General features: G+C 36.7%; 11 protein-coding genes across 17 annotated transcripts; 5 read left to right on the top strand and 6 right to left on the bottom strand.

Annotated features, from left to right (window-relative positions):
- The first annotated feature begins 17,433 nt into the window (after positions 1-17,433).
- Positions 17,434-17,961, top strand: LOC113739278 (uncharacterized). The gene has a single exon (XM_027266508.2). It carries the CDS (start codon positions 17,434-17,436, stop codon positions 17,959-17,961), a length of 528 nt encoding a protein of 175 aa, XP_027122309.2.
- A 4,346-nt stretch (positions 17,962-22,307) lies between these two features.
- Positions 22,308-28,122, bottom strand: LOC113739277 (galactoside 2-alpha-L-fucosyltransferase-like). The gene is made up of 3 exons (XM_027266507.1): positions 28,084-28,122; positions 27,729-27,978; positions 22,308-23,779 (listed from the first exon to the last, which is right to left on the bottom strand). The coding sequence occupies exons 1-3, from the start codon at positions 28,120-28,122 to the stop codon at positions 22,308-22,310; spliced, it is 1,761 nt and encodes a 586-aa protein (XP_027122308.1).
- A 28,891-nt stretch (positions 28,123-57,013) lies between these two features.
- On the bottom strand, positions 57,014-61,396 carry LOC113739387 (galactoside 2-alpha-L-fucosyltransferase). Of its 2 annotated transcripts, XM_072046268.1 has the most exons (4): positions 60,968-61,396; positions 58,167-60,394; positions 57,621-57,818; positions 57,014-57,532 (listed from the first exon to the last, which is right to left on the bottom strand). In XM_072046268.1, the coding sequence occupies exons 1-2, from the start codon at positions 61,209-61,211 to the stop codon at positions 58,881-58,883; spliced, it is 1,758 nt and encodes a 585-aa protein (XP_071902369.1). In that variant the 5' UTR covers positions 61,212-61,396; the 3' UTR covers positions 57,014-57,532; positions 57,621-57,818; positions 58,167-58,880. The 2 variants fall into 2 exon arrangements, with proteins under 2 accessions (XP_071902369.1, XP_071902368.1); XM_072046267.1 differs by having other exon boundaries at positions 57,621-60,394.
- A 2,357-nt stretch (positions 61,397-63,753) lies between these two features.
- LOC113739275 (galactoside 2-alpha-L-fucosyltransferase-like) lies at positions 63,754-69,571 on the bottom strand. Its single transcript, XM_027266504.1, has 4 exons — positions 69,545-69,571; positions 69,121-69,241; positions 66,636-66,722; positions 63,754-65,228 (listed from the first exon to the last, which is right to left on the bottom strand). Exons 1-4 carry the CDS (start codon positions 69,569-69,571, stop codon positions 63,754-63,756), a joined length of 1,710 nt encoding a protein of 569 aa, XP_027122305.1.
- An 11,184-nt stretch (positions 69,572-80,755) lies between these two features.
- On the top strand, positions 80,756-86,695 carry LOC113740272 (ribulose-phosphate 3-epimerase, chloroplastic-like). The gene is made up of 10 exons (XM_027267834.2): positions 80,756-81,005; positions 82,733-82,847; positions 83,004-83,144; positions 83,227-83,340; positions 84,182-84,260; positions 84,803-84,912; positions 84,983-85,039; positions 85,541-85,610; positions 85,707-85,817; positions 86,402-86,695. The coding sequence occupies exons 1-9, from the start codon at positions 80,881-80,883 to the stop codon at positions 85,754-85,756; spliced, it is 861 nt and encodes a 286-aa protein (XP_027123635.1). The 5' UTR covers positions 80,756-80,880; the 3' UTR covers positions 85,757-85,817; positions 86,402-86,695.
- Positions 86,696-89,009: 2,314 nt separating this feature from the next.
- Positions 89,010-94,884, top strand: LOC113738465 (uncharacterized). Its single transcript, XM_027265670.2, has 6 exons — positions 89,010-89,173; positions 89,278-89,411; positions 90,383-90,509; positions 90,622-90,753; positions 92,081-92,473; positions 94,491-94,884. Exons 3-6 carry the CDS (start codon positions 90,391-90,393, stop codon positions 94,627-94,629), a joined length of 783 nt encoding a protein of 260 aa, XP_027121471.2. The 5' UTR covers positions 89,010-89,173; positions 89,278-89,411; positions 90,383-90,390; the 3' UTR covers positions 94,630-94,884.
- Positions 94,885-95,587: 703 nt separating this feature from the next.
- Positions 95,588-99,159, bottom strand: LOC113738718 (NEP1-interacting protein-like 2). 6 transcript variants are annotated; one of them, XM_072046265.1, is made up of 5 exons: positions 98,696-99,159; positions 97,279-97,457; positions 97,015-97,062; positions 96,366-96,527; positions 95,588-96,286 (listed from the first exon to the last, which is right to left on the bottom strand). In XM_072046265.1, the coding sequence occupies exons 1-5, from the start codon at positions 98,877-98,879 to the stop codon at positions 96,152-96,154; spliced, it is 708 nt and encodes a 235-aa protein (XP_071902366.1). In that variant the 5' UTR covers positions 98,880-99,159; the 3' UTR covers positions 95,588-96,151. The 6 variants fall into 6 exon arrangements, with proteins under 6 accessions (XP_071902366.1, XP_027121768.2, XP_071902367.1 ...); XM_027265967.2 differs by having other exon boundaries at positions 97,015-97,059; XM_072046266.1 differs by having other exon boundaries at positions 96,366-96,524; positions 98,696-99,158.
- A 1,002-nt stretch (positions 99,160-100,161) lies between these two features.
- LOC113738791 (putative pentatricopeptide repeat-containing protein At1g74400) lies at positions 100,162-102,105 on the bottom strand. The gene has a single exon (XM_027266060.2). It carries the CDS (start codon positions 102,103-102,105, stop codon positions 100,693-100,695), a length of 1,413 nt encoding a protein of 470 aa, XP_027121861.2. The 3' UTR covers positions 100,162-100,692.
- A 103-nt stretch (positions 102,106-102,208) lies between these two features.
- On the bottom strand, positions 102,209-105,141 carry LOC113739274 (uncharacterized). Its single transcript, XM_027266503.2, has one exon. The coding sequence runs from the start codon at positions 104,961-104,963 to the stop codon at positions 102,945-102,947; it is 2,019 nt and encodes a 672-aa protein (XP_027122304.2). The 5' UTR covers positions 104,964-105,141; the 3' UTR covers positions 102,209-102,944.
- Positions 105,142-106,652: 1,511 nt separating this feature from the next.
- LOC113739272 (pentatricopeptide repeat-containing protein At5g48910) lies at positions 106,653-108,957 on the top strand. The gene has a single exon (XM_027266502.2). The coding sequence runs from the start codon at positions 106,741-106,743 to the stop codon at positions 108,364-108,366; it is 1,626 nt and encodes a 541-aa protein (XP_027122303.2). The 5' UTR covers positions 106,653-106,740; the 3' UTR covers positions 108,367-108,957.
- Positions 108,958-112,172: 3,215 nt separating this feature from the next.
- On the top strand, positions 112,173-118,224 carry LOC113738389 (protein NEN1). The gene is made up of 6 exons (XM_027265574.2): positions 112,173-112,602; positions 113,199-113,356; positions 114,732-114,778; positions 115,095-115,158; positions 116,460-117,205; positions 117,747-118,224. Exons 1-6 carry the CDS (start codon positions 112,311-112,313, stop codon positions 117,976-117,978), a joined length of 1,539 nt encoding a protein of 512 aa, XP_027121375.1. The 5' UTR covers positions 112,173-112,310; the 3' UTR covers positions 117,979-118,224.
- Positions 118,225-144,179: the final 25,955 nt, after the last annotated feature.

The raw sequence follows: 144,179 nt of genomic DNA, 5'->3' as shown, positions 1-144,179 counted from the left end.
AACAAGCACCCCCTTAGTACTTTGAACCAAGATTCCAACGGTATAAAGTTTTTCAATTTTGGACCTACTGAGTACAAGTTCTGATTTTTCTAAGTTAGGCGTGCAAAATTAAAATTTTCTGAATTCGATGGGAAATGAGTTTTTGGAAACTCTTCCCTATCCTTTGATATTGATTGACCGTTTTAAACTTGATTTCATGAAAGAAATCAGTTTTTTCTTGTGTTATTAAACACTACTATTGAGTCTCGATTTACGAGTAAGTAAGATTCTCTTTCATGATATTTTCTTAGTATTGTACAAGTGTACAATCCTCCTTGTTAACAAGGGGTTTATAAGTGATAGTGTGTGATAGTAAATTAATATTTGTTCAGGCGCTCAAGGGGACTTTCAAGAGGATCTCGATGCGGATGCCTAAAAGTTATTTGAGCACTTACTCCCTATTTTGATTGGTGAGTGTCAAGTGCATGACTTGTTACAATTATGTGAATTGCTTCTTATGGATTGAATGATTGATAATTGTTGAGTCGAGTGTGTACTTTATCACATTTGTTCTCTTTCAACTGATTGTACAATTGAATTGTGATTGATTGACTGAATTGAAACTGATTGACTGAATTGCAACTGATTGACTGTACGTCGTTGGAGTGAATCTCCTCGAGGAGTGAAGATGCATGAAAAACTCGGAGAAACTCCATCAAGCAAAGCCCCGTCAAAAGGAAATCGGAGTGGACGAGGTCAACAAAAAGGGAAATCTCAAACTGGTCAAGCCGTAACTCCTCACATAACTTGTGGATACTGTGACCAAATTAACCACATTGAGGCCGAGTGCTGAAGAAAACAAGGAAAATGTCTAAACTGTGGTAGTACCAAGCATAAGTTTTCGAATTGCCTTAAAGCTTCTAAGGGAAAAGAAGATTCTCAACAACCTGCTAAATCCACTGCAAAATTAGTCGAGTGCCAGAAGGAGTAATTAATGCTAATGATTGTAAGAGGGACCCAAGTAGTAGAAACTCTATGAGTAGGGGTAAATCTAAGTCTACTCGACAAATAGGGATTGTAGTTTCACCCTAATCTAAACTGACACTTTTAAAGGGTGTAATCTTTTGTATAGGGGATGACATCCTTTTGATCTATATTGCGACTTAACACATTTTGATCTTGTTGATTCCCCTTTTCTTTTGAAATGATTTGATGAATTTATTATAATTTAGTATAACTATTATGATCTTTTATGGTAGATGAAAATTTACCTTATTTTTAATTGATTTTACAGCTTATATGTATCTGTAATCTGTTGCTCCATATCTCAAGACCTGTAATAAGATCATGAATGGCACCTGAGAATAGTTAAGTTCCATAAGTGTGAGTTTTGAATGGGAGAAGTAAAAGTGATGAAAATTGGTCACATGAGAGAAGGACCGGTAAAGATTTTGATCAAAAAGTGAAGGGGTTTAAAACACAAGCAAGTCCCTCTAATGAAGGGTACGTTTGGATTGGTGTTTTTGAGCCTGTTTTTGAAAAACTGTTTTTCACATTCCAAATGCTACAGTAAATGTGTATTTCAAAAACAACTTCAAAAACACCAATCCAAACAATATATCAAAAACAACTCCAAATATATTTCAATTATGCATATTTAATTTGTATATTTTAATAAGTATATTTCAATTTGTATATTTTAATTATGTATTTTATATGTATATTTCAATTATATTTTAATTATATATTTTAATATGTATATTTCAATTATGTATTTTAACATGTATATTCAATTATGTATATTATATATATTATATTAATATAAATATATTTATTTCAATTATGTATAATATTATATATATTATGTCAATTGAAATAAATATTATATATTTATATAAATACATTTATTTATATATAAATTTATAAATATATTTATGCAATTTTGTTTTATAATATATATTAATATGTATATTTCAATTATGTATATTATATATAAATTATATTAATATTAATGTATATTATATATATTATACATTTCTAATATTATATATTTACATATACATATCATAAATATTTTATTTTATTTAAAATATATTTTTATATATTTATAATATATTTACATAAATATTATATGTTATATAAATTATATATAATATAATATATAATATATTATACATTTATATAAATGTATATTTTTATACATAATATATTAATATTTATGTATATTTATAATATACATTTATATTATATATTATATATTATATAATACATTTATACATTTATATTAATATACATAATATTAATACATGTATACATTTATATTAATTATATTAATACATTTCAACATAATATTAAAACATATTTATAATATATTAATTTATACATTTATATAATATTCATTTATAATTTATACATTTTTAATAACATACACTTATACATTTAAATATACATTTATATTATGTATTATATATAATATAATACATTTATACATTTATATTAATATACATAATATTAATTTTACATTTATACATAATATTAATGCATATATACATTTATATTAATTATATAAATACATTTCTACATAATATTAATATATATTTATAATATATTAATTTATACATTTATAATAATATACACTTATAATTTATAATATATTTATAATATTCATTTATAATTTATGCATTTATAATAATATACACTTATACATTTATAAATATATTTATATTATGTATTATATAGAATATAATACATTTATATATTTTTATATGAATATATAAATATATTTATTTATAAATGTATTATAAATGCATAAATGTATATTTATATAAAAATTATAATTTATAATTTATACATTTATATAATATTCATTTATAATTTATAATTTATAATAATATACATTTATACATTTGTAAATATAAATGTATTATAAATGCATAAATGTATATTTATATAAAAATATAAAAATTATAATATTCTAAAAATACTCAAAAATATGTTTCAAAAATACCTCTAAAAATAATCCAAAAAAATCTACAGTAAAAGTTTTTCATATAGTTTTTGAAAAACAACCCCAAAAATAACTAATCCAAACGGACTTGTTTTTCAGATTCGAAATGCTACAATGGTGTTTTTGAAAAACAACCCCAAAAACAGCTAATCCAAACGGAGCCGAAGGTTTTATAAAGAGATTGTGAACTAGAGGAAGCAACCTGGGAAGTAACCATTCGAGAAAAGTATCCAGACCTGTTTGCAGATCGAGGTAAATTTCGAGAACGAAATTTTCTTAAGGGAGAGAGGATGTGAAGACTCACAAAATTTATCTATTTTAAACTCTTAATTCTAACTCATTTAATTATTTATTTGGCCAACTGCCCCGAATATTATTTTTTAACGTTTTTAGACCTAATTATATGGATCTATAGTTTAGTTATATTTTTAAAGTGACTTGTTTAAAAATTTAATTTTTGGAAGCTCGTTAAGTAAAAATAGTGAATACGCGATTGGAATCAATAATCGATTCAAGAATACAATAAATTTGAAAAATTGGAGACTTATATATTAGCCTTAAAATAGGTATTTTTATGTTTAAGTATTCAAGTATTAGTTAGTTATACTATCGTTATAAGAATTTCTTAAAAATTTCACTTTATCGCGCACAAATCGGAAGTACGCGTTTTTACGCGCGCGATTAATTGAGGGATTTAAGACCATTATTTTTAGACCATTGAGAGTAAATAATAATAGTATGAAAATAAGTGCATTAGAGGTATAATGCACAAGTGAAACAAACACGAGAGAAATCGAGCACGAAACATTAAAGCTTCTCTTGCTCTTGGAATCGAGCACGAATCGTAGCCACACATTAAAGCTTCTCTTGGAAGCTTCATTTCAGACCAAAACCTCTCTCTCTCTTGCTCTCTTCTGGCCAGCCACCCTCAAGAAGAAAACAACCAAGTTCTTCAACTTTTCCTTTATCAAAGTTTCACCATTTCATCTCAAATTTCACCTACACTTAGCTAACCACTTGGAGACCACTTGGAGACCACCTCAAATTTCCACGGTTTTTTTGAGCTTCAAGAGGCCAAAAAATTCTGCTTTGTTCATCAAGAGAGGTAAATCACGATCAACTACAAGAATCTTTGTTTATAAAAACTATCTTGCACCTATAAGCTTATATAATCATGTGGGTAGCTTTATTTATATTGGAAAGTTGGTGTGTGGGCTCTATAAACTCCCACTATGGCTTGATGGACTGATTTGTTGTGTTTTGATGTTATTAATGTTGGTTTAGTGTTTAATCTAGTGGAAATAGGTTGTATTGTTGAAGGAAAACTCAAAGGAAGTGATGAGGGAATTTTTCCATTTCTGCCCCTGTACATGCCGTGGCCCTTAGAACAATTTTTTGTGGTTCTAATGACTTATTTATGATGTATACATATTGTGTGGGTTGTGTAGAAAATTTCATCAAAAAAAATTCGGGATTTGGATGGGTAGATGTTGAGTTTTCGAAAGTCTAGTAAAACTGGAATTTTCCCTGAAACTGCTTTGGTAGTGTTCTTCGAATGGCTATAACTTTTTGCTTCAATGTCAAAATCGAGTGCCATTTATGGCACTGGAAACAAGACATTCCCAGCTTTCTAACGGTATAAAATGCACATTCTGATTCCACCTGAGTAGTCCATACCAATCATTTGAACATGATTGTCCTGTTTCACGTCTACACTGGAAGCTTTGTTTTGAACAGCGAATTGATGCTCAAATATGAGCTAGCTGTGGACAGATTTTGAAAATGATTTCTTCTAAGGTAGATTTATGAATCTACTTTTCAACACCACTGACCACGCTCGATTCCAAGTTGAATTGAGTGAGTTGTGACTGAAATCCGAAACTGACTCAATGATTTGAAACCCTCTTTTGGCTAGTAAATGTCTAAATCTTGGTTGGGATTTGTTGTTTCGAAATTCTTGGTGTTAATCACTTACCAAATACATCTTAGATGTTTCTTAGATATTACCTATACAAAGGGACCGTGTTTGAGACATTTTTTTTGGCCAAACGTTTTGAAAACAGAAAACTCATGTACAAGGCAGATTTGCCTTGAAAATTTGGAAACTTTGGTGATCTGGTTAACCAACTTTCTGTGTGAATTTTTCCATGAAAATTGATAGAGGAATAGCCCTCATACGGTAGTATAATACTGCCAAATTTGGAGTCATTCCGAATTCATTTCGATGCTCAAACAAAGTCCCAAAGTTTGTAAATTGAACCTGAAAATTTGCCTAACCGTCTCAATTTTTCAACAATTTTGAGCCACTATATCTTGGTGCTCAAAAGTCCAATTCTTGTTCCACTTATTTTGTTTTAAACTTTGATTGCAACTCTAGTTGAGTTTTAAATTTGAGAAGCTAGTTCAAATTCTATAAATTTTTCCGAATTTCCAAATTTGGCGAAGAACCAACCTGAAAACTGTCTTGCAAGCCTAAAACAGTAACTTTGAGCCAATTTTTGAATGCCTTCTGTTGGGAATCATGGGAAAGTGTATCCTAAGAACTTTTAGTACTTTGGAAGAAGTTTCCAATGCTACCAATTTTTCCAATTTTGGAGTTGGAAAAAGTGAGATATGATTTTTCAAAATTCTCGTATCAAAACTGAAAATTTTGAAACTTAAGGAAATGGAGTTTTTCGAATTCTCCTTTTCCCCTCGATATCACTTGAACGTTTACAATTGATTTCAAAGATGAAACTCGATTTCTCTTGTGCTTTAAAAACCCCCACTTTTGAGCCTTAATTCGCGAGTAATTTAGGCTCGCTTTCGTAAAATTTTCTTAGATTGTACAAGTGTACAATTATTCGTGATAATTGGGGTTTATACATGATAGTTCACTATTACTTGCTTAGACTCGCACGAGAACCTTCAAGAGGATCCCACGGTAAACGCCTGAACTTCAAGTGACATTTCTTCCTTGTTTATTTGATGAGTGTCAAGTGTATGTAAACCTGATACGTGCTTAATTGTTATTAGTGATTGAAAATTTTGAAAATGCTAAGTCGAGTGTATACTTTACCGCACCCGGTCTCATTTAAATGAATCATGAATGACTTGATTGAAATAAAATGAATGAATCATGAATGATTCGATTGAATTGAAATGATTGAATCATGAATGACTTGATTGAAATGAAATGAATAATTGAATGCATTGAATGATTGAATGAAATGATAAATTATGCTATAGCTGCATAAGTCGATTGGAGCGATACCTCATCGACCACTGAACGATTGTAAGTACCACACCGATTCGGGTGAGAGGTACCTCTCGAGTCGTCTCAGAACCATAAAGTATTCTAAGTCGATTGGAGCGGAGTCTCATTGACCTCTGAACGATAGTAAGTACCACACCGATTTGATGGCAGGTACCTCTCGAGTCGTTTCAGAGCTACAAAATTGAGCGATAGCAAGTACCACACCGATTTGGGTGGGAGGTACCTCTCGAGTCGTTTCAAAAATATAAATGGAATAAGTGAAGTGTTACGAATTTGATTACCTACCCGGGGAACGGGGCGCCATCACGAGAAGGTATTAAATTGAACTTGGGAAAAGCAATTAAAATTTTGCTCCTGAGAGCTCCTGCATCCTACTCAAGTGTGTTTATTATAAATTATGAATTACTTGAATATTATAGTTTTCATTATTATGTAAGTACTATTTTTATTGAACTACGTGTCTTGCATGTTTTCTTGGTCTCACGAGCATTTGCTTACCTTGTTAGATTGTTTTCCTTAACAAGAGCGGATATGGGAGGAATTATGGAGAAGTTTACTTGGTGGCCCATTTGATTAGAATTTTGAATGTATTTGTTTAGACAACTTTTGGAAGTTGTATATTTTGGAAAAAGTAATTGTAAGTTTGAAATTGTGATGTAAGATTGAATATTTAAGCATGAAAATAACTTCGTACTTTTATTCCGATTTCCATTGTCAATATTAGACTTTAAGTTTGAATTGAAATTGTCTCGAGTCCTAGCGAGAGTTGGGCAGACGTCCCGCGGATATCCTTGAGTTCGCCCTTGGGAGAAGCGGGGGCATCACATGCCCAAATCTCAATTAGCCGACCTTGCGACTCGAGCCAGCAAGGACTAGGTCGAGAAACTTGATGAACCATGAGACAACTGTAAGCTTGATCTATTGAGAGATCTTGCTTGGCCTACTCGCATAGTAGTGTCTTTTATTGAAGTGCGGGCCCAATGCGGTGTATGGTGGACGGAACTGTGAAATAAGTGGAGTTCTACGGACTTAAATGCCGACCCGATTGATGGAGTGTCATCGCGAGAAGGTATTCGATCGAGGTTTGGCGAAACAAGTGGAACTTAGGTCCTGAGAACTCCTGTATCCTCATTGAATGTGTTAAATTGAAATTTGTGAATTGTTTGATTGTTACAGTTTGAATTCTTGCTTAAATGTCATTATTATTTGAACTACGTGTTTTTTTGCATGTTTTCTTGGCCTCACGAGCATCCGCTTACCCTGTTAAATTTGTTTTCCTTATCAGGAGCTGAACTGGAAGAGACTATGGAAAAGCCTACTTGATGGCTCTTTTGACTAGAATTTTGGAATATATTTGTCTTGACGTCCCTTTGGGAAGTTGTATATTTTGGAAAGTGAATGTATTTTGAACTTGTAATGTAAGATTGGATGTTTATGTATGAAAATGATTTCATACCTTTATTCCGACTTTCAATATTAGTATTGTACTTTAAATTTGAACTGAAATTGTATTGAGTTCTGGCGAGAGTTGGGCAGGCGTCCCCCTGATACCCTTTGGTTCGCCTTAGGGAGAAGTGGGGGCATCACAGTTTCCCACTCCAATTAAGAGTCCTCCAATTTAAGAATTCTACTCCAATTAAAACTTCTCCAAAATATAGCATCCTCATTCAACTTTCTTGCATGCTCATTCCTTATCTTTTGGTTAACGAAAACAAGAATTTATTATCTCTTTCAACTTTTTTATGGTATCGATTTTAGCTCTTAACTTAATTTTCCTATAGAACATGCCTGTCTATAAACATTTCAACGACAGCTAAATTTCAAACTCGCAAGATTATAAAAGAGGAAACATTTGCTAAGAAAATGAAACGTACACCGCAACGATTCCATACACCAGCTCATAAGGTTTCAACAACTTTGCATTGACGAAAGAGAAATCTCACATTAAATTCGAAGAACAAAATCCCAACTACACCGATTAAAACATCATTTGCATCAAATTAGAAATTCTGGTACTGTTTTTTTTTAAATATTAGCATTTCAACTATAATTTCAAATGTTATTTCCAATACTGGAATATTTTTGATTGATTATTGCTGTTACTATCTTTCATCTTTATATAGAAGGGAAATGTTACGTAATAGGCCATAGTTCTAGAATCATTTTCTCATGATTCAATAACAACTTATTTCAAATTGTAACAGTTAGCATAAAAATTTATTTTATGGTCAGAGAAATAGATGTTCATCACTATTTTTATGCCATCTTTTTCCCTATGGTAGAAGTATTTGTATTTGACTTCTGATGGAACCAAATTTTCTCCACATACAAAGATGATAGAATTTTTCATAAACCGCTGAGCAATTTTATAGATTATATTGTTAGATGATATTTTGAATTAGCGTGGCAGTTTCTCAAGAGCGCATAAAATGAAGTAAGTCAACCAACTCTAAACCAAACTATTATCACCGGGTACTCTTAACTCTTGGACTTGCTTCGCTTACGGATACTAGAGAAGGTAAGTAACTGTCACCTCATATTATAGCAACTTATTAAATTCGAAGGACAAAATTCCAACTACACCGATTAAAACATCATTTGCATCAAATTAGAAATTATGGTACTGTTTTTTCTTTAAATATTGGCATTTCCACTATAATTTCAAATGTTATTTCCAATACTGCAATATTTTTGATTGATTATTGCTGTTACTATCTTTCGTCTTTATATATAAGGGAAATGTTACGTAATAGGCCATGGTTCTAGAATCATTTTCGTATGATTCAATAACAACTTATTTCAAATTGTAACAGTTAGCATAAAAATTTATTTTATGGTCAGAGAAATAGATGTTCATCGCTATTTTTATGCCATCTTTTTTCCTATGGTACAAGTATTTGTATTTGACTTCTGATGGAACCAAATTTTCTCCACATACAAAGATGATAGAATTTTTCATAAACCGCTGAGCAATTTTATAGATTATATTGTTAGATGCTATTTTGAATTAGCATGGCAGTTTCTCAAGAGCACATAAAATGAAGTAAGTCAACCAACTCTAAACCAAACTGTTATCACCGAGTACTCTTAACTCTTGGACTTGCTTCGCTTACGGATACTAGAGAAGGTAAGTAACTGTCACTCCATATTATAGCAACTTGTACTTGCCTAAAAGCACTAAGACTTTCTAAAATAAAATACAATTTGAACGCAAGTGTTTCTTACTTCTTCCCCCACAACTTAGACAACAATAAATTGCTAGAATTCTTTTATAGATTAGTAATTTTTCTATATCGATATGTATTGCAGAGGGGGTTTTAGATAAGATGCTTCCAAAATTGTCAAAAGTTTCAATGCTATTATAATAGAATTTTACATTTTTATAATTAATAAATATTTATCTCTTAACTAACCATATAATTGTACTTACGTTTTCCCCACATTCCCTCCCCCATGTTTCCCACTCCAATTGCCCTTGAAAATAATCAAGTACCAAAATAATATGCTTTATCAGATGGGCAGCCAATTTGATAACGTGCTAGAAATCAATAAGAGTATGCATGTTTCAGTCCTGACGGAACCTTGAAGAGCAAGTTACGAGCCCATAAAAGTCCCTCCCCCCAATGTTTCCCACTCCAATAAGAGTCCTCCAATTTAAGAATTCTACTCCAATTAAAACTCCTCCAAAACATAGCATTCTCATTCAACTTTCTTGCATGCTTATTCCTTATCTTTTGGTTAACGAAAACAAGAATTTATTATCTCTTTCAACTTTTCTATGGTATCGATCTTAGCCCTTAACTTAATTAGCGTGGCGATTACTTAAGATTACATAAAATGAAGTAAGTCAATCAACTCTATACCAGACTGTTACCACCGCTAGGGTTGCAAACGAACTGAACCGCTTGCGAGCAGTTCGAGTCGAAACCGAGCTCGAACTCGAGTTCAAAATATTAAACTCGTTAGCTCGCGAGTTCGAGTATATATATATATATATATTTTAAGTATATATATATTATTTTAAGTATATATATATTTTTATTTTAATAGTAAAATTACATATATATCCTTAATATTTTATTATTTATTAAGAAAACATATTATTTTATTTATTTTTTAAAAAATAAAATAATTTTTATTTTTATTTTTTCGAGTTCGAGTTTTAAATTGTCCGCTCGTCGAGTTCGAGTTCACTAAAATTAAGTCAAGACTCGACTTAATTAGGCCAAAACTCGACTCGACTCGACTCGACTCATTTGCAACCCTAACCACCGCGTACTCTTAACTCTTGGACTTGCTTCGCTTACGGATACTAGAGAAGGATAAATAACTGTTATTCCATATTATGACAAGTTATACTTGCCTAAAAGTACTGAGACTTTCTAAAACAAAATACAATTTGAACGCAAGTATTTCTTACTTCTTCCCCCACAACTTAGACAATAATAAATTGCTGGAATTCTTTTATAGATTAGTAATTTTTCCTATTATTATAGATTGCTGAAATTTAGACAAATTAGCAATTCTTTTATGGATTGTTGAAACTTGGACAACTTAGCAATTTTATAGATTAGCAATTTTTCGTATTATTGTAGATTAGCAAACTGGAGAAACTGAACATGAGCTAAATCATCAATTATACAAAGAAGGCTGTGAAAATTCTCTACAGAACTAAAGTCACAGCGACCATGGCAAAGGCCTATTTACTATTTTTCTTCTTTCAAGTCCAAAGGAAAAAATGGGGCGAAGCCAGGGAAAAGGCTGAGTGATATGACATGAAAGAAAGTTTTGGTTCACTCCATCTTGTCTGAATTTTGCTGACATGTTTGTTTTTCAAGATAAGGACAAGAAATAGAGCGGTAGAGTGCATGACTAAATTTATATGCCAACCTTTTTCCCCTTTGCCTCTAGTCGTTGGTAAGAGCATATGCAAATAACTAGCATATTAGTGATTAAGCTTTCTTATTGAGGCCCATCTATCTCCAGTAAACAAATGTTATTTGTACTCAACAAATTTTCATTCATCTCCATCCATTTCATAAGATCGTCAAATCTTTCAACAAAACACTCTTGCATCTTAGTTTCGGTAAGGTAAATTATGTAGGTGCTCTAAATCTATTTAGTAGCGTCTGAGTTTCTACATACTGGTTGGTAATTTTCCAACTGGGATTTTCCTAAAAAAACTACTTCTTAATCCAAATTTAGAAATTTTCAACAGTGAACACAAACTGATCATTTTGTTCATAAAAAAAGTTTCAAAACTATATACCCTGACAGAAATATACGAAGACAAACTCTAGCCACGTGCATGTTAGCGGTTTTAGCCGCGTACTTCAAATTACTACATGTATCCTCTCGTTATAGGGATTACTTTATTAACTATAGGTGCTAACAATAATTCTATTGATTCGTAATTTACATTTGATTACAATACAATTTTATATTTGGCTATTGATGCTATTTCTTCTTTAACTATTGTATTTCTTTGGTTAACAATTCTCATAAAATGGATCACATCATTACACATAACACAAATACAAAAACTATTGATTCTTAGATGGGCTCGTAAGTTGTGCCTCTCCTCAAGTTCGACAGCCATCGACATCACCAGTGATTCTGCGTGATCATGGTAAATATAAAGTTTTTATATCATCAAACTCATCTTGCAATTACACTTTTTTACTGCACTATCCTGCTACATCAACTATGTATATGACATAATATTAGATGGAATACATAATGACTCATTAATTAATGAAGTTTCCCTCACACCAACGTCGTCATGTAATGGCCATGATGATAATAAGATCTAGCCTTCTTGCTTATTTTTAATACATAATTAACCATTATCATTGCATTTCAACTCTTTTAATGCAACTTCTACCTCTTATTTCTATATTTACTGTTCATGATATAATGTTCATGAATTATTAAAATTATGCAGACTCATCTGAAGAATTTGTTCTTGCTACCAAAATGTTGTGCCTATTAACATAGTTACAGCAGAACAAATTGGTACGCACGATGTTGTATTTGCTAACATAGTTATAGCAGAACAAATTGGTAATGTTTCCATACTTTTCTCATGTAATTATATTTAATACTTTTTTGAATTTGATCTTAAGTATACAAATTAAGGGTGTTCATGGATCAAATAATCAATTCATTTCCAATTTACCTAACCATACCTTACCTCAATTCAAATGGTTACTAAGTGATCGGTTAACGTGTAACATAGGGCCAGATTTACAGGGTAACATGTCCTTCTTCCAAGAAAAAGAAAAAGATTTAGACTGACAAATCCAAAAATACAATAGTTTTCAATTGAATAATATTATTTAATTTTACAGCTCTACAAAGTCATTAATATGAAATAGGCTTGCAAATCAAAAAATGCAATAATTTTCAAATCAATAATATTGTTTAATCTTACAAATCTAAAAAATCATTAACATAAAATAGACTTGAAAATCAAAAAATATAATATTTTTCAAATCAATAATATTGTTTAATTTTACAACTCTAAAATATCTTGAGTATAAAATAGACTTGCAAATCTAACAATGCAACATTTCCAAATCAATAATATTATTTAATCTTACAACTCTAAAAAATCATGAATACAAAATAGAATAAAAACACATTAAAATACTGAATATTTAAAAGATTTGTTCTTATTTTGTCCATTTGTTAGCACCTATCATTTTTTTAATAACGATAGTAGGTTACTTCACTACCGAATACTCAAGACTTAAAAGATTGAAAATAAAATAGTTATTACAATTCTAAGTGGATAGAATTTATGAAAAATGAAAAATAAGTTATAACAATATATAAAAAATTAGACTTATAGATTAAGTAAAATTAGTGACTATGAATAGAGAAAGTGAAAAATGTAAATGATAGTTAAGATTAGCAACAAATGAAACAAAATTTATAAATAGACAAAAATATAGTAGTATAATAAATATAAATAATAGTGACAAATGTGAATTGTGCAACATATAAATGAAAATATATGTTAATATATTAGTTTAAAAGTATTAAAAAATGCATATTGGTTCTCTTAATTGAAATTATTAATCAATTAATAATTAACTATTGTTTCATATTTGAGTATCGATTCCACTAACTAACCTTACATGATGAATAATTATATACGTGGATTCGAGTAACTGTAGCTTCTTAAAATTAAAAATCATAATCGATTTATCAGTTTTGACCATTTCATTAGTCATCCTATTTATCAATTTTCAGCAATTTGATTTTCTCAATTACCCATTTTTCGATTCTTATAGAACACCCCTTACACAAAACACTACTTCCAATGTTTCAACATAACAAATTTACATTACATCATTGACACATTGATAGTTATATGCATCTAATATACAATACTTATTTCACTAACCAATTACATTAAATAGGTCCAAGACGATGTCCATATCATGTCAGAAGAAGATGGATGTTTGGTCCAAGAATGGTTATCTGTTAGAAATGTCAATCTCTAATGTGGGTGGAAGAAAGAGTTAGAAATAGTACAACACAAGATCCAAAATTCAATTTGTTTTGTCAAGATGGAGACGTTGTTTTACCTCTACTGCCTGAAACTTCTCAGTTTCTAGAATGAGTACTTGCTACTCCAAATTTGAAGAAAAAAATTTGATTGTTGAACTCCCTATTTGGATTTACATCTATGGGAGGTAAAATAGATCATTCAGAAGTTTATTCTGTGGGACCATATTCATTTTGAATTAGTGGAAAAAATTTTCATTTAATTGGATGTCTCCTACCACCTGTTGGAGAATTAGGTAGATTCATACAACTGTATATTTTTTATACCAATAATGAGTTACAAAATCGTATGAATCTTTTAATAGTCATGATGACAACCCAATTGGAGTTGATGCATCCGTAGTTGAGAGGTTACAGAATATGTTAGATGAGATCAATCCATATGTACAAGTATTTCGGAATGCTAGAGATATGCTCCAAAATCAAAATGTTCCGAATCTTCAAGTACAAATAATTTATACTCGAGATGATAGACAATATATCCAACCAACTGCTGATGAAGTTGCTATTTTGATAATAGGTGAAGATAGTGGGCATATTACATATCGTGATATTGTAGTTATTACTCGAGATGAAAATTTGAAAAGAATCAAGGAGACTTATCCATCTTACATGTCACTATAATATCCTTTACTATTTTCCTACGAAACAGATGGATGGCAATGTGGCATAAAGTTTTCACGCTCTTCTACTAAGAAGAGACAACTTGTTTCAATATGTGAATTTTATACATTTCGAATTCAATTTTGATACAATGAAGGTCATACACTTCTGTAATGTGCTAAACTATTCCAATAATTTGTTGTTGATTGCTAGGCACCAATTGAACACGACAGATTAAATTTCATGAAAATCTATCAATCTACATTGCGGGCTGATGTATATCAAGATTTGAAAGATGTTGCTAAAGATACAGATGCATCGGTAGTTGGAAGGAGAATTGTTCTACAACCATTATTTTCTGGTGAAATCTGAAATTTGGTACAATATTTTCGAGATGCAATGGCAATTTGTAGGAAAATTGAAAATTCAAATCTTTTTATTACATTTACCTGCAATCCAAATTGGCCAGAAATTAAATAAGTTGACAAAAATATCGGGACAAAAAGTTGAAGACAGACCCAATATTACTGCTCGAGTTTTCAGAATAAGACAAAAAATTAATGAATGTTCTAAAGATCAATAATCTATTTGGAAAAGTACTTGTAGGTAACAATTTCACTTTATTTTCAATTAAAATTTTTTTCTCATTTTATTATTCTTATATATGCTACAGAACATCTCTGTATACGTGCAGACATTTCTGTCATTAAATTTCAAAAACGTGGTTTGCCACATACTCATATTACTCTGACATTATTTTCAAATGATAAACCACTTACTCCAGAACAAATTGATGATATCATTTGTGCTGAAATACTAGATAAAGATGCTGATCCACTTGCTTATGATAAGATTATTAGGTGTATGCTTCATGGATCCTGTGGTTATACTTATCCAAATGCTTCATGTATGGTGAATGGAAAGTGTCCTAAATACTATCCAAAAAAATTCTGTAATGAAACTACAATCCATGAAGATGGATTTGTGACATACAGGCGTCGAGATAATCCATCTAAGAGGGTGACCATCAATGGTTTCACATTTGACAATAGATGAGTTGTTTCTTATAATCGAGATTTAATTGTCATGTTTGATGGCCATATCAACGTGACTAAAGTCGCACGACTAGAGATCACTAAATTTCTGTACAAATACATGAATAAAGGGGTTGATAGAGCAAATGTGCAGATTGAGAATAGTGTTTTACACTCAAATGAAGGTGGGTATCATCGTTATAGAAGTGTTGACAAGATTAAACAATATCTCGATTATCGATATTTATTGCCAATTGAATCATGTTGGAAGATATTTGATTTTGAATGCAAAGGTAATATCCATCTGTGATTAGATTGAAATATCATCTTCTAGATTATCAATCTGTGATTTTCAACGATGATGATCATTTTTATGATGTTCTTGATCATGAAAATATACATGACACCATGTTGACCAAATGGTTCGAAACAAATACAAATAATATTTCGATTATAAATTTAACATTTGTCGAGTTTTCAAGTAAGTGAATCTGGAAGCAAAACATACGACAATGGGAGCTCAGATTGAGTGATAAGTGCATTGGACGACTGTCATACGCACATCCTCACTGTGGCGAATGCTACTATTTGCAAACGTTACTTCATAAAATTCATGGAGTTCAAAGTTTTCAACATATTCGAACTATTGATAGATTTGTACATCCAACTTTTAGAGTAGCATGTGCAGCACTTGGTCTTCTAGATGATGATAATGAGTGGAATGAAGTTTTGACTGAAGCATCTATATGGGCATCCACAAAAAAGTTGCTAAGCATGTACTATACTATACTTATGTACTCTGAAGTAAGTAACCCCTTCAATATATGGCAACGTCAACGGAAAAATATGATAGATGATTTACTTTATCAGATCAGAAGGGACATGGAAAATCTTCAAATTCGTATAGGTGATGATGAGTTACAAAATTTGAGATTAGTTGAAATTGAACTTATTTTAAACAAAAGTAGTTTCTCTTTACGAGATTTTTCACCGATGCCATTACCATCTTTTCAAAATACTCAGTTCTCCATGAATAGGATGATAAGAGAGGAATTTGATTATGATTTTATATCAGAACAGCAGTTATTCGATGATTTGTATGCTGGATTAAATGAGGATTAATTAAATGCATATCATATTATTATGCAATCATACACACAAAATCATGAAGGACTTTTTTTTGTATATGAAGTGGTGGGACCTGTAAGACTTACTTATGGAGAACATTGATTGCTCAAGTTAGATCTCAACGAAAAATTGTTCTTTTGGTTGCGTCGTCAGACATTGCTGCAATACTGTTATCCGGTGGAAGAACAGCACATTCACGATTCAAAATTTTCGTTTGGATGAATTATCCAGTTATTCGGTTAATAAAAATTCTGATTTGGCTAAACTAATTAGAGAGGCATCTCTAAATATTTGTGATGAAACTCCAATGGCACATCGATACAGATTTGAAACTGTGGATCGTACATTAAATGATATTCTGATATTCAATGATAATCATTCTGAGAATCAGATTTTTGGAAGAAAATTATTTATTCTTGGTGGTGATTTTAGGCAAACATTACCTATTGTTCCCGAGGGTAGAAGAGAATAATCTCCTATTTGGAATCACTGCACAATGTTGCATCTCAAAACACATATGCGAGTGATGGGTTTGAATCTTTCTCAAAAGATGCATAGACAATTAACATGATTTGCAAATTGGTTGCTGTCAGTTGGTGAAGGAAAGATACGTGGAATTTCACTTACAGAATTTGGGGAAGCAAATTGGATACAGATACCATATCAATTTCTCATAAAAATGACAGTGAATCTTTAACAAAGTTAGTAGATTCTGTCTATCCTAATTTGAGAAATTCGTATAATGATAGTAGTTATCTCAGAGAACGTGCTATTTTGGTTCCAAAAAAAGTGATGTTGATAAATTAAATGACAAGTTGATGTCAATGCTTCCCAGTCAATTCCGCACATACATGAGTGGTGATGCTTTTTGTGCCACCGAAGGAGACATTTGTGCCACCGAAGGAGACATTGTTGAAAACATGAATCCTCCTAAAGTTCTGAACTCATTGAATTTTCCTGGACTTCCAAATCATCGTTTGGAATTGAAAAAAGGAGCACACATAATTTTTTTGAGAAATCTTAATCAGTCAAAGGGTCTTTGCAATGGAATGCGACTTATCTTTACCAGATTGGGAGATAAAGTCATCGAAGCAGAAGTTATGACAGAATCCAATATTGGAGATTTATTATTGATATTTCGAATCTCTTTAACACTTCAGAGTATACGCACTCTGTTCCCAATTAAAAGGAGGCAATTTCCAGTGAAAGTAGCATTTGCAATGACTATTAATAAAAGTCAGGGTCAAGCATTGAGCAATATTGGCGTTTACCTTCTTGAACCTGTTTTTTCTCATGATCAACTTTATGTTGCTCTTTCCTGTGCTACTTCTCTATCTGGATTGAAAATACTCATTGTTAATAGAGATAGTGATCCATGAAATTACAAAAAAAATATTGTATATCAAGATGCTTTTGAGAATCTTTCATAAATTGTACACTATTTTATAATAAAAATTTGTACTGTATTTCCTTCATATTTTATGTATTGTAAATAAATGACACTTTGATATTTAGTTTTAACATTTGCATTTTATTTTACTGTCTTCATCAGCTATAGTTGCTAAATAATTAATCAGTATATTATTTAATGTTTACAGATATTCGATATACACCTCTGATTTCTCTGAACCTTCAAAGATGTACATGGCATATATAGGTTAGATTATTTAGATTGATTGATATGATGATATTTGGAGTTCTTCAGCGTTCAGGGTGCATCAAAATGCTTTTTGTTGATGATCAGGTAATCATTCAAATCATATCTTACTTATTATGTTGATTTTTAATATTTACTAATTTTTTAAAAAAATTATCAGAAATTTGTCATGCAAGGAATAATAAGAGGCAGTAGTATGTTCATTATTTTCAGAGAATACCTCCGTAAAGGTCAGATATATTTGTTTTAGAATGTACATGTAATCTCAGCAGATACCAAGTACCGGATGGTTGCACAATCATCTAAAATCTTGACTATTTTTGTATCATTTTCAAATGAAAAAAAATCCTTTTGTAAAGATGAAGAAAAAAACTATAATTTTTCTCCTATTTACTATGGCGACGAAGAATCAAATTATCACTATATTTATTCCTTTTTCTACTTTTTCTTCCAAGTGCAGGATAACCCCAAGGGATTGTGGGTTTTTTTTCTACCAATTGGAGCTCTCCCTTCCTCCATGGCGATGGTCTATAGGGTTCATAACTACTCCTCTTACTACAGGACGCTTACCTAGGCAACGCTTAGATCCGGCTCTACCCGTACTTTTCTGGTTCACCCCAATATTCCCTACTTGTCCGACTGTTGCTGAGCAGTTTTTGGATATCAAACGGACCTCCCCAGAAGGTAATTTTAATGTGGCCGATTTTCCCTCTTTTGCAATCACGGGGGATACTATTAGTTGACAAAAGATTAGTTAACAAATCCCAACTTATTTAAAATTTTTTATTTTTAGAGAACTTAGATTTGCACTAAACAAAATTTTGTTAACACAATTTGAGAGTAGCTCGATTCATATTGTGGGATAAATTTGCCTAATGATGATGGTGAACAATTATATCAGTCTGCTACAAAAAATAATATGTTACTAACATGTGATATTTGTGTACGAAATTTCAGAGGTAAATCAATTGCTTTTAGTTATAATCTATATAATTTGAATAGTTTTTGAGCAAATATAACCATACTATGCAAGACCATCATTTTGTATAATTGGAGCTAACAAATTGTATATCAATCACAATTTAGATTTTGCTCGATACCTGTGCGGTTGGTGAGTTCTATCAGTAACACTCTATCAAACTATTAATGTTGTTTCGTACTCTTGTCAATATGTATTTTTAAAAATTGTAGGTTTGAAAATGATACATGTGTCCGAAAGTTAGTTACGTGATTGAGGTCAAGCAATTTTACAACATCACAAGCATTGTCGATATCAAATTCAAAGAGAATATGGATATTTGAATATACAATCATGCCTACGGTAAACTTACTCCATTTTAGTTAATTACTGAACAATTTTTTAAAATTTATAATCATAATTTAAATCTTCTTTCATTCTTACTAGGTTAAATATTTTCGAATACTTACTTACATCTAGAGCATTAACATAGAAAACATTTTCTATGATCTATGCAAAAATTGTGGACAACTATGTGAAGGTCATTTTTCAAAAACAGTGTGTATGCATTGTAATGACGTGATCGACACTGTTGTTAGGTAATTAATTTCATTTACCTTTAATTTCAACATATTTTTCTGTATTGTATATAACATTTTATTTGTCAAACAGGTATAATCTTAACATATAAATTAGAGATTCCAGTGGTAACATGCATCTTAATCTACAAGATAGACATGAACGATTCATATTTTGTTGTAATGCTTCTTATCTCAGAGAATTACAAAGGAAGGTAGAATTTCTTGATATATATTTATTTTTTATAATACTATTTATAAACTATGTAAAAAAAATATAATTTTGAATTTCGTATGTACTTAATTCTCAAGAAAATCGTGATAGATTGTTCAACCAACAAATCAATTCATGCAAAGATCGTGTATTTTCATTTGTAGTATGCACTCCACAAAATTCAATAGAATTAATTAAATCATCAATTTTGGCTTTCGTACTAAAAATTAATTAGTGTGAAGAATGTTCGCACCTTCATGCAAGATTATCAAATTGAATACATAATATTTGTAAATATTTCATTTTAACAACATTCAATTGCATTCATTTTTATTCATATATCATTCATTTTCTAATATAAATTTCTATTATTTTTTTAGGATCTATCTTCCAAAAAAAAAGCAGTCCTTGAATGATATACACATGCTATCATATTTCAAGCTATTATTAGATAGATATTACATTTTAATTGTATTGATACAATTTTTTAACCTTTTTTTATTCACCCTTTTATTTTCATTTTTTTTCAATAAAATCAGCACCGTACGTAACATGGATATTCACACTAGCTCTATGCTTATCATACAACGTTAAATTTATCCTAATCATATAAGAATGCAAAACTAATTCTATCCTAGTTGTACAAAGAAAAGATAGGGACATAATTAATGCGCCTCGTGCTCTTAGATTTCAAAATAACTTGCCCATTAAAGAGGGGGAGCGGGGAATGTATTTTATTTGCTACATATATCATCAATCCTCTTCCCAACTTAGTAGTTGGAAATAAAATCCCTTTTGAAGCATTTTTTGGCAAAAGCATAGGAGAGAAAAAATAGGAATGGTATACGCTAACAACCTTAGTGCAATCCATTATTTTAGAAGAGAACGAAATTCCGACTAGATTGCTTTAATTTTTTTTATTTTTAAAAAAAGGGTGTTCAAGAAATAGAATTTTGACTAATTCGATTTGACACTTTTCGCTCATCTTCAAAACGCTAGATATGGGAACAAGCTTAGCTATGTCAATCTCAAATTAAAAATAAATAAAATAAGGACCATTTTTCTAATAATAAATTCATGTTGTGCAAAAGCTTCTTAATTTTGTTATTACTTTCTTAACTTGGCTTGGTAGTACATGTTTCTTATGCTCAAAATTAAGGACCTCGATTCCTCTCAAAGATTAATGTGATCTGGATCTTATCCTCTCATTTGCTCGACTAAAATAAGGATCATATCATCGTACTAAAACAAGGATCTCATTTGCTCATAAGGATCATATGTGGAGATTGGTTAAATCATACTCCTTTTGACTTTTAGCGCAGTTGGAGCATCAGTGAATGGAATTTATAAACTTTTAAAGGCTGTATTGGGTAAGACAGCAAAAGTAGGGATTTCATGGGCAAAGAGCTCGACAGGACAAATGCTAAATTCTCAAATGCAAAGATAATCTCCAATGTGCTTACACTCTCAAAAAATTCAATGCATCATTCTCGTTTTACTATTAATGCATCAATTTCATTATGACAACTTGAATTTTATAGCTGAATGCTGAACCTTAATGTGATTGTGATTTTTGAGCCTGTTTGAGGCCTGTTTCCTTTGTTTGCCAGTTCAAAGTACTACAGTTCCATTACTCAAGTCTCCAGCACATGAATCCCTCCTTAAAAAAAAAAAAAAAAATTAACGTAGAACAGTGGTTGCTTATTAAACTATATAACAACAGCCAAATCGTACAAAAATTGCAACCATACCTGCCCTAGCTCTGATCTGGTGGAATATGATTCTTAGACTTGTAAGGCGTTAAACATTCAAGACTTTTTCTCTCAGGTACAATGTTCCCAGACTTTGGGAACGCACCGAAAAGCATGCAAATCTTGGCATTGGAAGGCATGCAAAACTAAGCCTTTAACTCTTCTATCAACTTTATTAATGCAAAACCTCCTCCATGTGCACTCAAAAACTTTTTATTACACTAAATGATTTTTTGAGCAAAATAAATAAATTAACTAAATGATTATATGAGTTAAACAACTGGTAGCCCTATGTTCCAATATTTGGGGCACATGAAATCAATTTGAAAAGGATAAAGGTCCTATGTTCCTAGTTAGAACATGCGTAATTTATAATTATAACTAAGAGCTCCTACTGTCTATTTTATACAGGAATGGCTTACTAGAATGGGTTTCAGACGACCCATATTAAAAGAAGCGAACTAAAATCCTACTAGATTACTGGAAGAAACCTGAATATAAAGAGTGAGCATTCCAGAGTTAAAATGTTTTCTGATTGATTGATTGTGCCAGGAATAAACAAAATGGTCACAAGTCTTCATTTCTATCAACAAGTTTTATGCCCTTCTTCCTATCTTCACAATGCTGGACATGTGGAACAAGTTTTCCTGTGTCAATGCCTTTCTTCCTTTTGCAATCGTAAGATGGAGGGGAGTGGAAACAAGGTTCCAATGACACAGCACGCTGACACGGTGGATCTGGGGCCTTAAGCTTTTCAGGCCTATAAAGAATCCATGGCTTCAGACCTCCAAGACTCTGAGCTACATAACCGAAAGTCGAGCAAGCACTTGTAACCAACTTATCAGAGAAGCTCAATAGATATATTTCTGCTAAGGCTTTCCTGTCGTGCATCTGCTTCCCAGTTTGTTGATATTTTTCTTGACTTGGCTGGTGTACTTGAATCACTTCTCCTGTGACTGTTGGATGTTGCAAGTACATGTTTCTTATTTGTTCGGAGTACCAAGAGGTTAAAGATGTCACCAGCACAGCTTTAGTCTTGGGTTTTTGATCGTCAGAGGGAATGAATATGGATTTGCTTTGATTGATTCGTGGTAGAAGATACTCCTTTCGTACACAAGCCAAAATCTGATCTAATACGTAAGGGCCTTGATTGCGCCGGTCAAAGATTCTTATCTGGATGCCTATCCTTTCATCTGCTCTGGCTAAATAAGCATCATAGTTTCTGGTGATAAGCCCCCAAACAGAGTTGGTTGGATGGAAGAGGTATCGACCCAAGTAATGAAAAACCAATTCTTTCTCAGGAAAGAGGTTACTTAATTCTTGCTCAAACGATGGGATCAGAAAAAGAGATGGGACAAAATAGATATCTGATTTTATAATCAGCCAAGTTACTTTCTGCAGAATAGATTGGTGCTCATCACAAAAGAAAAGCTGGTCATAATCATTATAGCCACCAACTAGATTGAGATACACATAAGGTGGAAGGGTTGAAGTTGAATTACCAAGAATGTTGTTTTTCAGCATATTCCCATAGCTCTGAGGAGAGTTCTTACGGAAGGCATTGAACTGACGAGATGTTACAGGGAAATTAGAGGGAAGTGACCAGGAAACCTCAGGAAATGGTTCGCACAAAACATCAGCAATCTTAGCTCCAGGATCAATGAGTAAGACTCTGTTTGTGAGTAGAGCATAAAGAAAAGCAGATGCCAGAGTAAGTAATCTGTTTCCTAAACCATGAATTGCAGTCCACACAACGTACTTACAAGCTGTGGAATTGGTGTATTTGCCTAACTTCATATATTCCAAGGTTCTGTTGTAGGATTCTGTAAGTGGTCCACATTTTTTATGCAGGGATTCATATTTTCTTAACCTGTGGATGAGATGGGAAGAAGGCCGGCGCATTTGCTGTTTTTGATACATGACTAATTGATACCTACTTAGACATGAGTTTTCATCTAATCCTTCAGGCAGCAGGCCAGCGAGAAGCTTATCCTTCGGTACCTCAGCGCTCTGGGAAGAATTGACTCCCAAAGCATCGTCTGGCAAAATAAAATGAATCAAAAGAGGAAAAATGAATGAATAAGAATATAAAGCTAAAATCCCAGTAAATGGCTCTAATGTATCACTGTTAGGAAGTTACATTTGAAGCATCTGATCTCTCTAAACAATATTGATGCTGTTAAACATGAAAGAAAGAAGAAGAAAAGAAAAGAAAACAGGAACCGTGAATTTCCTCCAGAAAGACAATCAGATTCATTGATCTTCTAAGAAAACAGAAGTCCTGAATTACAGAAAGCCTAATTGAGTGATTTGTAAGTTCAAAGCAGTTACATCTTGGGTATGTTTTCATAGATTAGATTTGAAGGTTTGATGCATTTGTGACAGGTTAACGTTTGGTTGCTTAACTAGAGGGAGGTCAAGTTAGACGCTGGTAACAAATCAAACTACTGGTTACTTTTTTGTAAATTTTACTGGGGCCCCATAAACTTTGCCATCTGTTACTTCCAATCCCCCCAAACTAAATATCCAAAAACCTTGCCTCTATAGTCTATACCCTATATTATGTTTGAAATCTTCCTAATATAGCCTATCTTTCATTTATATTCCCAGTATCACCTATGTTTTTGGCATGACTTCTGTGAAGCAAGATGTAAAGCTAATGTTTTAGGCTTATGCTATTTCCTTGTATAATTTTAGATGTATGGAATTTTAAGAGGCAAATAGAAATGGAAAAGAAACTGAAGAAAGCAAAATCAGAGAAGTAACTAGACAAAATGGACAAAAAAAACTAGAAAAATGGAATACAAAAGGAAAAAAATATAATAGTTTGATATAAGCACCATCTGAGATCATATCAAAGTTTTTCATGCAAATGAAAAATGTCTTCATGAAAGCTTGACGGTGTTATCTTTTGTTTTACTTTTTACTGCAATAGATTACTACTATTTTTACTGCAATAAAGGAAAATTCCAAGTGAGAAAAGAGATGATGTCAAGATGTTTTTAACAATTCTTTTCATGTTCAATATATTTTTATAATTGATTTTTGTAAGTTAAGTTTTAAAAAGTGGATGCAAATGCACAAAAAGAAAGGCAAAAAATTAAAAAAAAAAAAGATGGGGAGAGAAAGGTAAAATGCAAAAATAAAGAAAACTTTTTACTATCAACTAATTCAACATATCAAAAAAATTATATTATAATTGATTTTTGTAAGTTAAGCTTTAAAAAGTGGATGCAAATGCACAAAAAGAAAGGAAAAAATAAAAAAAAAAAAAGATGGGGAGAGAAAGGTAAAATGTAAAAATAAACAAATTTTTTTACTATCAACTAATTCAACATATCAAAAAAATTATAATAATTTTAACTGAAGATATCAGGATAACTTCTCCTTAAATACACTAGTATGTAGCACCTTGGTCCCTCTAAAATTTGTTAGGCATGCAAGGACATCGAGTTATAAAAGCTCTGACTTTCACCAAAATTCTATATATAAAAATCATAGAGTTTCTTTCTTTTGCTGTGAAGTGACTTATTAGTACACTTGAAAAACCTTAGCGGATAAATAACAAATAAACTGACCAAACTAGCGCCAAATTCTTACCCAACATTTTCAAATTGTACATTATTGCTCCCTTCAACTTTGTGAAAACACCCTACTTACACCATCTCCCACACGGGATACTCAATGCCACTTTTTTAGTGGTAATTTAGTGTCACTTCTATATTTATGTCAAGTGTCCTGTTTATTTAATTTGTCATATGCTATTTATTTAAATTTCGTCTACCATCACATGATAAGTGAGATGGACATTGAATTTAACACCGAATAGTGGCATAGAGAATCCCAACTGCCCATCTCCCCGTTAAATTCCTCACATTGGCCCCTTTTGAAATTTAGGAAGTTCACGTCTTTATTACTTTTACTTTTTTCTTTTTGGTAAGTAGAAGGTCTTGAACACAGGACCTTTAACTCACAATTTCTTTTTCTTATCATCCAATCCAATTCTTAACCCCTTACTTCTTAGTACTATTGTATTATTTTTCTTTCCTGTATGTAAGAATTCTAGTACTTTTTAAAAAAATATTATGGAATGTATTCTAAATTAAATATAGATGTCACTATGTAGGGAAAAAATGTTCAACTTTTCTGAATACAGATAGACTAATTAACTCTATTAGTGATCTACAAGTTAACAATCGCACCCTCTATACGCTAAGTCCACTTCTGGCATGAATGTAATTCTTGTGCTGCTATGTTAGAGGATGTTAGCCCTTACAACCAAGTATAATAGAGTATATAATAGATGCATACTTTTCTTGTTAGCCATTGAATTTATAGATGCAGCATATAATAGAGTAGTATAATGTATCTGACCTCCATTCAACCAAAAAAAAAAACACACACACACACACAGAGGATCCCAAATCCATGTAACAATGCATACTGTTGCACAAAGTTACATTATATACACTATATACTGGCAGTGTATATAGTGTATACACTATATATAATTTTTCTGTCCCTCTCAGTATTCTTTAAACTTTTTTGGTTAATTTCATATATAATTTTTTTATACATTAACAATGTATCCACTATCATCGTTTGATAGATGATGGCCTCTAGATTCTATCTCCTCAGAGAAGTATATAAAATTAACTCTAGATTCTATCTCCTCAGAGAAGTATATGCTTACAAGCTTCTGTAGTTCAGGTTGAAGAAAAAATTTGTCTAATACAAGCAGGCCAACAAAAAAAAAAAACCCTTTGAAATAGAGCCTCGGTTCTAAGAATCAATATAACCTTTTTCCTCCATAGTGGAGATGCAGTAGTCAAACACAAGTAGGTTGAAGCCACAATGCAAGATCGAATTGAAATCAAGTGTTTGAGCATCAACATATGGCAAATCAAAGAAACAAAATGCATCTAGCAAGCAGCATATGAAGAAAAGCTAAGTACCATTCTGAGAAGTAGTTGTAGAATCAAGACTCCATAAACTATAAGAAGACGGGACGCCCTTGAATGCTGAAAGCAATGCAAATAAGGCCATGAAGAACAAAACGAAAATCCCAAGTACTTTGACTGGATTGTTGACACATATAGCCCCTGCAGGAACCCTTGAATAAACTGTGTGGCTCGTCATCTATCGCAGATACTTAGGCAGCTTTTCTATCCAAAATGAAAAATATGGTTCCAAGAGACATGCAATTTCTAATGTGAGAATAGTATACTTGGTAAATTTTTAAGATGATGAGGTGTTATGAGAATGAAAGATGAAGAAAATCAACCAAAAATTGGGAGAAAAAAGAACTAGTATTCCTGTCGCTCAATTTCGTCTGTGCAATCAGTCACTACTGAATTCTACATTTCAAATGCAACATTAGTTCCCTTATTACACCTATTCTATTGATGCCGCAAAATTGAAAGCGTGATCAATGTTGTCAACTAGTGCGGCTATATACTACTAACACCCCATCAAATTTTTGGAATATTTTTCTACGTGGAGTGATTATGTGGATTTTATTATCTTTTCTACATAAAATAGATAATGAAATCCGCGTGGGAAAATTTTTAAAAATATATATTATTTTTTCCATTTTATGGAATAATGACGGGGCAATTATAGTATTAAATAAAATTATTTTAATGAAATTTATAATGCTTAATAATTCTTTCTGATCTCATAAATACTTCCTATAAAACCTCAATTAAAATTTGACTTTTGTAAATTTCTGGATTATTGACTTGTCACCGATTTAAGATATTTCTATATAGGCTTATGGTTAGTGTATTTTGGAGCTAATTATGTTGGTATTTTGCCTGAAGATCAAATCAAATTAAATATACTTGGCACCTGTTTCAAAAGTAGTTGTATAATATGTAGACTTAATTCATATCACGTGCTAAGGAATTGGAGTCTCCCCCTTTGAATAAAAAAAAATAGAAATTATGCTTTGAAGAGTGCCTGTCACATTAAAATGAGGGTGCTCACCTCGGCCACCCCGCGTGTCCGAGGTGAAGTCACCTCGTCCCTCATCGGAGCCCATCCCTGTCTTGAGCACAATCCCAGAGCCCGGCTTCATCCCTAGTCCACCGTGTAGGTGACCTCGGCACATCCACCTCGGCCGCACACTGATGATGTCAACCTGCCTGACATCTTCCAGGACCAGCACTTTATCTGAAAAGCACGGGAGGCACTTGATGGCACCTGCACCATATCCTCCGTCATCACTCCCAGGCGGCTACAGTGTCAGAGTCAGACTCCCCGACAGGAGACAGAGCCGTAATGTCAGAGTGGGTCCCACTAACATAAGTCCAGAGTCTCGCCTCTACTCTTCTATAAATACCTCCCTCACACTCCCACCAAGTAAGCGGACACTGTTCATTAACTCATTCTCATTATTCTCGTTCTTATACTAACTTGATCGTCGGAGTGATACCAGGGGAGAAGCCCCGCCACACACTTCGGACGAGGAGGTTCACTTCGGACACAGGAGTTCACCTCACTTCATCTCAGAGAGGACTGATCCAGGTCGGTCTAGTTACCAACCGAAAATCACCTCCTCAATTGGCGCCGTCTGTGGGAAACGAGATTACTGTTACTAAAATGAGATCCACGCGCTCCAAAAGTGGTCGAGTTCCCTCAACTGGGGCTGGGCAGACCTCGGGAGCCCAACAAGATCGCATCTCTGAAGAGCAAGGGTCCCCGAGGACCCAGCCTGACAACGAGGAGGCCATCGCCAAGATGGCCGAGTTCGTATCACACAACCCTACCATTTTTGAGGAGCTAGGAAGGTACCTCAAAAGACAGGGGAAAGAAAAGGCCGAATCTTCCAAGAGGAGGCCGACGAAGTCCCCTGAGGCACCTTCAGATGAAGACTCCGATGAGGGGCGTCTCTCTCGGAGTACCTCCAGGCGTGCCTCCTCCAAGGCGACCTCTAAAATTGCCTCCATCTCCCGAGCGTTTTCTCGAGGACTCCTAGGGAAACGGGCCGAGGACCCACCTCGGCGCCCCGGGGGCCTAGCTTCGGACTACATGAGGGCCCCGCCCTTTACGGATGACATCAATGGGGAAAGGGTGCCCCCGAACTTCAAGCTTCCAAACTTGCACACCTATGACGGCCGAGGTGACCCCGAGGATCACCTCCGCGCCTTCATCTCCGCATTCCGACTCTACTGCGTCCCCGACGCCGTGATTTGTCGGGCTTTCCCCATTTTCCTACATGGGACTGCCCGGAAGTGGTTCTGGAGTTTGGAACCAGGGAGCATTTCCTCCCTGGATGAGCTGATAGACCGGTTCATCCACCGCTTCGTGTCGTCTCGACCAATCACGAAGACTTCAGCTTATCTCTTGAACCTTCAACAGGGTCAGGGCGAGTCTCTTCGCTCGTATGCTCAGAGGTTCAACGAGGAGAATGTGCAAATACCTGATCAGAACGAGCAGGTAACTCTCGCGGCCTTTACCAACGGGTTGGTGGCCGGACTCTTCAACACCGAAATCCATCGGGATTACCCTCGTACACTTCACGAACTCTGGGAAAGAGTGGACCAGGGAATCCGAAGTGAAGATGTGAATCGCATGAAGCGAGAAGCCCAAGCCTCTCGTACGGGACAAGATGCCCGGAGAAGGAAAGACATCGGCCGAGGTGAACCCGGCCCAAGTGGCACTTCAAACCCACCACGGGACCGCCGGAGTGTCTTTGACCGGATCGTGAAAGGAAGATCTTCCACCTCGGACGCTGAGCTAACACCGCTCAATTCCAGCCGATCTCATGTCTTGGCTGTGATGAGGCAGAACCACCTCGGCCGAACACCTCCTGAGATCCCTGGAAGAAGAGATAGGAGGAACTCCAGCCTCTACTGTGCCTACCATCGAGATGTTGGGCACGAGACCGAAGACTGCAACGATCTGAAACGAGAGATCGAAAATCTAATTCGGCAAGGACACTTGAAACAATTTGTCCGCAAAGATGGAAGCTTCGGACGAAGTGCCTCCCACCGGGAGAGCCGAGGTCCTCGCCGAGAAGACAGGCGGGACACCAAGTTCAACTGCCGAGGTCCTGAGGACCAGAAAGGGGACCAAAGGCCTCCACGCGACGGGTCACCAGGCTATGGTCCCAACATTGCCGGGGTGATCAACACCATCTCAGGTGGTCCCACGGGAGGAGACAGCCAGAGCTCCCGAAAGCGGACCTACCGCCAAGCCGGCATGGATGTGGCCGAGCCGAGCTCGAGGCTGTCCGAGGTCATAACTTATGGTCCCCGCGACCCTGTCCCCGCTGCCTCCAGCAATCACGAGGCCCTCGTGATTGAGGTCCTCACAAACAATTATATAGTCAAGAAGGTCTACGTTGACCCCGGAAGCTCGGTAGACGTCCTGTACTACCGAACTTTCGAGAGTTTGAAGCTAACCCGGGAACAACTCACTCCGGTCAGAACTCCCCTTGTCGGCTTCGGGGGACACGTCGTCCACCCGGAAGGCATGGTGAATTTAATGGTGACTATCGGGCGTCATCCCCGTTGCCGAACTGTGCCTGTCAGCTTTGCGGTGGTCAAAGCGGACTCTCCTTACAACATGCTGATAGGCCGGCCCACGCTCAATGCCTTGAGAGCCGTATATTCTACCTACCACCTAAGCTTCAAATTTCCAACACCAGAGGGGGTGGCTGAGGTGAGCAGTGACGTGGGCGCCGCCCGAGAATGCTACCTTGCCACCATCCAAGCCGCAGTCGGACCTCAGCCCCCGCCGAGGTCAGAAGAAAAGAGGCCGGCTGTCCTCTCCATAGACTGCATCGACCCTCACAAGGCAGGAGAGCCCAGCAGGCTTGAGCCAGGGGATGAAGTGGAACAAGTGGTCTTGGATGAAGCCAAGCCTGACCGAGTGGTCCAAGTAGGGGCCGGACTCCCTTCACCCCTGAAAGAAGAAGTGATCTCCCTGATCAAGGACCACCGAGACATCTTTGCGTGGTCCGCAGATGAAGTGGTCGGAGTGCCACCCGAGCTTATGACTCACCAACTTAACGTTAACCCACAGGCCCGACCTGTGCGGCAGAAGCGAAGACACTTCGGCCCCGAACGCAGCAAGGCCATATCGGACGAGGTCGACAAGCTCTTGCCGGCCAAGATGATCCACGAAGTCCAATATCCGACTTGGTTGTCCAACCCAGTCATGGTCAGAAAGGACACCGGCGGATGGAGAATGTGTGTAGACTACACCGACCTCAACAAGGCCTGTCCCAAAGACTGCTATCCCCTCCCGAGGATAGACACCCTCGTCGACTCGGCGATGGGGTACGAGATCCTGTGCTTCCTAGATGCCTTCAAAGGGTATCATCAAATAGGAATGAGTGAAGAGGACCAAGAGAAGACGGCGTTCTACACCGACCGAGGTGTTTATTGCTACACCACCATGCCGTTTGGGCTGAAGAACGCCGGGGCGACCTACCAAAGGCTGATCAACCGGCTCTTCAAGAATCAGATCGGCCGTAATGTGGAGGCTTACGTGGATGACATCCTCGTCAAAAGTCTCGCCACTTCATCCTTCCTGTTAGACTTGAGGGAAGTCTTCGGGGTCCTGCGAGACTCGAGGATGAAGCTGAATCCCAAGAAGTGCGTCTTCGGCGTCACCTCGGGAAAATTCTTGGGGTATCTGGTTTCCCATCGGGGGATCGAGGCCAACCCCGACAAAGTCAAGGCCATCCAAGATATGTCCCCACCTCGGAACCTCCGAGAAGTCCAAAGACTGAATGGACGCCTGGCCGCACTGAACCGCTTTTTGTCTCAATCTGCTGAGAAGGCCCTGCCCTTCTTTAAAGTGCTGAAGAAGTCTGATCAGTTCGCCTGGACTGAGGAGTGTCAGTCTGCCTTCGACCAGCTGAAGCAGTACTTGCACCACCTGCCCACTCTCGCTTCACCTCGGCCCGAGGAGAAGCTCTACCTCTACCTCTCTGCAGCCGACGAGGCTGTCAGCGCTGTGCTCATCCGAGATGAGGGCACCCAAGTGCCGATCTACTACGTCAGCCGCGCTCTTCGCGGGCCGGAGACTCGATACACTCAGGTGGAGAAACTGGTGCTGGGACTGGTCCATGCCGCTCGGCGGTTGAAGCCCTATTTCTTAGCCCATCCTATCTCGGTCAGGACTGACCAGCCCGTTCGACAAATATTGGTGCGACCCGAAGCTTCTGGTCGCCTCACCAAGTGGGCTGTCGAATTGGGAGAATATGACTTGTCCTACGAGCCACGCACCGCCATAAAAGCTCAAGCTTTGGCTGACTTCCTTGCCGAGCTCACCTTCACGGAAGGTCCGGAGTCCACCTCAGCCTTAGCCGAGGTGTCCTCCTCACCCCAGTGGACATTGTATGTCGATGGATCCTCCAACGGAGAAGGCAGCGGAGCCGGACTTCTCCTGGAAGGACCTCAGGGAGAGGTGTGCTCCTACGCCCTCCGCTTTGGCTTCCCAGCCACCAATAATGAAGCCGAGTACGAGGCCTTAATTGCTGGACTCCAGTTGGCCCGAAGGCTCGGCGCCCAGCAAGTCCACGTCCGCAGTGACTCCCAACTTGTTGTGCGCCAAGTTCTTGGTGAATACGAGGCTAAGGATGAGACCATGCAAAGGTACCTCTCCAAAGTTCACCAACTCACCGCATACTTCAAGTCATTCGAAATCCAAAGAATCCCCCGGTCCCAGAATAAGCGAGCCGACGCCCTATCCCGGCTGGCCTCCACTTCATTCTCGGACCTCAACAAGACGGTCTTAGTGGAAGTTCTGAATGAACCAGGATATGTGGAAGAGGTGGCCTGCCCCGTCCACTCCGAAGATAATTGGATGACCCCGATCATCCTCTTCCTGAGTCAGGGAACCCTTCCCGAAGACCGAGCCGAGGCAAGGAAGATACAACGCAAGGCTGCTCGACACGCTCTCCGCGATGGAGAATTGTACAAACGCTCTTACCTCGGCCCCTGGCTGAGGTGTGTCACTCCCGAGGCCGGACGTCATATCCTCCACGAGATCCACGAAGGCCTGTGCGGAGCTCATGTCGGCCACAGGATGTTAGCCAAGAAGACTATGCTCCTTGGATACTTCTGGCCATCACTTCGGCAAGACGCCCAGGACCTCGTTCTCGGCTGTCCTTCCTGCCAAGTCCACGCACCCGAGCATCACCAGCCCTCAAATTTCATGGTCCCCATCACTTCACCTTGGCCATTCGAGCAATGGGGGACAGATATCATAGGTCCTTTCCCTAAAGCGGTCGGGGGCTATACCTTCCTGGTGACGGCTGTGGACTACTTCACTAAGTGGGTCGAGGCCGAGCCACTTCGCACCATCTCGGGGCTGGCCATTCAGAAATTCTTTTGGAAATGCATTGTCTGCCGCTTCGGCATACCTCAGATCATCATCTCGGACAATGGGAGACAATTTGCCGAGAACCCATTCAAGACCTGGTGCGAGAACCTCGGCATCAAACAACACTTCACTTCGGTAGGCCACCCCCAGGCCAATGGTCAAGCAGAAAACTTCAACCGGACTCTCCTGCATGGCCTCAAGACCCGACTACACCGAGCTGGGTCATCTTGGGTGGAGGAACTCCCCAGTGTCTTGTGGTCGTATCGGACCACGCCGAGGTCAGCGACTCAAGAGACCCCATTCTCCCTGACCTACGGAGCCGAGGCTGTCATCCCGGCTGAGATCCTTACCCCCAGCCCTCGGCTGGCAGCCTATGCCGCCGAGGTGAACGACGAAGAGAGGCTGCTGGACCTCGACCTCGTCGAAGAACGAAGGGACCTCGCCTCCGCCCGGATAGCTTCTTATAAGAACACACTGGCACACTATTACAATGCCCGGGTCAGACATCGTAGATTCCGCCCTGGAGACTTGGTTCTCAGGAAAAACTCAGTCAGCCGAGCTGAGCCTCAAGGAAAACTGTGCCCAAAATGGGAAGGCCCCTACCGAGTTGTGGAATCTGACCCTAAGGGGTATTGTAAACTGAGTTACCGAGATGGCTCATTAGTGCCGAGGTCTTGGCACGCCGAGAACCTTAGGTTGTATTATGCTTGAAGTTGTGACTTCATTCAGTTGTTTCATCCAATTATCTTGTCAAGTTATGACTTCAGCTATTTAGTTATTTTTCAACGATATGATGCCCAGCATCTTTTATTAAAAAATAAGGGGGACAAACAAGGGATGAAGTCAAAGCAAGAAACAAAAAGCGCTGAGATAAGAGGAAACAGACTTTCATTTAACAGAAGTATTACAAAAATTACAAGGCCGAGGTCGGAGTGCTACTAAACACTTCACCTCGGCCACCCCCTTGAAGCCTACAAGCCTAAACCCCCGTATCGGCTGCATCCCCGGTCTTGGCTCCCTCCTGGGCATCCATCTCTTCGGCCTCCTTTCCGCCGGGGTGAACTTCATCTCCAGGCTCTTTGCCGACGTCCCCTCCGGCTTCGTCTCCCCCGGCATCCTCTCCAGTTTCTTCCTCTTCAACCCCCTCGAACACTTCGTCGATTTCGTACAGCCATTTGTTGAACTCGGCCTGGACCTCGGCCAGGTCCCTTCCAGCCTGGAGGCCCTCAGCCATCCGGTCGCACAACTCCTTGGAGTCCTCGTTGTAACTGGTATGATTTTTCAGAGACTCCAAGGCTTCGGGAGCGAGATGAGCTGCAGCCTCGTCTATGGCTGATGTGAAGCCAAACATGAAGTTCGGCGTGAGCAGTTGGCCGAGATCCCTGGTGAAGGCCTCAGACCTCCGGAATTCGTCCACCGCCGAGGCTCCAGCACTGTCAAGGGCTTGCTGGTGGGACTTCTTCGCCTCGTCCCCCCTCTTCTGCTCTTCTTCGAGAGCCGATCTGAGACTGTTGACAGTAGCCACGGCCTCCTCATCCTTCACCTCGGCCTCCTTAAGCCGCCTTTCAAGCTCGGCCTTCTCAGACTCGGACACCGCCAGTTGTTTCTCCAACTTGGAGATCTGATTCTGTAGCTTGCCGGTGTCCTGCTCATCGACCAGAGCACAATATCGGTGTGCCATCTCGGCCGCGAAGGCTGAGGTGGAAGCCGTGGTCACCATCAGACTTTGAACCAGCTCGGCCGGGCTCAGCTTCTTCATGAACTCCAAATCCCTTGGCAGAATGGAGTGCATTATTAGCTCTTGAGCGACCCGAGGGTGTTGGCACCTGTCGTTGACCGAAATCTTCCAGTTCGGACACCAATGATTGCCGGAGTGCGTCTTCTCGTCTCCGGAAAACACTGGGGGGCTATGGAAACGATTCCATAGCGAGGTCCCCGACACCGGATTAACCGGAGGCTTCAGCTGCTTGCCTCGGCCAGAAGGAGGTGTGACTATTTTAACAACTCCAAGGGGAACTCCCTCTGGCGCAGACGAGGTGGACCCAGTAGCCGTAGTGGCCGAGCTGCTCTGGCCAGCCTTGGTGGAAGTGCCTTTGGGCGCTGAAGTCTTAGCGGCTGGTCCTTGTGACTTCTTCTTTGGCGGAGGCGCCGACGTCTCGTCCGAACTTTTCCTCTTCTGCCTCTTGGCCACTTCGGACGAGCCGGAGACGACGAGGTCAGACAGTTTAGTCACTGCACAAGGAATAAATATTATCATATGCCTTAGCCGAAATGAAAAGAAAAGCCATGAAAGAAAATTACAAGATTTCTCAAGTTTAATGGAAAAGAAAGGAGTCTTGGTAGTGTTGATCACGGCTCGACTTATCCCTCCATCTACGAGCACGGCCTCGGGGTAGTCATGGCTGAACAGCCGAAGTCCCGACTTCATCAGCTTCTGGAAGGACTCCTCTTCGGCATCCCCGGCAGAGGGGTCGGCTTTCGCCTTAATTGGCCTCCACCAAAAGCCCCTCGGGAAGTCCACTCCGGACACGAAGAAGTAGTCGCGCTTCCAGTTCTTGATCGAGCTGGGAGCACCGATCACCAACTTCGGGATGGCATTGTTCCTGTTGCCAACATAAAACCATCCCTTGTCCGACGCGTGCGCCTTGAGGGTGTAGCATCGGCGGAAGAGATCGACGGAGGGAGTCACCTCCTGATGTCGGCACAGCATCTCGAACCCCACAATGATGCGGATCGCATTCGGGGTGAGCTGGGTGATTCTCACCCGGAAGTGACGAAGTAAATCTCGGAGGAACCTCGACGTAGGCATCCTCAGCCCGGCCTCCAGCTGTTGAACGTAGACGGCCACCATGCCAAAGGGGGGCTCCGCGGCTGTGTCATCCGCCTCGGGCGGCAATACTTCGTACCACGGCCGGAAGGGGTACTTGTCTACCACCCTCATAGCCCTATCTCTTCCTACGCGACTCCTAAACTTCGGCATCTGGCCGAAGTCGATGTCGGCTACGTCCACTGGAGCAACTGGCTCCGGTACACCCTCGTCATGGGGTATCTCGGTCCCGAGCTCGGTATTATACTCCACCTCGGAGCCGCCCTCGCTGATCTCGGACGATTCCAGTTCCGAGGCTATCTCTCCGGCTCTCACCTCGGTCGATCCTTCCTCAGAACTCTGTGCCGACCCCTCCGAGCTGGACGTCGTTGCTTCTTCCTCAGGATCCGCCCTCACCTCGGTCTGGTAGCTCGGGGTCACGGTTTCTTTATGGGTTTTAGCCGTTTTGGCCATGAGTGAAAGATGAGATAAGAAAGAAAAGGGATACTTACTATCGTTTACGGAACTGGACTAAGTGGATGACTTCGGCTATGATCTCGGCTGGAAAAACTGACCTCGGCAACACTCGCAAATTTTGCAAGTCACAAGCGAAGAAAGAAAGTGATGGGCCATGCGGTGAAAGGGACCACCTATTTATAGGGGATGGCCAGAATCCGAAGAGGCGGCAAGAATACGAAAAGACGACCACGATCGAATTCGAAACGCCACGCCTCTCTCTCTCCTCATTAATGCCCCGTCCTTTCGACTGATACCTTCTGCACGAAACGTCCCACTACTTCACGACGCGACGGTTATCAGTGACCACGTCCTATCAACTGATTCGCCCACGTGTCACGTCCCCGCATCTCCCGGAGTAGTTTTGGGACCCCGACTCTTCACGACTTCGGCACAAAGAAGCCTCGGTACCTCCCTGGCCCGAAGCCCCGAGGCTTGGGGGGCTTATTGAGGGTGCTCACCTCGGCCACCCCGCGTGTCCGAGGTGAAGTCACCTCGTCCCTCATCGGAGCCCATCCCTGTCTTGAGCACAATCCCAGAGCCCGGCTTCATCCCTAGTCCACCGTGTAGGTGACCTCGGCACATCCACCTCGGCCGCACACTGATGATGTCAACCTGCCTGACATCTTCCAGGACCAGCACTTTATCTGAAAAGCACGGGAGGCACTTGATGGCACCTGCACCATATCCTCCGTCATCACTCCCAGGCGGCTACAGTGTCAGAGTCAGACTCCCCGACAGGAGACAGAGCCGTAATGTCAGAGTGGGTCCCACTAACATAAGTCCAGAGTCTCGCCTCTACTCTTCTATAAATACCTCCCTCACACTCCCACCAAGTAAGCGGACACTGTTCATTAACTCATTCTCATTATTCTCGTTCTTATACTAATTTGATCGTCGGAGTGATACCAGGGGAGAAGCCCCGCCACACACTTCGGACGAGGAGGTTCACTTCGGACACAGGAGTTCACCTCACTTCATCTCAGAGAGGACTGATCCAGGTCGGTCTAGTTACCAACCGAAAATCACCTCCTCACTCATATATCCGCATAATCTCCCTACACATTTATACAAGATAATTAAGTCGTCGATTGATTTAATATTTAAATAAGGGCGCTATTAGTATTTCAACTAACGGCGTTACATACGTTATTTTCTGTTAAGTTTCCACTTTATATAAATAAGGGAGTGAAATAGACATTTTGAAACGTTAGGCGATTTATGTGGCAATGGACAAAATTACAGGGGTTTGTATATAATTCAACCTTTAAACAATGACATCAGGGGAGAACACAAGATAACATCAAAACACTCTTAAGAGGTAAACTTTTTTTTTGAAAGATTTCCTGAGTTCTTCCTAATACATGTCAAGCCACAAGTTATCAATCACGTGAATTATAAAGCACTCCTACCATACATTAAAATGAAATAAAGCAATGACAAAACAGCAACTGAAAAAGTGTGATACAAATACTGTAAAGAGGCATTAACTTCAAAATTCACAAATAAGACAAATCCATAAAAGAATTCAAAGAAGCCACTTATCCAGGTAGGAAAATGAATTTCCTAAGTGGCATTAAGGATATGTAGAGTTTGTGGGACGGAGAAAATTTGGAGGGACGTGGGTAGGTTGAGTTAAGAAGGTGAGGAAGAGGATAATGAAAAGTATGTAAATGTTAAGGAGAAGTGCCGCAAAGAGGGAGAACGTGTGGAAGGATTAGAAATATTGGTCAACAACAATCAATGGTTGTTGGTTGGTGTGTAGTAGTTGCAATAGTACTTAGATGTGATTAGAATATTGAAAATGATCAAAATTATGTCATTTTGAGTTAGATTTCATCAGAAGTAATGGTCAAAACTAATAAAAGAGTTAGAAATATACGTTTTAAAAAGTAAAAGAGCTTAAAGTATATGAATGATAGTTGAAAAACTAAAAGTGTACAAGGTTAATAGTTCGAAGCCCGACCAGTTTTTTGCCCTTTAGAATTACCAAAAGCCTGTGGTTTTTGATTAAAAAAAACAAAATCATTAACTAGTCTATCATATTTATGCCAATGTTTTGAAACTCGGACCGTTGATTGAACCAGTGAAGTGTTCGGGTCGAGATCCAACCAGTTGGACTGGTCCAACCCTTGTTCAATAAATTTTTTCAAAAATAATTTATATAAATATATATGCGCAACAAAATAAGACATGCATTGGACTAATTTAAGACTTTATATGATGAAAAGTTTAATAATTTCAAAGAATTTGGATTTTCACAAAAAAAAATTTAAAATTATAAGTTGAAACAAATAAATTTTATCTCAATCTTAATTGAATTTACCAAAAAAAATAATCTTATATCCAACCCAAAAATACCACAATATTCTAAAATTATACAAATTCATGTCTATGGGAATTAGACATTGCGAGTTGAAATTTTAAATCACATTTTTTATATTTAAAGATTGCAACTTAAAAAAAAAAAAAGATTGGAGCTTGAAGGCAGTTAGAAAAATGGAAAATAGAGATACAAACTTGATATGAGACAAAAAATGAGAAGAAAGTGAGTGGATGTGGCATTTAATAATTAGTCTTTAATGTTAAGAAAAACCTATTCTTTTTTTTAATTTCTTTCAACTTAATAGACAAAAACAAAAAAACCACTAGTTCAACGGTTCAATCCGGTTTTTAAGTCTAGTTAACCCAAAGTATGAATCGGACCGAATCTACAACCGGTTTGCGGTCCAACCAATCGAACCGGCCAATCCGATCCGATTTTCAAAACATTGATTTATGCAGCCCACCTTGTGCACGTACATCTCATGCAATTTTAAAGAGATTCAACGGTTGACTTTAGGCCATGCAATTAAATATCAAATTGGAGTATAAAATGACCAACTGTGAAATATGTAACAAAATGAATGAGTTTGAAGAATATAATTTGTAATGGATGATTTTGCAAATGATTTAATAAACTAAATTCCTTGTTCATCTAAAAAACATGAACAACATTTTGTGATCTTGGAACATAATCTAACATAGTAATGAGCCTGAAGGTAAAAATCCAAAGAAACTTAGTTAGTTTTTCAATAAAGAAACGAGCAAAAATGAAATTAAACAAAGTAATAAATGGCAACACAAACATTTACAGCAAACAGATTTTCAATGGACATAGATAACCTAATACGACTGCCTTTATTGATCTAACGTATGCGAGTCTCTAAGCACTCGTCCAAATCCTATGTTCTTTATGGCTCTACTATTTTTCTTTAGATACTAAAAGAGCGTAATAATTAATTAATTAAATCTATTTTGAAGTTTAAGCATGCAAATTTTTGCATTTGTAGACTGAAACTTTAACTCATCTAGACATCGTCCCACAAAAAAAGACTGAAAGAAATAAGAGAAATAAGTCCAAGTGCATTCAACCACTATTCATCACGTTCCACAAACATAAATAACAATAACACTAATAACAAATAATAATAATAATATAGCAGCCACAACAACAACAATAATAGTCATCATCATGATAACAACAAACAATAATAATAACAACAATAATAGTAATATCAACCGTATTCATAATGATAATAATAAAATGCACTAAGCAGGGAGGGGAGGGTTGGGTTGAATGGTATGAAGGAGGGATTGCAAGGAGGAGATCCTGAATTTAAGCCCCCCCTCCCAACTTACTCGAAAAAAAAACTAAGTAATTGCAATGAAAGGAAAGAGAAATGAAATATGGTAGGAGAAGAAGTTTAGCTAAACAAAACTGATAATCACCACCCATGTTTAATAAATCTACTTTTCACTTTGCCATATTTGGGATATCAGTAAGTATGTTAACAAGAAGTTGTAAAGGTGGATTTTATAAACATAAAAGTCTGTATGGGCGTAAATAGGAAACATGGGAAGTTGATTGGCAAATAGTACATTTGGAAGTTTAGCTAATCACTGTTTTCTTTGTTTGCCTTTTTCTCGATACAATACAATACAATCTCAAGTTCCCTGATACTCAATGTACACCCTGCCTTTATACCTGAGCAATCCCCCAGTAAAAGAGTAATTTGGAAGAGAGTCAGGTGTAATAGTCAAGGTTTCAGTTAGCTTAGTCACTGTACTATCTCCTTGGTAACTTTCCACGACTTCAGACAGCCATGTAGGTTTCATGATTGAGATGCTGTGTGTAGAGCTGTCTTCTTCATAGCCTCTTCTGGACAGTGCATCAGTCACAAGATTTTCCTTCCCCTTCTTGTACTGGATTTCATAATCCAGTCCTAACAACTTCGTAAGCTACTTTTGCTGAAGCGGGGTAGTTATCTTCTGCTCCAGTAGGTATTTTAGACTCTGGTGATCTATTTTGATAATGAAATGATTTCCCAACAAGTAATGCCTCCACTTAGACACAGCTGTGATAAGGGACAGCAGTTCCTTCTCATATATTAATAACCCCAAATTCTTAGACCCCAAAGCTTGACTGAGATAGGCAATAGGTCTCCCTTGCTGCATGAGTACTGCTCCTATGGTCTTATGATTAGCATCTGTTTCTAGAACAAAAGGTAAGGAAAAATTAGGAAGTGTCAGGACTGGTGTGCTACTCATCAGCTGTTTAAGTTTTTGGAAGGCTAGCTCAGTAGGTTCACTCTAGTGGAAATTTTCCTTCTTCAACAACTCAGTAAGTGGCTTGGCAATGAGTCCATATCCTCTCACGAACCTCCTGTAGTAGCCTGTAAGTTCCAGAAATCCTCTCAGAGCCTTCACTGATGTAGGTGTAGGCCAGTCCAACATGCTCTTGATTTTTGAGGGGTCTGCCTGTACTCTATCTCCACTGATAATGTGTCCCAAATACTCTACTTGAGACTGTCCAAAGATGTATTTGGAGATCTTGGCAAATAGGAAGTGAGATCTGAGTGTTTCTAGGACAGTTTTGAGGTGTAAAAGATGAGTGTTTGGATCCAAACTATACACAAGGATGTTGAGAATAGGTATTTTGGGAGGACAACATCTAGTCACTGTATTATGAGTGACCAACTAGTATTTAAAGGAGTACAAACCTAACAAACTATTTACAAAAATATCCTTACTAATTTATTATCTACAAGAATACTTATATTCTCTTAACACTCCCCCTCAAGTTGGAGCATATATATATCATAAGTACCCAACTTGTTACAAATGTATTTCACCCTAAAACCCCCTAAACTCTTGGTAAACAAATCGGCCAGTTGATCTACAGACGGTATATAAGATGTTTTGATGACTCCATCAAACAATTTCTCTCGAATGAAATGACAATCAATTTCAATAAGTTTTGTCCTTTCATGAAACACTGGATAAGACGCAATATAAACAGCCGCCTGATTATCACACACTAAATTCATAGGCTGTTTATATTTAAACCCAATTTCAAGTAACATGCTCTTTAACCAAACCAACTCACACACAGTGTGAGCCATAGCGCGATATTCAGATTCTGCACTTGATTTGGAGACAACTGTTTGTTTCTTACTCTTCCACGATACTAAATTACCACCAACAAACACAAAATATCTTGTGATCGATCTTCGATCTAACGTAGAACCAGCCCAATCTGCATCACTGTATCCTTCAATATCAGTGTGTCCATGATTTTGATACAGCAACCTTTTTCCAAGAGCACTCTTAAGATACCTGAGAATCCGTATAACAGCATCCTAATGACTAGTACGAAGGGTCTCAAGAAATTGATTCACGACACTCACTGGAAACGAAATGTCAGGTCTCGTTACAGTGAGATAATTTAATTTACCCATAACTTTTCGATATTGCCTAAAATCATCTAGTAATGCACCTTGATCTCCTACTAATTTCACATTAGGGTCCATAGGAGTATCCACAGGTCGGTAATCTAACATCCCAACTTCACTCAACATATCAAGTACATATTTCCAACATAAATAAATTTCAAATTTAGATCGAACTATCTCAATACCCAGAAAATACTGTAAATGATCTAAATCCTTTGTCTGAAAGTTTGCCTGCATATTGGATTTAAGTTTCTGGATCCCCACAACATCATCACTTATAATCACAATATCATCCACATAAATAACTAATAAAATCTTACCAGTATTAGAATACCGATAAAATACAGAGTGATCTACTCCACATCTTATTAGACCGAACTCCATGACAACACTATTAAATCGGTCAAACCAAATCCTAGGAGATTGTTTCAATCCATGTAAGAATTTTTTCAGGTGACAAACTAACCGCGAATTCTCTCCCAAAACAACAAAGCCAAGAGATTGTTCTATATATATCTCTTCTTCCAAATCTCCATGCAGAAATGCATTTTTTACATCCTACTGATGCAATGGCCAATTATAAGTTGCTGCCAAAGAGATAAGAAGACGAACCGAGGTAATATTTGCAACAGGAGAAAATGTTTCTAAGTAGTCTATTCCATACATCTGAGTAAATCTTTTAACTACCAGACGAGCTTTCAATCGATCAATAGAACCATTAGACTGCACTTTTATAGTGTACACCTATTTACAACCGACAACAGGCTTACCAGAAGGAAGAGAAACAAGATCCCAAGTACCATTTTGTTCCAATGCAGACATCTCTTCTTGCATACCTAATCTCTAACCAGGATGATTAAGAGTATGGTTAATAGACTTAGGAATGGAGACAGAATCATGTGAAGCAACAAAAGAAGAATATGACATAGAAAACGAGGATAAGAAACAAAATTAGAAATAAGATGAGAATTACAATGCCTCCTACCTTTGCATAAAGCAATAGGAAGATCCAACTCAGAGAAGGGCGTCATACCTGGATTTGAAAATTGAGAGTTAATTGGTGAAGTGCGTGGCATATCAGGAACTTTCTCAATCATGGAACGACGAGAATAAAGTTGAAGATTAACACGAGATAATCGAGCTATGGAATAGGGTAGACTCAATAACTCAGGTAATAAAGCGGAAGGGACTGGTAAAATAGGAGAGAAAAAAGAGGGACATTGGTCTAACTCATAAGACATACTGTGTTTCATAAAATATAGAGTGGATTCAAAAAAAATAACATCAACACAACTAAAAAATCGAATTAAAACTAAACTGTAACATCTATACCCTTTTTGCACTCGTGCGTATCTTAAGAAAATACACTTAATAGCACGAGAATCTAATTTATCCATCCCGGGAGTAAACTAATGAACAAAACACACATATTCAAAAAATACGAGAAAGTAATTTAAACACAGATTCATTAGAAAAAAGAATAGAGTGAGGTAATTGGCCTCCAAGAATATTAGATGGCATGCAATTAATTAAATAACATGCAGTTAGAACTGCATCACTCCAAAATTGTTTGGACACATTCATGTGCAACAAAAGTGTTTGAGCAACCTCGATTAAATGTCCAATTTTTCTTTCAACAACTCCATTCTATTGTGGAGTGTGAGGACAAAAGGAATGATGAATAATACCAGACTTAGTCATAAAAGTATTAAAAGGAGTGAAAAAATATTTTTTCGCGTTATAACTGCGAAATATACATATAGGCATACCAAATTGATTCTTTATTTTTGTAACAAATGCACAAAAAATAGAATATAGTTCTGAACGATATTTCATTAAATAAACTCATGTAACTGTGAAAAAATTATCAACAAAGATTACAAAATATTTAAAACCTAATTTTGAAGTGACTCGACTAGAACCCCAAATATCAGAATGAACTGACAAAAAGAGTTCAGAAACCCGTTTATTGATTGTAGGAGCAAAAGAAATACGATGATACTTTCCTAACTGGTAAGACTCACATTCTAACGAAGACAACTGACTCAAAGTAGGAACCAACTTTTTCAAATTTCGTAAAGACGGATGACCCAAACGACAGTGAATTTCAAGAGGAGAAACAGTAGCAGGACATGCAATCGGACCATTAGAGTTGAGAAAATAAAGACCATTATGCTCATGTTTTCCATCAATCGTTCTCTTTGTCTTCAAGTCTTGAATGACAACAAAATCAAGAGAAAAAGTAACTGAACACTATAGAGATTTAGTGAGCTTACTAACAAACATTAATTAAAGGGCAAATTGGGTACGTAAAGAACAGAAGACATCGAAAAAGATGAATTAATTTCTACAGTGCCAAGTCCTTTAACTTTAATGGTAAATCCATTAGCTAATGTAATATGAGAGTAGACTCTTGAAAATTAGAAAAATTTTCAGTGGTACCTGACATATGATCAGTGGCGCCGAAGTCAATAATCCATGAGTCAAAATTAGAGGATGTGGAAAGACAAGCCATAGCATTACCTTTTTGTGCTAAAGAAGCAGAGGGAAGAGATGCCTAATTTATAATTTGATATTGTAGGAATTTAACATAATCTTTCTCGAATATAGTAAAAGTTTTCTGGGACTCATGTGCTGAAGAACTTGATTCAGTTTGGTCAGTGGTAACCCCATTAGCAAAACTTTCAGCCATAACGAATAGTACTTCAAACAAAAAAGCAGTCAAAATTTGCGATGAACAGTAACGCGTGAACAGTACTTTTGAACAATAAGCGTGAACAGTAACACGATGAACAGTATCACGTGAACAACACGCGATGACCAATATCGCGTGAACAAGACTTTTGCTAGATGTTTAACCCTAATCCTAACACTTTTGCTCTGATACCATGAGAATAGATATTTTGGGAGGAAAACATCAAATCATTATATTATGAGTGACCAACTAGTATTTATAGGAGTACAAATCTAACAAACTATTTACAAGAATACCCTTACTAATTTATTATCTACAAGAATACTTATATTCTCTTAAAAAATATCATCAAAGAATACTAGCATAAATTTTCTCAGGTAAGATTCGAATACATGGTTCATTAGGTTTTGAAAAATTGCAGGTGCATTGGTAAGACCAAATGGCATGATAGTGAACTCATACAGTCCAAGGTGAGCTTTGAAGACAGTTTTTGGAATGTCAGCAAGGAACATTCTGATCTGATGATAACCAACTCTTAGATCAATCTTAGAGAAGAGCTTAGCTCCATACAGTTCATCGATTAAATCATCAATGATTGGTATTGGAAATTTATCCTTGATAGTCAAGTCATTTAGTTGTCTGTAATCAACACAAAATCTCCAAGTTCCATCTTTCTTTTTCACCAACATAACTGGAGATGCAAACGGACTATGGCTAAGCTGAATAATGCCACTACTGAGCATGTCTTTTACCTGCTTTTCTATTTCATTTTTCTGATTGTGAGGGTACCTATAAGGTGCTAATTTGAATGGTTTGGCATTTGGCTCTAAGGAAATTTGGTGGTCACAGTTTCTGGAAGAGGGAAGGGATTTTGGTTCTCCAAATATATCCTTGTAGTCTGCAAGTAAAGCATCTAGGGATTGTTGAAAATTAATATCCAATTGAGTTACAGTGTTCACCTGAGTTCCATTCATCTTCAGTCCACAGGCATGCTTCCAAATTCTGGTGCTCAGTCCCTCTTTCTCAGAATTATCTCTAGGAAATTTGAGAACTGCCTCATTAGACTCCCCTTGAAGCAAGATCCTTTCCCCTTTCTCATCAAATGTCATGTTCAACTGCCTGAAGTCAAAGGTGATGGGGCTGTGTGCAGCCATCCAGTCTACTCCTATGATCATATCATAAGGCTTCAAGTTAATGATAAACATGTCATGAGTGAATTGTTTACCTTGCATTTTCCAGCTCATGTTTGGAATCATCTTGTTACAGGTCAAGTACTCCGATCCTCATTGGCTACCTTGACCTTGAAAGGTTTGATAGACTGAACCATCCCGAGATAGAGTTGAGCCACAGCATTTTTGACAAAGCTATGAGTACTTCCTCCCTCCACCAGAATTGATAGAGGAGTTCCTTTGAACAGCCCTTGCAGTTTGATGGTATTGTAAGTCATCTTCCCCGTTAGTGCATGTATTGCCATTTCCACTCCTTTGGCAGACTGTGTCCCTTGGTACTCAATCACCTCCCCTTTCTCCAAATTATCAGGACTATCTTCTATTGCTACAATCAGATGGATCTCTATCTGTCGGCACTGATGGCCTGGACCAAACTTTTCCCCACACTTGTAGCAAAGATGGTGTTCCCTCCTGTACTGCAGTTTGGCTGGTGTGGTTCTCTTGAAGTTCTGAGGTGACTGTTTCCTGACAACATTGGCAACGACAGGTTTGGTATGTGGCACAGTGTACTAAGCAGCAGTCTGTGTGGTACTCCCCAAGGCAATGGCCTTCTGAAAAGGTTTGTGCTTCCTGTGGTAGGCTTCAAAGGCATTCTCCTGCAGTCTGGCCAACTCAAATGCTTTGGATAATGTCTTGGGATCGTGAGTTTTCACCATTGATCTCAATTCATCTGGCAGTCCACTCAAAAAGCAGGAAATGTAATAGTTTTCTGGGAGTTGTGGGGCTCAAATCATTACCTCTGATAGCAGCTCCTCAAATTTTTCTTGATAGGCTAGGTGTGACATCCTCACTTCTCCCAAGGGCGAACCCAAGGGTATCCGCGGGACGCTTGCCCAACTCTCGCCAGGACTCGAGACAATTCCAATTCAAACTTAAAGTCTAATACTAAATCGTAATAAAAGTACGAAGTCATTTCCATACTTAAATATTCAATCTTACATCACAATTTCAAACTTACAATTACTTTTTCCAAAATATACAACTTTCAAAAGTTGTCTAAACAAATACATTCAAAATTCTAATCAAATGGGTCACCAAATAAACTTCTCTATAATTTCTCCCATATCCGCTCCTGTTAAGAAAAATAAATTTAATGGGGTGAGCGAATGCTCGTGAGGCCACGAAAACATGCAAGACACGTAGTTCAATAACAATAGCACTTACACAATAATGAAAGCTATAACATTCAAGTAATTCATAATTTATTATAAACACACTTGAGTAGAATGCAGGAGCTCTCAGGAGCTAATTTTCAATTGCTTTACCCAAATTCAATTTAATACCTTCTCGTGACGGCACCCGTCACCCGGGTAGGTAATCAAATTCGTAACATTTCACTTATTCCATTTATGTTTCTGAAACGACTCGAGAGGTACCTCCCATCCAAATCTGTGTGGTACTTGCTATCGCCCAATTTTATAGTTCTGAGACGACTCGAGAGGTATCTCCCACTAAATCGGTGTGGTACTTGCTATCGCTTAATTTTATAGTTCTAAGACGACTCGAGAGCTACCTTCCACCCAAATCGATGTGGTACTTACTATCGTTCAGAGGCCGATGAGACTCCGCTCCAATTGACTTAGAATACTTTATGGTTCTGAGACGACTCGAGAGATATCTCGCACCCGAATCGGTGTGGTACTTACTATCGTTCAGAGGTTTAGGGTACTGAGACGACTCGAGAGGTACTTCCCACCCGAATCAGTGTGGTACTTACAATCGTTCAGTGGTCGATGAGGCATCGCTCCAATCGACTTATGCAGCCATAGCATAGTTTATCATTTCATTCAATCATTCAATACATTCAATCATTCATTTCATTTCAACCAAGTCATTCATGATTCAGTCATTTCAATTCAATCAAATCATTCATGATTCATTTATTTTATTTCAATCAAGTCATTCATGATTCATTTAAATGAGATCGAGTGCGGTAAAGTACACACTTGACTCAGCATTTTGAAAATCTCCAATCACTAATAACAATTAAGCACGTATCAGGTTTACATACACTTGACACTCACAAGTAAACAAGGAAGAAATGTCACTTGAAATTCAGGCGTTCACCGTGGGATCCTCTTGAAGGTCCTCATGCGAGCCTGAACAATTAATAGTGAACTATCATGTATAAATTCCAATTATTACGAATGATTGTACGCTTGTACAATCTAAGAAAATTTCATGAAAGCGAGCCTAAATTACTCGCAAATCAAGACTCAAAAGTGGAGTTTTTAAAGTACAAGAGAAATCGAGTTTTCATCTTTGAAATCAGGTGTAAACGTTCAAGTGATATCGAGGGGAAAAGGAGAATTCGAAAAACTCCATTTCCTTAAGTTTCGAAAATTTCAGTTTTGATATGAGATGTTTGAAAAATCGTATCTCACTCATTACAAGTCCAAAATTGGAAAACTTGGTAGCGTTGGAAACTTCTTCCAAAGTACTAAAAGTTCCTACAATATACTTTCCCATGATTCCCAACGGAAAGCATTCAAAAATTGGCTCAAAGTTACTGTTTTAGGCTTGCGAGACAGTTTTGAGGTTGGTTTTTCGCCAATTTTGGAAATTTGGAAAAATTCACAGAATTTGAACTAGCCTCTCAGATTTGAAACTCAATTAGATTTGCAATCAAAGTTTAAAACAAAATAAGTAAAACAAGAATCGGAGTTTTGAGCACCAAGATATAGTGGCTCAAAGTTGCTGAAAAATTGAGATGGTTAGGCAAATTTCCAGGTTCAATTTACAAACTTTGGGACTTTGTTTGAGCATTGAAATGAACTCAGAATGGCACCAAATTTGGTAGTATTATACTACCATATGAGGGCTATTCCTCTATCAATTTTCATGAAAAAATACGCACGGAAAGTTGGTTAACCAAATCACCAAAGTTTCCAAATTTCTAAGGCAAATCTGCCTTGTACATGAGTTTTCCGTTTTCAAAACGTTTGGGGAACAAAAATGTCTCAAACACGATCCCTTTGTGTAGGTAATATCTAAGAAACATCCAAGATGCATTTGGTAGGTGATTAACACCAAGAATTTCGAAACAACAAGTTCCAATCAAGATTTAGACATTTACTAGCCAAAAGAGGGTTTCAAATCATTGAGTCAGTTTCGGATTTCGGCTACAACTCACTCAATTCAACTTGAAATTGAGCGTGGTCAGTGGCGTTGAAAACTATATTCATAAAGCTTTTAGAATAAATTATTTTCAAAATCTGTCCACAGCTAACTCATTTTTGGGCACCAATTCGCTACTCAAAACAGAGCTCCCAGTGTAGACGCGAAACAGGACAGTCATGTTCAAACGATTGGTATGGACTACTCAGGTGGAACCAAGACATGCATTTTATACCTCTAGAAAGCTGGGAATGCCTAGTTTCAAGTTCCATAAACGGCACTCAATTTTGACATCGGAACAAAAAGTTATAACCAAAACAAAAACACTGCCAGAGCAGTTAGGGGAAAATTTTCAGTTTTTGCTGACTTCCAAAAACACATCATTTGGCCAACCAAATCATGAAATTTTTTTTATGAAACTTTCTACACAACCCACACAACATGTATACATTATAAACAAGTTATTAGAACCACAAAAAATTGCTCTAAGGGTCACGGACATTCACAGGGGCAGAAACGAAAAGTTTTCCATCTTCACTCCCTTTGAGCTTTCATCCATAATATTACTCATTTCTACTAATTTAAGCACTAAACTAACATTAATAACATCAAAACACCACAAATCAGTCCATCAAGTCATAGTGGGAGTTCATAGAGCCCACACAACAACTTTCCAACATCAATAAAACTACCCACAAAATTATATAAGCTTATAAGTGCAAGATAGTCTTCATAAACTAAGATTCTTGTAGTTGATCGTGGTTTATCTCTCTTGATGAACAAAGCAAAAATTTTCGGCCTCTTGAAGTTCAACAAAACCGTGGAAAGCAAGCTCTCTTCCTAGCTTGAGGTGGTCTCCAAATGGTTAGCTAAGTGTAGGTGAAATTTGAGATAAAATGGTGAAGATTTGATGAAGGAAAAGTTGAAGAACTTGGTTGTTTTCTTCTTGAGGGTGGCCGGCCAGAAGAGAACAAGAGAGAGAGAGGTTTTGGTCTGAAATGAAGCTTCCAAGAGAAGCTTTAATGTGTGGCTACGATTCATTCAAAAGTCAACCCTTTCCCCGCACGCGCACGCGTGCGTTTCGTACTCGATTTCTCTCGAGTTTGTTTCATTTGTGTACTATACCTCTGATGCACTTATTTTCATACTATTATTATTCACTCTCAATGGTCTAAAAATAATGGTCTTAAGTCCCTCAATTAATCGAGCGAGTAAAAACGCGTACTTCCAATTTGTGCGCAATAAAGTGGAATTTTCAAAAAATTCTTATAACGATAGTATAACTAACTAACACTTGAACACTTAAACATAAAAATACCTATTTTAAGGCTAATGTACAAGTCTCCAATTTTTCAAGATTATTGTATTCTCGAATCGATTATTGACTCCAATCGAGTATTCACTATTTTCACTTAACGAACTTCCAAAAATTAAATTTTTAAACAAGTCACTTTAAAAATATAACTAAGCTATAGATCCATATAATTAGGTCTAAAAATGTTAGAAAATAATATTCAGGGCAATTGGCCAAATAAATAATTAAATGAGTTAGAATTAGGAGTTTAAAATAGATAAATTTTGTAAGTTTTCACACTAGGACTGTGGAGGAGAGTTGCAACTTATTAAATTCCTCCACTGGATCCATTTGTCCTAAGGCTCCAAACCTCTTACACAATTCTCCAGAGAACTCCTCCCAATCCACCTTGTTACCCCTAGTAGACCTGAATCCTTGATACCACACTTCACCCCTCTCCTCTAAGTGGAATTCTGCCAACTCCATCCTCTGCTCCCTGGGAATGTGTCGAAGCTGGAAATACTTCTGAAGTTTCCTGATCCACTCCCTCGGATTGTCTCCTCTAAATGCTGGAATTTCCAATTTAGGTGTGCTAGCATAGAAGGTACTCCTGACATTCCTCTCTCCTTGCTCTCTATTCACCATGACAGGTTGTCAGCCTGTGCAATAATAAAAACCTGCTCAAACTAAAAATAATTTCTGTAGATAGCGGTGAACAAAGTCGAATCCACAGGGATTGGGAGTAATTATTTCTTTTCAAATTCACAGTGACAAGGAGGGGTGTTTTTATATCAGGGATGATAATTTAAGCAATTTAACTAAAAGTAAAATAATAAAAATAAAATAGCCAACTAGAAATTAAATAACAATTTACTAAAATCAAATGGTGATAATTAAAGATCTAGCCAAGAAATAACTTCAACAATGGTGCACCTGATTGATCATCGAAACAAAGGCAATTCCAATTATTTATCAATAAATAGGTTATAACTACCAAACAAGCGATGGCAGTCAACCCCTCCTTACTGTGTCGGTGATTAAGGTACGCCCGTTAATCACTGCTCTAATTGAGAAATAATCCTAGGTACGCTCATAAGATTTAATTCCCCAATTGCCTTACGTATTAGAGGAGCCCTATTCTAACCAAATAACGCACTACCAGAGTTATTTCAAATTAGCCCGCGTATTCTCCTGGCACAAACCCAATCATGCCAGTTGTCACTATATCAAGGCAATTAAACAATTACGGATTTAATGCCCTAATTGACAATAGATTACCAAATTAACTAATTATCCGGATCCAAGACAATCAATTAATTAAATAACCATAAGTACTGAAATCAAGAATATGCGAATACCAATAAATAAAAGAAAAAGATAAAATTAAATCGATCTCACAATTTTAGATGACCCAAAGCATCCGTTGTCTCTTGACTAGAGTGAAGAAATTTAGTTCATAATTGATGAACAAAACCCACGAGAAATGAAAACAAGAGTTGTGGCCATCAGTTCCCAAATGAGCGAATTCACTTCGTTATCTTTAATAGAGAAAGTAAGCTACAGGAGGTACTTGATTGATTGTTTGCTTCTCCTACATACGGCTGAAAAGAAAACTACTACTAAAAGCTAAAATGGGACAAGTCCCCACTAGATGACGAAAAAAAAAGGAAAAGTCAAAGAAAACTAAGCTAAGTAGTTCTCTCTGTTTTCTACTTTATTTCCTATCAAAAAACCTACTCTAATTCCTTCCTGTGCGGCGGCCTCCAGGGGAAATAACATTTCGGCCCAAAATGACCGGAAAGGGCTTGTGTCCTTTTTTCCAAAAATGCCCTTTCAAGCCTTCTATTCAATTTCTTTTCCGATGACTGTCAAAATGGTATTAATTGTGGTATTTTTGATCTACTTCCTGAAATAAATGCAAATTACGAAAAATGAGTAGAATCCAACAATTAATCCATATCAAGTCAGGTAATAGGGGAAATTAATAATAAAATAAAGGGAAAAATGCACTTTTCATCCTCAAAGTTTGGGGGGTTGACCAATTTTATCCTCAAAGTTTAACCCCAAACATATTTCATCCTCAATGTTCCGTAATTTTGACCAATTAAGGACGATTGACGGGAATTGGAGGACAAATCAAAAATTAGGACGGAACTTTGCACGTGAGAAGCACAATTCGTTAGATCCAAATTTATACCCAATATAACCGGGTCAAACCGAATGGACCCACTTTTTCTAACGGACAAAAATGCACGAAATAGCAAAAGGAAAGGAAAAAAGCTTCTGTCTTCTCCTTCTTTCTTCTCCGTTCTCAGCCCTAAAAATTTTTGTGCCAATCTTTCCATCCACTTTTCGAGCATCTGCTAGCAAGAAGGAGGGCATAGACAGCATCCGTGGAGCATTTTAGGTGAAGAAAATTATGGCATTGCGGAAGAAAGAGCTCCACATTTGTCCACCCCCAAATTACGGTATTTATACCCAAAATCAACAACTACATTGCATAAAGATATGTGTTTTTTTGGAGAAGGAAACCTGATATGTGGTCCCTTGTGTTTGTATTGTTTCCCCACTACAATTTACGGTTATTTTTTTCCAGATCTGGCCATTTGCATGAGGTATAAATAAATCAAAAAATTTGTCTTGGTTTGATTATTATAGTGTGAATGTGGTCCCTTATGTCTGATGATAGTTGCCGCTTGACTATTATTTTGAGGTGAGAGTGATTAATAAACAATAATACTTGGTATATTTTGCCGGCCATGTGTATCTGGCCATGTGTATGGAAAAAGTGAAAATGGTCCTTGTTTGGTAGTTTTTGTGTGGGTCAACAATTTGTTGTGCTGAAATGATGAAACTTTTTTTTTTTCCTGAAGAGTCTGATGTATATTATTTTCTTTAACCAGAAACGGGCAGCACATTTATTACACTAAGATGTCACCATGGAGGCCTCATTTCATATACTCCTGATCCCCATTACGAAGGTGGAGATTTGTGTGTGTTTGACTATGTTGAGAGTATAGATCTAAGTGTTTTCGAAGTGGATAGATTAACTGAGAGTGCTGGTGTATATGGTCATAAGGTGTACTATGGTTGGGAAAATAACACCTTAAGGAGGATAGACAGCAGTAGGGAGTTAAATGGTTATGTTAATGGGGAGGTTGGACCAACTAAGGAAGTTAACTTATATCTTGAAGTATCTTTTCATGAAATTCTAGTGCAACAACTTGGTTATGATCCGTATGAGGTAGATGAGACAGAAAATGAACTCCAAAATGGTGATGGTAACAGCACTGTTAGGGATGAAGGTCAAGGAAGGTGTGCTGCTAATAATTGTGATAATGATTCCGACGCAAGTGATGAGACTTTCTTTTCAGCTATTGATTCAGATTATGAAATAGGTGATGATGCTGATGATGGTATATTTCATGATAATGTTGACAAAAATGCTGAATGGTTGGGAGTAGATAATCACAGGAAAGAAAATGTGATTCCTGATGCTTTGAATGAAACAGAGAAGGTTCCTGATTCTGATGAAACAGAACAAGTTCCTGATTCTGAATCTGATTTTGAAAGCATTCATGAGTCTGATGATGAAGAGTCTAAATTGAGGTCTCATAGTTTTGATCCTAAGCATATTGACAATCCAAAATTAGAGCTGTATATGTCCTTTATAAGTCTGAAACTTTTCAAGACTGCTGTACATAATTATAGTGTGAAACAAGGCAGGCCTTGTAAGTTTGTGAAACAAGATAGAGTGAGGGTGAGGGCTAGATGCAGAAATAGTGAATGTAATTGGGTTATATATGCTAGAAAATTAAGTGGGGATGGAACTATTCAAATAAGAACATTTGAAGATAATCACACATGTGGTTTTACATATGATAACCCTCTTGTGCATTCTGGATGGGTAGCTAAGAAGTATTGTGAAGAGTTTACGTGTAATCCTAAATTAGATTTGGAGCATTTTACGAAGACAGTAATGAAAGAAAATAGGTGCTCCTTCACAAAAAATCAAACATATAGGACAAGGAGAAAAGCAATGAAAATTGTTCAGGGCAGTGAAAAAGACCAGTACAGCAAATTAGGAGTTTATATGCATGAAATTCTAAGATCCAACCCTGGTAGCACTGTTATAATGAAAATTGTTGATGGCTTTAGAGACTCAAAAACAGGGAAAGGCAGATTTGAGAGGTTGTACATCTGTTTTGCTGGAGTGAAGCATGGTTTCCTAACTGGATGTAGGCAATTTATTGGAGTAGATGGTACTTTTTTGAAAGGATTAGTAGGAGGAGTTTTGCTAGCAGCTGTTGGAGTTGATGCCAATAATGGCATTTTTCCAATAGCATATGCTGCAGCAGAAGGTGAAAGTAAGGATTCATGGTGCTGGTTCTTCAAACTATTGAAAGAAGATTTGAAGATTGAAAAGGATTATGAATGGACAATAATGAGTGACAAACAAAAAGGTCTAATTGAAGCATGTGATCTGATTTTCCCAAATGCAGCCCACAGATTTTGTGTGAAACACTTGCACAATAACTTTTCATCTGCTGGTTTCAAAGGAGAAGGTTTGAGGAGAGCGTTATGGACTATTGCCAAAGCAACACACTAGCTCAATTCATTAGCAGAATGGAAGCAATGGCTCAAATTGATATAGAGGCAGCCAGGTGATTTGATGACAAACCACCAAGTCAATGGAGCAGAGCTTATTTTAGCACTCATCCTAAATGTGCAATGTTATTGAATAATATCTGTGAGTGCTTCAACAGCAAAATTCTTGATGCTAGGGAGAAGCCAATAATTGAAATGTTTGAAGCAATACTGTTGTACATGATGCAGAGAATGCAAAAAAAAATAGGGATCTGGTCAAAGAGAAGTGGCAGACTTATCCTTATTGCCCCAGAATTCTTCACATTATGCAGAAAAATGTAGATGGAGCACCTGACTGTTTTCCATTCAAGTCAAATGATGATCTTTATGAAGTCAGTTGCCCATATGGTGACCAATATGCAGTGAACATCAAGGAGCAAACATGCTCTTGCAGAAAATGGGAATTAACAGGTATTCCCTGTCCCCATGCCATTGCTGCATTGTGGATGGCTAAAAAGGATCCTCTGCTATACGTTTCAAAATGGTATACAGTGGAGACATATATGAAGTGCTATGAAGGATCAGTGTGTCCCATAAATGGAGAAAGTGAATGGGGGCTTACTGATGTTGGTGAAGGTCCTTTGCCACCCTTATATGGGAGAGAACCTGGAAGGCCTAAGAAGCTGAGAAGGAGAAGTGCAGAGGAGGTTCAACAAGCCAAGGAAAAAACTAAGAAGAAAGTGACAAGAGTGGACAAATTAACAAGTGTAGATACTGTCATCAAAGGGGACATAATATGAGGTCTTGCAAGTTTCTCAAAGATGCTCAAGATCCTGCAGTTGCAGAAACTGATATTAGTTCAAGCTAAGTTGCTGCTTCTACCAACAATCCAGCTAGCCAAGATGGAAAAAAAGTTGTAAGTTGTTTTGATGACTTGTTACAACTATTTTTGCTATTTGGTATATAAATGACATGTTTTCCTTTCAAACTGTAGGGAACAAAGAAAACCAAGAAGCCTGCTACTGAGTCTTCAAATAAAAGGGTAGAAAAACCTGCTACATCTTTTGATTTTTTTGTCTTTATGCAATTTGATTTTTGCTACCTCACTGTTTTGTGCAGAAGAGACATAGACGTACAAGAAGAGTTGCAGCTGCAGTTTGTAATGATAATTCAAACATTGAACATCAACAGGATGCTGAGCCACTGGTTGAGATTGACATAACATCCTCTGCCCCAGATCAAGTAGACCAGGATATGTACGAAGTGTTTGGGCTGTCAAGGTCTCAAGTGAAATATAGCACCAAGGAACCCAGAACACAAACTAAAGAACAAGTACAGATGCCCTTCAAGATTAGAGATGTTCATATGCATGTTGCTGCTGTTGGCAAGGCAGATTTAAGTGTTCCTAGTTCATCTAGATCGAAGGGAAAGGAGAAACTACTGTGATAGGAGAAACAACATGCTGAATTTTCTTCAAGCCAAGCTGCTTTTGTTCAAGCCAAGTTGCTGCTTTTGTAATTAGTGAATGACTTTTGTTGTTTCAACTTTTGCCTTGCCTAGTAATTATGGAAGTGCAAGCTGTAATGTGATAGCTGGCTTTATTTCATTTATGGACCAATGTTCAACTACAGTCATGTAGTTTGCTTTATTTCATTGGGAATGCACTTTAATTGTATTGAAGTTATGATATACATATATGGCAGCTGTTTTCATGTTCATCTGTTTGTATTTATTTACATTTATATTCCAACTTGGTTTATCAGTACATGTGGGACAATCTTGGTTTATCGGCTTAGTTGCCAGCTTGGTTTATTTGCATTTGTTTTCTAGCGTGGTTTATTTGCATCTGTTTGTATTATCAGTACTTGTGGTTTATCAGTTCATGGCCATTTTATATTTATGATATGAACAACACTTTGACAAGGACCATTTTCTTACACTCAACGCATAGCTTTACAAACAAAATAAATTACAGAGTTCATAAATTGCATTGTTGCCAAATACATTTCCCTTCCTAAATCCCACCTTTTACATAAATTGCAGAGTTCATTTGGAACCTTTGTACAAACAAAATAAGTCCCTTTCTATACCCTGCAATTGGATATTACTTCATAGGGGAAAATGCAACTCCCGTTCCAACAACAAACACAGCCAGCTTCAAAATGTTCTTCCTTCTGCAATTTTACCAAAATCACTCCAGTGTTAGCAGCCACTTGCCTCCCTTTACTTTTCCGTCGCCTTTACTGCTCCAACTCATTACTAGCAAAACCACCAAAAGCATAATTATTATAATAAAAAATTTCTCCCTCTTACACATTATTTCAACTTGTTCTTCCATTTTGTTAGTCTTTTTCAGCAAACCAGGAATTAGAACTCTCCCTCTTGGACAAATTGGCTCATCAACCCATTCAAAGTACCTGCATCTCTCGGGTCTCTACCATAACAATAATGACATTTCTCAGAAATTAGTTAGCTAAATTAACACATTGAAGGACCAACATTTTTAGACAAATATTTCTTACCGGCCACAGAGAGCAACCAAGGAATCTTCTTCTCGGATTCTCGCAGCGCCAATAGGTGCTCATTTTTGTTCTTAACCCACACTTGCAGAATGGAGTTGATGAACCACTGGAGACTTCAGAACTTTTGCTCCTCATTTAAGCAAAAATGAGAGCACAGGGAGCTCCACTGCCAGATGCTCTGAGGATGAATGTTTAAAGCTGCAAAGATTGGCAAGAAAATTTTGGGGTTGAAAGGCAGAGGGAAAAAGGACGACAATGGAGCTCCGTCCGTTGCATTTTGTTCCTTTAAAGTTAGCTCCATTCGGTTTTACCCATTTTTTGTTGGGTAAAACCGTTGGTTGTAACGGTCTGTCCTCCAATTCCCGTCAATCGTCCTTAATTGGTCAAAATTACGGAACATTGAGGATGGAATGTGTTTGGGGTTAAACTTTGAGGATAAAATTGGTCAACCCCCCAAACTTTGAGGATGAAAAGTGCATTTTTCCCTAAAATAAATAGTAAAATTGCAACCTATCACACCATTTCTGAGGTCCTAGAGTGACTTACCTCTGGAGAACCTAATATTCCTTTCTCCTGATTTCCAGGGTTCAAATTGGAGAGCTGCTGAGAAATGGCTGCCATGAACGCATCGAGCTTATTGCTCAGCTCAACACTTACTGCATCCAACCTATCCTCCATGCTTTGCTTGTCTGCTGCCATGGATTCCAGAATTCCTTGAATCCTGTTGTCTTGCCTGCGGAGTTGTTCCTCCATTGTCTTCATCCTTGTTCCACCTGCCATTGTGATGTGTCGATCTCAGCTTCCTAGTCCAAGGACCGGAAGCTCTGATACCACTTGTAGTGACTGATTTCAGCTAAGAAATGTAAAGGAAAGTAACAGAAAGAAAAGGAAGGGAGAAGAACGTGGGGGGGAAGGGGGGGATAGAGATAATGCAGAGGGAAGAAATTGAATTTGTTGTATCTAATTGCATGCCTTCTTCACGTCCCCCTTAGACTTATTTATACAGGATCTCCCTCTAGATCCTTTCTATGCCTAACCAACCTCTCAACAGAATGATCATGCATGCATGCATGCCGTGTAGCAAATATCTGACTAACTAACTACCTGAAATGCTAACTAACTTCCTGAAATGGAAAGCATGGCAGATACATTTCTGCTGAAAATATCTAGTGAAAATATCTAGAGTCATTACAGTGACAAATGAGACTGATCAAGATCAAATAAAGTCTGATTGTATAGGAACAAAAACGAATGCAATGGTCACAAACGATTGTCTCCATCAACAAGTTTAAGACCCCAGCTCCTATCTTCACAATGCTGGACATGAGGGGAAAGTTTACTGGTGTCAATCCCTCCCTTCTCTTTGCAGTCATAAGTTGGAGGGGCATGGAAACATGGTTCCATTGACAAAGCATGTTGACACGGTGGATCTGGTGCTGTACGATTCTCAGGCATATAAAGTATCCATGGCTTCAGACCTCCAAGACTTTGGGCAACATAACCAAAAGTTGACCATGCGCTTGTGACCAACTTATCTGTCAAGCTCAGAAGATAAATTTCAGCCCATGCTTTCATGTTGTGCATCTGATTCTCAGTATGTTGGTACTCTTCATTGCTTGGCTGGTATACTTCAATCACTTCTCCTGTGATAGTTGGATGTTCCCAATACATATCTCTTATTGCCTCAAAATATCCAGAGTTTAAAGATGTCATCAAGACAGCTCTACTTTTTTTAGGTCTCCCATATGGAACCATTAGATCTTCTTTCTCATTGACTCGTGGCAGTAGATTCTCCTTCATTACACAAGCCAAAACTTGATCCAGAACATACTTAAAAGGACCAGTTTCTGTTTCGAGGACTCTTATCTGGATGCCTATCTTTTCATCTGCTTTGGCTAAGTAAGTGTTGTAATACCTGGTAATTAGCCCCCAGACAGAGTTTGTTGGATGAAAGAGATACTGGCCTAAGTAATGGAATACAGCTCCTTTCTCAGGAAAGAGATCATTCAGTTCTTGCTCAAAAGATGGGATCAAAAAGAGAGATGGGATAAAATAGTTATTTGACTTCAAAATCATCCAAGGTACTTCTTTGAGAATAGCTTGATCTTGATCACAGAAGAAAAGCATGTCACCTTTATCATAGTCATGAAGTAGATGGAGATAGATAAATGGTGGCAGTGAATACAAAGTTGAATTGTGGAGAACATTGGTTTTCAGCAAATTACCATAGCTTTCAGGAGATTTTTTGTCAAAGCTATTGAACTTTTCTGCAATTGGGAAATCAGAGGGAAGCAACCAGGAAACCCCAGGAAATGGTTCACAAAAAAGATCAGGTATGTAGCCACCAGGATCAACAAGTAGGACTCTATCTGTTAGCAGAGCATAAAGAAAAGCAGATGCCAAACTAAGTATTCTGTTTCCTAAACCTTGGATTGGCTGAATCCAGACAATGTACTTGCAACCTGTGGAATTGGTGTCTTCACCATGGCTGCTTGACTTGAGATATTCCAAAGTTCTGTTGTAGGAATCTGTGAATGGTCCACATCGTTTATGCAAGGCTTCATATCCGCGTAATCTAGAGATAAGATGGGAAGAAGGCCGGCCACTTTGTTGCTTGCGGTACAAGACCGATTGATACCTACTTAAACATGATTTTTCATCCAATCCTGCAGGTAGAAGACCACCAAGAAGCTTATCCTGTGGTTTCTCAACAGGCTCGGGAAAATTGTCTCTTTTAACTATATTCTGTTTCGGAATATCAACCACAGCATCACCTGGCAAAGATAGTTACAAAAAACAATTAATTTCTCTGAAGTCTACCGATACTTCGCAAATCACAATGTGGTGAGCCGAAGGACATATGGTAAAATTACTGCAGATCAGGTGCAAATAACTTAAAAGTAATATTGCCTGCAAAAGGCAATCAGATTGCATAATCTTCTGAATCAACTCATCCTAATGTATAGACAGGCTAGGCAATTTAATAATGTGTAAAAGTAATCAATGAGCATCTATGTCGAATGAATGAATACATTGCCATATCACTACTTATCTAAAATATAATGAAGACTGTTTTTGTTCTTCTTCTTCTTCTTTCTGGTTTTTTCTTTTTGGGGATCCATTTTCTTATGGTTTCAGCTCTAGATTTTCCATTCACCATCTGAGGTACTACTAGTCTACTACTGCGCTTTACCACCAAAAAAGCACTAGACAGTCTCGTAAATTCAACTTGAATAAAGTCTGTACCATAACTTGCTCTAACTTCAATTATTTACCTTTAACTTCAGCAATTAACTTCGATCAAAGTCCACAGTAGTACTACAAGAACAGGAAAAATGAAGTAGTACCTTTTCCAAAAGGTCTGGAATCAAGAAGCCTGGCTTCAGAAGATGAAGGATTCTTCAATACTGAGAACATAACAAAGAATCCCATGAAGCAACCGACGAAAATCCCAAATACTTTGATTGGATTCTCAGAGCATCTTGCTTCTAGACTCCTGAAAATGGTGTCTTTTGCAGGACCTTCGTGAGGCTTTATTTGGTTATCATTACTGAAGTTGCTCCTCAACTTTGTCATCTCTAGACAGTCCATGCTTGGCTTCTGCAAATCAAGAAATCCACTGGACTTTGGAGAGGGATGCAATGTGCAATGTCGGCAGAGAATTCTTGGGTTTAAGTCCAAATTCAAGAATTATTAACAGAAAAGGGAAATTGACTGGGTAATCTGTGGGGTTATCAGGGGTCTAATGAAGGTTTTGGGTCGAAAAGTATGTGAGATTACCGTTGATATGGGCACGTTTCGCGGGTAGCGGCCAAGTCTGTTAAAAGTATCAATTTTAGTGGTCCCAAGAAACAATTTTCTTTCTTCACTTTTGCTCCTGTACCTTTCAATGTCGAGCCAAATTTAGTTGTCGAAGTTTCTTTCACAAAATAACAGGTGCATAAAAAGAAATGACACTTTTCATTTGATTTGATTTAAAACTTTATCTTAATCCTAAAGGTTTTTCTAACAGGCGTCGTTGGACACCCATTAATATGCTTTAAATTTCATCTAACTTATCATATGTATACATATATTAACAATTATTATTCTCTCTTATATTTGTACACTTCTCTAATTAATTTTAACAAATTAAGCAGCCGTTAGACAAATCCCTAATCCATTCTATAACAAACTCTTTATCAACTTATTTAAATGTCTAAATGCTGAGGGTGTGTTAATTATGAATGTGTCTATTAAATGGTAAGTTAAGTGTTATTTAGGCATTTTAACAAGTTTCCATTAGAAAAACCCTTATTTAAATCTGTCATACATTTAACATTTTAAATTATGTAATTGAATCTAAATTAGATTGGAAATCTATTTTATGTTACTATTTATATTTTGCAATTTGTATTTGATACATACAAAAGCTGCCTTTACTAACATGATATAATCAATGGGAGATATCCAAATTTTCACAATCCAGCAATGGCGACATTGATGAAAGGGTTCTTTTTTTTGGATAAAACAAAGAACTTTATTAATGAGATTGCTAAAATTGTCCAGCATGATTTACTCGACAAAACATAGAGGAGAAAGGTTAATTGCGAAGAATCAACACAATTTGGGATTTGATTGTGAAAGTTATGGGCATGGAATTTAGAACTTAGTGCTTAAATGTTGCAATGCTCCTTTGATAAAAAAAAAAAATCATTAGAATAATCACCATAAATTACAGTAAAACCTTTATAAAATAATGCTCTTGAAACTATACAAATTCTATTAATTTAAAGTGGTATTAATTAATTATCGAGTATACTTACGATTCTATCTAAGAAATATAAACCAATCCATTATTCTATTATCAAGATGTCAAAAAGATTTAGAAAACTAAATGATATTGATAGATGTTCACATGTACGTGGGATCCTCTCTACTATACTGACTCACATAATGTTTTATGCATTTGATCAGACATGGTTGATTTGATGAGGTCCAGTAGATTTAAATTTTAAGAAAAAATAAACAATAATAAACTCATATTTTAGGAAAATTTAATATGTAATATTAGTGAATTATTAACTTATGATATATGAATGGAACCAAAGGATTATATAGAGTTTTCAAAAAAATATTATCTTATTATTTTATAGAAATTATTAATTTAGCTCGTTAGCCCAAGTCGGGACTTGAAAAATTATTAGTTAATATAGATTATTAATTTATTGAATATTATCTTGTGGAGGTTTTACTATATAGAGTTTTAAAAACTCATCGTTTCTAAACCAAATTCTATGGATCGTGCAATTTAGATATCAAACTATCTTCCCCAAACTTAAAGTGATCAAGCTAATATCTATAACCATTAAGTAACTCCACGAATTTGTAAAGCATGATACAAATTCAATCCATAAGAAAATTAGATTTTACCTGATCATATTCAGAAAATTTTTGAATTACAAAATAAAGCAGGCGTTCCTCTGCCATAGGATAATGAACAAAAGCCTTCTACTTCTATCAGGTGAAAGTAGAACAAAATTAAAATTTACTAAGGAGAAAAGGTTACCACTCCACCAAACATGGGGGTAAGATATCTATTTCCCAAAATTATTTAGGGCCTTTGAGTTACTTCTTCTTCTTCTGTTACTCTACCAATTTCTTCTTTTCCCAAAAAATTATAATTCTCTTTTCAATTGTCTGATATTAATGACTGGTGAGTACCCCTTATGGCCATACAAATACAGTGATGTACAATTGCTAACCTGTCAAGCAGTGATGTCTCAGTCTGGATTGCATTTTTCTGGATTTTTTGTAAAAAAATTATTGTAACGATTTGATATATGTGAGGTAAAAAAGTGATTGAAAAATATGTTTACGGAAAACGTAGCAATTTTTTTTTTTTAAAATTGCAATCCAAACGCAATCAGCCATGTAGAACTGCTGCAAGAATTTAGCAGTATTACAGGAACTGGATTGCAAACCCAAGCCAGGTCCATGGTTTCCAAATTCTGATTGTATTCAACTACCTAGAGGCTATGTATACATGAGAGAAATCTGAATTTCCAAATGATCACAGCAAAGGCTGAGATAATTCAGGATGGGATTTCATATTCTTCCATACCATAATAAATAAATATGAGATCAGAACCCTTTATCCGTCAAAAAGTTTAAGACCCCAGCTCATATCTTCACAATGTTGCACATTAGGCACAATTTTTCCTGTGTCAGTCCCTATTTTTCTTTTGCAATCATAAAAAGGTGGGGCATGGAAACAAGGTTCCATCGACATAGCACGCTGACAAGGTGGATCTGGAGCCGTCTGATTCTCGACCTTGTAAAGAATCCATGGTCTTAATCCTCCAAGACTTTGAGCAACATAACCGAAGGTTGACCATGAGCTTGTGACCAACTTATCCATCAAGCTCAGCTGGTACATTTCTGCCCATGCTTTCCTATTGTGCATCTGCTTCTCGGTTTGTTGATACACTTCATGACTTGGCTGACATAGTTCAATGATTTCTCCTGTGATAGTGGGATGTTCCCAGTACATGTTTCTCAGTGCCTCAAAGTATCCAGAACTCAAAGATGTGATTAGCACAGCTTTAATCTTTGGTTTTCCAGGTGGATTGATGATAGGTAGGTTCTTATTGATTTGTGGTAGCAGATTCTCCTTGATCACACAAGCCAAAATCTGATCTGACACATACTGATATGGACCAGGACCTGCTTCAAAGACTCTTATTTGTATGCCTATCTTTTCATCTGCTGTGGCTAAATAAGCATTGTAATACCTAGTGATCAGCCCCCAAACAGAGTTTGTTGGATTTAAGAGATACCGGCATAAATGATGCAAGACAGTCCCTTTCTCTGGAAAGAGATTATGTAATTCTTGCTCAAAAGATGGGATCAGAAAAAGAGAAGGGATAAAATAATTATCTGTTTTCAAAATCAGCCAAGGTACTTGCTGGAGAACAGTTTGATCTTGATCACAGAAGAAAAGCTTGTCATGTTCATCATAGTCATGAACTAGATGGAGATAGACATATGCTGGCAGTGAAGAACTAACTGAATTGGCAAACACATTATTTTTCAGCATATTCCCATAACTCTCAGGAGATTTCTGATTGAAGCTACTGAACTTATCAGTAAGTGGGAAATCAGAGGGAAGTAACCATGATACATCTGGAAATGGTTCGCAGAAAAGATCTGGAATGTCTAATCCACGATCAACAAGTAGAACTCTATTTGTGAGGAGTGCATAAAGGAAAGCAGATGCCAAAGAGAGTATTCTGTTTCCTAAACCACTGAAGGAAAGCCAGACAACATAATTGCAGCCTGTGGAACTGTTGTATTGGTTAGAGTTAAGATATTTCAAGGTTCGGTTGTAGGACTCCGTGTATGGTCCACATCGTTTATGCTGTGATTCATAGTTTCGTAACCTAGAGATGAGATGAGAAGAAGGCTGATGTATATTTTTTTTGCGATATAAGACTGATTGATACCTACTAAGGCACGACTTTTCATCTAATCCTGCTGGAAGAAGGCCACCTAGAAGCTTATCTTGAGGTACTTCAACAGGCTGCCGAAAAGTGGTCTGTTCTATAATGTCCCCTGCAGCAAAATTCGCTGCAAGAAAGTTCAACGAAAAACCAAGCGGAAAGCATGAGAGAAACCAAACATTAAGCAAATGGCTCTAATCAGCTATTATGATCTCCCAAACTCTTGCCAAAAAATCATGGAGACTAGGCCCTTAACATGCATGTATTTGTACAGAAAATATATAGTCTAAAAGGATTCATTTAAAAAAAAAAACTTTGGAACATAATTATGCTACCAAAAAGTGCCAAGACTTCAATCTTGGTCAGCTGTGTTATCTCACCCTTCATTGCTTGATTTATTTGCAGAATGTTATCTTGGCAGTCTCAGTATCCCCACCCCAACCCCCACTCGCACCCCGGCGGTTGATTTTGAGAAAGTATCTACTTTCAAAGAAAGATGGGGACTGAATTTTGAGTATCGGTCAAGGAGGTACAAAAATGGGGAAGGAGTTGGAAAAAGTAGTCCAAAATTAAATGAGGGGCGTGATAAACAGAACAAAATGATCTAGCAAATAATGTTACACTGTTAAAAATGCATGTTAAGCGCCAGTCTGTGTAATGAACATCACATCACCTAAACAGGAAATCCAGGTTCTGTGACTCAAGCAAATCCATCCCTCTAAAAGGCTTATGGAACTTCTAACACAGCAATAACCAAAAATTGAAGTAACAAAAACTAGGATGGTAGATACATAATGCCACTGATAATTTTCCATAAGATGGTCAATTCAATAAGCTTCTTAAGGAACTAATAGTAGTATACCTCACCAAGTGATTTTTAAATTTAGAGAAAATATATAAATAAATGGACATCTATATTTAAATAAATTATAGTATCTAAAACATGCTGCAGACTAGGTGAATGACATGCTAATCTTCAATCATAAGCCCTATCAACCTTAGCTATTTGATAGCAAGTGCAAGAAAGCTTGCCTTTGTTTTTAAAGTGGCTTTTCTCTACAGTTGAAAACTTTTCTTAGATTGTAGTCACGTTCAAGTCACAACAGGATAAATAACTGGAACTCACCCACCAACCTAAACATATGAAATTGAAAGAAGCACAGGACATCCCTAAATTCCAACAACACATTCTACAAAGCCAACCTCTTTTCCTGTCCCCCTTTTCGTCTTTCCTGGCTTCATTTCACAGTCAAATTGGGAAGGTAGGGAAGGAAAAGTACATCCATGTCGTACAACAATCTATCTGGATCAACCCCCACCGCACCTGAAACCTATTCTCCATCTGAAGAGCTACACAAGATTGATCAACTGTTCACTTCATTTAAAAAGCCATTAAATTCATATATTATCTTGAATTAGAATAATCAAGAAAAAAGATTAGTTTATTAGTAACTTCTTTAAGTACCAGATAAGTACAAGAAATAAACTATTCATTCAGAATAACAAGAAGAATAAAGATATCGAAGTGAAGTACCTTTTTGGGGTGGTTTAACATCAGGAAGCCTAGCATAAGCAAGAGTCCAGATGCCATCAGAAGAAGAATCCTTCAAAACTGAGGATACTGTAAAGAAAACACAGAATCCCACTAAGCAAAATACGAAAATTCTCAGCATTTTAATTGGACTGCATATGCATTTTGCTTCTAAACCATCCCAAAAAACAATGTCGTTTTGAGACTCCACAGGATTGGTTTGATCAGTAGTGGAGTTGCCCTTAAACCTCCTGATCATGGTTTTCTGCAATTCTCATGCAAAATTAACAAAAAGGGTTGTGAAGAAATGCAATGCTTGATGATGATACAGAAGTATATATAGTTTGGTTAAATCAAAACAAAATCTCAAGAAATATTGCCAAAGACGGAGTGTGTGTTGAGTGTGTAGGTTTGTTTTGGGAAGGAAATTAATTATGGGGTGCTGATAAAGCGAAAGGTAGCACACTTGCATTTAACAAACCCTTTGAGCACGGAACATGGCGGATGTTCGCCCAGAAATAACACACTACTTTTTGTTTGCTAGATATCAATCCCTAGAGATATACCATATGCTACATTCAAATTAGTGGTTATGGTTGATGTCCCAAAGATTACAGGACTTAGGTTCTAATCTTCTTCCTCTTTCCCTCTGCCATTTGGACGAGAGAATTCACGGAGGATTCACATTAGAATATCATACCCATGTATGGCTCAATATTATAACAATTTGGTTATTTTATCTGAGGGGCATGAGATTTAAAAAGAAATCAATTTTGACATCATTTTGGACCAATGATGGCACGAGGGTTTTTGGTTGGGGCAAACCTATATGCATAGACAATTATTATCCTATTTGAATTAATCTTTTTTATAGATGATATACATTATTAGATTTGGATGAATGTTAAGTACGTAAAACTTGAATTTCAAATTTAAATTAAAACTAGTTGTCATGAATCTAGATTTGATAATATATATCTTGTCAGCATGTACAAGATTAATTATTTTACGAGTGTATTTTATAGTTTTGTCTTGCTTGTTAAATTTTTTATGTTCTTTCAATTAATTATCAAGGCTAGATATCTAATTACAATTCAATGTAAAATATTTAAACTAATATCTTGTATCAACAAGTTTTTTTCCAATCTCTAGATTATGCCAACGGAACAACAACAATAATCGAGTTCATAGAACATCTATATCAATATCTATATGTATTCAGGAAAGGGTTTTTAGCAGAAATCCTCTCAACGGCATCTAAATTTCTCATTCTTTTTTCTAGAATTTTGTATTTATTTTAATACATAAAAAGTAGTGGGTAACCAACCCTATTACCAATCAAATTGAAATTTAAAATATTCCCACTATCTCTTAACTCATCCTACAACCACTCCTACAAATCCTCTAATCATCATCCCACATTTCCCTCCACATTTCCTCCCACGTTTCCCACTCCAATTAAGAGTCCACTGCAATTTAAGAATTGCACCCCAATTAAAACTCCTCCAAACATAGAATTCTCATTCAATTTTCTTGCATGCTCATTCGTATTTTTTGGTTAACCAAAACAAGAACCTGTTATCTCTTTCATCTTTCTTGTGGTGTCAATCTTAGTCTTTAACTTAGTTTCATCATGGAATATGCCCGCCTACAAGCATTTCAACAACAACTAAATTTCAAACTCGCTTGCAAATGAGGAAACATTTGCTTAAAAAACGAAACGTACACCGCAAGGATTCCACATACCAGTTGGAAAAGCTTCAACAATTTTGTGCTGACGAAAGAGAAATTTCAAATCAAATTCAAAGGACAAAATTCAGGCTATACCGATTAAAACGTCATTCACATCAAATTAAAAATTCTGATACTGTGTATTCTTTAAATATTGGCATTTCCATTGTAATTTTGGCATTTTCATTGTAATTTTGGCATTTCAAATATTATTCCCAATACTGTAAATTTTTTTTTTTATTTTCGATTATTTCCAATACTATAATATGTCTATAATTTTTTTCAACCTTTTTACTAATCGAGTGAATTCCCCCACTCTCTCTCTCACTTTCTTCTTTGTTTTTGGTTCTCTATTGATTTTGCTTTTTTTTTTTAGCAGTTATGGAAGAGATTATGTGCAGAGACTTCAACGGAAATCAACCTTCTTGCAGAGAACTGGAAGTATATTCTTGCCAACTTAATTTTCCGAGTCGGTCCCCTCTACCCCTCCTTTTTGTCATGTTTTGCTTTTCCTTTAAGGTGATTTGGTCTTTTACTTTCTTTATTTTTTCTCCTTCATGTTTTTGTCAACCTTCATGTTTTACTTTCTTTTTGTCATGTTTTACTTTCTTTATTTTCTGGGTGGTGTTTGCTGCAGAAGTTTATTGAAAACTTCCCAAGATTTCTCAGCACAACGATTTCGAATATCTACAAAAGTTATCATCATGATATTAAATATCTGAAATGTGCTCCACTGAGTTCAATATCATCTTAGTACCTTCACGTGTTAAAGACCCATTCTTATACCACAACATCACCATGTAGCCACTTGCATCCACTGGATTAGGAAAAACGTGTCGTTCTAAGCTTGGATTATGTTCAGCAGTAATGCCAAAGACCTAACGATAAATACATTGAAAAAAAACCCAAGGGTCATAATTATATCGAATACCAGAGATCAGGAAACTAAATGCATAACGAAAATAATCCTGACTCATATTTCAACACTTTATTGTTTGTTAGGCTATGTTTTGGTTTTTGTTTCATTCTTTCTTTTCTGTGCACAATATTTCATGCCTTTTTGGCTCTCTGAAAAGATGTCCTTAATGCAAACAAGATCTTCTCCCTTAATTCTATAACAAAGGCGGAATTTTGATTTTAAAGCTTTACCAATAATTGTGGTTTAGAAAAAAATTGTTCACCATTTGAGCAGCAGAATTGTTCGCCATCTGTTCGTGACTCAGGTTTTCCAAATTGAGAGGATTTCCTTTGTCTAGATACAATAAGTGCAGATAGGACAGAAAATGCTCCAATGTTAGTGAGTCTAAAATTGCTTTCGAGTATAACAGGAGGTAATTCCAAAGTTTTCACAACATTAATCACGACTACTCTTGATCATGTTGAAGTTCGGAATCAGAGTATGATTTGACAAGCAGATGAACACCGATAGGTTCACTAACTTAAATACTGTCAGAGAAAGACAGCTTTTTAACTAAATGAATGCATAACTTTTTTTTGCCAAACAAGCGATATAAAGTAAAATTTTTTGGAAAAGCAATAGCAAGATCCATAATAATTCCCACGCAAAACCTTAATTCCTTTCAAAACCTACTGAATGATTGACATCATGAAAATGCATTTTAATAAAACCAAGCAACCTGAGAGGGAAGTAAAACTAGAGTTTTCCATGCCACTCATAGAAGAATATTTACGTGTGAAACTGACCTGAAAGGCGATTAACAACTTTTGATGTTACGATCAACAATGCACAAAAGTCCATCAAGTTTTGCAGCTGAATGATTTCAGCCAACAAGGATCTTCAATAGATTAGCATAACCAATTAGTACCATTTGAAAAATGAATGAGCACAATATATTCAGCACCGCCATCTCAAGCTAAGTGGAATTAGATTTAAACTTGAAGCGGAAGTTCAAAGGACCTTGTGCTGCTTCTCAAAAAGTCTGCACATATAGATAACGAAAAAAAGAATAGGGACCAAATAGTGGAAATTGAAATGGAATCATGTGCTGGAAGAGTGTGCATGCGGAAGCCCGGTAGATAGGCCAAACACCTATCAACTACTTGCATGCTAAGGACCGTTTAAGGATGCTGTACTTTATTAAAAAGTATTTAATTAATACAAATTTCATCACAGTATTTATTAATTATTTATCATATTGTGTGGGTGTACACTTATATGAGTATTTTTTATTTGATAATTTATAAATTTCAATTTTTATTTATTGTAACACAAAAATTGCTCTAAAAACACTAATCTTGAGTTTATTCTATAAATGTTTCATTGGCTAAAAACTCTACTCCTAATAAATTCAATAAATGTTATTCACCAAACACATTAGATTGGCTTTGTCCTTCTTTAGTAAAAACACCGTAAGCCAAAAATGGGACCTAAAGCATCTTACGGTACATTTGTTTTTGGCATGCATAATGCCCGTTCTAATCAACTTACTATATTATCTTTTCCTAATTAAACAGGAAGCCTAAAACCTAATGTCATGTACTCTCAAACAAATAAGTACAAATATAGGGCTTACTACATTTTATTTATAGTGAAAGTGCCCCGAAATATAGGACAAATGTATTTGTTCATCATTTTATTTTTATTTTTTTCAATAATGTCAGCACCGTGCGTAACACGGGTATTCCCACTAGTCTATATGTATTACAGATGGGGTTTTTAGCAGAGACCCTCTCAATGGTTTCCAAATTTCTCATTCTTTTTTCTAGATTTTTATATTTATTTTAATACATAAAAAGTAGTGGGTTATAACCAACCCTATCACCAGTCAAATTTAAAATTTAAAACATTCCCACTATCTACTTCATGTTACCATTTATAGTTTGTTATTTATATTTTAAATCCTTTTTACTCCTTAATTAAAGACAAATGCTCATTCCTATGCTATTTTAATACAATGTTACATTTTTATAATTAAGAAATATTTGTCACCACACTAACCCTATAATCAACCCTACAAATGAGTTTTGCCAATTACAATCACGTTTCAAAAAAATCACAAATGTACAACTAAATGTAAAGTTGAGAGGGCAAAGTACAGCTAAATGTAAAGTTAAGAGGCTTATTATATTTAACCCTAAAAAAAAATTCCAAGAATGGAACAAGTAGTGAGTTATAGATTTTTGTATTTATTTTAATACATAAAAAGTAGTGGGTTATAACCAACCCTATCACCAATCAAATTTAAAATTTAAAACTTTTCCATAATCTACTTCATAAACCGTTTACAGTTTGTTGTTTATATTTTAAATCTTTTTTACTCCTTAATTAAAGACAAATGCTTATTCACATGCTACTTTAATACAATTTTAATTCGGAAGCATACGACATGATCAAGAAACAACAGAACCAATTAGGACTAGATTTTGGCCCAAAAAAATTAGGCCTAGATGCCACTGGCACGTTGCCGTAACTTGCAATGCCAATTAGGACTATTTAGCGCTTTTTTCTTTTGCAAGGAGTTAGGACACTGTAAAGTTTATTTAGGCAAATATTGCCTCATCAGTGATTTGAATATTAAGTTATTGAATATACTACAAATCCTATAATATCAGTCTGCTACAAAAAATAATATTTTACTATCATGTGGTATTTGAGTACAAAATTTCAGAGGTAAATCAAATGCTTTTACTTATATTCTATATAATTTGAATAGTTTTTTAGCAAATATAACCATACTATGCAGAACCATCACTTTGTACAATTGGAGTTAGCAAATTGTATATCAATTACAATTTAGAATTTGCTCGATACCTGCGCAGTTGGTGAGTTCCATCAATAACACTAAATCAAATTTTTAATGTTGTTTCATACTCTTATCAATATGTGTTTTGAAAACTTGTAGGTTTGAAAAAGATACATGTGCTCGAAAGTTAGTTACGTGGTTGAGGTCAAGTAATTTTACAACATCACAAGCATTGTTGATAGCAAATTCAAAGAGAATATGGATATCCGAATATACAATCATGCATACGGTAAACTTACTCTATTTAATTTAATTACTACACAAATTTTTTAAATTTATAATCATAACCTATACTTTCTTTCATTCTTACTAGGTTAAATATTTTCGAATACTTGCTTACATTCAGAGCATTAACATAGAAAACATGTTATATAAGTTATGCAAAAATTATGGACAACTATGTGAAGGTCATTTTTCAAAAACTGTGTGTATGCATTGTAATGACGTGGTCGATACTGTTGTTAGGAAATTAATTTCATGTAACTTTAATTTCAACAAATTTTTCTGTATTGTATATAACATTTTATTTGTCAAACAGGTACAATGTTAACATACAAATCAGAGATTCCAGTGGTAACATGTATCTTAATCTACAGGACAGACATGCACGATTCGTATTTAGTTGTGATGCTTCTTATTTCAGAGAATTACAAAAAAAGGTAGAATTTCTTGATATATGTTTATTTTTTATAATGCTATTTATAAACTATGTAAAAAAAATACATGAATTTTGAATTTCGCACGTACTTAATTCTCAGGACAATAGTGATAGGTTGTTCAACCAACGAATCAATTCATGCAAAGATCGTGCATTTTCATTTGTAATATGCATTCCACAAAATTTAACAGAATTAATTAAATCACCAATTTTGGCTTTCGTACTAAAAGTTGATTGGTGTGAAGAGTGTTCTCACCTTCATACAAGATTATCAAATCGAATGCATAATATTTGTAAATATTTCATTTTAACAACATTTAATTACATTCATTTTTATTCATATATCATTCATTTTCTAATATAAATTTTTATTATTTTTTCAAGATCTATCTTCTGAAAAAAAGTAAATTTTGAATAATATAAACATTCTATCATATTTCAAACTATTGTTAGACAGATATTATATTTTAATTGTGTTGGTACAATTTTTAACCTTTTTTAATTTACCCTTTTATTTTTATTTTTTAATAATATCAGCACATGCGTAGCACGGTAGTCACATTAGTAATAATATGTATTGAATGATTTCTCCATCTTCTCATTCTCACTATCCTTGTGGCGTAACTGACTATTCTCAAATATCGAGAGAAATTTTGGACAATAGTCATAACTCAAAGTTCAGTTTGGAAGTATACAAGCAACATACCCAATTAACTGCCATATGATCTAGAACCAAATACTTAACTATAGTTTTTGGAAAAATTGGAATAATTAATTGAATAGTATGCATAGCTAAAGCAATTAACAAGAAAAATCTTGTAGATTAACTAAAAAATAGCATGCCAAAGATACTTAAAGACGATTAAAATTGAACTCTTTTGCTAATATGAAACCAAACCAAACTTGACCATTCTTTAATATCAAATCAAACCTTAACCAACAGTCATATCTCAAAGTTCAATTCAGAAATAATCAAGTAAGACTAGCCAATTAACTACCAAAAGTTCATTGTACGCATTTAGGAAGAGAATGTATGAACATATACCATTTAACGTTTTTAGATTTTACATACGAAAAAGTGTATAGAACCGAAAACTCAACTTCAATTTCGAAAATCATGTAATTAAATGGCAAGTCCAACAATACTCAAAGAAGACTAGAGGTTAACACTTTTCATATGGCAATAGGTACGTGGATAAGGTTGAAATCCTAATAATTAGACGTTTTAGATTTAAATCCCTCTTCCTGCTTTTCACTTTTTAAATTTCATCTCTCTTTGCTAAAAATATAAATAATTAATAAAAAATATATATGTGGACAAGAAGGAACAGAGTCTAGCGGAAAAGTGTTAGGAGGCTAGAGAGGTTATGGACAATGCACAAGAAACATCATTTTCAGTTGAGGAGAAGTGTACTTCACTTCACATGCACACGGTACATCATTTAATGCACAGAGTACATACGTGCGCACTTCAGAGTTGCTCATTTTTGTTTGTCTGCTTCGAGAATGGAATTGGATTAGGAGTAGACGAAGAAATAGATGTTGTCGAGTGACCAAAAAACAAAAAACAAAAAAATTGGAAAGATTGGAGAATGGATTACATCAGTACGAATTGATGTGAATGTAATTAGATAATAAGCCCCTTGTATTTGTAGGGTACTCTCAATTTGCCCCCATGAAATATTCTTTAATTTATCAGCTTTCAACCTTCATTGGAGACATTGATGAAAAAGAATACCCTTGACATTTTGGAGGTTCATAGAGTGCAAATAGCAAGAGCAAAGGAGAAGAAGTAGTAGTATAGGAAATTGGTCGTAGCAAGAAAGAGGGGGACAATTGAACTAATATAAGAACACGAAAAAGAAGTAACTAATAGCAAGGGATCATTTCAAAAATTTTTATTAATATCTCTTGCCTTTAGGAAATAGGAATTCTACTCTTGAAGTCCAATTTTACTTCCAGCATTAAAGATAAATACACTGATTTAATCAAATCCCTTATTTTGTTTCTTTCTTTTTTTTTGGGGTTTGAATTTTTCATGCTTTTATGTTTTGAACATTTTAGTATTCAAAAAGTAATTGGGAAATTTTCCAAGTTTAGTCTATCATTTCTTTAATTTTGATATCGTCTGCATCCTATTTTCTTACTAAATAAACTTTGATCCTCAAATATTCAAAAGTAGTGCTAAACGCATGATGTGTTAAAAGTAAAACGCATCATGTTGAATCTTTCTCCTCAGTTCCATAATTTTGGGTCCTAAAAATGGAGGAAATCGATACTAATCCAAGATACGAAAGCTAAATTGAGTTTTTTCTCAAAATTTGACCAAGTTTTTGGAAAAAGATATAAAAACTTCAAGTACAACATCAATAAGAAACTCCAATTTTGTCTGTGCTTTAGTACAGTCTTTTTTTTATTTATTGTGACTTTATACAAATATCAATAATTTAAATACAAAAATTAACAACAACCCTACATTGTTCATTTATATTAACTTTAAAAAATTAATGTATTCTAAATGTTCAATTATTTTCTAATTTTTAAAAATTTATTTACATACTTTCACTATAATATCATAATATATACCAAATAATGTACCTCATATCAAAAACTTGGTAGATATTTCTTTTTTTACAAATTTCTTTTAGATACAAATTTCTTGGTAGATATTTTTAATATTATGATATTAAAATTTGTACCATATTTTAATATTATGATATTACAAACTTGGTAGATATTTTTAATATATACAAATTTCTTTTTTTTAGATAATTTAAATTTTTATAACGAGCATAAACCTAGAACTATATATTCATATTTAATTAAGTAAAAAAATTCAACAATTCATTTTTCTTCATCAATAAATATTCAGTTTCCAACAATATTGTTAAATCAATTAGTGTAACAATTAATTCTCTTTTTTACACTAAGTTAATTTAAAATTAAGGGAAGCAATGATGAACAATTTGAATACTAATCAACGGTACGGTGGTGAAAGGAAGTAATTTGGGATATGTAAGATTTCAATAATTGTGATTAAGAAAGTAATTTGAGATATGTAAGATTTCAATAATTGTGATTTGAAAAAGGTTTTACTATAGTTCTATATGTAATAATTTGATAGAAAGCAGAATCATTAAGATAAGATTAGTTGTTTGTTAAAGCATTATCATTAAGATAAGATTAGTTATTTTTAAAGTTATTTTAAAATTAGAGATAATTTTTAAACATATAATATAATCCAAATAGGATTCAATATGGGTAAAAGCCCAATGATCCATAACATGTTAATTCTCTTCAATTAGGCTTGCCATGTAAGAGTGAGAAACAACTCTAATTAAAATAGTTACTTATATATATATATATATATATATATATATATAGATGACAGCTTGTTACATCTTTTTTTATTTAAGAATCTTTTTTTTTTTTTACAAAACTTGAAGCTAAACCCTATCTACCATTTCTAATGTCCAATTAAATGATAGAGTTTATTCCGTCATTTGTGGATAAGTTGTAGTTTCGATGAGTTGTTAGCTATTAGATGTAAGTACTTTCCGGCCCATGCACGTCTTTGTATGTTAAACAAAAATAGTAATATTATTTAGTAAAAAGAATCTAAATGTCAAAATCATGTCATTTTTTTTCCAATTTCTATCAAGTGTTATTTTAAATAAACGTAAAGGAAAATAATTCCAGATCATGGAAGTAGGCAGTCACCAAATTTATCAACTTGAAGAAACTATAAAGTTGTCTACAGGCAGCTCTGTTTGGATTGTAAATTATTTGAGATATTTTTACTGTAGCACTTTTTGTGATGTGATGTATGTGAGATAAAAAGGTAATTGGGAAGATAAAAAAGTGTATTGAAAATTGTAATGATGATGTAAGCAAATAAATTTTAGCAAATAAGTCTCTATCCAAACAAACCCACATGTGTTTAGTTGTTGTATATTTTTGCAATTGCGTATTATATGTCTCAACATAGAAAATTTTTTTTCTTTCGTCATGCTATACCCCAATAATTCACTAGACTATTAAACTATCTATGAACAAATAAAGAATTAAATTCTAGTTGTGCTGTCAAAAAATATTTTTCAACAGCTATTTTGTTAGTAAAAAAACCTCATTATTGTTAGTTAATTGTAAATATCCACAAAAAATATCTCAAACCTAATAAATATCAGGCTCAATAAAAATTATATACATATACATATACATATACATATATACACATAAATGTGTGTATATGTGTGAAAGCACTTATTCCAATCAACCATTTTCTCTTTCCTAGGTGGCATGGCTAATTATAGACAATTAATGGGTCAATGGATATTTGGGTTTTACCTCTTTTTATCTCTAAAGTCTCCTCTAATCAATTTTTCTTATAATTTCTCTATTTTAACAACTTCTATCTATTTTAATAAATTAAAATTTTTTTTATCCACATATGGTAAATTTTTCTTATTGTAAATTAAATTGTTTCATTGGTAAATTTGTTATCTTTGTTATAAACTAATAAATCAATCATCAGAAAATAAATTGCTCCACTTTTTTATCTTTATCTAAAAATAAATATGAGTAGGTATATTACTATTGTAAATTTTAATTAATCTCAAAGAATACACATTGTTCATTTTTTATGCATTATAACATTCAATAAGGATTATCACTTTATATTAAAATAACATATAAAAGCTTTTAAAGATCAATATGATAGTTAGCACTGTTTGGATTGAAGAAAAGGGAAGGAAATGAAAGAAAAGTAGAGGAAAGCGAATTCCATTCATTTTATTTGGATTGAATGCGAAAGGAGAAGAAAGGAAACATTAAAAATATTATTTGGATTTGAGAAGAAAAGAAAGGAAAAGAAACTATCATGTGTTAGTTATTTTATCCATAATCTAATGCTCTAATTTATAGGGATTAATCTTATATACACTGTTAATGTATACACTATCACCATTAGATATATGACACATGTGTAAAATTTAAATTTAAAATTCAAAATTTGCTCATGTATCATCCATCTAACTGTGATAGTGTATACACTAACAGTATATATAAAATTTACTCATTTATAGACACATAGGTTTTTTGAGGAAATTTTAAAATTTTCCATTAATCTTGATTTCCTATCTCTCCATTTTCACTAACTTTTGGATGGAAAGTAGGTTGACAAAAAATAACTATCTTGTTCCTCTATTCCCATCCCTATCTTTCCCTTTCCCTCCCTTACAACTAATTCAAACATCACAAGTCCTATCCTTTTATTTCCTTTTCTTTCCTTTCCTTCTTATACCCTCAAAACAAACAATGAATTAAATGTTTAGAATAAAATAATTTTTAAAAATAGATATATATAACATATAAAAATATTGTTGATGAATTATTTATGCATTGCATCAATTCATACTAATCACAATAAAGACTATTCCATGCTAACACATAAGCTAAATACTAGTTGATATTGGCTTTTTGAGGTTTGAATTTGACTGCAACAGCAATGTATTATCCCATTACTCACCCAAACGATTCAATTTTGTGGTACCTACTGTTGCAATTGTGTGGTGTCTTGTATGAGAGATTAAAAAAATAATTGAAAAAGGTGTCCAAGTAATAATGGGAAAATTTCCTTAATATTCATATCCACACGGACTATTTTTCCTAAAGATTGGGCCGTGTGTCCTTTTCTCCTTAATTCTTGATGTCTAAACGAATGGGCTGCTAGTCCTCAAAAGAAGTTGAACGCAAAGAAAAGGAAATTGGCCCTAGTGAGGTTCAACCTAGTTGGGTTACCCAATTTTTACTTCGTTCAGGATCCTAAATTGATCCGAAGCAAAATATAGAGATTTTTTTTAATAGAAAAGATCATTTCATTCAACAAATCTGTACATGGCAGAAAATAGTGCAAACAAGTATGACATGGATATGTATAGATTTGAAATCAATAAATATAATAGATCTAAGAAATTCATAAAAAAAAATAACATTGATGCTTCTACAAATCCTCCATCCGGATAAATTATTGTAATCCAATATACCTGTGCATGTCTATTGACAATTAAATCTGATTAGAACTAGTTCAACCTCAAAAAAAAAATTTAGATTTAACAATAATTGGAGATTGCAGATGCAAAAAACTAAATCCTAGATTTACTAAACCTCAAATTTCACAAAGAAAAAGACAAAAACTAAAAAAAAAAAAAAAATCTCACAAGGAAAAATCCAAAAGAGAATAAAACTCATACTAAAATAATCTAGAGGTGAAGAAACTCTCATTAGAAGATATTATGAGAAAAGAATTTCTCACTAGAAAACTTTAGGAAAAAATTTATTCAAACAAGAGAAACTAAAGAATTAGAGAGAGAGCTCCCTCCCACGGGAAAAAACCAGATTCGGTCTCTTTTCCATGGGAGACATAAATGAGATTTTGACTGAAAAAATTCTACAGAAAAAGGAAGTAGGATATATTGTGAAGCGAAAAAAGAATTATTAAGCCAAAAAATCCCAAAATTCATATTTCATATCAAAATTTTGATGTCTAGTGAGGCCAAATTGGGAGACCAAATTATTGCATTATTGGAAGGCAATTTTTGTACTAATCTTTTAATTAAGATTAGTTTTAGTTTGCAATTTTTGTACTAGTGTTACTTTTTTTCTGGATCTACATGGTGCTGTTAAGTTGTCCTTATCAAACAATGTGATAGACACTCAAGACAGAAGGGATATCAATAGGTTAGATCCTACTCGAAATTGGTAATTGCAAGCCCGAATTTGCTATGTAATGAAATAGTTTGGTTGAATCCATGAATCTACTGCCTGTCTTGAATTCGGAAAAACGGATCGAGATTTGAGTCAAGTCTAAGTCTAGACCTGACTTGTTGACAACTCTAATATGGTGTGCATTTGAATTGTCGAGTCTAAGGCACCATTTGGATTGAAGGAAAAGGAAGGAAAGAAAAGGAGAGCCCTATACTGAAAAAGAAAAAAAAAGAGAGAATAGAGAAAATTTGATTCCATTCATCTTATTTGAATTATGGAAGAAAAGGAAAGGAAAGGAAAATATCATCCATTAGCTACGTTTTTTTTCATAATTTAAAAGTCTAATTTATAAACACATGATAGGTATTTTAGGAAAATTTGAAATTTTCATTAATTTTGATGTCCTTTCTTTTTATTTTCACCCCCTTTTGGACGGAAAGCAGGCTGATAAAAAATAACTAAATCTTATCCCTTCCTTTCCCTTCCAATCTTTTTTCTTTCCCTTCTCAAAAACAGATCCAAATATCAAAAATCTTACTCCTCCATTTTCCTTCCTTTCCATTCCCTTGAAGCAAACCGTGCCTACAAGTTTTTAGCATAATTGACACACATTTTATAATTAATTTTAACTATTCAACTGCAGCAATAGATCAACTAAATAGAATTGAGCTATCAAACTATTAAGTTCAATTTAAAGTTACACACTTAAGCTCAAATTCAAACTTGACTTTCTATTTAAGTTTAAACTTCAATTGCTTGATTTGATCCAAAATATGATTGGTTCAAGCTTTTTTTTCATTTTTTTATCCCAAAATATTAATTCTTGTACCTATCTAGTCTTTTTTTTTTTCTACACAGGGAATATTCCAATCTTCGATCAAACTAATCTCCCAGCGCCTGTGTACGTATCTAGTCAAGTCTTGGATATTTTGTTTATGAAATCTTCATTCAAGTACCAACGCCCCCCAAGCAGCAGCCTTTATTGTTGAGTTGGTTTCAATTTGATCCATTGCCATTGCCTATGCAATCAATTTGAAATTCCCAACCAGCAAAGTATGCAGTTTTTTTGGACTATTGGCGAATTGCAACTACCCCAAGCAACAGAATTGACCAACCATTCCAGATAAGAGAAAAGAAAACAAATCTGACACGTGTCAACCCCATATTTTCCTTACAAGAAAAACCGATTTTGCCACTTTGATTTTGAGTCGCAGAAAATTTTTGAGCGCCAGAGAAGAGCAAGAAAAATACTAAAAAGGACTTCAACTTTAAAATCCAACCCAGAAAAAAGGGAAAAGCAAGAAACCAAAGTTTTAAAGAGAAAAAAAAAATGGCAACAACAGTGTCTTCTTTGGGCTCATCAGCTCTAGCTCAATCCCAAATTACTGGTCTTGCTGTTGGTCTTAGGCTTCAGAAGCCTTCTCTCTCCAATCCCAATTTACCCACTTTCACTAGGTAAATTTCTTTGCTTCTGTCATTATTGGTATGATTCTGCATCAGTTGATCTGTATACTTTTTTTTTTCTGTGCTTATTTGTCTCCAATTTTATTGGGTTTTGATCCTGTTGAAGTTTAAAGGTCAAGGGTCAAGGAAAATGTTGAATGGTTCAAGAATTCTGTTAACTAGTTAAGTGGGCTTTCGAATAGGTGTTTGCTTTTTTTGATGTTTGCTATAGTTATATTTGGTTTATATGCATAATAGCCGGTAAATTCTGTGCGTATATGGTGGCTTTTGGCTATGGTGGTGTGAGGTTTATGGATTGCTAAGTTCAAATTCTCTGCATACAAAGTCTAGGTTTGGCTATTGTCAAGTGTACTCTGGAATTAGTTGGTATAGGAGTTTAATCCTTCATAATGAAGTAATTTTTTGATTCAAAGAAGGTGAGAGTAAAAGTTAGTGTGTTACAGAGAGATGGTTTTTGCTCGATTCATGTTTGTAAATATGCTTTGTTGGGAACATTCAGCTTAATGACTGGTCAATCGGTTTTACAAGAGTTTTCTGGATGATGATTGTCAGTGCTTGGGAATCTTAGAGTGCATCAGGGTTCACATGTTATTAGTAAGATTGGTGAATAGGTTTTCCTTAAGAGCTATATAACTAAGTGATTGATGCTGAGAGGTATGACTTTTGGTGGATTGCCTAATTATCCCACCCATACTGATATATCTATCTGGTATCAAGTATTCAAGCTATGACTTAGCTTGCTGATTTACGTTTTATACTTATAATAATCAAGCTGCTTCAATGCTGTGTCCCTATTCTTTTGTCTATTCTCTGGCCTTTTCAATTTTGAAAAGGTAATTCATTTTCGGCTTATGAACCAAGAAAGAGAAAGTTCAGTAGAAATTTTGGTTTCAGACTCCATACTGGGTCTTTATCTGTTGCACCTAAATGGAAATATTCTGGAATTGCAAATTACTTTTCCATATTACAGTTTCTCAATTTGGAGAATTTGTTTCTTGCATCCAGTTAACTGTGTGTTTTGCTTTTCTATACTACTTTAGTACACCAGTAACATTCCCTCTTATGCAAAATACATCTTTGCCTGTCTCTGTCTTTGGAAAATCTGCCTCTTGAGGTATTATTCCTATTCACTCCCTCTTAATCAGATGGTTTCTCCTAAATACGCTCTATCTATCATAATAAGAGCCTTTCTAAACCTGTGAGCCTACAAAATCTTACTGATAGGTGGTACTTGTATTAGACATTCTATGTAAGCGCTCCCCCTTGAATAAATACAAAGGATGCCTTTTGGTTGGAAGCTCTAACTTCTCTTCTCCTTCATCCAAACTTGCTTATATTTAACTATCGCTGTAGTGGTCAATTGTTCAAGGTCAAAGTATGTTATGAGTCTGTTCCTTTGCGCTATGTGTTATATCCTGTTTATAAAATATTTAACGGAACCATTTGCTTCTGCTGATTTTGGAATTGAACTATAAATGCAATCTTATGTGTTTTTTCCTTGGTGGCTGATAACATAATAGAACTATATCTTTCTGTTTTCTCACTATTTTTTCCTGTTAATTTTCTGATGAATTATGGGATTGCATCGCATATATATGGAACTGCAATATCTTCGAGAACTTCTTTTACATGTAATTCTTCATCAAATGAACATAAAGTTAGTTGAGGACCTATAGTTACCTTAACTATGATGCTTGTTGTTTCCTGCATGCATCCAGGAGAAGATCTCGAACTGTTGTGAAAGCAACTTCCAGGGTGGACAAGTTCTCAAAAACCGATATTATTGTTTCACCATCTATCCTTTCTGCCAATTTTTCAAAGCTAGGAGAACAGGTACAGTTTTCATGTTATGATATTTTTCCAATAGTCTAGATCGTTGGATGAGATGAATAGCCAGCTGCATGAAATCCATTGCTGTAGAAATATCATGTCATTATTGTCCCCTTAAGTTTGTTTAGATTTTAACTCTTCCAGTTTTAATGCATTTAGGTAAAAGCAGTTGAGTTGGCAGGTTGTGATTGGATTCATGTCGATGTCATGGATGGTCGTTTTGTTCCAAATATAACTATAGGACCTCTAGTGGTTGATGCATTGCGCCCTATCACAGACCTTCCATTGGATGTGCATCTGGTATTTTTGTCATTCAAATGTCCATAGATGACCTTTAGAACTTACAAGCGATGATTTGCTAACCTGCAATTAAAGTGTGCAGATGATTGTTGAACCTGAGCAGCGGGTGCCTGATTTTATAAAGGCCGGAGCTGATATAGTTAGCGTCCACTGTGAACAGTCTTCCACCATCCATTTGCATCGTACACTGACTCAAGTAAGTTCATTTCTCTTGAAACTGTAATTTCATACTTGATTGAATTTTAGCTTACTATTCTCAACGAATGTGTCATCCAGATTTCTCAGCATTCCACCTTGGAAACAGAAAGCAATTAAGGCAAAAGTTCATCAAACCGATGATCCTAAAACACTTAAGGTTGCAAGAGTAGCGATCTTGGTTGAGATAGACTGATATATGCTAGAGTCATGTCATTGTTTATGTAAATGAGTCCACTCCTCTTCAAATTGGGCAAATCTGCCACCTCAGTTATATGTATGCAACAACTGGTTATTGTACTAGATATGGGAACTCGTATGGAACCTAACCTAAGAATTACGATACGGTTGTTAAAGCTGGTCCTACTTGGGCATTGCCTGCAATATTACCTTCATAATGATCTGACTCCATCAATTTATGTCATAATACGTACTATTCTCTGAGAAAAATCATCAAGTCTTGAATTCATAGGTTCTTCATAATCATATAAAATCCATTACTTGTAAGCTGACTATTAAGTAGCAATGCAGTTTTCCTTCCTAATGAATTTATCATCTCTCTTTTTACACAACCTCATCTATTTGACTGCAATGATTTTTGAATTTTAGTAAAGGCGTGGTAAAAGACTTATTTGAAATTCAAATTCCTGAAATCATGATGACATATACAAATTAACTCTACTGTTGTTAAAAGCTTTTTTTATATGTTCACCTATTTATTTGCTTTAAAATATCATAAAATCACACTTCAATTTATTACTTGAGTTTGATATTATGGCTTCTGTTGGATTATTTGTTTAGAGCAAGTCATTTCTTTGAACCTAAATAACTTTTTTATTCAGATCAAAGGTCTGGGAGCTAAAGCTGGAGTTGTCCTGAACCCTGCAACCCCATTGACCACGATAGAATATGTACTTGATGGTAAGATTCGTTCATATCAGTGCTTATCATAGATGGAAAAGAAGATGTGGTTGCTTAATTCTGGATAATCCCTTAAATGCTAGAAGAGGAATGATGTGATCCAACTTTATTCTTAAAGGAGTGCATAACTGATGGAGCGCACCTAGTAGCATGAAGATACTAATTTGGAAGTGTAGGGATTCTGGATTGAAAGAGGAGAAAAAACCCATGGATACCGCTCTTTCAAAGTTTCTAATTGGATTGATTAGAGAACCTTGCAAGGTCACTTAGCCTTCTAATATCAAAGAGTTTAACTGGAATTCTGGAGTCTATGATGAGATCCTTTTGTCATTTAAATTGAGCTCAAAATTCAACATTACAATTGAAGCAAATGGCTGACATTCTTACAGGATGCTAGATTTAGATTCGTCAGCCACAATGTATCATCAGCAGTAAAATTTGGGAATTAACATGTGAATTTGGCAGAGGAATCAATAGACATCCACAATGTGTTTTAGTAGTGGAATATGAAATTAAGGGTACATACTCTTTTCTTCTTTCAGTGGTTGATCTAGTATTGATCATGTCGGTGAATCCTGGGTTTGGTGGTCAGAGCTTTATTGAGAGCCAAGTGAAGAAAATTTCAGACTTGCGAAGAATGTGCGTTGAGAAGGTATTGCTTCCTCATCTATAAACTTGGCACAATCAATTGAAAGAAATGCATTTTAATGTTTGATTTGCAGGGTGTGAATCCATGGATTGAGGTAGATGGTGGAGTTGGTCCTAAAAATGCTTATAAGGTGAGGGATATAAATCTTACAACTCTCGCTGTCACTCTGTCTCCCTCTTTCTCCTTTTCTGTGTTTATGTGTGTGCACGCATGCCTACTTTATTTTTATTTTTATTTTTATTTTTGTTGTGTGCATGCCTAGTGTTGATAGCGTAGCCATTGTTAATGGCACCTAAGCTTTATTTTATCAGTCAACGGAATAGAATGAGATAAGCACAACTTGATTATCTATTAGCATTATTGTTCAAAGGCTCTTAATTCTTAAATGGGGTGGACAACCAACTATGGGTCAAATACGTTTTTTTTTTCTTACACACAGACTACTTGATCACAATTGACGTGTTCATTATTTTCAATTTTGATATCATATATCAACTTTGTATCAAGTGCTTTACTGTGCAGTAAACTGATTTGCTAAATATTAAGGAGCTACTTACTATGCACAGATTAGCATTCTATGTGCTGTTTTGCTTAGATACCTAACTCTTTCAATTGTGATGTGGGTTTCCAGGTGATTGAGGCTGGTGCAAATGCTTTAGTTGCTGGTTCCGCTGTCTTTGGTGCTCCAGATTATGCTGAAGGTAGGAATATAAAGAAGGGTTACTAGGATCTAGTCATAACAATTGAATATCTTAATCAATTTATGCATCTCTTCTCATGAAATGTTTGTGTTACAGCTATTAAAGGAATTAAAACCAGCAAAAGGCCAGTTGCTGTTGCTGTTTGAAAATCCACCTTTGGGATGTGACTTTAGTATAACTTGTGGATCTCAAGATTTTCATTCCCATGTAAGTCCCTGGTTTGCAGCTCGTGATGAGCTCGATACTGTTCTTTGTTCTTTGACTACTTTTCTTTTAAAGAAAAAAAACCTGGCCATCCTGTATTGCTATGCTTCGCATTAGTTTAGCTTTGAGGTCGCTAGACCATAAGGTTGTGAAGTGAAACATCACTTGGATCAATTATGAAGTTCAACTAGTAAATATGATTGTACAAGCCAAACACTGTCAGGAAGCAGAATTGAATTGCTCAGAAGGCATTGCAGAAACAATGTGAAATCAGATGTCTCTCAAATATACTGATTTATCACAAGTCTATGGTCAGAAGTCTAGAATAGAGGTTAGAATGAATAATGAAAAAATTTAGAGAGTTGGAGCTTAAAGTTGCATTCCTTATCAGGTAGCCGTTAAACTTGTGTGTAAAGATACAAGATTTCTGCATTGAGGAGTTGATGAGCAGCAGGAGCTTTAGGGTAGTCTTCAATTTTCATCATCTACTTTTTGAAATGCTTTCGGCTTGAAATTTTCGTTCTTTCTTCTTTATTTTATTTTGTATACGCAAGCCTGATCTAAACTACGTATACTTTCATTTGCAGATGATACACAGGAGTGTCACACAAGGCAGCAAAATGCAGTTTTTATGTTGCAGATATACTGTTCATAATTTGATTTCTCTGGCTCCAAAAGTGAACATCAATGACAGTTAAGGGACAAACAGTTAATAACAAAGGGAGCTGTAACAAGATGACAGAATGTGTGTAACTCATAATATTGCAGCATGCTATGTCTGACAGTATAGAGGAATTTTTTTTTTTTTGGTACTTGTAATTAATTGTGCATCCAATTAGTGTCCATCTCAATAAGCATTTGAACGTGTAAATTTTTATTTATTTTTGGGTCTTTTTCTACTTTCTTTTAAATCTATCTGCTTCTAAACAAAGTTTCTGTTCCCTTGCTCTGTGTATCGCAATCTACTGGTTTTCCTCTCACCATTGATTCTCCAAGTGTACATACTACTGTTTACCTGCAACAAGAACTTGAAGTTTGATTCTATTTAAAGCAGATAATCCGTTGATCCAACTGAGCTCTAAAATTATGTCAAAAACCTATACCAACTGTCGCGTCTTTCTTCTATAACTAGAAGAGTTAGATTCACTTTCCCATTGGAAACCGTTGGCGACTCAACTTGGCGTCTAGATTATACGGATTAGACTGCAATTTGACATCTTTTTTCATAATTCTTGCGATACTTGGACCTGATGTTGAATAACTTTTCAAGAATCCAAGTTCCCCCGTTCCTTGGATTGTTGAAAAACTTGAGATATCTCAATCTCTCTGTGCAGGATTTGGTAGTGAAATTCCTCGCCATTTAGGAAATTTCTCATATTTATGGCGTTTAGATCTCAAGTGGAATTGGTTGACAACTAAGGATCTCGGATGGGTTGTTGGGCTCTTCTCTAAAAGGTCTAGTTCTGTCTTGAATGGACTTTAGAAACCCTTAAAATGGGTTACAGGTAATTAACATGTTTCTTTCGCTAACAACATCTTAACTTGTTTAATTGTGAACTTTTCATCACTCTTTTCACGAGTCAATTTCACATCGCTTTCTTTCATTAACCTCAATTTCAATAATTTCAGCGACTATTTGGTCCCTTCTTGACTGTATAATCTTGTTGGCCTTTATGATTTTCGTCTTATCTATAATAATCTTTGTGATTTAATTCAAAACCTATACAAACAAATAGCCTCTCTAGTTCATCTCAATCTACAGAAAAATCACTTTGATTTTGTAATACTGAAATCACTTTGTAACGTGAACAGTGTTACTTGTTTGGATCTAAGTGACAATAATTTTCAAGGGTCAATACCAAATAAAATAAACCAATTTTCTAGATCACGAAAAAAGTATATACTCAAATAAGCTCAATGTTTCTCAGAGTGATTTACTTGAACGATAGACAGAATGACCTGCATCCTGTCTCTCTTAACCTCAAGCCAAAAACAACATTGGCACTATCTTAAAATAACAGAAATTCATCACATTCCTAGAGGGGTACACAATACGAAGACTACATTGGAAGGACAGCACCGTTAGAATCAAAACTCACCCTTCCATGAACTAACTTGTTATCAATAATTCCAACCTAAGGAAACTGTAATCAATATATAGAAGAAAAATAGTTGAATAAAGATGAGAATCTTATACACACAAATTCTACTGGGCAGAATATTACCACTGTTCATGCAAATGTTTAGAGTCTTATCCGAGTACTCTTTCTGATACTAGTTTTCTTGTTACAAGTTTGTGACACTCAAGTGTCTTTCACTTGATGACTGACTGATTAAACATTACTGCACTGGTGATTCTGAGATATAATGCTGTCCTAAAATTGACTTGTTGTGTAACATTTGTATATCTTGTATGTATATTGGACATGAACCATTTATAACAAGTCAATTAAGCACCCTAGGCAAATACAATATGTGGCAAGCTCCTCTCAGTATCCCTAACACCAATATCCTACAATAATTGTAAATTTCATGATTAGCTATTAAGAAGATGATGATCAACTAATATCTCTTAAAAGTAGATGGAGACTCGTTTCCGTTACATATTATTAGAGTTGACTAACAATCTTGAGTTAAAATTGAGAAAAAAAGACAATGTTAAGAGATAAAGTGCAAAACTCATTACTTCGAAGGCAGAGTTTTTGTGATTAACCCAAAAATATACAATATATGACAAGGTTAAATATAATCAATTGTCATAAAGTTTACTTTGATTTTCACTTTGCCCCTTAGTTAAAACTTAAAAGTACGGCTCTCTTATTATGATTTCTTTACTTTTGCTTTTAACCTCCTATCTTCTACCTGGTTTGATCAGTAATAAATTGAATCAGAATATCATTTTGGAACTTCGAAAGTTTAAATGGAACTTCTATAGTTGATTGCAACAATTGGAAACATGATTACAAAATATTGTGATTTTCTTGGCCTTTGATTTTTTAATAAAGAAATTACATATACCCGATCTTTTAAGATAAAATCGAAGAGGAAGGAGAAAAGAAAGAAGAAGAGAAAGAAAATAAAAAAGGGAAAATAAAAGGTAAAGTAAAAAGCATAATAGAAGAAATCGAAAATTAACAAAATCGGATTATTAGAGTAGTAATTTTGTCTCAAAAGGATTAATTGACATAAAGAAACCTTAAGGGGTAAATTGAGAAATAAGGTACACAATAGGCGAATTATTTGTAATTAACCCTCAACCTTTAAAACCTCTCGGCCAGTCCGTTCCGCCTGTTTCCTTAAACCTCTAGGAGATATCGGCGGCGTCGGAAACTTGAGGCTCGTCTCTGTTCCTGATAACGGTATTTACTTCACCATTCTCATTTCTGCTTCAATTCTGCAGTTGGCATCTCTTTGAGCTAGTTTTAATTTGCTAATGGTGCTTACTGGCCGTTTTTGCAAGTAGACGATCGGCAAAGGCTGCTATCGGATGGGGAGATGCCCGTCATGTGTTTGAAAAAAGTACTTAGAAAGCTAGAGGGATGTAGTTGCTAGCCGGGGGTCTGTCCTGCCGCCATCACCGCCGGATTGTAGCTAAAGGTAATTATGTTTTTTTTTTTTAAATGAATTTTAACAAAAATAAATAGGATAACTAGAGATATATAATCAAAATTACTTAAACGGTTGTTATTTTAATTAAAAAAAGGTTTGATTTAGTTCCTTTAAGTAGACAATCATGCCCTTAAGTCCTGTTTTTTTTCTGCTGAGATTCTTGACTTGCAATTTGGTCTTTATGTTCCAATTTGCGACCATCTTAATTTTAAACATAGCTGGATGCTCAATCGATTGATAAAACAACTACATTATTGCCACTTAATTATTTTATGAAGGTGCAAAATTAAAAGATTATCCACTCTTTGTCTGAATGTTTTTTTTTCCTTGCCACTATTTTACAAGTACCAGGTACTGCATCAGCATCCATCTCCCATCCAATAACTTCCTCTTCTTCCACACAACTCCTCCTCCCATGATTCCACTACTACTCTATTGCCTTACTATTTTTCATGTTACTTTCTTCTTTGTGAAGGTTTGGTAGTAAGGATATACTTTTATTTTTAATTTATTGGTAGTTATCTTACATTGGTAAGTCATATTTCCTTCTTGGTTCATGATTATTTATTCTTAGAATATCCCAGTGAAAGAATGAAATGTTATAACAAAGTTAATTGTAAAATTAGAGATAGGGAAAACAAAAAAAAAAGAAAAGAAAAAGAAGACATTGACTAAGGAAAGATACAGTGATAGAAATAGTAAAACTGCTGATAAAGTAATTAGAGCTATTAATTATTTTGGAACACAATTTTTTTGTTTTGTTTATGAAGAAAAACGTGTCCTTTTACCCTTCAATCCACCTGATTGAGTTATGATTTTGGGACCAAAGATATTAGAGCTACTGATTTTTTTTGTTTGTAATCTCGCAAATTCGTTTTGTTATGTTGTTTATGAAACAAAAGATTCCTTTTTAATTTATTTTCTATGTTTGTGCAATGATTTTGGAATCATGTATACAGTTTGAGTAATGGAAACTGAAAGCTGGGCAACATTTTCGGAAACAAGTGATTCTGAGGGTTGCGTGGATGACTTAAATGATGATGAGAATTCGTATGCATATGGTGACATACCGAAGTTGCAATTTAGGTGTCTATAGTCTGTTGATGATTTCTCGTTGTTTATATCTGTGTTGATTTTGTGAATGAAGTATGGCCGAAAAGTTTGAATTATTAATGTTTGTTTGTGTTGCCCCTTGAAGGAAAGATGTGTCCAAAGCGCGGTGGATTTATGATCTAGAAATGGCTGAGGTGGTGGAGAGGAAGGGAAAAATGTGGACAACCACTGGAATAGTTCGTAATGGAAAAATTTACTGCTGTATTGAAGAAACTTTGTAAGTGATGTGACTTTTGTTACTGTCTTTCTGGTAACATATCCTGGCCGTGCTTCTTAGTTTACATCATTTCATCCTTATTAATGACAAAAGGAGACCAAAGGAATTAGAACATGATGATAATTGTATGTCTTGATGATTCTCAAGTGGTGCTCAGTCTCTTTATGAATTACTACATTTTTTCAATTCATACAAATTTATGAGCTTTTCTAGTAATTGAAGTTGTAGATAACCCGGATGCATACAGGCATTGTATCTTGTTGGATAAGTAAGGTTTAATCCCTGAAGGCTGGATAGATGTTGTGCATGGTAGATATGAGATTTGATGAAATGAATTTTGTGTTTCATATGGCATGACCATAGATGTAGTTAAGTTATGGGGGCTTTCCAATGAGAGAGGCTTTGCTACCAGTTTTTATTGCCTGTCGCTGTATGTAATCTGGTGCCACATTCATTACAAGAAAAAAAAAATCCTCTTATGACCACTCTTTTGTCCAAAAAAAAAAAGAAAAGAAAAAATGATAGATGCATGTAAGATGTGTTCTAGGTTTTGCAATCACAGAAAAAATCTTGCTCTTTTAATAACTGAAAATTTTTTAAATAATAATAATGATAACTGAAAGTTGAACTTCGTTTTCTTGTTTGATGTTACATATTGTTTACTGAAGCCATCTTGGTTGACCGAAGCTCTAGAATTTGGCGTCATTGATTTTATTCTATGATGTCTTTGAGTAATCTTTGGTGGGGGAGGGGGGGGGGGGGGGGGCTTTTACTGTCAGTCTCTCATTTGGACCACTTTTTTTGCGTTCCAACAGCATTCTGTTTGTTCAGATGGCCAAAAAAAAAGAAAAAAAAAATCCTATCCTTAATCCTGCATATAGCATCACAAACAAGGTGCATTCTCAATTTCATTAAGTCATCCAAAACCTTGAATTTTGTAGAAAATTGTATTACTTTGAAGGATTAAATTTTTGCAGACAGCTTTATTTTGTAACTTGAGAAGCATTCTTGATATTTACATGTTCGCACACTTAAAGCTAATCATAACTGAGTTTGATAAATTAAAGAGCAGTTGTAAATTTATTCTTGATTAATGTAGGTGACTTTTTTTTTGGGGGTATTCAGTAAAGGTTTGGGTGGTCAACTGTTTGATGCCTATGTGCTCCACTTGAGGATTGCATTTAGACATCATAGTTCTTTAATATGAGCCATATCTACAAAAGTAATGAAGACCAGCAGTAGCACATAACAGATTATTAGCATTACCTAACAGTTGTGTTTTTTGTTATTCCAAGAGAATCATGGCTCAATTGTTTCCTTTCTGTAGGTTTTTGGCAGAAATTGGTGCTTTGCATCTTCTGGATGAAAATGATACACCCCTTCCCCTGAAAGATATTTATGCTAAAATGCAAGAAAAGAAGCATGGATGCTCATGGGAGTCTTTTGAAGCTTATAAACACTTAAAAGCTCTTGGTTATGTTATTGGGCGGCATGGTATACCTTGGACTCTGAAGACAGCTAAAGTTGATTCTAGTGCCCAAGGTTCAACAAAAATGAACAACATAGTGGATGGAGAGTCAAGAGGGAGTTTTATCATCACTGAGATGTTTCGTTGCCTGGACATTAATGAAGTTCAACCAGTATTTGATGTTTACCCTCCTAATAGCAATTTTAAGAAGTCTTCTCCTGGCACCCCATGTTTCGTGCTATGTTTTACAAGGTAATTGTTATTCAGAGCTCTTTTACTAATTTGTTAAAACCTTCAAGAAAGTTATGTTATGGTGTCCGTGGCTGATGATACATGCTTGCATGCCGAGAGTCGAAAAGGAACTAGAAGTTTCTCAAGGGATTTGGGCTTCGCTACCTTATTATGCTATTTTTATTTTACTAATAGTAAATTACATGAGGCTTCTCTGGACTGTCAGGGTAGTACAATTGTATTCCCATGAACATTGAATTGCCTCTTCAACAATCGGCTTAGGAGCTTCGCCTTCCTACTTGCTTTTTTAATGATCTTTTTTATGATTATGCCGGCAACAATAGGAAGATTTACTTCATTTTTTTCCTTTTTTTTAAATTTCTTTTCCATTTTAATCCTTCATTCTTTTCCTTTCCCAGAGAAAGGAAGAGAAGCCTATTCACCAAATATTGGGGTTAATTGCCTATAAGCAAAGTTTGAAGGAGAAAGTAGTATAACCTAAAAGTTCAAGGGTTTCAGGGTAACTTGCCTTTACCAATTTTTGTCCAATCAAATAAAGACTTTCTCAATGAAGGATATTTGTGTGTGTACATTTTTGTTTATACATGGTGGTTTGGAATCTCTTGAACTCCAAAATAGGGATGCATATTAGTGTACAACTAGAGAAAGAACAGAGAAACATTTAAGACGGATCATATTAAAGATGAAAATTAGCAGCTGGAGGTAGCATAGAGACAAAATTGTAGGAATTAAAGTGAGAGGAAATCTAGCCACTCAAAATTTTTCTAGAACTGTTAATGAAATTGCTGACAATTAGGGAGATTTTAGTTAACAACTTTTGCTAAAAGGTGATTTGTGCAACTACTGCCAATTCAGTAGCCATTCTTTTGTGGTCCACTATATTTGGTTACTTTGGATTTGTTTGGTCAGGAATTGAGGTTATTTAGAGCTGAGTGTGGAAATGTCTGATTTCTTCCACTCTCTTTCCATATCCCACCATTTCCCTTATCATGCATGATAAGTTTGTTCTTGGATCCTCCAAACACCATCAATCTCCATTTACGAAACAGAACAAATACCAATCTCATTTTGCCCAACCCATTTAAGGAGGACCAATATTTTGGTCTCAACTCTCCATTTTCAGAAATTTTTGAGATGACTGACAGGGATGCTGACAGTAACAGGATTCTCTCTCTTTTTGAGAATTTGTAACTGCAGTACTTATGCATCTTCACTCTCCTTTACTGTGAGAAAGATTGTACTTGGGATACAATGATTAGTTCTTGGTCATGCACAGTCATTCACAGGACTTAACCTCTCTCCCTCTTTCTCCTTCTCTATTCCTCCCGCCAATTTCTCTATCTCCCATCCCATTCTCTCTCAAGGTATGTACCCATTGCTATTTCTTCCTTTTCACATCTGAATTTATTTGCAAGGATTTATTATTTAAACTATGGAGTACAATACCATGTCTCTGATTGAGGTCCTCCCCAGGTAATGCATCCTTGCAAAACTCATATACTGGGTTTTGCTTGTGATATAAGATAGCAAATTCATCAAGGAACTATGAATTCTTCAACAATTTTTATTGCTACAAACTGATGAATATGACTGTTTTCATGTTGCTTCCCCACACTGCCTTAATTATATTTCTATGTTCTCAAAAAACATATAAAAAGAACTTGATTTTGTGCTTGTTCTATCCTAAGTAATGTTTTGGCACTAGATGGATTCTGAAACCACTGCTAAAGATGTACATAGTAGGAGTTGAAATGGTGAATACTATATTTTAGTCCTAATTTACTGTATTTTGGTGTTCCTATTACTTGGTAAATCTTTTGACAAGTCAAAAGCATTTGAAACGATTCCTATTGAAAAAATCATTATTATGGACAGATTTCTTGATGTGGTGGTATACACACTCATTTTGTCTTAATCTCTCTTTTTATGGCCTAAACTCGAAAAGGTGACGCATATTTTGTTTCTTGTTTTGTGTCATTTGGTATTCAGTACTAATGAAATTTGTTTTTTGTGGTAGTGGCCGTCCTCCATCAAAACAGGAGATTGAAGAGCTTGGGAGATGTTGCGGTGGCTGCCCTCTAAAATTCTGTAATGTTGATCATGGACGTGTTAGTTTCTTCTCATTCAACAGAGTAGAGCTTCCTGTACTTCCATGATCATCTCCGACATGTATACTAAATTTTAGCCTTGGAGGAGATGATTTATTTTGGGCCAAAACAAACCGAATTGATATTCATCTGGCTTAAATTTAGAGGACATGCATTTTAAGTTGTTTTTTAGTATATCGTTCGGAAGTTGCCCTTTCTTACCGTGCTATAAGTTGTACCAGGTAGAGAGTAATGTATGCGAGAATCAGTACTCAGATGACGATCCTATACAGCTTCATATAGTTGGTTCTGGAATTTGTACTATGATGTCTTCCAACCTTCTAACTGTAGATGGTTTGATTATCCTTTGTTTTGTTCTTTAACTATTTGTGTGTGTGTGTGTGTGTGTGTGTGTGTATAGATATTTTAATTTTCCTGATCATCCAACGTTGCCATGCATTGCATTAAGGTTGAGAAATTGAAACAGAATTGGACCAAGTGTCGAACTTGCCTCTGACCACTGATTCTCAAAGTGTATGTACTGTTTACCTGCAACACATGAACTTGAAATCGGGTTCTAAACGAAGTAAATGTTCCATTGATCCAACTGAGCCTTACATTCGTTAACAGCTTATACCAACTCAGCGTCTGTTTACTTGAATCGGTTGAATCCACCTTACCATCTGAACTCATTAGTGACCCTACTTGGCATCAAGACTTGCACTTTAGGCTCATTCTGACACCTTTGTTCATATTTCTGTTCTTGCTGTGTCATTCAACAATTTTCTAGATCACTAATAATGCATAAATCTTTCCTCAATTCTTGGAGTAGTAAGTTCACCCATATGAGTTTTACCAATCTACTGTGGCTTTTAACCTGAATCTAAGATATAAAACAACTTCAACAGCCAATACCTCAAAATAGCACACATTTGTTAAATTCCTAGAGGGTATGCAGTACAAAGACTACATTGGAAAGGCCAAGACCTCTAAATTGAATACAGCGTATGTATCAATAACTCCAACCTGAGGGAACCGCCAGCTGTAGATAGAAACAAAATTTGGATGGAAGTGAGACTTTAAAGATTACAAACAGATCCTAATGGCCATGCACCTATGTGGAATCTTATTCTGAATTCTCTGAAGAATACGACAATTTTCCTATACAATGTTTGACACTGAAGGCACCGCTTTCGCTTGAATGACTGACTTATTCAACAATTTTGCCGGTCCCCTCCAACAAAGGCATGACTCTGATCTATAATACAGCCCTGAAGAGTAACTTATTATGTACAAAAATTGCAACTTTACGTAGGGGTAGTATTATATATACATCCTGCCTGTGTTTTTTTTTCGGACACGATAGACCTATTTCTACTCTATACTATGTGGAGGGGGGTTGACCCTATGGGATCAAGGGAGGATCCGGAGGGGGGGGGGAACTGAGCCACCACCGGTCCAGATGGATGCCTAGGCACCCGTTGGTGAAACATTTCAGGAAGCCTTGAATTTTTAGAATGCAGACCAAGGGATTCGATCTCTTGACCTACACCCAAGTAGAGTCTTAAGGCTCTCTTGGTGGCCAGCTACTTTAAGGGTAGTTGGTTACATCCTGCCTACATACTGGACATGACCCATGTATAACAAGCCACTTGTCCACGCAAGCCAAGTGGAACATATGCCGGCATTGTGGCAAGGTCCTTGCAGTATCCCCGACACCAACATCCTACAAACATCATATACTTCATGATTAGTGAACAAGAAGATAATGATCAATTAGAAATCTTTCTGAAGTAAATGGGGACCTGCAAACATATAGAGCAGCATGCCTCTTGTTCTGCCTTCATTTCATCCAACAATACAAGGCATGGTAGCTTCTTGAGTGAATCTTCAGACAAGCCTGATGATGCAACTACACTAGGACCAGCTCTACTCTCACCATAGCTTGTATTAGGACGGTTTACCTGCTGATCGGTTAGATTCCAATAGTACAGTTCAAAAGTTACCCAAATCACAAACGTGAGTGCAAGTAATAACTATCTAATGGATTTCAAAGGGAAAGAGTTGATAATGAAAGTTCAGTTAAGTTGGAGATCATCACTATTGTTACAGATACACAAATAAAATACTACAAGGTTAGGTACTCTTTTAAGAGCCATTAGGCTGAATCTTGCACTGCAGCAAGGAGGGTATAGGAAGGCAATGACAAGATAATTGAAAAGCTGAAAAACAAATTTTAGGCTCTTAAAGCAAACTCCCAAACAAGCATTTGGGATGAAAATTCCTTCTAGTCGTTTTGTGCATGGAAGTGTGGAGGAAGCTCTCATTATTGCATTGGAGATAGAAAATAGTCTCTTTGGACAGTGAAATATTGAAACTTTAAGATGCACTAGAAGAAACTGTTACTCTGCGAATGAGTTAAATTAGAAAAACCATGCTGAAATAGAGTAACACCTGCAATTGATGACTTCTAGGAGTCGCTGGTGGAAGCTGTTCGATCTGCTGGTTAACAAATATAGTGTCAAAAAGCTCTTGCAAGAAATTGGCCTGATAACAAACATATGAATTAGGCAGAAAATCAAATTTCATGCACCCATAAACTGATAAAAATGCTTACTTTCTCAAATTGAACAATTCAACTCAGTGCATAAAACAATAAATAAACTAGCAAGAGTGAGAAGATAAAAAACACATACAACTAAAAATAAACATGCTGACCATAGATGATGAGCTACTTGAACCAGGGCACTCTGAACACCAATAAGTACGAAGAGCATCCAAGAACTGCACAGAGATAGTAGCCCCAGCTATGGCAACCATAGCAACGCCACGAAGTATACCAGTATTTGAAACCCAACCAGCAATTCCCCCAGCGACACCTCCAGTAAACGCCCCAGCTACAATTTGACAATGAATACAGTTTTTGTTAAAGGCAGAAATTACACAACTAACAGCCCTTGACACAATGTTTGGCGCATTGCCTTGTCCCCAATGTCAAACATGGTGACTAAAACATACACAAAGAGTAGAAATCTGTATGCCATCATGGCAAGGGATGCAGTGATGTACCATTTACACAACAATGACAATTTTTAAGAGAATGTCAGCTCACATGAATAACGCTTTGCAATGCAACATTAGGGTGCTTCTCATACATAAATGTCAGTAAATTCATGTAAGATAAAATTTTCTTGTCACTGACATCTTAATTACAATCTAGGTGAGCACAACATCAACCTGGAAGGCAAGTAAAATATATTGAGTCAAGTTGAGAAATGAGGCAGTAACAGTATAAAGGAGGTGTAGCAGGTTCACTCAGACCAATTCCAAATGTCTGCCCAGCCAGAGAACTTGCAAAGCTCTCTCTTAAGGGGGTGCAAAACGAGACTAATAAAGATGAACACCATGCTGCTCAAGCTTGCCTTTGATCTTTGTTGCTATAGCCTAAATTTGTGTTTGAGCATGGTTTTGAATATTACTCGGCTCAAACTCAAACAAACTTATCAAGCCAAGCTCAAACAGGCCGCTAGTTTAAATTTGTGCTTGAGCATTGGCCAACATACTACTCGAGCTGAAATTAGACAAGCTTATCAAGCCAAGCTCAAAAAGACCTCAAGTGGCTTAACTTACATACTGTATTACTTATGAAACCAAGCTTGAGCCAAACTTGAAACTCAACAACATTTACTCTTAACTTGGCCTTTGAATTTGTTAGCTGGCGAACCAATCTCGTTTTAGCTCTTAACAAGCCTGATAGCTAGTATCGAGTAACATAGTTCATCTTTTAAAGTTCTTCTTTAAACCTTGTCTCTCCAAATCAAAATGGGCTTGTCTAATGGCGCTCGTTCATGTGGGTTTCAGGTATTAGTTCGAAGCTAAATCAGTTCAGTGCCTGCTAGCAAGGAGGCAATACATGCGAATATGTGCATTTACATATTAAGTTTGCTGTAAATTATGTATACTAATGAATCTCCAAGGAAAATCCAATTAAAATATGCCTATAAATTATTTTTTTCGTATACAAATCGGGCTATTTTTTCAGCAAAGTAATTGAAAAACAGCAACATTGGCTTATAGAAATTAAAAGAAAAGAGAAACCAAAGGAATTAATACTCAAATTAGTTGAAGTGATTACCAACTGCAAAGAGTATGCTGAGAGCAGTGAAGATTGCTGTAGCCATCAACCTCACTAAATAACAGAAAGCAATCATTAATCCTGTGTCTTTCTTCCTCCTACTCCTGCTCCTAGCATGGCCAGATGACAAGCAAGCTTGCCCATGAGAAGAAGAAGGCCAAATTTCATCATGGCCCAACGCCATACTGGAGAATCTATACAGTCCACTTCCTCTGATGACTGCAGAAATTGTTTTGTTTATTTTTTGGTGGTAAGTTTTAAACTTGCTTCAAGAATCAAGAAAACGAATGGTGGTGAAATCATAATTCATATAGAGGCTGGGAATTAAGGAAAGAGTGAAAAGACGTGAAAAACAAAGCAAAGACTGGAGAGCGACTTCTTCGGAAAGCGACCGCCGGGCCCAAAGGAGGAGTGGAAGGAGATATTGATAATGAATATTGAGGTAATAGACTAATACCTCCTTTTGTCTTTGTAGTTTTTAACTCTTGATTTAGTGACATGAACTTCAAGCATTGTTTGGATTAGAACAAAGTTTAGTCCATCATTGGGTGGGGTGGCTTATCAAAAATCATTTCAATCAGTAAACTTTTTGATCAAAATACAGTGCTTAATCATATTGTTTGAGTGCATACTTGCATAAATATTCTTTTTATTTGAGAATGTGCAATTTTGAATTTTTAAAAGATATTTATTTCTTCATTTAGTTCAAAATTTGTAAATAAAATTGTTAAAACTAATTTAACAAACAAAAGTTACTTTAAAAGTACCAATTTTGTGCTTATATCAAAAGTGTTTTAATGACTAAAAGCTCTACTTCTAAATTGAAGGAATGATACTCACCAAACACAGTAAACGAACTTTTATCCTTCAAAAATATTTTTTAAACAAAAGCACCCCTAAATGGGACCTTAGTCTACTTTGATTTTTTCAGTTACATGAATGTCTATTTTATATTTATCGTGCAATGTTCCATTGAATAGTATGAAAACACAAATAATTGGTTTTATTAGTTATTTATTTAGAGCTATAATGAAACGTCTTATCAACTATAGTTTATTTAGAATTCTAGCAAAACGTCTTGTCAACTGGAGTTTAATTCAACTCCATAGAGGTGATACTGTGCAATATATATATATATGTGTGCGCGCGCGCGTGGGGGGGGTAATTTTCTCAAATCATTGGGGGTGGGGTGGAAAATGATCAGAATTAAACATGTATCCTAACTGGACAAGTATCTTAATTACTCCATGTGCCATTTGATTCCTCATTAGATATGTCTTGAATTGATGGATTCCAGAATTGACCTTTTCTTTTTTAAATCAGCGGGAGAGGGGTGGGATGGAATTTAGTATTGAATTATGATTTTCGTGCTCAAGTAGTGAATGCCCAAGAGTTTACCATGTATTCAAATGTAAATAGCAAACCCTTTTATGGTATACTGGATATTTGAAGGCAAATCAGTTGTAAGATCAACCCAATGTGAGACCTCCTTATTTCCAAATTCAGTTCGAACGAGGCATCAGATAACAGGGTTGATAATCCACGAGAATCCACCAAAGTATGAGTCATTTGTAAAGTAGATGGTTCGCAAAAAAGAGTTGGAAACAAAACTTGCATAAAAATGGATCAAAATAATTACAAGGGAGAAGGCCAAAATTAGAAGGAAATACTAAAAATGGGACAACAATGTTGCTTGTACTTGAAAGTACAGACAAACTAGTCGTGTTAAACTCTGCTCGCAGTTTGCTTGCTTTGTAGATGTGGGTGTCCAGTCCTTAGAAGTCAAGCAACTTGAGAACTTCACATTAGGCAACTCCTCAACTTTATTCTTGAAGTTATTAAGATTTTGTAGTCTTGCCAAATAGAATATTCAAGCAATCCTTTTCCCCAGTTACAAGTTTCTCCTTCAGATTGCTTATTTACGCAACAAGAACATGCCAAGGAAGACCTTTTCAACCGCATCCTATAATCAAGCGAGTTAATAGTTTTCCTTTACATCAAGTATCAGTCAAAGTAGAAAACTGGGAGGTGTAGCTGTAAGTTCTCATGTTTCCAATCAAATGATCAAGAACACCGTAAATATCACTTGCCAAAGGATGATGATCATCAGCACTAACGAACTCATAAATGCAACTTCCCACCTCAATTGTGCTGTAGCCAGGGGTCCTCCTCTGCTTTATTTCATCTCTGACCTTCAACTTTTCATTCCACATTTCTTTTGCAGCATATATATTGGACATAAGAACATCGTCGCCAACAACGCTTTCCTCCAGTTGAAGCAGCTTATTGTAAGCTTCTGCAGCAAGGTCTAGATTGCCATGAATGGTACATGCACCTAGCAATGTCCTCCATATGATCGCGTTTGGCTCAACTGGCATTGCCAAGATAAACTCGCAAGCATCTTTTAGCATCCCTTTTCTACAAAAGAGATCAACCATGCAGCCGTAATGAGGAAGTCTAGGCTTCAAACCAAACTCCTCAGTCATAATTCTGAAGTACTTTTTCCCCTCTTCTAACATGCCTGCATGGCTACAAGCCATTAAGACTCCTACGAAAGTTACATCGTTAGGGCTAATCAAATGAGCTTTATGACTGCACTTTTTATTGGTCATACTTTTGCTTTCTTTTTCCATGGCCGCGTAAAGCCTTAACGCGTCCTCTGCTTGGCCGTGTACTGCATATCCCACAATCATGGATGTCCAAGATGTAACATCCTTTCTTTTCAGGTTATCAAACAATTCCTTGGCTCTTCCAATATCCCCACATTTTACATACATGTTAATGAGGGCATTTTTCAGGTATAAATCTGCATTTAACTCGCTTTTTTGAGTGATGTAACCATGAATCCACTCTCCCATCTCCAATGCCCCAAGATCAGCACAAGCCGATAAAGCAACCGTCAGTGTAACATGATCAGGCTTCACATTTTCCTTTTGCATCCGCCTGAACATCTCTAAAGCTGCATTTGCTTCCTGGTTATCAACATAAGCAGAAACCAATGAAGTCCAACAAATTACGTTTCTAGTTGGCATTTCTTCAAACATCCGACGCGCATCAGCAAGATTTCCAGCTGCAGAATACATGTTTACGAGAGATGTTTGCAGGAAAATGATGGGTTCGTAGCCTAGTTTCAGTACAAGAGTATGAACTTGTTTTCCTTCAATGGCTCCGGCTTTTTTGGTGCAAGCTTTGATTGCATACAGAAGAGAGTAGCTATCAAGCAGGGAGGTATTTCTCCTGAGCAAGTCAGAAAATAGCAAGAAAGTCTTGGAGGGATTGGACTTAAGGTAACTTTGAAGGGCGTTATTGGGTCTTTTTGAGCTGAGATTATTTTGAAGTTCGACATGGCTTATACTCGCAAATGATTTGGCTACCCTTTTCTCTATACAAGGGTTCAAGAATCTTAACATCTGATCATGTATGTATAGTATGTGGCGATTACTGGCTGAGGTAGGGTTTCTAGCATAGAAATGGAAACCGTAAATTGGTAAACCACCGGTAATAGCACCAATATGAACTGAAATAGCTCTTCAGTAAATTATAATGTGTCAAACATGTTTTTGAATTTAAGCACTTTGATCCATCAGTAGGATAACAAGCAGGAATGTTGCCCTTATATTATATATTCTACTACTAAAAAGACGGACTGCTGGTTACAAATGACTAATTCCTCTATCTTTCTAGACACAGACAAAAGTTTATGGTCCGAATATACACGAGTGACGAACTCTTGTTTATTCTTGATAGATCTCTGAACAAGTTTCCTTCAGTCAAAAAGCTTGAACCACTTCTCTACACAGTGAATTATGTTAGCAGCGCCAGTTTGTCCAGTCCAGACTGAAACTCACACGAACATTAAGGATAAAGTACTCACTTTCCTGTGTCCAGCTGATCTAGCCAATATCATCACTTATCTCGACTACCGGCAAAAGGAGCTCCTCCTTTTCCTATTCTCTCGTTGCAAAACAATAATCACGCCATGTTCGTCTTTGTTGTCAATCATGTATATGCTATTGAATTGCAAACTTTCAAAATACTGCATTAAGCCACAGAGGACAGGAAGCATCACACTGGTCTGCTCTTTCTTGTCATGGAAACCTTACCCGATGATTTGACATCCCCTAACAAGGGTAAACACGGATTTATGTTACTTCAAGTGACCATCACAATGGTTTAATCGAATCTCCAGTTAATCATGGATTGCTTTTGGACCATGACAATTGACAAGCCTCTTGCTAAGATCTGTTAATCACACATTGATGGACTGCCTCAGCATATTATCTTTCTTCAAAGAGTCTATATAAGGATTGACAAGACTTAAATTTTCTAAATCTTCGTGACATTTGAGAGCTGAACTTTGACATCCAATTTCTTGATAACCCTTATTTAAGAGCTTATACATGGTAGCATTTGGTATAGTGCCCATCTTCGTCATATCAGCATGGAGCATCATTGCTTCAAGCACATGCCCATCTCCAAAATGCCGTCGGAGGATGGTAGAGTAAGTAACAATGTCTGGTTTTAGACCCTCTCGCCGCATATCTGAGAAAAACTTGCTAGCTTTGAACAAGTATCCCTCTTTGCATAAACCATGAACTAGAGCAGAATACATAACAGTGTTAGGGGAGCAACATTCAGTATCTATGTGATTTGCTTTAGCGCCAGAAGATCCAGCCCTTTTTCTGTCCAAGAAAAGTTTCATTGCATCCTTGAGCTTTCCGTCATCGCACAGTCCTCTAATTAGGCAGCTAAGAGTAAAAACATTAGGACATATACCAGCTTCAGTAATATCCTTGTATAGCCGAAGAGCTGCTTTTGAATTTGCATCTTTGAAATGCCCATCAATCAAGGACGTATACGTGACAACATCTGGAACAAAGCCTTTGATCACCATCTCATTATACAACCCCATGGCAGCCTCCATATTCCCTATTTTGCAGTAACCATCTATCAAGGTAGAGAAGGTAATAAGGCTAGGCTCTACTCCCGTTTCTGTCATTTGAGAGCAGACTTCCAAAGCCTTCCCCAAATTCCCTTCCTTACAGTACCCATCTATTAGAGTACCATAAACCACGGAATTAGCATGGACCCCTCTGTGCTTCATTATCTTTAATAACCCATCTGCTTCTTCCATTCTATGCAGACTACAGTAGCACTTCATAAGTATACCATATGTATAAACATCAGGGGAAATACCAAATTTTTCCATCTCATAATAATAATCTAGTGCAGCAGATAGGTTGCACACTCTATAATTGCCGTCAATCAGGCAATTATATATGAAAACATTGGGAACCACACCAAACTTCACCATGCAGACAAAATAGTTCCTTGTTGTTTGTAACTGTCCTACCCTGTAAAGCACATCAATGAGGATGCAAAATGTGATCACATTTGGAAGCAGATTCTGATCCAACATTTCTTGATAAAACCAAAGGACCTTTTCTACACTTGCCTCCTTACCATACCCATCCATGAGAGTATTATAGGTGTACAAATTAGGAAGCACACCAATCTCCCTCATTCTCTTAAACATGCTTTCTGCTTCCACCATCTCACTCTCACTACACAAACCACGTATTAGCGTTGTGTAAATCACAACAGTGGGTACAATCCCCTTGCCAACCATCTCATCCATTAGCATTTTCGCCTTTGCAAGATCACCTTGACTACAAGCAGCATCAATTAGCACACCATAAGTGACCACACTCGGCACACCACCATGTGAGACCATATCCTTGTAAACATCCCACATCAATTCAAATTGTTCCTTCTTACAAAACCCATCCAAAAGTGCATTACAAGCCTGTATCGCAGGCAAACTCCTGATCTTCCGGTACACCCAATAGGCCTCATCGACATGCCCCAATTCACACAACGCAAGAATCAACACACCATACACCTTAGGACTAGATATTACACTCTCTAACTGACTAAATCCATTAAAAACTGCAGAAGAAGCCCTGTGTGGCTTTCGGGATTTTCCTAAATCTTCAATCAGGCCTTTTATCAAACACCTGGCATCTATATACTTTTTCGAATTGGTCAAAAAACAAATGAGGGCTGAATGTACTTTGAGATTCTTCGAAGCGTCCAGTTTATTCGATGCTGAGTTGAATATTCGAAGAGCTTGGCTTGGGGTTCTGGAGTTGACAATTGAGGTGATCAGATTCGTAATAAATGAAGAAGAAGAGGAATGAGGGACAGATGAAAACGTTGAAAATCCTGGTGGGTTGATTCTTTTTTGTGGGATAAAAAGCTTCGACATTTCTTAGAGGATGTGAGGAATTGGAAGATTTTGCCATGAATTGGTTAAAGAATTTGCATTTTGGGTTTAACGATTTTTTTTTTTTTCTTTTGAATGAAGAAAAGTCCCGGGAAATCGGACAGTTGAGTCTCGCGGCAATTCTGACGTCAATCCATAAGATTTTAGAATTTGAGAGAAAAAAAAAAAAAAAGAAGAGGAATTTAATTCTCCTTTTGTCTAACATTTTAAATCATTCTCGAATAATTTTGTCATAAGAGTTGTAGTCAATCTATGTACATATGACTCTTGTATGAATTAGATAAAATATTTTATAAACATGTTGGAAGAGATTAAAATAAGGATTAATCTTTTCTAACACAGTTTAAACTATTTGGATGAATAATAATTATGTAAAATTTAAATTTAAAATCTAACTTTTGCATATATATTATGAATCCAACGGTGATAGTATATAAGATTTACTCTTAAAATAATTAGAAAACTTGATTTAGAAAATTACTGTGATTTAACGATTTGATAGACCAATTAAAGTACACATTTGGTACAACTAAATACCTAATTAACCTATGAATTGGCTAATGATGAAGCAAAATGGCGCCACACTTTCTAAATTAGGATCATATCAATTTACTTGTAGTTTTTACAGTAAATTCATTTTATTAATTGGTTGCTTCATAATACATTAGAAAACCCTATATAGGAACGTGCAATTAATTACAACTCACATATTAATTTTATAAAGTAACATTGCATGCTCATTCTCTATAAATTTCATATATAGAATCATCCGTTAGAGTTGCAAGTTTTTATTTTTAATTTGTTGATGGAAAAGGAAAAAGACAAAGTTCCCCATTGTAAAGAATTCTCAAATTCAACATTAGACAATAAATTGATCTCGATTCGCCTCCAAAAGTACATTTTGTTACATAATGGAATATCAATTTATTTTGTATAGATTTTTGTGACGCAATGGAGTTGAAGACAAGAAGCTGCCCTCTTAATTGGACAAGTAACCGGTACAATTGTATTTTGTGCAGTTTCATCCAATTCTTGCATATGTTTAAATTTTTAGTATTACAAATACAATATAATATTATATTAAATACTTTATTTATGTACACTAATTTTATTTCGAATACAATAATGTAAGGTAATTGTATACTTTTTTTTTGTCGCAACATAAAATTTATATAACCTATTCTAACCTAATCTACGAGGAGAGGGAGTCGAGGGGGAATCCCGTCGGAGGAAGCCACTTGAAATGACAGCCACAATTAGGTATCATATTAAAATCTTGGTGGTAACCAACAACTCAAGAGACTGTTGAAGGTAATTGTACACTAAATAATATAAAAAATACAACAATCAAATCGAATCCCTTGACCCCCCATCCACGTTAAAGTCTTGGTAATTGTATACCAAATAACATAAAAAATACAATGATCAAATCGAATCGTACCAGGTCCCAATTGCATTGGCCCTCTCCCCTCTTAATTGGAGTAAAACTTTTCTTCCAAAAAAAACTATTTTATATCCCAAAAGTATATGGAAAATTTAAAAAATGGAGAGTTTTTTTTTTGAAGCAAAAAAAAAAAAAAATGAAGAGCGTCAATACAAAGTTTATAAGGATGGTGTAACACTTTTGCAATGTATGCCTTTTGTCATTAATAAACAGATATATGTCTTACTTATCAATAATTTCCCTAAAATAAAAGGGAAACAAAATAAAGTTGTCCAGTGTCCGTACTCTCTCCTCGAGTTCCAACAAACCATTTGAATGTTCGTTGAAAAATCCCTTCCCGCGGTACAAATCAATACCAGAGCCCTCCAACAACGCCTCTTTTCACTATTGCAAAATTGTAAAACCATCAAACACCTATCCCAAATCCACACTCAAGTTATCATCAATGGCTTTTCTCAGACAAACTTCATTCTTGTCAACCTATTATCCTTCTACATCACCTCTGGTAATCTCAAAAGTGCATCCGAAGTTTTTGAACAAGTCCAAAGTCCCAGCACCAATGTTTGGAACCAAATTATCAGAGGCCATGGCCGAAGCGAAAAACCCTGTAAATCGGTGGAGTTGTTCAATCTAATGGGGAAATCAGAAGCTTTGCCTGATGGGTATTCGTATTCTTATGTTATTAATGGTTGTACAAAAGGGGGCTTGTTGAGTGAAGGTCGAATGGTTCATGGGAAGGTTTGGAAACATGGGTTCTGCTCAAATGTGTTTGTTCAGACTAATTTGTTGAATTTGTACTCTTCTTGTGGAGGCGAGGATGGTGTTAGTAATGCGCAATATGTGTTTGATGAAATGGGTAAGAGAAGCATTGTGACTTGGAATTCATTGCTTTCGGGCTTTTTTAGGTGCGGGGATGTTGATGGGGCACGTCGAATATTTGATGAGATGCCGGAGAGAAATGTGGTTTCTTGGACGACCATGATTGATGGATGTTTGGGAAATGGGAGGTGTGGGCAAGCATTGGCTCTGTTTCATCAGATGCGCAGGGCCCAAGTGGAACCTGATCAGGTTACCTTGGTGGTGCTGCTCTCAGCATGTGCTGAATTGGGTGATTTAAATTTGGGGAGATGGATTCATCGGTATAGCTTTGAGATTCTGAGCGATGGAAAACAGCCAAAGCTGCTCTCATTGAACAATGCGTTGATTCATATGTATGCTAGCTGTGGTGTAACGAATGATGCTTATAGAGTATTCAAAGAGATGCCACAGAAAACAACAGTTTCTTGGACTAGTATGATCACAGGCTTTGCAAAACAGGGGTATGCAAAAGAGGCTCTTAAATTATTCCACGAAATGGATAGGTTGAGAGAAAGCAATGTTAAACCTGATGAAATGACATTCTTGGGTGTGTTGTCTGCTTGCAGCCACACTGGTCATGTTGACCAGGGATGGCGCTATTTCTGCAGTATGAGTCAAACATGGGGTGTTGAACCAAGGGTTGAACATTACGGGTGCATGGTTGATGTCTTGAGTCGAGCTGGATTATTAGATGAAGCAGTTGAGCTTGTTAGGACTATGCCTATGAAACCAAATGATGTAGTCTGGGGTGCTCTTCTTGGTGGCTGTAGGATTTATAAAAATGTGGAACTTGCTTCTCATGTGGATAAAATGTTGGACATGGAGCTTGAACCTGACAGAGCTGCAGGGTATTGCATGCTCTTGTCAGATGTATATTCTACCGCTAGAAGGTGGCAGGAAGCACATACTGTAAAACAGAAGATAGTGGAGATGGGAGTGAGAAAGCCTTCAGGTCGAAGTTGGGTTCAGATAAATGGAGTCCTTCATGATTTTGTGGTCAATGACAGAGCGCACAAGCATTCACATTTGATCTATGATATGCTTGGTTTGATAAGGAAAGAAATGAACTTGCATGGTTACTAGACGAGCACTACAGAACTCTCTTCTGGACATTATCAGAATCAGGACAATCAATAACTGACGTTGGCTTGGACTGCATTTACACAATCAGCTCTGAATTTTGAGTTGCATCTTTGTCTCACCTTGCCAATCATCAACACAATTTTTCAGAAGTTTTTGCATTTTAGGGTGACCGTGAATTCCCTATTGGGTGCTAGGAAGTTGTGTCTCCATCACCTAATTTTGCATCAAAACTTTGGAAGAGAACTTATGTGTCACCTTCAGCACCCTCATAGCAGCAAAGCTTTGACAAAACAACTATGGAATCAGTGGAGAATATAGGTGTCTAACTGCAAGGATTTTGAACTTTTAGGAACAACTGGCTGCAACTGTCCCTATTCCGAAGGTGCATAGTCTCCTTAAACCTGCCAAGACGTTCATATACTGATTGCTAAGTGAGTTGCCAAGGCTCCATGCTCTGAATATGTAAGCAGCCTACTAGGTCACGTGTATAAGCTTGTATTCAAACTTGCAACTAAACTTTATTAGGAATCCAATGTTGATATACTTTGATATAACTTGTCCTCTAACAAAAGACTACCCTTCACTGTTAAACCTTAACCTTTTCTTATTACTGTTAACCTTTTGTTTTAGTTGCTCTGGGAAATTAAGATCATTAGTTTCTTTATATACACACACACACACACACACACACACATATATATATATATATATATATATAATTCTGGAATACTATGTATAACCTGCATTTCATCTGGTAGCCAGATACAAATACTTTTTGATTTTCATTTGACTTACGTACACTAAAATTTTAATGATTAATGCATGGATATTGACAATTATAAACCTGTTGTTTCTAGGAACCAGGTGCGTGAGGAATGGAGTATCTAAGAGATATATTTCTTCCTGAATTATTTCTATAAGAGTGATTTCTAAGTTTTTAAAAGATGCCAGCAAAACTGATATTCAGGTAAGACCCATCGAATAAAGGGTCTGGGTTTTAAAATTTGGACCAAAACCATGAAAATACATGACTGGTTTTATTGGATTTGAGTGAGACCCTAACAATTAATATTCCCAAGTGTACCCGTGCTTTGCGACAATCTCGTGGATAATGAAATTGTCTATTGCTGTAGTTTTGCCTGAAAGATATTGACATTGTTGTACGCTTTAATTTCTTGCTTCTTGTAAGTGTTTACTTCTCATTTTCACTAGCTGAACGTGCATAATACATAGAAAGAGATGTTTAAACTCTTTTCGTTTAGCAAAATAAAATAAGCAACACTTGTTGCTCAAATTCGATGCGTTAATTTTAAAGATGTGTTTGAGTTCGTTCAATAATAAAGTGAACAAAACTAGTTGCTCAACTTTGGTATGCCAATTTTAAATTTGTGTTTGAACTCGAGTTTGAATTCGGCTCGTTCAAATTTAAGAACCGCTCGAATTCAAGTTTGAGCTCAATTCGTCAAATTTGAGACGTTGCATAGGATTAATATAAGAAATTTACAATAATACAAATAATTATGCTAAGCGTCCAAATCTTATGAGGTGAAGCTTCTTGTTTTTAAGTTCTTCTTTTTAATACAAATAGAATACCATTACTCTAACTTTGATAGATCCAGTCAAATTGATGCATACTTAAATCTTTTTACACGTATCAAATGATTGATGTTTTATTTGATTGTTTGTGAAACATGACCAACCTCTACTCGTTTATTAAACAAATTTTGTTATTATTATTTAAAGATTTCCCATAGTGATCTCTCAGCCAATCAATAGGAGAGTTGAATTTACTACTAGTAACAATTGCCTGAACATTATTGTCATTCATTTCATTTGTTATACATCTGCAAAAGAGACTAAGCTGCAGATGCTGAAACAATACCCTAATCAATTTCCGTGCCAACTCTAAGGTCCACACTCCACAGCAAACAAAAGTGGCCAATAGGATTCAAAATACAAATTTGATAGCACCTATACTTTCCCTCTCCCGAAGGATGTTTGAAAGCTATTGAGCGGGGAGAATGATGACTTGATTAAAGTTCGAGGGGAAGTATGGATATTTGCAGTAATAGAAATAACCTCTCATTGGTTGTGACATGCTTTCTTGATGGTTGCGTAAACCGCTTTGTTTGGATTGAGTTTTATTTTCCTAAATTTATTTGCTTACATCATCATTACAATTTCCAATACACCTTTTTACCTTCCCAATTACCTTTTTATCTCACATACATCACATCACAAAAAGTGCTACAGTAAAAATATCTCTAATAATTCACAATCCAAACAGAGGTGATTGCCTCGGATAAATTAAGGACCTGTCTGGACTGTTATTTTCTAGAGTTTTTTTAGAAAATATATTGTAGTTATTTAATATATGTGAGTTAAAAAGGTGTTTAAAAAATATGTTCATAAAAAACCTAATAATCTTTTCTTAGAAAACTACAATCCTAGCGATTTAGTAAAGTAAATTGACTAACCATGATTAATTGCCTACTGATCAAAATTTATTTGGCACTTTGATTTTAGCGTTCAATTTCATTAACTCGTCTATACTTATAATGCAAAATGAGACTATTCTTTGTTATTTTGAAATTTCTTTTATCTTTTATCTTTTACGTTCATTGCTCTTATTACAGAAAATCAGATTTACAAAAAAAAACAGAAAAAAGTTGGTCAATTGCTAATGATGATAGCCATGTGGGTATCAATTGAAACAAAATACCTAAAATTGTCTACAAAAATCACTTTTCTTGCCACAATGGTCAAAATAGCTTCTACTAAAAAAAAAAGAAAATTAAAAGTAAAAACTTATATTTCATTGTTTTTGCCTAATACTACCTAGGAATGTAATCGAGCCAAGTCGAGCTCGAGTATTGCTATATTCGAGCTTGACTCGACTCATATGTATCTAAGCTTGAGCTCGCCTCGAGCTCGATCGAGTCAAAAAAATCGTAACTCGAGACTCAACTCGAAGAACTCCCTTTAAACTTGAGATTCGACTCGATAAAGCTCAATTTTTAGTCAAACCTTATCAAGTCGAGTCTAATCAATCTTTTTGACTCGACTCGAAAAAGCTTCTGAACTTTATTTTCTTTCCTTTTTCTAGATATTTTTTCTTTTTAGGTCTTTTTATAATTATGTTATTATTTTTTTGCCATGATGAAATTTTATTATAAAGAAGAGTATATTGTAAACTCAGTATAAATTATACCCATAACGGTCAATTTATAATTATAATACATATATATTATTTAAATTATATATATTATTTAAATACACCCTGACTCAACGAGTAGTTCGACAAATCTCAAGCCTCAAATTACTGGCTCGAAACTTGACTCGAAGACCAATCGAGTAGCTTGAAACTCGGCTCGAACTCAGTCAAACCGAGTTCAAGCCAAGCCATTGACCGAGCTAGCTCGCGAGTAATTCGGCTCGCGTACATCCCTAATACTACCATGTAATTATAACGTAACTTTAATGGTCAACACCTGTAGCAATACTTTTTATTTAACATTTTTTTCTCAAATTAAAAATCTAAATTTTTTTTTATCATATCTTTAAGAAAAAATTTCTCCAACAAAATAAATAAATAAATGTTTCATTCTCAAATTAACAAAAGAAAATGTCCTAAACTTCGGACTGGCAGGACCAGAAACCAAAGCAATCCGATTTGCCTTGTAAACGAGGAAAGCATCGCTTTCACCTTACGTGTTCCTCATATCCACGCTTTTCTTTTGCGTCTGCAACTCTGCAAAGCATAGAATCACAGCCCACCTCCTTCTCCCACAAGCTAACCCAAAATTTCCCCCCGACCCAGTTATAAATGCCTACACAATCCCTTCCTTCATTTCTCTCAAAACCCTTTTCAATTTCCATCCCAAAACCAACCCAGCTTAGTCCCAAATTAGCAAGTGATTAGTGAAATTTTTAGCATAATTGAAATGAATTTAGCAATGGTTCCGGCCGTGGATAAGTCGGAAATTGCGTTCTTCGATGTGGAAACCAGCGTTCCAACTCGGCAGGGTCAAGGGTTTGCGATTTTGGAATTTGGGGCGATTTTGGTTTGCCCCAAAAAGCTAATTGAGCTGGAGAGTTACTCGACTCTTGTTAAACCCTCTGATTTGTCCCTCATTTCTAATCTTTCTGTTCGGTGTAATGGGATTAGTAGAGATGCCGTGATTTCGGCTCCAACTTTTGCTGAAATAGCTGATAAAGTCTACGGCATTCTCCATGGTTGGCCCCCTATCTTACTTTTCTCGCTTTGTCTATAGAAATTTAGACATGTATTTGGAAAGTTAAGTGCTCTTCTTGTAAATTAGGATTCTTGTTTGTTAGCATTTAGTTTTTGTGGTTTGCTATTTTTATTGTACCAATATAGTTTCTTTAGTGTTGTTGATGAAGGAGCAAAGTTTGAGACTTGAAATGCTGGATTTTTGTGGGGTCTTCTTTGATTTCTGTGAATTGAGCTGGTGAAGAATTTCATTTATACAGGGAAAAAAACGTATTTTTGTACAAAATGCAGTGCTAAAAATACCGAGAAAAGTATACATTTGGTACAAAAGTGGGTCAAAATGCCCTCATAATAAGCAGCCCCCAAAATTGTGCGCTTTCTAGCAATCAAGCGTTTATGGGTGCCTCTTTCACTAATTGTGGTATTTTGGGGTCATTTGTGGATATTTTAGCTCGATGTTTTGTGATCATAGGGAGTATTTCAGTGGACAAGATTTTGATTTGAAACCTTGAGAATGTAAAGTTCATCATTGTGTGTGTTTCTGAGATCGTTGGGATTATGATGAACTGACTTTTAATTGTTTTGTTTTTCTATACAGGGAGGATATGGGCAGGGCACAATATACTAAGATTTGATTGTGCTCGGATTAGAGAAGCTTTCGCCGAGATCGATAGGCCAGCTCCGGAGCCCAAGGGAACTATTGATTCACTGGCATTGTTAACACAAAGATTTGGAAGAAGAGCTGGTGACATGAAGGTGCAATTATCTTGTCCCCCTTAAATTGTTTTAGGAACTACACTTTTTATTTTTTCTATTTGTGAGAGTTCGAAGTCTTACAAGGAATTGGAAGGACAATAAAGATAATAAATACTGATTATCGTGGCATTTAAAAGTTTTTTTTGGGGCCTAAAGTATGATTTAATTTCCTATAGGTAAATGAGATATTATGTCGATGAGTTTAGAAACCATTAGAGGACAGATTGGATGTACTAGTGCAAAGTGATTAATTACTTAAGCAATTTTTGGTAAATCATCTTTCCTATATAATATGGATTAACTATAAGTTTTGGTAGACGAATATATTCATTGCCTCAGTAAAATAAATGTGTAATACCTCTTTTTTTTAGTTTTAGTGTTTGGTTGTGGGAAAGAAAATCAGAGGATAAGATTTGCTTAGGGCAGAAGAAAAGATAAATAACTTTGTTGCATTTTATTTTGCTCTAGATGAAAAAAGAAGAGAGAGAATATATTTGTATCAAAGGGCAGGGGAAGTAATAGAAGAAAAAGGAGAAGTTTGAAGTATTTAAAAGATTTTCCTGGAAAATCTGATTACTATCATTCAATGCCATTCTTCTAATATGCAATACCATTCTTCTATCATTACAGTAAATAAAAACTCATGTTTTAAGAACATAATTTGTACCCTCAATTTTCATCCTTATAGTTAATCCAATACAAAGGACCCAATCCCTACTAATTCATTCTTGCTTTGGACTCATGCTTGACTTGGTCGACTCACTTATTCTTTTCCAACTAAAAAGATAATGTTTCCAAATACTATTTGGTTGGATTTTTTGGGAAGTGCTTGGGAAAAAATTGATGTAGCACTTTTTTAGGAAGTGTATGTGATGTAAAAAGGTGATTGGAAATTGTATAGAAGGAATATTCACAGAAAACGTAAAATTTTTTCTCCAAAAAATCACAGTCCAACAAGGCTGATCCAATCCAAATACTGTATTTCTACTCATAAAATCTTAGTTTACTTGATGAAATTTTTGAAGTCAAACCACAGAAATTAATCAACCATTATCATTCATGTAAAATAAAATTTGAGGTTTGATCTTATAGATTGTTTGTTTGTGCATATAGGTAGACCATTAAATGGCCTTAACTTTAATAAATCAGTACTCTTGTTGATGGGTTCCTTAGATAAGACCTTCCTAGGTTGAATTTTAGTTCTTCCAAAAGAATCTGAATTTTTGCTAGTCAGATCTGATCGTCTACAACTAACATTTTGAGTATCTCGAATCAGTTTAACATGTATGCATTCACAGTTTGAACAATTTTGTTATTTTCTGAGCATTTGTCTAGCATGATGATTAGATGCTAATACGAGTTGCTTGATGTTCAGATGGCCACTCTTGCGACCTATTTTGGAATTGGTCAGCAAACACATAGGTATGGTTGCTTTCTCATTTCTCAGTCTGTACAAGTACCTTCTTTTTCCTTAAATGTTATCCTATAGAAGTTTTCTATGATAGCGCTATTAGTTTAATAGTTAAAGCTGAATTGTTCTTGTTTCCGAGTGACTTGACATAGAAGGCTGATAGACTAGTGTTTGACTTCCTTTTGTCATCCGGTTGTTACATTTAGCAAGCTATGCGGATCAACAAACATCCAAACATGTAGATGATATTGTTGTGTTGTCACATGTATCATGCCTGAAGGATTCATTCTGCTTTAGCCTTATCTCTCTTCAAATGTCATGTTGCAGGAGTTTAGATGATGTTCGGATGAATCTTGAGGTTCTCAAGTATTGTGCTACTGTTTTATTCTTGGTAATGACAATTTTCATGCTCTGATATACAATTTTCTTAATTTGATTTGATAGTGCAATTTTTAATAACTATGATCAGTGGTCAGTGTGTATGCTTAGTATTAAACATTCCACCTAAGTAGTTTAAAATGACACCTTGTTCCGGCTTTCATTTTATTTGATGAATATCTCTTGTTACATCTACTCAATTTTTTGCTGGTTATTGACTTCTTCAGTTGGCGGTGTTGACCTATATAGCAATTGGGCAAATCTACTAAAAGTTTAGTCCATTAGATTGTTTCAAGAGCTAAATATCTATAAAAACTTTACCAGCCTGTGGCTCAAGCTGTTTTCATTTTCTGCCATTTGAGTTTTCCTTTTAGCTCGCCCCGCCGGGGGGGGGGGGGAGTAGCAGATATGTTAAACCAGTTCTGGAAATGTTCCTATGGCACCATGCCATTTAACATGAAATTATCATATTTTCTCATAAAAGATTAAGATGTCAGTGCATTTACAGGGGTTTAAGCATTCAAATTTTGTCATTTCTTGTTTTAAGTATTTGACATACCTCTCTTTGTGATAAGATGCTAAATAATAAATAATAATAACTAGTAGCCATTCTTAATTAGTGGTTTCTAAAATTATTGGAATCAGTTATGACAGATTGTGCACATTATTCTTGAGGGTAAATTGTGTACCCAGCTGCATTTCTTCCAATTCTTGAATCAGTGACTCAGTATCGATGTCGTCTCCTCCTACCTTTACCAGCATTAGCAATTGGTATACAATGCTTCATGTTGAGATTAAACTCTGTAGAAGTTAGTTGAAAATAACCCACTCACCTGTGGGTGGTAAATATGCTAAGGGACTCTGAAATTCCTTAGTGGGGTTCCACAAAGCTCAACTGCTTTGTGGCCGTGTTAGGTGGACTTGAGCAATTCTGATGCTTTAGTAGAGGCAAAAATGGGCTTTTGATTAGTGAATATTAGAACCGTTGAAGGATCAAAAGAAAGTTGAATCTAAGTGTCATTAATGCTGCAAAAGATTGATGGGTAGTTTTGCCTGAGTGTTTGACTTGAATACTAAGAGGATGTATCTATGATGCTTCTAGATGAGCTTATCTTAGCTATTGCTTCCCTAACAAAGGATGAGTTAAAGTTCATTTGTGGATGACCATTTAAAGTGATAATGAGTTACTGCTTTCTGTTGAATATTATAACCTGGATGTTAAACGATACCTTGCATTATTCTTTAGCTTCGCTGAGATTAAGCAACCTTCTCTCTGGTGTGAAGTAAATAGCTTGATTCTTTTCACACTCGCAGGAGTCCAGCCTTCCTGATATATTCACAGAGAATAGTTGGGTTTCTCCAAACGCTACTACAAGAAGTCGCAGCAATGGGAAGGCCTCTCCTGAAGCAATAGGCTTGGACTCAAATGAACCATCATCCAGCAGTAAAGTTGAAAATCATCTGAGATCAACTCCTGCAAATCACCTGGAGGAAGCTCATCCAATCTTGTCTCTTGTAACTCCCGTCACAAATATAGATGTCCAGGATATAGTTGATCCTAACGCCATTGGGACAGACCCCTTTGACATGGGCTTGTTGAGGAATGAAATGGAGAGAGAACCCCTTCAAGTAGAGGACAGCATGGAAGAAGAAGAATCTGGTTCAGCCTTACAAGAATCTTCAACAACTTCATCTGAGGGTTCTTGCGGTCTGATTGATTTCCTCGAGCCTGATGAAATTTCTATACCTTCTGTGTCTGTCATTCTTGCCCCCTTTTACCGTGGGACTCGGAAGATACAAATATTGCATAAAAGTATAGCATTACATGTCTGTTGTAGGCAACTGAAAGTGCGCTTTGGAATTAGTAAGAAATTTTTTGATCCTGCTGGTCGCCCCCGGTTGAGTTTTGTGGTGAATGCATCACCAAGCCTATGCAGAATTTTAGATGAAATTGACAAGCTTGCTCAAAGGCTGTCTGTGGATTCTGGTAGCAGCTCCGAATGGAGGCCTTCTGTGACTAGAAAGGCTGGCTTCTGGAACTTTCCTACTGTGCGACTGCAGTAAGTTGCTTTTATTTCTTTTTCGCTTTCAAAGTCTCCACCACGATATAATAGCATAACAGTTAAAGTTCAATTTTCTAGTGATTTCATCAGTTGCATTTTTGTTTGGTTATCCTATCCCTTCTTCCGTACATAACATTGTGATTTTCTGTTTATGCTCAATGGTTTAGCAACAGATCGTGTCACTTAATGTGCTAGATAAAGGTTGAGAAATTGTCTTTATTATCATCTGTTTCATAGTTAAAAAACTTATCATGCACAAACCCGATTCATTTTAAGGATTTTCTTTTTTAGTTTTCAGCTATATTCCTTATCCTCCTCTACTTTTGACTTTTTTGTCATAACTATTCATATTCTGAAATATTGGTAAAAGTAAAGCAATAAATAATCTTCTAGCCAAAGCGATGCTGCAAAAATCTAAAAACTTTTGCTCTTTTCAAAATGGGCCAATAAAAAATTTGCTTTCAGATGATTAGGACCCCAGATTACTCATCATTTAAGTTTTATCTTCTAATTCATGTATATATGTTTGAAATTACAGCTTACCCACCATAGCAGATGGTGATGTGGTTCGTTGGGCCACAGAGATATACCAAAAAGAATCTTCGACCATACAAAGGCTTGTGTTCAGTAAATTTGACACTGTAGAACTAGATCCCTTATTTACACCTGGGAATTTTGTGGATGCATACTTCTCCTTGGATACTTATGACTACCAGCAGAATGCTGGCATCCGTCTAGTGGCAAAGAAGTTGATTGTACACCCCAACTGACAGATGATGACTAAAGTCAATACTAACTTGTAATTATCTGACTACTGAAAAGACATGATTCTGTTCACCAAATTGTGGTAGAGGATTCTTTAACTTTTAATTGTTTTACTATTGTTTTCAAATTGTAAGATGTTATACTGCAATCTTTGGCAGCTTTTTAATTTCAAATGATGTCGGTTGGATCTTATTGTTTTCAAGTTGTAAGATGTTATAATGCAATCTTTGGCAGCTTTTGATTTCGAATGATCTCAGTTGGATCTGACTTGACTTGGACATGCTGTTTGCTTGTTTCTGTGGCCTCAATAACCTTCTTATTAATTGTTTACCAATGAGTTTCGGCATTATTGTGCAACCTGCGAGTTAAGTGAGCAATTCGATACTCATTTCTTTGTCAAATTAGTTTGAGCCTTCAAAAAGAGTGAACTCCGGACAGTTATGAAAGTGCTTCAGTAGTGGAGTTGTGTTGCCCTTGTGAACCTGGTTTGCGAAGCAAAAAAATGTTTTACAGAGAAAAAAAAACACTAAGTAGTGCTTAGATCCTGTTTTTTTAGTGGCCCAGCTTATAAATTTGTTTGACTTGACAACCATTGAGTTGTCTATAAACAAGTTCTTTTATTTTTCGCCTCTCTTTAAACAAGCCGTAACCACAGAGCCATTATTAGAAACTTAGTATAAAGCGTGGAGGAGTTCTTGCCAAATCATGGTCATCCTCCTCCTCCTCCATGTGCACTGTATGTGTATATTATTGTTTTTGTTCGTTGAAGAATTTGTTTGCTTTGAGATCAACTTGTTTTGAGATGAAATCGTATTTACGCCTTGAAATCCAGATGAGATTTGCATGAAGTGAAAAGCTCCTTTTTGTGTCTTGGGACCTAAAACAAATGAACGTATTTATATAAAAAGCATAAAAGGCAAGAATAATCTTCTAGATCAACTCAAGGATAAAACTACTGAAGAGATTTGCATGAAGCAAAAAGCCCCTTTTCTTGTGTCTTGGGACCGAAAACAAATTAAGTGTGTTTATATAAAAAGTATAAAACTCAAGGATAATGCTTCAGATTAACTACTAAAACCTCTCCTCACACCTGCTTCGCATTTGATTCCACCACCCTCATTTGTATTAGCAAGATTTGCACAATATGCTTTCGTTCATTTCCAACGGGAGAACATTCTCTGCCCAGCTTTTAATGGAAGAAAAGCTACCTTTTGTTTTCTATTATATTACCTTTTTTTCCGTTTTTATTGTTCAATTCGGTGTTTAGCTCATCTATACATGGTTAGCAATATCAGCCGATTTCGATACGAATTAATCGAATCGTAATCAGAACGGAGGGGATAAGTACGATATCGATCCGTGAATCACGGATATTACCGTATCCGCGGCGATTCGCTCTGACTCGACCGATATTGATAGATTCAAATTTGTGATGCATGGTATCGATCGATATATCCGAATCAATTCAGAGTCAACTCGAATATTTTTTCAGATTGTGTCTTTTTTGGTATTTTCTAATTTTAGTAATTTTTTCAGATTTTTTGAAAATTTTTATGTGCTATAATGTACATATCGTCCGATATTCAATCGATATGCCGCGACATATGTAGAACGACCGAGACCGCGATCCACGATAGCAAACCATGCCTCTATTGCATGTCCTGCTGCTTTGGTTTCTAGCTCTTCACACTATCCTCAGGATCCTTCCGCCAACTGCTATTGCTTCTTCAAAAGACAGGTATTCATTCTCTTCCTCTTATTTTCCCTCAGGTGACGCGTTGTTATAGCTGTGAAAAGTGAAGTGGAATATTTTTCCTGGTTCTCTTTTATCCTGCATGCTACTTTACATTTATCTTACATGGGGGTTTACATGTCTTGCATTTTATATTTTTCTGCTTCCTGAGATCTAATGGAACTACATATATAGGCAAACAAAGAGAACGGAAAGGAAATCAATGTTAACTGGGATGCATTCTTCAGATGAAGATGCGTTAGAAAAAGTTCTAAATTGAGAAGGGATTGTTGGGCCCTGGGAGAGCCAAACTTGGGGAGAATTTAACCATGAACTAGAATGGGAACCACATTTATGGGCTTGACACCACATCCAAACCCAAAACCTTAAGGCATTGGGTCTATGGATCATTTCCACTTATATGTTCCTCATTCTACTCATCTCTTTCCGATGTGGGATGTGACAGCCCCACCTTCTCTTAAGGCGAACCAAAAGGGGTTAGCGGACTGCCTGCCCAACTTTCGCCAAGACTAACGGTTCAGTTTATAGCGATCTAATACGTTCCGGAACATACAAACGCGCGTAAACAAGTCAAAGTGTCAAATAAAAAAATTGAAACCGGAGTCGGCCATGAATAGTAACCGACACGTCAAAATCCAACCAAACATCAAGCAAATATTTACATGTTGAAATTAAGCATATACAATCCAAAGTGGCATACAAAAGTTATTCAAAGTGGATACATGTACAGTTTGCCAAATCAAAAGAGAAACGGATCCAAAAGTATATTTAGGGTTTCAATCTAGGAGTTATACAAAAGATATGTCCATCTAACTCAATTCGGCAACCAACTATCAATTGCAGTCCAAAAGTATTTATTTTCCTGTAAGGAAAACAAAAGGAATAGGGTGAGCTTACGCCCAGTGATATAATACCACTCAAGCAGCAAAGTTCACATAAGCATAAAGTTTTTCATTTCAATTCATCAAAAGTAAGTAAAGACACACATCAAAAGTGGTGATAAAAGGATATGGGCGGCTCTCAAGAGCCCTTTTTCTCGTTTGCATTCTTGATCGAACCTCATTGACTCTCCGTCAATGTTTCAAAGTAACCAACCGTAGACTCCACTTTACTTCCACTCCTTTCACCCAACATACCCCTACCGGGCCCGAACTCCAAACACTTGCAATGTGGTATTACTCGAGTACACCGGAATCGAGAGTCTCTCATATTACAAAATTCCATATAACAGTCCCCAAGATTCATTAATTGGCACGACCAACCCCTCGCCGGCTCGATTCAATCAACTACCAATGGGGTTGACCTCAATGGTAACAATCATGGTCGTTGGATACTTGTCCAAATGACACCAAATCAAGTACTTTCATTTCATGTAACATTCCATGTAACATTTCAATAACATGATAAACAATGATATAAGGCATAAAAGTGAGAGTGATCAAGTACACCCTCACTTAAATCAATATCGAAGGTGCAATAAACAATCAACACATTCAGTTCAAATATCAAAGCCATAGAATAACACACAAGTGAGTAGTACACTCACCAAACTTGAAAATGATATTTCATGCACCTCCGTCAAAGGAGCGTCGTGAACCACTGTCACGCCCTAAAACATGCAAATAAGTACAATGAAACTCGATAACGAATCATAAACCAATGTCAAATACTCCCAAAATAGGGTTCCATAAGCATACATAAGCATTAGAGGAAACCAGAAAAATCCGGAAATGGGGTTAAGCGCTAACAAAAAAAAAACAGTTTTTGATATCATTTTGCGGTTTTGGCACCAAAGGTACTACGATTATCGGATAAAGGTGCAAGATATACCGTTTCAAAGCTAAGAGATAAGGCTACAATGTTAAAGAAGGCAACTCTGTCCAGTTTCGAGTGTAACCAGATAAAAAATGCAAGATACTACACCAAAACCGCAAAAACAGGTTCACAAACTGCAGTCTGGTTCAAACATCATAAGTCAGCCTACCTAAGTCCAAATCAAGTGATTCCAAAGCCATCCGAAAGCTAAGATACAAGGCTACATTTCATCAGAAGACCTCAACAACCAATTCTGAAGCATTCCCAACCAAATTAACCAATTACAGATGCAACTATCAAATTCGGGTAAAACCAGGGCAGCAAGGGTAATTCCATCTTTTCTCAAGATACGCTACTCCGATTGACTTGAAATTTTACAGGAATCTCTAAAATATCATTCCCTACAACTTTCATGTTTTAACCCAAAGCCAATTCAGCCTCTAACTATGTGATACAGTGCTGGGCAAAATGAAGAACAATGAAACCCTAACTTTCTAATTTTCTTTCCAAAACAGAAATTGCTTGCAATTAACCACTTTTTCCACCTTCTAACTTCCTTAAATACCATTTCCAATCATCATACATGACCACATAATCATATTCATATGAAAACAGAAAAATCACCAATAATTATAAAACTTTACCAATTCAACCAAAAATCAAAAGATAATCCATAAAATTGCATCTTATACTACCACCAATCATGAATTAAACATCATTAGAGGGAGGAGAGGGGTCATTCACTACTCACCTTAGCAATACAAGAGAGGGAACAACTAATCCTCTTAGCTTTCCAAACAACTCCACTAAACACCTCACAAACACTCCCTTAAGGGTTTCTATGGAACAAAAACAAGATTAGATGGTTGAATTATTGGATTTGAGCAAGAGGGAATCAAGAAGTTGAAGAGGTTTTCTTTCTTTCTTCCTTGAAGTTGGCCGGCCACAAGAGCTTGGAAATGAAGCAAATTTTGGTAAGTTTTTAGTTTATTTAGTCAAATGGTAAAACATGGAATAGTAGTCAAAAGGTCAACTCAATATCCAAGTGACACTTGTTACTTCCATAAATGCATCTCTATCTCTTTGTTTCCTCTCACACCAATCCAAATAGCAACCTCTAATTATCTCTTAACGTCCGGTTAATTAAATCCAATATCCAAAACTTAAGCTAACTGGCCGAATTTTTCTGAACTTTTCCGAACTTTTCGCCCTAGTGGGTCCTACGTCCGGTATATGCTCTTCATTTCTCAAAAATTATGCGATACTAGAAAAATCATCTAAAAACTATATCTGCTCCTTAAAAGTATCTAGAAATTTTCCTAATCACGAAAATGCAGAAAACAAGCTATTGAATATAATAAAACCTAGGAAATGGAAAAAGAAATACGGGTTCTCACATGGGATATTGATTCACACTTGATATCGCAATAATCTCCCCCTCAATTGTGAATCTCTTCCACATCGGACCTCTCTCCCTAGCCCATCCACTCCATCAAACCCACTTCAATCTAGAGTGTACGATTCTTGCTTCAAGAGCCCACATGCCCTTGCCTCACTGCAGGTCTGCATGATTTTTTTTTTCCCGCTCTTATCCAAGCCACGCCTTACCACTCCCACTGATTTTTATCCTGGAGTCACTACCCAGCCAAACCATCGGCTCTGATACCACTTGTTGGGCTCTGGGAGAGCCAAACTTGGGGAGAATTTAACCGTGAGTTAGAATGGGAACCACAACCAAACCCAAAACCTTAAGGCATTGGGTCTATGGATCATTCCCACTTATATGTTCCTCATTTTACTCATCTCTTTCCGATGTGGGATATTGATTCACACTTGATATCCCAACAGGGATGACTAACGGAGTTCCGGAAAGAAAACAATATTTGTTAACCACAGCTTTAAATAATGAAATTAGTGAAAGTGATTCAAATTGATAATTCGTGTTATGGTTTTAAATTTACTTTGACAATTCTTCCACCATGTATCGTAATTACATATTCTCTTTAGCTTTTGCTCTGCTGATTTTTTTTTTTGGGTATTCTTTGATGATATTTGTCTTCTTTGACGATATTTTTGTCTAATCATTACCTTGCATGAGAAAATGTTTGCACGCTATTAGTTTAGTCTCTGAGAGTTCCATGGATAGAAATGCCAAACGCGGTCAAAGGAATGCAGAAATTCCACAACAAAAAAAAGATGACCTCTTGCACCATCGTTGAGAGGCTAATGCTGCAAAGAAATGGAAGATGGCTTCTGCTGCTTTTGATTTCACAGCTCAGGCTTACATGTGTAAGAGAAAGCATGTGAGTTGTGTTCGTAAAACACCATTAGGCCATATAGAAACAGGTGCTTCTATCCCTGGTAGTTCTAACCAGGACTATTATGCTGAGCATCCTAAAGTTGTGAGTGGCCAGCATTTAGGGAGTCGTCAGTCTTATTTCCTTGAGCCTAGAAATGTTATCAACAGAGATGAATTAGAACAGTTACTAGACTCTGTATGCAATGAATTAGAAACTACTCAAAGGCATGCTCCATCTTCTATTAGCCCGGTTTCTATGCCATCTGATGCCAACGTACATCTATTCTTTGTTTTGGGGGAAAAAAAGCTGTTCTTGTCATCTTTATGTTTTATTAGAAGTTTCTTAAAATGCTTTGCCAGTGGCTTTTTTGAGCTGTTCGTGGTTTCCAATGGCTTTGTTTCGTGCATAGTTTTCATTTAGTAAAGCCCTTATTACTGTTTAATCAATGCGTTCCTTTTGAGTGTTGTTACGAACTTCGAGCAGCAGATAGTTCTGCTTCTAGTAGTGGATTTTTTGTTCACTCTTTGGCAATTGTATCGGAGTAAATGACCAACTTTGTCCCTTGACAATTGTATCGGTGTGACAGCCCCACCTTCCCCTAAGGCGAACCAAAGGGGTTTAGCGGATTGCCTGCCCAGCTCTCGCCAGGACTAACGGGACAGTTTGAAGCGATCTAAAACGTTCCGGACATACAAGCGCGCTTAAACAAGTCAAAATTCCAAAAATAAAAAAAATGAATATCGGAGCTGAACATCAACCAAACATATACACCCTGAAATGTAGCATTTACAAACCAAAATAGCATACAAAAGTTATCCCATAAGTTTATACATATACGGTTTGCAAATCTCAACTCATTGAATGGGTTGGATAAAATTCGTTTAGGGTTTCGCCCCAAAAGGAGCTATTCAAAATATATATGTACATAAGCTCAACTCGGCAATCCATATTCATAGCTTTTCCAAAAGTACTCAACTTCTTGTAAGGAAAACAAAAGGAATAGAGTGAGTTTACGCCCTGTGAGATACTATCACTCAAGCAACAAGGTTCAAATAAGCATATAGCAGATCATTCCAATTCCTCTAGTAAGAAGTATACCAAGAACACACATTAATATAATTGGTAAAAGGATACGGACGACTCTCAAGAGCCCCTTTTCCTCGCTTACATTCTTGATCGGACCTCATTGACCCTTCGTCAATGTTTAAGAGTAACCAACCGTAGGCCCCACTTTACTACCATTCCGTCCACCCAATATACGTCTATCGGGCCCGAACTCAAAACAGTAAAAATTTGGTAATACTCGAGTATACCGGAACCAAGAGTCTCATACTCAATGATTCCTTATAACAGTTCCCGTGGCTCGTCAATTTTCACGATCAAACCCTCACCGGCTCGATTCAATTGACTACCAACGGGGTTAAGTTCAGTAGTGACAGTAATGGCCATTGGCTACTCGTCCAAACGACACCAAATCAAGTATTTCATGTACCATTCAAGTATCACAGTAAAACAGTGGACAGTCATATATAGTACAAACGGGGTGAGGGCGATCAAGTACACCCTCACTTTAAGCAGTTTCAACGGTGCACATAAGCATTCAAGGCAGCATGTTCAAGTATAATAAAGCCATCTAGTAACAAGCAAGTGAGTAGTACACTCACCAAGCAAGCAAATGATATTTCATACACCTCTGCCCAAAGAGCGTCTTGAACCACCGTCACGTCCTAAAACATTCAAATAAGCACAATAAAACTCGATTGCAAGTCATAAACCAATTCCACATACTACCAAAATAGAGCTCCATAAGAACGTATAAGTACTAGAGTAGACTAGGAAAGTCCGGAAATGAAGTTAAGCTCTAAATCCTAAAACAGTTTTTTGACATTATTTAGCGGTTTTGGCACCATTGGCACTAAAATTGTCGGATGGAGGTACAATATACACCGTTTCGAAGCTAAAAGAAAGGCCTACAATGTTGAAGAAGGCCACTCAGTCCAGTTTGTAGTGCAACTAGGTCAAAAATTCAATGTACTGAACCAAAACCGCAAAAACAGGTTAACAAACCGCATTCTGGTTAAATAACCACAACTCAGGCTACCGAAATCCAAATCAAGTGATTCCAAAGCCATCCGAAAGCTAAGATACCAGGCTATATTTCTCCAGAAGACATCAACAACCAAATCTGTCATATTCCCAATCAAATTAGCCAATTACAGAAGCAATTATCAAGTTCAGGTAGAAACAGGGCAGCAGGGGTATTTCAGTCTTTTCACAAGTTACGTTGCTCCAATTGAGCTGAAATTTGGCAGACATTTCTAAAATATCATTCCCTACAACTTCCATGTTTTAATCTAAGGCTAATTCGGCCTCTAACCATGAGGAACAGTGCCGGGCAGAATGAGGGGAAATGAAACCCTAACTTCCAAAATTTCTTTCCAAAGCAGAAATTTTCTGCAATTAACCACACTTTACACCTTCTAGTTTCCTTCAATATCATTTCCAACCATCATACATGGCCACACAACATTAATCATATGAAAATAGAAAAATCATGAATAAATAGAAAAATTCACCTATTTCAACCAAAAGTCACAAAATAGCACCTAAATCCATCAATTCATCTCATATAAGGCATCAATTAAACATTATTGAGAATGAGGAAAGATCCCTTAGTTACTCACCTTAACAACTCAAGAAAAGAGCAACTTAGCACCTTAATCCTCCAAATCTCTCCACTAATCACCTCACAATCACTCACTTAAGGATTTTTATGGAACAAAAGCAAGATTAAATGGTTGGTTTGTTGGATTTGAGCAAGATTGAACCAAGAACTTGGAGAGCTTTTTCCTTTCTTTTGCTTGGAGAGAGAGCCGGCCACAAAGCTTGGAAATGAAGTGATTTTGATCAATTTTTTTGGTTTATTTAGTCAAATGGTAAAAGAGTGAAGAGTAGTCAAAAAGTAAGAACACGTCTCCAAGTGACACTTGTCACTATAATTAATACATGGCTATCCTTTTTGTCCTCTCACACCAATTCATTTAATAACCTCTAGTTATCTCTTAACACCCGATAAATTAAACTCAGTATCCAAAATTTAACCTAAAGGACCGAATTTTTTCGAACTTTTCGTACTAGCGGGTCCCACGTCCGGTATACGCTCTTAATTTTTCAAAAACTATCCGATACTAGAAAAATAATCTAAAAACTATATTTACTCATAAATATTATCTAGAAAATTTTGCTAATAAAGAAAATGCAGAAAAACATGCCATTAAATAAAATAAAACCTAGAAAATGAGAAAATTTACGGGTTCTCACACTCTCTCCCCCTTAAAAGAATTTCGCTCTCGAAATTTCTCACCTTAACGCATGAAAAGTTCAGGGTATTTCTTTTGCATCTCTTCTTCCACTTCCCAGGTAGATTCCTCTACCCCATAGTTTCTCCACAGTATCTTAACCAACGGAATCTGCTTGTTTCTCAACTCTTTGACTTTTCGGTCCAGTACTTGGACAGGTTTCTTTTCGTAAGCAAGCGATTCATCTATGTCGATTTCCCCTGGCTGTAAGATATGGGATGGGTCGGGATAGTATTTCTTGAGTATCGAGACGTGGAAGACGTCGTAAATTCAAGAGAGACTGGATGGTAGTTCTAGGTGATACGCTACCTTGCCAACCCTTTGGAGAATCTTGTAAGGTCCAACGAACCTCGGTTGGAGCTTCTTTCCTCTACCCGCCGTGACATTCCGTAACGGTGTGACTTTAAGAAACACATGGTCTCCGATTTCGAATTCCAAATCTTTTCTTCAATTATCCGCGTAGCTCTTTTGTCGACTTTGAGCGGTTTGGAGTTGTTGTCGTATCAACTTAACCTTTTCTCGAGTTTCCTCCATCCAAGAAATAGTTGTTGGGTCTAGCGCTTTTCTCTCGCCAATTTCGTCCCAGTAGATCGGTGACCGGCATTTTCGTCCATATAGTGCCTCATATGGAGCCATTTGAATCGACGAATGGTAGCTGTTGTTGTACGCAAACTCTACCAAGGTCATGTGTCGACCCCAGTTGCCTCCAAAATTCAGAATGCAAGTCCGTAGCATGTTCTCGAGAGTTTGGATTGTCCGCTCCGATTGTCCATCCGTCTGAGGGTGATAAGTCGTGCTCAAGTTGAGTTTAGTCCCCAGAGTTTCTTGGAATTTCTGCGAAAATCTAGATACAAAACGGGGATTCCTGTCGGAGACGATGCTAACCGGGACGCCGTGTAGCCTCACGATCTCGTCCATGTATAGTTGGGCCAACTTGTCCATGAAATATTTCATGTTTACCGGCAAGAAATGGGCCAACTTGGTTAATCGATCGACGATCACCCAAACGGCATCGTGTCCTCGTTGCGTTCGCGGCAAACCTGAAACGAAACCTATTGTGATGTTTTTCCACTTCCATTCGGGTATCTCAAGGGATTGTAACAAGTCCGATGGTTTTTGATGCTCCGCTTTAACCTGTTGGCAAACGAGATATTTTTGCACGTACAGAGCGATTTCTTTTTTCATATTGTCCCACCAATAGGTTCCTTTTAGGTCCTGATACATCTTGCTACTATTCGGATGGATTGTATACTTGGACCGATGGGCTTCCTATAGAATCTCCGTTTTCAACGCTTCATCTTTCGGCACCACTATTCGATTTCGGTATTTTAAAATACCCTCAGGACTAAAATTGAAATCCGTTGTTTCCTCTTTCTCCACATTCTCTTCCCACTTCTGCATCATCAAATCCTCCTTTTGCGCTTCTTTAACGCGTTCCAATAGAGTGGAGGTCACTTTAACATTGTCAAAAATCACTCTATGACCCCCAAGACAGGGTTTCTACTCACAAACGGATTCTAACAAATTTCACTCTTTGATCATCAACCCTGCTATTTGAACCTTACAACTTAGGGCATCGGCTACCACGTTTGCCTTCCCCTGATGGTAGTTGATTGTGCAGTCGTAATCTTCCAGAAATTTCACCCACCGTCGTTGTCTCATGTTCAATTTCTTCTGTGAGAAGAGATACTTAAGACTCTTGTAGTCCGAGTAAACCTCAAAGGTCACCCCATATAGGTAGTGCCCCTACTTTTTCAGCGCGAAAACAACGGCGGCTAGCTCTAGATCGTGGGTTGGGTAATTCTGCTCGTGGAGTTTCAATTTCCTAGAGACAAAAGAGATCACATTACGGTTCTGCATTAAAACGCATCCCAGGCCTTCTCGCGACGCATCAGTATACACAGCAAATCCGTCCACTCCGTTAGGCAAGACTAGCACTGGAGCCATGGTCAATCTTTTATTTAACTCTTGAAAACTTGTCTCACATCAGGCATTCCAAACGAACCGATCATGTTTCTTTGTCAGGTCAGTTAAAGGACCTGCTAATTTGGAGAAGTCTTTAATGAAACGTCGGTAATACCCAGTTAGCCCTAGAAAATTGCGGATCTCTGTGGGGTTTTTTGGCCTCTTCCAATTGGTCACGGCCTCTATTTTTACCGGGTCAACCGAAATGCCTTCGTGGGAGATTATGTGCCCTAGGAAAGCGATTTTCTCCAGCCAAAACTCGCACTTACTGAACTTGGCGTACAACTGATACTCCCTTAGGGTCTGTAACATTACTCTTAAATGCTGCTCATGCTTCTCGCGCGTTTTGGAGTAGACCAAGATGTCATCAATAAAAACAATGACAAATCGGTCCAAATAGGGCTTAAAAACCCTATGCATTAAGTCCATGAAGGCGGCAGGAGCATTGGTTAGTCCGAAGGGCATAACTGCGAACTCATAATGCTCATATCTTGAATTGAAAGCGGTTTTTGGAATATCCTCCCTCCTAATCAACAACTGGTAATACCCCTGGCGGAGGTCTAGTTTCGAGAAGACCACTGCTCCTTGCAGCTGGTCAAACAACTCATCAATATGGGGCAGTGGATACTTATTCTTAACCGTAACATTGTTCAGGCCCCGGTAATCAATACACATTCTCAAACTTCCGTTCTTTTTCTTCACAAACAGGACAGGAGCTCCCCAAGGAGACCCACTCTCTTGAATGAATCCCCGCTCCATGAGGTCTTGTAATTGTAATTTTAGCTCATTGAGCTCCGCGGGGGCCATTCGGTATGGTGTTTTTGAGATGGGTGAGATTCCAGGTAGCAAGTCTATCTTGAATTCTATCTCTCTTTCCGGAGGTAGGGCTACTAACTCATCAGGGAATACATCCGGAAATTCCCTTACAACGGTCACGTCCTCTACCTTTAACTTATCCGTGGGGGTGTTAATCAGAAAGGCTAAAAGTCCTTACGCCCCTATACTTAGCAGTTTTCTAACCCGAATGCCCGAAATCAAAGCAGATGAGCCTAACCTACCCCTTATGTCCAACCTTAAGGTTGCCTCACCGGGGATGTGGAATTCCACCACTTTCGTTTTACAATTCAGTTGGGCATTATACTTGGCTAGCCAGTCCATACCTAAGATCACATCATACCCCATAATGGACAGGCTTATCAAATCTCCTAACAATCTCTTTTCTCCTACCCACACTTTACAATCCCTATAAACCAGACTAGTAACCAAACGTTGATTCCCCGTAGGTGTACTAACTTCTAGGTCGTATGGTAAACTAGCAGGTTTTATATCGATGCCACACATGAAATCAGGGTTAACAAAGGAATGAGTGGCACTAGGATCAATTAAAACTTTGGCAAAACGGTGGAAGATGGGGATCGTACCTTCTACGACCTCCGAGGAATCTGGGACTTGTTGAGGTTCTAACGAGTACACTCGAGCTGGCACCTTAGGTTTAGACCCATCTCTCTTATCTGGTCCAGCATTGGTCCTTGGCGGTTGCTGGCTCCTCTTTCCATCTTGTTTTAGGACCGGGCAAGTGGCCAACTGATGGTCTGCACTTCCGCATCGCAGACATCTGCCCTCTTTCTTCCAGCAATTATTCTCAGAGTGATTCGACTTTCCGCAGTATCCACAAGGCCCGCGGGACGCCGAACTAGAACTCTTCTGGAAGTTTCCACCTTGGCCTCTCCCGGCTGAGCCACCCTTGGACTGAGCCCATCTACCGAAACCCGATTGTCGTCCGCCTCCCATTCCTCGTCCAAACTTGGAGGGGGTACTTTTATCCCCTTGCCCCGAACTGCTTCCGGGAAAGTCGCGTTTCTTCGCCTGGAAGTTCCTTACTTGCAACCTAACACTCTCTACCCGTTGAGCCTTCTCCACGACCTCGCTAAAAGCATTGATTTGAGCCATTGCGAGGTCCTTCTGGATTTTTACATTCAAGTCATGGATAAAACGCCTGATCCGCCGTTGCTCGGTCATGATCAGCTCAGGAGCAAATTTGGACAGGTGGGTGAATTGGCTCTCGTACTCCGCCACATACTGAACCCCTTAGTGGAGTCAGATAAACTCATCTTCCTTCCTCTCCTGAACTAGAGGAGGGAAAAATTTCGCGTTGAATTCTCTCATAAAATTTACCCAAGTCCTGGGCGTTTGTTCTCATTCCCATTTTTGTAGTATTACGTTCCACCAGGAATGAGCTGCCCCTTCCAGTTGGAAAATGGCAAAAGTCACCTGCCATTTTTCGGTGTAGTGCAGGGCAGCGAAAATGTCTACCATCTTCTCAAGCAACCTTTCGGCCACATCTGGGTCGGGCCTCCCAATAAACTTGGATGGAGCAAATTTTTGGAATCGTTCGAGAGCTCTGTCTTCGCTCTCGACGTGGTTGCCAGGGTTTCCAGGGTTAGAATTAGGGTTCTGACCCTGTTGCTGCACCACTTGTGCCAGTAGATTGGTCATTTGCTGCATAGCGGCAGCTATTTGCACGTTGGGGTCAACCCTCGGTTCAGTATTAGGTCCAGAGGAGGTTTTCCCAGCACCCCTGTCCCACGTAGGTTGCCTACTCCCGCGCCCACGTCCCCGTCCATTACGCGTTCCTTCCATGAAATCTACTTGATCTAGGCAAACGTACTAGAACAATACAATAACAATGCATGTAAGTAAAATCCCAAAAGCTTTTACAATAACATATATATGCATTCCAAACAAGGTCAAACAACGCACATATCAACAACCAGTCAAGTCAAGTATAGTCAAGTCAAGTACAAACATGCATAATCCACGAGGGAATGGCCTCATCAAAAAGAATATACACGTAGCTAAGCCAAACATACAAAACGGCTAGCTAAGGCTCTTTCCCTATCCGTCCTATATACAAAAAACAAAACTATCCAAAAGCCCTAAGAGTCACGACCTAGTCCGTCATCGGGCTAGTGGACCCACCCAACGGGGTGGATTCACCTCCTGCCCCAGCCCCTGTGCACGACGCCTCGTCGCTCACTCCCTCGAGCACGTCGGCGCAGAGGTTCAGGATCGATGCGGCTCGACCCTTGACCTTTCGAGCTCGCTTAATCTCACGCTCACGTGCCTTCCTAAGTTGAATGCACAGGTCATCCACCCGATCTTCTACCTCAAGCACATCGTACTCCAACTCCTTAATGCGCTCAGCTTGTTTCCCGTTGGTCGCTCTAAGCTGGTTCACCTCAGCCTCAAGTCTAGCGTTATCTTTGGCCAACTCCTTCCGTTCCTCGGCCACGGCCAGTACTAAGGCGTTAGGATAGGCGTACGTGTGACGACACTCGCAACGTCGCCGGCTGGGCTACCACTCGGCCCACCAGACTCGTCTATCCTACACCAAAAGGGTAAATAAACGTAAATAACCTTAAGGGATATACTCAAAATAATGCTCAAATCGAGCATTTCTAATACACCCAAGCCAATTCAAATCTAAGCTCTGATACCACCTGTGACAGCCCCACCTTCCCCTAAGGCGAACCAAAGGGGTTTAGCGGACTGCCTGCCCAACTCTCGCCAGGACTAACGGGACAGTTTGAAGCGATCTAAAACGTTCCGGACATACAAGCACGCTTAAACAAGTCAAAATTCTAAAAATAAAAAAAATCAAGATCGGAGCCGAACATCAATCAAACATATAAACCCTAAAACGTAGCATTTACAAACCAAAATAACATACAAAAGTTATCCCATAAGTTTATACATATACGGTTTGCAAATCTCAACTCATCGAATGGGTTGGATAAAATTCGTTTAGGGTTTCGCCCCAAAAGGAGCTATTCAAAATATATATGTACATAAGTTTAACTTGGCAATCCATATTCATAGCTTTTCCAAAAGTACTCAACTTCCTGTAAGGAAAACAAAAGGAATAGAGTGAGTTTACGCCCTGTGAGATACTATCACTCAAGCAACAAGGTTCAAATAAGCATATAGCAGATCATTCCAATTCCTCTAGTAAGAAGTATACCAAGAACACACATTAATATAATTGGTAAAAGGATACGGACGGCTCTCAAGAGTCCCTTTTCCTCGTTTACATTCTTGATCGGACCTCATTGACCCTCCGTCAATGTTTAAGAGTAACCAACCGTAGGCCCCACTTTACTTCCATTCCGTCCACCCAACATACCCCTACCGGGCCCGAACTCCAAACAGTAAAAATTTGGTAATACTCGAGTATACTGAAACCAAGAGTCTCATACTCAATGATTCCTTATAATAGTCCCCGTGGCTCGTCAATTTTCACGACCAAGCCCTCGCCGGCTCGATTCAATTGACTACCAACGGGGTTAAGTTCAGTAGTGACAGTAATGGCCGTTGGCTACTCGTCCAAACGACACCAAATCAAGTATTTCATATACCATTCAAGTATCACAGTAAAACAGTGGACAGTCATATATAGTACAAACGGGGTGAGGACGATCAAGTACATCCTCACTTTAAGCAGTTTCAACGATGCACATAAGCATTCAAGGCAGCACGTTCAAGTATAATAAAGCCATCTAGTAACAAGCAAGTGAGTAGTACACTCACCAAGCAAGCAAATGATATTTCATACACCTCCGCCCAAAGAGCGTCTTGAACCACCGTTACGTCCTAAAACATTCAAATAAGCACAATAAGACTCGATTACAAGTCATAAACCAATTCCACATACTACCAAAATAGAGCTCCATAAGAACGTATAAGTACTAGAGTAGACTAGGGAAAGTCCGGAAATGAAGTTAAGCTCTAAACCCTAAAACAGTTTTTTGACATCATTTAGCGGTTTTGGCACCATTGGCACTACGATTGTCGGATGGAGGTACAATATACACCGTTTCGAAGCTAAAAGAAAGGCCTACAATGTTGGAGAAGGCCACTCAGTCCAGTTTGTAGTGCAACTAGGTCAAAAATTCAATGTACTGAACCAGAACCGCAAAAAATAGGTTAACAAACCGCATTCTGGTTAAATAACCACAACTCAGGCTACTGAAGTCCAAATCAAGTGATTTTGAAGCCATCCGAAAGCTAAGATACCAGGCTATATTTCTTCAGAAGACATCAACAACCAAATCTGTCATATTCTCAATCAAATTAGCCAATTACAGAAGCAATTATCAAGTTCGGGTAGAAACAGGGCAGCAGGGGTATTTTAGTCTTTTCACAAGATACATTGCTCCAATTGAGCTGAAATTTTGCAGGCATCTCTAAAATATCATTCCCTACAACTTTCATGTTTTAACTAAGGCTAATTTGGCCTCTAACCATGAGGAACAGTGCCCGGCAGAATGAGGGGAAATGAAACCCTAACTTCCAAAATTTCTTTCCAAAGAAGAAATTTTCTGCAATTAACCACATTTTACACCTTCTAGCTTCCTTCAATATCATTTCCAACCATCATACATGGCCACACAACATTAATCATATGAAAACAGAAAAATCATGAATAAATAGAAAAATTCACCTATTTCAACCAAAAGTCACAAAATAGCACCTAAATCCATCAATTCATCTCATATAAGGCATCAATTAAACATTATTGAGAAGGAGGAAAGGTCCCTTAGTTACTCACCTTAACAACTCAAGAAAAGAGCAACTTAGCACCTTAATCCTCCAAACCTCTCCACTAATCACCTCACAATCACTCACTTAAGGGTTTTTATGGAACAAAAGCAAGATTAAATGGTTGGTTTGTTGGATTTGAGTAAGATTAAAGCAAGAACTTGGAGAGCTTTTTCCTTTCTCTTGCTTGGAGAGAGAGCTGGCCACAAAGCTTGGAAATGAAGTGATTTTGATCAATTTTTTTGGTTTATTTAGTCAAATGGTAAAAGAGTGAATAGTAGTCAAAAAATAAGAACAAGTTTCCAAGTGACACTTGTCACTATAATTAATACATGGCTATCCTTTTTGTCCTCTCACACCAATCCATTTAATAACCTCTAATTATTTCTTAACACCCGGTAAATTAAATCCAGTATCCAAAACTGAATCTAAATGGCCGAATTTTTTCGAACTTTTCGCACTAGCGGGTCCCACGTCCGGTATACGCTCTTAATTTTTCAAAAACTATCCGATACTAGAAAAATAATCTAAAAACTATATTTACTCATAAATATTATCTAGAAAATTTTCCTAATAAAGAAAATGTAGAAAAACATGCCATTAAATAAAATAAAACTAAGAAAATGAGAAAATTTACGGGTTCTCACAATCGGAGTAAATGACCAACTTTGTCCCTAAACATTTTCACTAGTGCCGTCACTACTTATTTGATACGTGAACTTATTTTGCAATTCCAATTTAAGATTTGCATGGTGGTGCCACCGCCTAAAACTCCTAATTTTTTTCCCCAAAAGCGACAGATGACCAAAAACTCCTAATTGATTAATTAAATAGGGGTATTTTGAGAACGTCACTCACGGGATTATAATAAATCTTGTAAAAAATTCCAAATTTTAATCTTGTGATTTTTAACATGATTTAAAAGTTTAAAGTTTAATCTTGTTGTTTTTTACACGATTTAAAAGTTTATCTGGTAGTTTTTTTTTTAAATTATAGTTCCATGAGTGACGTTCCCATGATACCCTTGTTTACTTTTGTTTAGTTAATCAATTAGGAACCAGATCGGTTTTAGGTAGTAGTACCATCACAGAGATACCATTTCTTGGAAAAATACACCAATGTTTAGTTAATCAACTAGAAGCTAGATTGGTATTAGGCAGTGATACCATCATAGAGATACCATTTGTTGGAAAAATAGACCTTTGTTTAATGAATCAATTAGGAGCCAGATTGGTTTTAGAAGGTACTCAGTACCGCCGCAAAGATACCACTTGTTGGGGAAATACACCCTTATTTAGTTAATCAACTAAGAGCCAAATCGAATTTAGGTAGTGGTAGTACCACAAAGTTATAGTACCATTGCGGAGATACCACTTGTTGCAGAAATACATGCTTGTTTAGTTAATCAATTAGGAGCCAAATAGCTTTTAGTTGGTACTCAGTATCATCGCGGAGATACCACTTGTTGGGGAAATACACCTTTGTTTAGTTAATCAATAAGGAGCCAGATCGGTTTTAGGTGCTACTCAGTACCACCGCAGAGATACCACTTGTTGGGGAAATACATTCTTGTTTAGTCAATCAATTAGGAGCTAAATTAGTTTTAGATAGTGGTACCAAAACATAGATACCACTTATTTAGTTAATCAATTAAGAACTAGATCGGTTTTAAATAGTGGTACCACTGGACATATGCCACTTCTTGGGGAAAAAAACTTCGAAAGAGTTTACCAAAGAGTCCCAATATATAAGTTAGGGACCAAACATTGATCCACAAGCTTGAGTTGTTACGTCTTTGGTACTTACTTACATATTAACCATTCTTTCTCCATCTTTCGAACTAATGTGGAATATAATTTTTTACTCATAAATATAATAATCTCCTCTTCATGAGTAACTCCTCACATTAAACCCAAATTTACAAGCTCTTGGGTCCTTAGTACTGCAAAATAAGCTCAAGTATCAAATTGGTCAGAAAGAAAAGTTAGGGACTAAATCGTGACCAACAAAAGAATTTAGTGATGAAATTGGCGATTTGCCCTTTTTATTGCCTTGCATTCCCAAAATTTTGGTCGATCCTTTAGTTTTCAGAAACTGCCGGCATTAGTTTTCAATGTTCAGGCTGGCAGCAGCTCAACTTGGTCACAGTGTTTATATTTAGAAAGCTTTGTCATAAGTTTTACATCTTCAAAGATTACTAACATCAAGTTTACTTAGCAACTGAATTTTCACAAAGATTTGTGTTTTGATTAGCTTCAGAATGAAAACTAATCCCTCTGTTTAGTAATTCGCCATTCCAATTTCGTTTGGTCTGTTTTAAGCTTTGTTAGCCTGTTGCCAAACTCTATACCAACAGGAGAATCAACCTACTTTAAATAACTAGAAATAGTTCATGTACTTTGCCCCTGCTTATATTAATCCAAATATAACATCTTCTAGATATAATTATTTTTTGTGAAATTTGATTGTTTACCTGATAATAGAACATTTTATATTTTCTTTTTTTAACCAATTATTGTTACAAAACTATCTAAATACAAACTCTTTGATCTATTGTTTTTTGAATTTATTTTGAGCTTTCTTTTGTTTCTTAATTTATTTTGAGCTTTTTGGTACATTATGCATTCAGCTTTGATAAACAATTCTAATACGGTTACTCACAATATTTTTACCATTAAAACATAATATTAATTTTTTTGATATTATGCAAATGATGTTAAGTGTCAGCCCAGTAAATAGAATTCACAATTATTAGCAAAGTAAAGACTTAACCTGTAAAATCAATTTATGGAGGGGTATTAGAGTAAATAATTGGATTGTTAGATTTTGTCATTCTAATTATTTTCAGCACACTCACCCCTTCCATTACACCTTAGATAGCTTGTTTACCTGCTAGAGTCTAGATGTACCTTTTTTTTACTTGAAAATAAAACTCATGGTTAAGTTTTTGATGAAATCAACAAATTTTAACAAATGAAAAAATTTGTATTAGCATTATTTGCTAACATTTTGAACGTTTTTAGTTCCTTGCTAACGAAATGCTATTGTACAATTACAATGAATTAATCATTTAAGAACAAAATACATGAACTATACTCATATCCAACTTCGCATGAACATTTGATTATTCTACTTTATATCTTTCTAGGTGAACTTTTCTTTGCTTTTTTTTTGTGAATTTGAATTGAATAATGTGAGGTGTTTTGTTGAATTTAGATTATTTACATTTTTTTCTAAGTGTTATTAAGGTTGATAAAGAATATAAATGATTTATACTGCTTCATTATTTCATATTGGCTATTTAGTTGTCAATTAATATTCAGTTGATAGAATTAGTTGAATTTTTTTATTTTGATTTTTTTTGTATTTCTTCACATTGATAAAAAAAGAAAAGACATAGTTATACATCAGTTTTTTTCTTATATTCATATCAAGATTTTTTAAATGAATATGGACTCTAAAAGCATCTATTTTTTATATTAATATTTTTTACAATTTTAAAATTATGGCTAATGCAATTGGTCACACTATTTCGAGTAAGAAATTGCTTTGGATAAGAAACTTTGATAAACATAAAAATTGGAGGAGAAAATGGCCAATTTAGTCCCTAAATTTTTTTTCTACCGATTTAGTCCTTATATATTATTTATAGTCAATTTAATCCTTAAATTTATATTTCGGTTCCAATCAGGGAACTAGCGGCGGCGCCACCGCATAATTTCCATCATGCTCTTAATTGAGAAACCTAAAAGGGGTATTTTAGGGACTTCAATGTTGGACCGTAACTAGTCAATGCTTGGACCGTTGACAGAGGAATAATTTTTTTTCCAACCCAAAGTCACACTGAGTATGCATGTATGGCACGGTCCTCCCGCCATGAACCCAAACTCAATCGAGAAACCCAAACTCACTTCCGCCATGAACCACCGCCACCGTCCTCCCGAACCAGCTCCAGTAGCTTCGCTTCCCTCCCCGATCAGCAATCAATTAGTAGTCCAAATCTTCAAGAAAACCACCCGATTATTCATTTCACATCCCTTCACCTTTATCTTCCTCATCTCTCTCGTTTTCGCCTTCTGTTTCAAAGTCGAGAAGGGGGCCAACTACCTCATCTCTTCCATCGACGGCGACCCTTCTCTCAAGTCCCTCATCTCCCATCTCAACCTATTTGGTAACCAATAATACCACCACCGCCGCCACCCTCACCATATCCGCTGCCGTCATGACGCCTTTGACGAAACCTTTGACGAAGACTTCTTCTTGGGTGATTCCAATTAAGCCCGCTCCCTCTTCAACCTTTGTGATTCTCTCCAATTTCAACCCCAATCTGGGGTTTTTCACCCGACCCCATTGTGGACAATGGCGTCTCTTTCGCAGTATGGTCTGGTGTGGTTGCCTTTATACCAAAAACAGAATAGAGACACCAAACGAAAGGAGAACCTGAAAAACTTGGTATGCAACATGTGATGGTATCGAACAGTAACCATGCAACAGACCAGCTTCCACTGGATTGATTTATGAGACTAGCGCAGAACAAAAGACTAAATAACAGGGAAAATTAATAACAAACAGATGAATAGTCAATGAATTGATATTGGTATTGATCAAACAAGTAGATTACAGAATTGGCGGGAAGAGGAAAGGAAATGACAGAATGAAGGAAACAGAAAGAGAAAAGGCTCAGGGAATGATCCCTTACAATAGCTAACAAAAATATGCTATCCTTCCACTACGGATCCTATCTTTATATAGAGATAGCTAATGACCAGCTCCTTTGTCATTTTCCTAATCCAGCTCGGCCATGTGATGCTTAACAGAATCTGTTGTAGCCACTTGCTCAGAAGTTCACGTTGCTTGAGCTTATTCCCAGGAAAGGCGTGATTCTGATTTCACGCTCCCTCCCGCAATCTTCTTTATTTTGCGTGTCTTCTTTACTTCATAAAGGCGTGAGCCCATATTTCACGCCTGCCGTTTGCTTGAAGCTTCTTACTTGAAGGCGCGGTACTTAATTCACACTTTCAGCTTCTCTTAGCTAACTTCTGCTCCATGACAATTGCTCTCCCTTCAATTAATCTTGTCCTCAAGATTGAAATCCAGGGAACTCTCTCCTTATCTTTTCTGCATCCTCCCAGGTAGCTTCAACAGGAGTGGTTCCCCACCAGTGAATGAGCCACTGCACTGCTGCTGCATTTCTCTTCTTGAAGCTCCTGCGATCCAGGATTGCTGTTGGTGCCACCCTCAGATGTCATTTTTCATTTAGGTTTGGTAACTGGAGCACCGGAGTTGTATCTTCCCCTACCTTTCTTTTTAGCAATGATACATGAAACACAGGATGAATCTTGGACCCTTCAGGTAGCTTAAGTTTATATGCTACCTCTCCTATTTTCTGAATCACTTGATAAGGGCCAAAATATTTAGTAGATAGCTTGGTGTTGCTCCTCAGTTCCACAGACATTTGTCTGTATGGCTGTAACCTTAAGTAGACCCAATCCCCTACATGGAATGACCTTTCACTCCTATTTTGGCCAGCATAAAGCTTCATTCTGTTTTGAGCTTCCTGTAAGTTGGTTTTGAGAATTCCATCCATCATTTGTTGATCCTTCAGATGGTCCTCCACTGCTGCTACTCTAGGATGAGAGTAGGGTCCTATTGCCAATTGAGGAGGTGTCATTCCATACAAGGCCTCGAATGGACTCATCTGAATGGCTATGTGATAGGTAGTGTTATAGCACCACTCAGCAAGGGATAGCCATGCATTCCATCTCTTTGGCTCCAGATGTGTCATACACCTTAAGTACAATTCCAGCACTTGGTTTACCCTCTCAGATTGGCCATCTGTTTGGGGATGATAGGCAGTGCTTAATTTCAAGTCTGTACCCAACAAAGAGAAGAGTTCAATCCAGAATTGACTGGTGAACACCTTGTCTCTGTCAGATAACATGCTTAAGGCAATTCCATGCAGCTTGCAGATGTGATCCAAAAAGAGTCTGGCTACTGTAGGGGTATCAAAAGGATGTGAGAGGCTGATGAAGTGGGCTGATTTGGTGAGTCTATCCACCACCACCATGATAGTATCTTTCTTCTCTGAGATTGGCAGTCCTTTAATAAAATCCATTGTGACGTGACTCCATGAGTACTGTGGTACAGGAAGAGGTTGCAGGAGACCAGGATAAGCAACGTGCTCATCCTTACATTTCTTGCATGTATCACACTGTAATTTGGCATCCTTGATATCCCTGTGCATCCCTGGCCAATGGAACAGCTGCTTGGCTCTTAAGTAGCTAGCCTGGATTCCAGAATGACCTCCAAGCTGTGATCCATGTATTGCAGCAATGATTTTCTTCCTTACATCTCCTTTTGAGCCAACCACTATGCTTCCCTTGTATCTGAGCACTCCATCCTGATAAGAGTGTTCTGAAGGATTACCAGGTGTGAGCAGCAGCTGTCTGACCATGTTCTGTACTTCTTCATCCCCTTGATAACTTTCCATAACCTCCTTTATCCACTCAGGAATGACACATGTTAGTTCAGAACAATCTCCTTCTTCTCTGCTTGCCCTCCTGGATAGAGCATCTGCTGCTACATTTTCTTTCCCTTTTCTGTAATGAATCTCATAGCTAAGTCCTAGCAGCTTGGTGAGCCATTTCTGCTGAAGTGTTGTAATGACTCTTTGGTCTAGGAGGTACTTAAGACTCTGATGGTCAGTTTTAACAATGAAGTATCCTCCTTCCAAGTAGTGCCTCCATTTAGTGACAGCAGTTACCAAGGCTAACAATTCCTTTTCATAAACAGACATTCCCAGGTTCTTGGGACCCAGGCTTTGGCTTAAGAATGCTATCGGCCTCTTGTCCTGCATTAGCACTGCTTCAATCCCTCCATAGCAAGCATCAGTTTCTACTTCAAATGGCTTGGTGAAGTCAGGTAAGGCTAGCACAGGGGTGCTGCACATTGCTAGTTTGAGCTCCTGGAAAGCCTCCTCTGCTTCTGTACTCCAGTGGAATCCATCCTTTTTCAGCAATATGGTGAGAGGCTTTGCAATGGCTCTATACCCCTTGAAGAATTTCCTGTAGTATCCTGTTAGACCAAGAAATCCTTTGAGCTCCTTAACAGAAGCTGGTTTAGGCCATTTCATCATCCTGTCCACTTTCTTTGGATCTGCCCTTACACATTCTCCTGAAATAATGTTGCCAAGGTATTCTACTTCTGTTTGAGCGAAGGAGCATTTACTCCTCTTGGCATATAGTTGGTGCTCCTGCAATATGTTCAGCACTTCTGCTACTTGTTGTAGGTGCATTTCCAGGGAAGGACTGTAAATCAGTATGTCATCAAAGAAAACCAGGACATACCTCCTCAGTTGATCCCTGAAAATATGATTCATGAGGCTCTGGAATGTTGCTGGGGCATTTGTCAGGCCAAAAGGCATAACTTTAAACTCATAAAGGCCTTGGTGTGTTCTGAAGGCTGTCTTATGTACATCTTCCACTTTGACCCTGATCTGATGGTAACCTGCCCTCAAGTCAATCATGGTGAAGTATTTTGAGCCCTTTAGTTCATCAAGGAGCTCATCTATTAGTGGCATAGGAAATTTGTCCTTCAAGGTGAGTTCATTGAGTTGCCTGTAATCTACACAGAACCTCCAACTTCCATCCTTCTTCTTGGCTAGTAACACTGGGGATGCAAAGTGGCTGTTACTGGGCTGAATGATCCCCATCTGCAGCATTTCTTTCACCAACCTCTCTATTTCTGACTTTTGTACATAGGGGCACCTATATGATCTGACTTGGAATGGAGTAGCTCCTTCTTTCAATGGAATGCTGTGGTCGTGGCTCCTCCTTGGAGGCATACCTTGAGGCTCAGCAAACACTTCTTCAAACCTGTCCAACAATTCCTTCATCTCTGCTGGTATTACTTCAGGGTCCCCTTTTTCTTCTTCCATCACATATAGCTGGGCAGTTATCCCATATGCCTGTTTTCTCCTCCATTTTGCCAGTTTACTTCCTTTGATGGCCTTGAGTTTAAGCTCACTGACTTCCCCCTTTAGCTCCACTGGTTGATTTCCTTGCAGGAACCTCATGGAGAGTTGCCTGAAATCAAACTCAATAGGGCTATATCTGGCTAGCCAGTCTACTCCCAAAACCATGTGGCAGCTTCCCAATTTCAAGGTGTTGAATTGATGTGTGAACTTGTTTCCTTGCATTTCCCACTGTAAGGGTCCTTGTAGTTGCCTAGACTCCAACTGCTCACCATTAGCAACCCTGACTGTCAATGGATTTCCAATAGTTGGTAGTTGAATAGTCTTTGCTAGCCTTTCATCAATAAAACAGTGGGTGCTCCCACTATCTACCAGAATTATGATCTCCCTCCCTGCTATCTTCCCTCTCAGCTTGAGGGTCTTATGTTCAGTCCCCCCTGCCAGAGCATGGATGGATATTTCTATATTTTCATTACTTAACTCCCCTTCTGGACAATCACAGAATTCCTCTGTCTCCTTCCCTGGTTCATCTGAGTTCTCCCCTGCTCCCCATGGATCATCCATCAATATGTAATTTAGGTGAGCTTGTTTGCAGACATGTCCCAGTGTATATGGCTCAGCATACTTGAAACACAACCCTTTTCCCTCCTGTAACTTAGTTCAGATGCGATGATTTTTCTGAATTGATTTGCTGTATGAGTTCCTGTTTTGGTATTTTGGTTGGAAAGAGTCTCTGGCTTCTTATACTGGAAGTTAGGCCACTTCATTTTGGTATATGGGGTAAAGTTCTGTTTGTTAACAGGTGGGATACCAGGTGAGGGCGTATATTTGTGCATCATCTTCCCCTGTGTTTTCCTAATGGCCTCCAGGTTCCTTTCCTGTAATTTTGCAGCTTCAATGGTGTCTGCTAAGGTGAGGGGTCTAGTCATCCTAACCATACTTACTATTTCCTCCTTTAAGCCACTAAGGAAGCATGATTTGTAATAGGAATCAGGTTGACCAGGAAGAGATAACATTACCATAGATTTAAGTTGTTCAACCTTCTCTAGGTACTCAGTGACACTCCCCGTCTGTATCAGTTTGTTGAATTCCTCTATGGCCTCCTCTGGATCTCCCTCTCCAAATCTCTCACAGACTACCATTACTAGTTCCTTCCATGGAACTACCCCCTTCTCGTGGTACATGCCATGGAACTAGATGTCTGCCTTCTCCTGGAAATGGAGTTGAGCAATGTCTGGCTTCAGGTCTTCCTCCACTCCATGGATCTGGAAGTATTTGTTTGCCCTTCTGACCCACTCTCTGGGGTTGTTCCCATCGAATGCAGGGAAGTCCATCTTTGGCAGCCTGGCTCCCCCTTTACTCCCCACCCTCTCAGTTGTATCTGTGGTAACTGCTATCCTAGTCTCCCTCCCAGAACTACCCCCTTCTACCTCCTTCCCTTTGT

This window comes from Coffea arabica, chromosome 4c (assembly GCF_036785885.1).
Source record: "Coffea arabica cultivar ET-39 chromosome 4c, Coffea Arabica ET-39 HiFi, whole genome shotgun sequence".
Classification (NCBI taxonomy): Eukaryota; Viridiplantae; Streptophyta; class Magnoliopsida; order Gentianales; family Rubiaceae; genus Coffea; species Coffea arabica.
Note: the sequence above shows the minus strand (reverse complement) of the source record. Positions and strands in the feature narration are given on the sequence as shown.

Bases quoted from the DNA above. Each gene is read 5' to 3' on its own strand.
- LOC113739278 (XM_027266508.2), top strand. From the start codon at position 17,434: ATGAGTGGTGATGCTTTTTGTGCCACCGAAGGAGACATTTGTGCCACC.
- LOC113739277 (XM_027266507.1), bottom strand. From the start codon at position 28,122: ATGAACAGTGTCCGCTTACTTGGTGGGAGTGTGAGGGAG. The intron at 27,979-28,083 runs GTATTTATAGAA...CTGACACTGTAG, and splicing joins TTGGTGGGAGTGTGAGGGAG to CCGCCTGGGAGTGATGACGG. The intron at 23,780-27,728 runs GTGAGCACCCTC...TTATTTTGCCAG, and splicing joins GGACACGCGGGGTGGCCGAG to ACGATGCTTTGGGAGTCAAT.
- LOC113739387 (XM_072046267.1), bottom strand. From the start codon at position 61,211: ATGGACTGTCTAGAGATGACAAAGTTGAGGAGCAACTTCAGTAATGAT. The intron at 60,395-60,967 runs GTACTACTTCAT...TATCTTTGCCAG, and splicing joins TTCCAGACCTTTTGGAAAAG to GTGATGCTGTGGTTGATATT.
- LOC113739275 (XM_027266504.1), bottom strand. From the start codon at position 69,571: ATGGCGAACAATTCTGCTGCTCAAATG. The intron at 66,723-69,120 runs GTACTAAGATGA...TTTTCTTTACAG, and splicing joins TGGGTCTTTAACACGTGAAG to TATCCTCAGTTTTGAAGGAT. The intron at 65,229-66,635 runs GTACTTCACTTC...ACTTTCTTGCAG, and splicing joins TGTTAAACCACCCCAAAAAG to CGAATTTTGCTGCAGGGGAC.
- LOC113740272 (XM_027267834.2), top strand. From the start codon at position 80,881: ATGGCAACAACAGTGTCTTCTTTGGGCTCATCAGCTCTAGCTCAATCC. The intron at 83,341-84,181 runs GTAAGTTCATTT...TTTTTTATTCAG, and splicing joins TGCATCGTACACTGACTCAA to ATCAAAGGTCTGGGAGCTAA. The intron at 85,040-85,540 runs GTGAGGGATATA...GTGGGTTTCCAG, and splicing joins GTCCTAAAAATGCTTATAAG to GTGATTGAGGCTGGTGCAAA.
- LOC113738465 (XM_027265670.2), top strand. From the start codon at position 90,391: ATGGAAACTGAAAGCTGGGCAACATTTTCGGAAACAAGTGATTCTGAG. The intron at 90,510-90,621 runs GTGTCTATAGTC...TGCCCCTTGAAG, and splicing joins ATACCGAAGTTGCAATTTAG to GAAAGATGTGTCCAAAGCGC. The intron at 90,754-92,080 runs GTAAGTGATGTG...TCCTTTCTGTAG, and splicing joins TGCTGTATTGAAGAAACTTT to GTTTTTGGCAGAAATTGGTG.
- LOC113738718 (XM_027265965.2), bottom strand. From the start codon at position 98,879: ATGGCGTTGGGCCATGATGAAATTTGGCCTTCTTCTTCTCATGGGCAA. The intron at 97,108-97,278 runs GTCAGCATGTTT...GTTTGTTATCAG, and splicing joins CAAGTAGCTCATCATCTATG to GCCAATTTCTTGCAAGAGCT. The intron at 96,287-96,365 runs GTCCCCATTTAC...TGATGTTTGTAG, and splicing joins GCTGCTCTATATGTTTGCAG to GATGTTGGTGTCGGGGATAC.
- LOC113738791 (XM_027266060.2), bottom strand. From the start codon at position 102,105: ATGTTAAGATTCTTGAACCCTTGTATAGAGAAAAGGGTAGCCAAATCA.
- LOC113739274 (XM_027266503.2), bottom strand. From the start codon at position 104,963: ATGTCGAAGCTTTTTATCCCACAAAAAAGAATCAACCCACCAGGATTT.
- LOC113739272 (XM_027266502.2), top strand. From the start codon at position 106,741: ATGTTCGTTGAAAAATCCCTTCCCGCGGTACAAATCAATACCAGAGCC.
- LOC113738389 (XM_027265574.2), top strand. From the start codon at position 112,311: ATGAATTTAGCAATGGTTCCGGCCGTGGATAAGTCGGAAATTGCGTTC. The intron at 113,357-114,731 runs GTGCAATTATCT...CTTGATGTTCAG, and splicing joins GAAGAGCTGGTGACATGAAG to ATGGCCACTCTTGCGACCTA. The intron at 115,159-116,459 runs GTAATGACAATT...TCACACTCGCAG, and splicing joins GTGCTACTGTTTTATTCTTG to GAGTCCAGCCTTCCTGATAT.